Source organism: Corylus avellana, chromosome 4 (genome assembly GCF_965113065.1).
Source record: "Corylus avellana chromosome 4, dhCorAvel1.hap1.2, whole genome shotgun sequence".
Lineage (NCBI taxonomy): Eukaryota > Viridiplantae > Streptophyta > Magnoliopsida > Fagales > Betulaceae > Corylus > Corylus avellana.
The window spans coordinates 30399386-30526535 of NC_142493.1; the positions used below are offsets into that span (position 1 = coordinate 30399386).

General features: G+C 35.5%; 12 protein-coding genes and 1 pseudogene across 15 annotated transcripts in view; 8 read left to right on the plus strand and 5 right to left on the minus strand.

Annotated features, from left to right (window-relative positions):
- The first annotated feature begins 5693 nt into the window (after nucleotides 1–5693).
- Nucleotides 5694–27739, plus strand: ATM1 (myosin 1). Its single transcript, XM_059589490.2, has 24 exons — nucleotides 5694–6056; nucleotides 6919–7294; nucleotides 9883–9984; nucleotides 10060–10203; nucleotides 10310–10460; nucleotides 10573–10600; nucleotides 12456–12621; nucleotides 12755–12818; nucleotides 12946–12959; nucleotides 13079–13163; nucleotides 13750–13853; nucleotides 13994–14132; nucleotides 16109–16227; nucleotides 17558–17710; nucleotides 17798–17887; nucleotides 18851–18928; nucleotides 21001–21159; nucleotides 21497–21703; nucleotides 22299–22504; nucleotides 22636–22771; nucleotides 25450–25579; nucleotides 25686–25832; nucleotides 26284–26351; nucleotides 26613–27739. Exons 2-24 carry the CDS (start codon nucleotides 6923–6925, stop codon nucleotides 27264–27266), a joined length of 3516 nt encoding a protein of 1171 aa, XP_059445473.2. The 5' UTR covers nucleotides 5694–6056; nucleotides 6919–6922; the 3' UTR covers nucleotides 27267–27739.
- A 596-nt stretch (nucleotides 27740–28335) lies between these two features.
- On the plus strand, nucleotides 28336–32359 carry LOC132177825 (Nucleotidylyl transferase superfamily protein). Its single transcript, XM_059590291.2, has 5 exons — nucleotides 28336–28651; nucleotides 29654–29706; nucleotides 30563–30698; nucleotides 31568–31743; nucleotides 31826–32359. The coding sequence occupies exons 1-5, from the start codon at nucleotides 28398–28400 to the stop codon at nucleotides 32332–32334; spliced, it is 1128 nt and encodes a 375-aa protein (XP_059446274.1). The 5' UTR covers nucleotides 28336–28397; the 3' UTR covers nucleotides 32335–32359.
- Nucleotides 32360–33760: 1401 nt separating this feature from the next.
- Nucleotides 33761–37932, plus strand: LOC132178101 (alpha/beta-Hydrolases superfamily protein). Its single transcript, XM_059590556.2, has 6 exons — nucleotides 33761–34059; nucleotides 35004–35135; nucleotides 35350–36197; nucleotides 36296–36401; nucleotides 36998–37203; nucleotides 37524–37932. Exons 3-6 carry the CDS (start codon nucleotides 35446–35448, stop codon nucleotides 37792–37794), a joined length of 1335 nt encoding a protein of 444 aa, XP_059446539.2. The 5' UTR covers nucleotides 33761–34059; nucleotides 35004–35135; nucleotides 35350–35445; the 3' UTR covers nucleotides 37795–37932.
- Nucleotides 37933–38723: 791 nt separating this feature from the next.
- On the plus strand, nucleotides 38724–41400 carry LOC132179895 (RNI-like superfamily protein). 2 transcript variants are annotated; one of them, XM_059592687.2, is made up of 2 exons: nucleotides 38724–39269; nucleotides 40200–41400. In XM_059592687.2, the coding sequence occupies exons 1-2, from the start codon at nucleotides 38939–38941 to the stop codon at nucleotides 41114–41116; spliced, it is 1248 nt and encodes a 415-aa protein (XP_059448670.1). In that variant the 5' UTR covers nucleotides 38724–38938; the 3' UTR covers nucleotides 41117–41400. The 2 variants fall into 2 exon arrangements, with proteins under 2 accessions (XP_059448670.1, XP_059448671.1); XM_059592688.2 differs by having other exon boundaries at nucleotides 38734–39269; nucleotides 40227–41400.
- A 2399-nt stretch (nucleotides 41401–43799) lies between these two features.
- LOC132179473 (GEM-like protein 4) lies at nucleotides 43800–45138 on the minus strand. Its single transcript, XM_059592205.2, has 4 exons — nucleotides 44892–45138; nucleotides 44730–44810; nucleotides 44212–44486; nucleotides 43800–44122 (listed from the first exon to the last, which is right to left on the minus strand). The coding sequence occupies exons 1-4, from the start codon at nucleotides 45043–45045 to the stop codon at nucleotides 43949–43951; spliced, it is 684 nt and encodes a 227-aa protein (XP_059448188.1). The 5' UTR covers nucleotides 45046–45138; the 3' UTR covers nucleotides 43800–43948.
- Nucleotides 45139–50505: 5367 nt separating this feature from the next.
- LOC132179281 (MIZU-KUSSEI-like protein (Protein of unknown function, DUF617)) lies at nucleotides 50506–51685 on the minus strand. Its single transcript, XM_059591981.2, has one exon. The coding sequence runs from the start codon at nucleotides 51469–51471 to the stop codon at nucleotides 50704–50706; it is 768 nt and encodes a 255-aa protein (XP_059447964.2). The 5' UTR covers nucleotides 51472–51685; the 3' UTR covers nucleotides 50506–50703.
- A 3662-nt stretch (nucleotides 51686–55347) lies between these two features.
- Nucleotides 55348–56402, minus strand: NUDX1 (nudix hydrolase 1). Its single transcript, XM_059592211.2, has 2 exons — nucleotides 56190–56402; nucleotides 55348–55817 (listed from the first exon to the last, which is right to left on the minus strand). Exons 1-2 carry the CDS (start codon nucleotides 56338–56340, stop codon nucleotides 55510–55512), a joined length of 459 nt encoding a protein of 152 aa, XP_059448194.2. The 5' UTR covers nucleotides 56341–56402; the 3' UTR covers nucleotides 55348–55509.
- A 3345-nt stretch (nucleotides 56403–59747) lies between these two features.
- Nucleotides 59748–69547, plus strand: PPC4 (phosphoenolpyruvate carboxylase 4). 2 transcript variants are annotated; one of them, XM_088515255.1, is made up of 20 exons: nucleotides 59748–60020; nucleotides 60351–60514; nucleotides 60731–60845; nucleotides 61296–61373; nucleotides 61478–61546; nucleotides 61668–61746; nucleotides 61843–61919; nucleotides 62022–62117; nucleotides 63158–63299; nucleotides 64467–64598; nucleotides 65278–65351; nucleotides 65485–65766; nucleotides 65868–65993; nucleotides 66113–66214; nucleotides 66289–66435; nucleotides 66766–66864; nucleotides 66999–67087; nucleotides 67516–67642; nucleotides 67731–67937; nucleotides 68476–69547. In XM_088515255.1, the coding sequence occupies exons 1-20, from the start codon at nucleotides 59865–59867 to the stop codon at nucleotides 69298–69300; spliced, it is 3186 nt and encodes a 1061-aa protein (XP_088371381.1). In that variant the 5' UTR covers nucleotides 59748–59864; the 3' UTR covers nucleotides 69301–69547. The 2 variants fall into 2 exon arrangements, with proteins under 2 accessions (XP_088371381.1, XP_088371382.1); XM_088515256.1 differs by having other exon boundaries at nucleotides 65590–65766.
- Nucleotides 69548–81186: 11639 nt separating this feature from the next.
- On the plus strand, nucleotides 81187–84426 carry ABCG21 (ABC-2 type transporter family protein). The gene is made up of 5 exons (XM_059590046.2): nucleotides 81187–81468; nucleotides 81558–82308; nucleotides 82883–83068; nucleotides 83190–83368; nucleotides 83520–84426. Exons 1-5 carry the CDS (start codon nucleotides 81253–81255, stop codon nucleotides 84168–84170), a joined length of 1983 nt encoding a protein of 660 aa, XP_059446029.2. The 5' UTR covers nucleotides 81187–81252; the 3' UTR covers nucleotides 84171–84426.
- Nucleotides 84427–93161: 8735 nt separating this feature from the next.
- On the minus strand, nucleotides 93162–100158 carry LOC132179480 (isoprenylcysteine alpha-carbonyl methylesterase ICME). 2 transcript variants are annotated; one of them, XM_059592214.2, is made up of 11 exons: nucleotides 99511–100158; nucleotides 97947–98023; nucleotides 97722–97791; nucleotides 97566–97646; nucleotides 97044–97118; nucleotides 95633–95734; nucleotides 95386–95526; nucleotides 94618–94683; nucleotides 94364–94507; nucleotides 93901–93991; nucleotides 93162–93596 (listed from the first exon to the last, which is right to left on the minus strand). In XM_059592214.2, the coding sequence occupies exons 1-11, from the start codon at nucleotides 99921–99923 to the stop codon at nucleotides 93435–93437; spliced, it is 1422 nt and encodes a 473-aa protein (XP_059448197.2). In that variant the 5' UTR covers nucleotides 99924–100158; the 3' UTR covers nucleotides 93162–93434. The 2 variants fall into 2 exon arrangements, 1 of the variants encoding a protein (XP_059448197.2); XR_009439927.2 differs by having other exon boundaries at nucleotides 93509–93596; nucleotides 94398–94507.
- Nucleotides 100159–101236: 1078 nt separating this feature from the next.
- LOC148586602 (protein FAR1-RELATED SEQUENCE 5-like) lies at nucleotides 101237–106455 on the minus strand (annotated as a pseudogene).
- Nucleotides 106456–120456: 14001 nt separating this feature from the next.
- On the plus strand, nucleotides 120457–125942 carry PHO1;H1 (EXS (ERD1/XPR1/SYG1) family protein). The gene is made up of 14 exons (XM_059591564.2): nucleotides 120457–120768; nucleotides 120852–121152; nucleotides 121417–121825; nucleotides 121959–122007; nucleotides 122098–122169; nucleotides 122496–122625; nucleotides 123230–123359; nucleotides 123454–123703; nucleotides 123813–123917; nucleotides 124074–124118; nucleotides 124247–124399; nucleotides 124657–124935; nucleotides 125215–125351; nucleotides 125489–125942. Exons 1-14 carry the CDS (start codon nucleotides 120457–120459, stop codon nucleotides 125577–125579), a joined length of 2463 nt encoding a protein of 820 aa, XP_059447547.2. The 3' UTR covers nucleotides 125580–125942.
- A 922-nt stretch (nucleotides 125943–126864) lies between these two features.
- The window catches only part of LOC132180123 (Zim17-type zinc finger protein), a 3526-nt gene continuing 3240 nt past the window's right edge, over nucleotides 126865–127150 (plus strand). Inside the window, exon 1 of the mRNA XM_059592979.2 lies at nucleotides 126865–127069. Coding sequence (XP_059448962.2) covers nucleotides 126915–127069 — 155 coding nt within the window. The 5' untranslated portion in view covers nucleotides 126865–126914. The remainder of the gene's footprint in view (nucleotides 127070–127150) is intronic.

Sequence of the window (127150 nt, forward strand, 5' to 3'; positions counted from 1 at the left end):
GATTAAACATCACGAGTATAAAGCTCTTATAGAGTAGAGCAAATGCTCTTACAACACAAAGCATGAAACTCTGCAAAATCATAGTCACATGTTACAAGATTACAAAGTCATAAATACAAACAAAAATTCTTATAATCAAGTGATATCTATGATTTCAATCTTCCGCTAATCCATGTACAAATACAGTTAAAGAGCATATATGCTCCGAGCATATTAGATTTAAGATATGGGTAGCCAAATTTCTTAAAAAAATTTATTTAAACTGTACAAACAAACAACCAGCAAGCAATAACAACGGCCGAGGAAGAGATGAATGGCACAACACGGTAGAAGGTGAATGGACGCATAGTAGAAAGGTCGGAGTTGCTGATCTAGTGGAATAACACCTACAAACATGAAAAAATAATAATAAAATAAAATAAAATAAAAATAGTAAAAAAAAAAAAAAAAAGGAGAGGGGAGTTGAAAGGGAAGGGGAGAGGATGAGGGAGCAGTCCCTCCTCTCAAAATTGTTTTATGAGGAGAATGGCTGATTCTTAATTTCATTTTAAATTTATGTCAAATTTAAATATTGTGTCAAGAGTTATTTGTCATGTCAGCTGATACAGATATCTGGCAAGTCATGCTCTCACCATAAATTTATATCTTCTTTCTAAAGTTACGTGTAGATAGATAGATAGCAATCCAACCAATTGACAAGCCTCATTCTTTTTTTCTGGACGGAGGTGAACATTTGCAGTGTCATATCAATGAAACCTATGGCTATGTATGATCCTCAAAGAGTTTGACCACATGATCTAATTAATAAGCAATTGATTTAGAAAAATTCAAACATATAAAGGCTGAAAAAGTCCCCTGTGGTTCACATGATTGGCTCAATCAAATTGCATACAATAGGACATACAGATCATTTTAATGTGGGGGCATGATATAGCATATGCATGTGGCCTTTTGATTTAGGTTAATTTTCTACAAGAGGGCCCTCTGTGTTTGACCATATATAAGTGAGGAGGTTGGCAAGGAAACAATAGGCATATCTTGGTATGCCATTTCTATTTCCAGCTGTTACTGCATCTAATCTTCCTTTTTCTTTGATGCTTCATGATAAAGATATAATGGCGATGATGGTGATGAATGATGATCAAAGGAATGTATTATTCATGATAAAGTCATGGTGTTTATCTTTTATCATTTTTCTCTAATACAATGCATCTTAATAGATATATAATTTATGCATATTATTATTATTATTATTATTATGTGTAAATGTTTATGTTATGAAAATTATGGATGAAATTAATAATGCTAAAAAGTATGCATTATTATAGCCTATGCAACCAATTAAGTTAGTTCTCTCAAATCAAGTATTTTTCCTGATGAGCAAAATAGATTGCACCAAATCGGTCTATTTTATACTAGATCTAGCGGTCGGTAGCATTCCACGTGGTTGCAATTTGTTTACACACTCACCCAAGATGATTTTTAAGCTTTCTCCTTTATGGATTAAGATCTCTTAAAATTTCTTTTAAATTTGATATTCTCAAATTTATAAATCTCAGCCGTTCATCTAATATAAGCTATGTTTCAGCTTTTAATGAGAAAATATGACTAATTAAATTCATTAAGGGTAGCTTACTCATTAAATCCTGAAACATAGATTGTTTTATACGTTTAAATTAAATGAACGGTTGAGATCTATGAATTTAAAAATCTCAAATTTAAAAAAAATTATAAGATATCTCAATTCCTCGGACTTCTATGCTATTGTCGTTGCTTCCATTAATTTCACTGCAACCCCATGATAAATAGGGTAAGCTCACTAAGCTGTAGCTGAATGCTTTTTATGAGTTGTAACCTCATCCTTTATCATTCAAATTTCCAAGCATGTGCGTTTCCATAATTAAGAAATAAGAAGCAATTTTGATCCTGACCCGCATGATGGGCGGGTCTAGGCTGAGGATTGATGGTCTGATCCTGACCCGCTGAAATACGACAATGGGAGAGACAGAGACAGAGTACGAGTGCATTACACCATACGCATCGAGGATTTGCCGGCTTCGTTTTCAAACGTCTGAAGCTGGATGGTTGTGTGTTGGCGTGGCGTAATCACATGCCGCCTTCACTCCCACGTGGCCGGCTTCAAAACACTTTTTTGAGTCTTTGACTCACTGTAGCCGGCCCCAGGGCTTTTGCTACTTGCGTTGCGTGATGAGTCACTCCGTTTCTCAGGCTTCTAATCATCACAAAAAGAATGACTAATTTGCCCTCGTCTTCTTTTGACACCTATTGCATGTCCTTATTTCTTATTTTTATTCTTTTGGTACGAGCTCTCAAATATTGACCCAACTGAATAAAAATTATAATTTCTTATATATATAAAAATTAAAACTGAAAAGGTTACACTAATGATTTTGTTTTTTTTTTATAAAGTTAATTACCTTTAAGGCTTCAACCTCTTTCAATTATCACTAATTTATGCATTGTATGTCACACTCAATTCCTTTAAACTATTAATCGGTGCTAAGTTTCACATTTGTGTTTTTATTATGTGAAATTGTATTTTTAGGCTTAAAAACTATACTTAACCCTTATCAACATATTTTGGCCCCCCAAATGAGAAATCTTGGTTTCGTCAGTATTCATTACTAAGAATATATATATATATATATATATATATATATATACTAGAATAGTTAGTGCAATTTTACTTTCTAAAATTACAAATTTATCCTTAAAAAAATTATAAAGATAAAAAAAAAAAAAGAAAACAAAAGAAAAGCAAATGAACAAAAATGATGTATAGTGGCCGAACCAACCCTATAAGCACTTTAGAAATGATTATGTCACTTTGGATGTAGTTCTAGAGGTGGTCAATCATTTCTAGAGCTATGGGAGTCGTTTGGTCAACCCCATAGCCAATCGATGGGGTGGCCAAACCACTCATAGCCACCATTAAAACTGACTGAACTACCTAGGTTATGGGGTGGTTATAGGCGCTGATTGGGTACTTCTAAATAAGTTTTTTTTTTTTTTTGAAAAAAAAAAAGATTATTTGAAGATAAAAATAGTCATTTCTTAATGATTTTGTCAGAAAATAACCGAAATTTATATGGAATTAATACCATTGTGTTACATACGAATACTAAAAGGATTTATAAGTTCATTTTCAAATCATAATAATTTATTTGTTATAAAGTCCAAGCATAGAGACCAATTGAACAGTTTTTTCCTTATTTTTAGAGAAATGACTTAAAAAGTTAAAATGTAAGAGCAGGGACAATGACATCCTTTTTGACAGCTTGAAATTTGTTTGCAATAATTTTAATTAATTTTCTATAATTAGGCCATTATCTAACAATAATTTTATCATTTTTGAAAGAAACTTGCTACATGTATATCTCTTGTACATCTGCAGATCATCCTTTTTGCAAATCAATTGACAACTATTAGATTTGTTTAATCTTATATGGTGAATTTGATTGGTAAAAACTAATTACAATTATTAGTTTTATTATTTTCTTTTTGGATATGTAGATGTTATAAGTACATAACGAATGGTAGATCACAAAGCTAACAAACTTTATCTCCAATATAAATGAAAACCTCCCTTCTCCTCCCCCATCCCTTTTTAGAGGTTTTTTTTTTTTTTTTTTTTTTTTGCCTCTTTTGAAGCTTTATTCGTATCTTTTGAGGCTCTATTTATTGTCATTGACAATTTATCTGAAGGGATTTACTATTCCCCCCAGCCTCATCCTCTCTACAATTGTCATGTCACCTTTTTCGATCTGCCATGTCGTTCATCTCCTCCACCACTCTACTCTTAGTCTCCGGCGCTCCGTTGCTCTTACTACTAATTTGGTTTTTGGATCTAGTTTATTCTAACTAGATTTTTCTCCTTTGTCAATTCAGTCCACCCTTGCGCCTTTAGCTAGCCCTCACACCCCCCTCGTCTGGCCCTTATGTGTCAGTGTGTCCCCAATACTTTCTCCGCCACTACTGTTGATTTATGAGCAAGGTGTGTGTGTGTGTTTTTTTTTTTTTTCCCCGCTTTTTTCTATGTATTTATGTTGTTGTAATAGTTTTATCATATCCATATATGAGTTTCTCCTTATCCCGATTTGATTGGGCTTTAGACTCGTTGTCTTTAAAGGAATTCCCGCTTCTATTGTGTTCTCTTACTCCAAATGATTTTTCCATAATTTTGGGCCACATCCTTCCCAGGTTGCATTTTCACTTGACCGCCAATATAGTTTGGGTGTTCTGGTTGTATATATATACACACACAAGTAGGGACTATGATTAAATTATTTATTAATAATAAGAAAAGAAAAATGTAGATCATAATACTAAGTAATAAATAAAGATCATAACAAAATTGTTGAAGTTTTAAGCATATAATTAAATCATTTCAAATACAAAAGGAATTGTACTCCATAATTCAAGATGCTCATGAATCATTTGAATTTCAATCAAGATTCAAAAACCACACAACAAATAAAAAAACAAGAGTACCTCATTTTGGAATTTAAAAATTGGTATTATCAACTAGACAACTCATGCCAAGTTTACTCATAAATGTGTCAAGACCAAATTCATTTCCTACCAAATTTATATTTGTAAGTTTGTCTTTTTATTGACAAAAATAAACTTTTTTTATTTTTTTTTCTTTCTTTTCTTCTCAGTCATGTGGTCTCACCAATGATTGCTGTGTACATTAAACTTTCGCACTCTTTTACATTAATTTTTAGTTGGATGAAAACGGTAGCACATAAAGTTGATCTTTTAGAGTACTTGATTTTTATATACATTTTAAATAATATATGTTAAAATTTCATACTCTTAAAAAAAAAAAAAAAAACTTGATTTTAAAACACATGTAATTTAATAATCTTTTATTTTTTTTGGAAAATTACACTTTTCTTCCCTAAAGCTTTGGACGTTTTCAATTCGACCTTTAATGTTTTAATTTTTACAGTGCACCCCCCAAACTTGAATTTTTTTTTTTTTAAATTTTTTAATAAATTTTTTTTTAAAAAAAATTCGGGGTGGCTTTTGGCCATCTGACCATTTTGCACCCCTAGTTTTTTTATTTTTTATAAAATTTTTAAAAAAAATTCGGGGTGGCTTTTGGCCATCTGACCATTTTGCACCCCAAAATTTTTTATTTTTTATTTTATAAAAAATAAAAAAACTAGGGGTAATATGAGAATTTTGGGACAACATTGGTCGAATTGAAAAAAAATTTGTAAGTTTGGAAGGGGGTTGCATTGCAAAAATTAAAACATTGGAAATCGAATTAAAAATCGCCAAAAATTTTAGGAGGGAAACATTAGAGGTCGAATTGAAATCGGCCCGAGGTACTGTAATTTTCCTTTTTTTTTTTTTTTTTTTTAATGATGTAATTTAATAATTTAGGTTGGAAAAAATATTGTTCAAAATGTAATAATGCCTTTTTTTTTCCCCCTTAAAAGGTTCAGTTAATTTTAGATACTTTCGCCATTTTGTATTTTTATAAAAAAAACTGACAAGGTTAATATCGTCAAACAAGCCCAATTTTCCATTACGTTAGAATTTAAATATCTTCTTTTAAATTCGGTTGGTCCGCAAAAACCTCGAAATTTGAATGGCTCGGAAATAAAAAATAAATTAATTTTAAGTTGAACAAAAACAATTCAAAAACCAAAATTCAAGTTCTTACAAGCATATGTGTGAAACAGAGAAAAAAGCAAAGCAGGAAAAAGCTGCACTTTCCACACGCTTCGGATTTTCCTTCATTTTCTCTCGCCCACTTTCTCGGAATCCAAACATCTCTCTGTCAGACTCACCGTGACCATCTTGATATTGTTGTTCATAATTTTCTCTGCATGCTTTGAAGATTTCACCTTGAGAAGCTTTTCATTTCCACGTTCTTCGCCAAATCTATTTCGGAGTTCACATTTCTCTCAAGTGGTTTCTTGTGTTCTGAGAAGTTCTCTCTGGGTTTCTTTTTGGCGGTCGATCGGAGTTCTACTCTGCTTTGAGTGAAAATCTAAAGTGGTTTTGAGTTCCTCTCTGAGGTAGGTAAAAGATCGCTCCAAGTTTCAGAATTTGTGTTCTTTTAAGTTGAAATCTCTGTTTGGCTGCTGAGAAATGAAGCAAAAGCAAAGAACTTGACTATCTAGGTTCTTTGGGGTGTTTTTGTTTTTGGTACTGGTTCTAATTTTAACTACTAGCTTGGCTGAAGAACAAGATAAGAAACTTAGAATCTGGGTTTTACTGGTATTTTCTTTTTGGTTTATTTTTTAATTTGACTAATTTGTTGCCTTGGAGAGACCTTTTTTTTTTTTTTTTTTTTGGGTCCCTAGATAATGAAAACTTTGCAATTCAGAATGTCTAGTTTCCTCTTAACTCAAAAGTTATTTTCTTTGATTTTCCCTGTAGTTCTCAGCAACCAAACAATGCATCAAGGTGAAAGACGTGTTAGTGTAGAAGTGCATTGTCAAATAATTCGAAGTTTAGTTATTGGGCTCAATTGTCAAAAGAGTTCAAAGATAAGGGTCAGATCGAGGATCCCTGGAATGTTTTATTGTATTAACCACTTCAAAGTGTTTGGACTCCTAAATTTGCTGAAATCATATCGCCAGCGACTAGTTTGGGTTTGAAGATAATTGAAAATTTTAGCAACTTTTTGGATTTGGAACATGTCAATGGTGACTGATAAGTAAAGAGCACTAGAGTCTGTATCTTAAACGATGGTCCCCGCCATTAAGTTCATTGGATAAGTCATTGAGTGGGTCCTTGTTAAAGTTTTATTTGCTTTTTTTGGTTTTAAAATAAGCTTTTTTTTTTGTAATCTTAATTTGTATCCCATTGCTTCTGCCAATACTCTCAAAATCTGAGTTTTTTTTTTTTTTTTTTTTTCATTGGAACACATTTCAGGTAGATGTCGCAGAATTCTCAGGCCTCGCCTTCTTTCCAGTCGATCAAATCGTTGCCTGGGGATTTTAGGTTCACGGGTTCCCCAGCTTCTGATGGTCTTGAAAAATCCGATGATGGGAATTTGCGAAATACTTATTTGATCTCGTCGAGTATTCCTGAAAATGGTGATTCAAGTGACGGGGTTGTTGAGGGAGTTGAGGGCTACAGGGGTCAAGTTATTGAGGATTCCCCATATAGTGGGAATGCAATATCAGTTGAAGACAGGCCCTTGATTGTTGATGAAGAATTGGATTCAGTGGTTTCACATTTGTCTTCAATCTCGGCATCACGTAGTGAATGTAGGTGGGATGACACCACCTCCTACACTGCAAAGAAGGTATTTTGTGGCTTCTGGCTGAAATTTTCTTTTCCTGCCAAGCTTTGATATCTTTCAGATATACAAGGTATTATTTGATTTTTCTAGAAGAATGTAAGAGAAGTCCTTGTTATCTTGGTTGTCTTCGTTTTAAATTTTGTATTTTTGTACTTTCTCTAGCTTGCATCTATTGTTTTATACGTACAATCTTCATAACTATGTATTTATGAGTTACACACGTCTACAATAGGGGGCATTTGGCATGCTAAAATGGGTGAGCAACTGAAATGTAAAAGAGAATGAGATGCACTCGAGACCCAAAAAGTAATGATTTTGTTGCTTTTTTTGTTTTTTTTTTTTTTAATTTTAATTTTAATTATTTTTTTATTGGTTTGAGAACAGAAGCTTTAGGGCATGTAAGTGTGTTCTGTATTTGAATTAGGACTTCTAGAATTTTTGCTTGAATGTAGAAGGTAGGTAGCAACACAAAGATCAAATGGCTACTCAGTCATTAGCAGTAATGGAACTAAGCAACAAGAAGAAATCTATTTATATATATGTATACCATATATACACAGATACATTCATATATTTACATAATTATATATATGTAGAAGTAGTTGTAACAAATGTTTATTTCCACCATACATTCCATCCTATCTTAAATTTGTCTTGATAGTCTCATTTATTTCTTGACTTTATTCATCTTCTTTTTTTTTTTTTGGCATGAAGAAATGAATAAAACTTTAGTAACAACACCACCGACATTAAGTTTTATTTATAACTTTGAGATACAATGGCTCTTAGTTTGTATTTATAGAACAAGATGGAAATGACACCCCTAGTAATATTTATGTTTGTCAGTGTTTTTGGGTAACTGTTTTTTGTTTTTGGTTTGAAAAAGTGTTTGACTTGCTATTTTTGGCCCCATGAGTTGTTACCAGGCCAACGCAATATGTTAGCAGTTAAAGAATTTAATAAGACTAGTTATTACTTATAACAAAAAAAAAATTTGAAAAAAATATACAACTTATGTTTTTACCTTGTCTCTCAATATATTAATCTTTTGATAATTACAATGTTAGAGCTCCCTGGTCTACAAATGTTCTTCCAGTATTTGCTTCATTTTCCCTTGGTTCTCTTCTGTACCTCATGGGTTAGTTTGAAGAATGATGTGGGTGGTGGGCTTCGGGTTAAGAGAATTCATGGATTTAGGGTTTAAAATTTTAAAAGAAAGGATTAGGTTCAAAGATTTATAAGGGTGTTGAAATGATAGGGAATGAGATCAAGATCATTGTTTCTTGAAGCAAGCAGGTCACTTGAAAATTCTGGACAAAAAGCTTCTTTGATAGGCTATTTAACGGTTAGAATATATACAGTTTTAGATTGTCATGGGTAAGGAGAAGTGCTTAATCTGGGGTTGCACAAGAGAGAAGAGAATAGAAAGTTTGTGACTTTCCTGGGGCTTACTGGTGAATAGTACCAGTGAACAGCAAAGGAGATAATGCTAGGCGATTTTTCTCAATACTCAAACTTAATCTTTTCTAATATCAAAGTCTGAATTATTTGAATGCACTTAAACCTATTTATATAGATGATTAACTCGTTTAATTTGCTAAAGCTAGAATTCCTGATTTGAATAACAAACTAAATGCCTAATAAAACTAATCCTATTTAAATTTCTAGAATAATCTATAGACTAAACATAATTTAGCAAATAACCCTAAAAATATAATTATGCCCAAGAATTTTATAAATCCAGATCTGTCCTTGCTAAAAAATTCCTATAGTACCTAAACGAATGGTTCAATTTAAAAACCATTTGAACCATAGGTCTTGCTTCAATCGGATGTCACATAATGATAATGGCTCAATGCATTAAAAGCTCTTAAGCTGCCAGAACTGAAAATCACTCTATAGGTAGCAACTTGACTTTAGTCCATGGTCGTATGAGTAATGTTAGAAGTCCTTCTTGTGTCACTAAAAAAATGAGGTGGTTTTTAAAATCACCATTTGATTAAAATTTAATAATGATCAATTACAAGCCCAATGGTGATTTTAAAAGCCACATTATTTTTGGAGTGACACAAGAGGGACTTCTATCATTACTCATGGTTGTATCATTTTTCCCCAGTTAGAGAAATACTTGCTCGTGAGTTTTGAGATGTTGGATTATAAGAATTCTTGTACTCAGAACTTGCACCAAAGATTGATAATTTATTTCTGCTCCTTGATTTCTTGAAGGAGTATTGTGTGTGGTTTCTTATTTTTTCATATCGACTTGTATAGAGGTTAAGATGACTCTTATATCTCGTATGCAACAAGTGTCAACAAAGAAAACTCTATAAGTAGGCAGTTCACTGATGCTTATTACTTGTATATTTCTCAGAGTGGCTTGAATGCATTTGTAGTTTTGTTCTGTTGGTAAGTTTCCTTGCAGTTTGCATGAATTATTAGAAGTAATGCAACTATAGAAATTAAATTGAAAAAAATATGCAATAGTAGATATCATAATGTGTTGGTTGTGTCTGAATCACAGTCAATTGAGTTGACAGTTTTAACATACTATTTAGTATTTGTTACGTAGTTGTTGAAGTTTACTGTTACAGAAGCTTCAGTCTTGGATTCAACTTCCAAATGGGAATTGGGAGCTGGGGAAGATTTTAGCAACTTCATCATCTGAGTCTGTTATTTCACTGCCTGGTGGGAAAGTAAGAGAACTTTTGGGACTTGTGAATTACAATTTTAATCACAATTAGATGTTTACTCCACATTTTCTTTTGTAGGTTTTAAATGTAAAAACTGAAAGCTTGGTACCAGCAAATCCTGATATACTTGATGGTGTAGATGATCTTATGCAGCTAAGTTATTTAAATGAACCGTCAGTGTTATACAATATTCAGTGTAGATACAACCAAGATATGATATATGTAAGTATTTCTATGTTTTTATTTTGAATGTGTTTATATTTTGGTTTCTACTTCTAATGTTCTGCTTTCACCTGATGGATTTATGGTATAACTCTCTGCTTTTTAGACAAAAGCTGGCCCTGTTTTGGTCGCTATAAATCCCTTTAAGAAAGTTTCTTTATATGGAAATGATTACATTGAAGCATATAAGCTAAAGTCTATCGAGAGTCCACATGTGTATGCAATTACGGACACCGCTATCCGGGAAATGGTACGAGGTAATTTCTCTAATTTGTAATTTTACAAGACTGAGTTTTCAGGAGTTAAGGGCTTCTCTCCAAAAAACGTCATTAGTGTGTGGTATTCTTACTTTGCTTCTTTTTCTTCCAGATGAAGTTAATCAATCCATCATTATAAGGTCAGTAGATTTTGACTAACTTTGTGCAATTCCTCTTGGTCATTCTTTTCGAACTATGTATGTGGATGAGTAAATCTTTTGTCGAAAGCTTTTAACTGGAGACTTGTCACTTTGATTATACTGAGAGAGAATGTTTGGTTAGGATATTGTAATTGTTTAATACCTTTCAGTCCTACAATTTTTTTACCCATTTTCTGTTTGTAAGTATGACCATAAAATCCACAATGGGAGATCTGTGCTTTAAAGCCTAAACACGGGATGTAATTGAATTTTCCCATTTTCTAAATGCAAAGATCTCTGGTTATGTTACAAGGACAGTCTTAACAAGTTTATGGTGTTTTGGATGCTTAGACACTGATGCATATGAGGTATTAACATGTTTACTGAGTTGGTGAAATGTGCAATCAAGAGGAAATTATAAACAGAGGATAAAAGAAGACAAAATGAGAGGTGGGAGGAGTTTGTGACATTGCTGGAATCTCACTGATAATCTTGTTATGAGTTTAGAATACCTAAAGTTTGAAAATTCGCTCATAGAATTACAATCCCATGCCATGCAGTTCATGTGTCAGACATCTCTCATCTGTGCTAGATGCCAAAACCCATATCAGTGGAGGTCACAAGATCCATGAATTTATTGGCACTGATTATCTGCTTAACTTTCATCATTCATACTGCCAATACTAAACTTGGCATTCAAATTTATTCTATGGCTGCTTAAATTTGTCATCATTGCTGCTGCCAATATAGGCATTTGAATTTATTCTTTGAGCTCTTTGTATGAAAATTTTTCTTGCCCAAGTTTAAATGGAAAATTGCTTGCAGTCTTACCTTTTCCAGGCATAAGATTTAGTTTTATGTCATATATTTTTTTGAGGTAGTGGGTTTTGATATTGGCTTTTGAAAGTGATAGTTTGTGGAGAGAAGTTGTGGCTAGGAAGGTGAGGTTCTAGGGGAAGCTTTTAAGGTAATGAGCATTAGTTTGAGGCCCGGGAAGGGGTCAAAGTTTGGCGAACTATATGAATTGCTAATTTCCATATTTTGAGGATTCTGAGAGTTGTTAGCTGCTGGTTGGCTATGGGATTTTAACTTCGAGAAATGGTTATGTGATTGAGAATTAGAGTTGGTATTACTATCTTTTAGAAGTGTGAGGTATTACTAATTCTGAGGAGCGTCATACCAGCAGCTTCCATGTTTGATTTGGCGCGGAGGAAAAGCTGGATATTGGAGAAGTTTCCTATCTTTGAGAAGCCCATAGCATTTTGTAGAAGACGGGGTTTTTTGATGATTGGATCAAAGCAGGGGTCTGTTATACTTTTGTGGACATAAACCCAGATGCAAACAAAAAGCACTCAAGTCCGTAGCATGTCTGTCTCGTGTAATGTGTTTTGGAAGAAGAGAAACATAAGAATCTTCTGGAAAGAAGTGTCTGTACTGGATCTGAAAAATTAATTCCTTACGTTGTTTCTCCTTTGGAGATTCTCATATTTACCAAGAGATAGGATTCTTTGTTGTTTTGTTGCCATGGTGTTGAGCCATTTAGTTTGAAATCCCTGCATGTAATAGGTATATGAATGCAAAGCCCACTCCCTGTACATTTTTATTTTGTGCCTATGCACAACACAAAACATGTAAACATAACTTCAGCTAGAAAGCAGTTTTATCAATGGGATGTTTTGTTGTTATTATGCTGAGTCCCTAATAAAAAACTTTGCAATTTATGTGGTGCTTGTAGCAATCATGATGGAAAATGAGAGATTTAATACAGTAGTAGAGGATACATTGAGTTTGTGCTGTTTCAATCAGCTACCGTATTTATGTGTACTTTTTTATAAGTGTGCATTTAATTGTTCAGTGGGGAAAGTGGAGCTGGGAAAACTGAGACTGCAAAAATAGCGATGCAATATTTGGCTGCTCTTGGTGGTGGAAGCGGAATAGAATATGAGATATTGAAGACTAATCCAATCTTAGAAGCTTTTGGTAATGCAAAAACATTGAGAAATGACAATTCAAGTCGCTTTGTAAGCTCCTTGTTCTTCTCATGAATTACTACTTTAACATGCTTGTAATGAGGGTTAGCAGTAGTAATGGAAAATGTTGAAGTTATGGCATTTTATATTGTAAGGTTTGATAACCTTAGTGAAAATGTCACAGGGAAAGCTCATTGAAATTCACTTCAGTGAAACTGGAAAAATATCTGGTGCCAATATTCAAACCTGTAAGTTCACTTGTACTGATTATTTTACCGGATTAAGTTGTAGCTTATTAATTTGTAATTATTATTTTTTGAAAGTTCAGAACTGACCTTGATTTGAATCTGTGTTGCTTCTGCTTATTGTACACAGTTTTACTTGAAAAGGTAATTCTTTATCCCTGTGGTCTATTGTTCTGGCCCATTTGGTTTTTATTAACTCAATGTGTTTTTTTTTTTTCTTCTTTTTTCTGGGCACTCACTTCTTCATTTTACGATGTCAACAGTCTAGGGTGGTCCAATGCACAGAGGGAGAAAGGTCATATCATATATTTTATCAGCTCTGTGCTGGGGTTCCTACTGATCTAAGAGGTTATTATTGCCAGTTATTTATATCATTTTGAAGCTTATTATTTATTCACACGAAGGGAAATGGTTAGGTATCTTAATATAGAACTTCTATGGATTGATATATGTTTGTCTCTACTACTGTCTCCAAATTCTGAATAATAGAGTGAAGGAAACTTTACATTTATGTTAGTTTTCTATTGGCCTTTTATGTAAAATTGGTGAATTAATTTTATAAGACTTCAGAAAGTATGAAATTGTAAAACTGGTCTCTTGGATTTTTGATGATTAGAATATTGACTTTGACTTGTCCTTGTAGATCTCATGCTTGTACCTCTGCACTATTATGGCTTTCGTCTGTTAGATGTTAAATTGATAATTTCTGATTCTAAGAATTTAGTGATATGATTTTTTATCTTTTTATTTTAGTTCAGGAGATACTTAACATTACAGCTAAATGTCATAGTCCTTTCATCCATTCACTGTGTTATTTGCCTTGAATGGCATTCTGCTCTGCTTTGATTTGTTTGAAGACCTGTATCCCATACATGTCAATTTATATTCTTTTGCCTTATCTGTTTCTTTGTTCCATTTAATTTTTGAAACACAGAGAAGCTAAATTTGAGGAGTGCAGACGAGTATAAATATCTGAGGCAGAGCAATTGTTATTCAATTACTGGGGTTAATGATGCTGAACAATTTCGCATTGTTGTGGTACTTTTTCTCTTATCATGAATTAAACTCCCGTCTACATTTCAGGTTTATAGTACGGTTCATGGTTTTGTTTTTTTGGGTCCTAAGAAGTAAAAAATTGATTTGCAAATTAATTTTCTATGGCTGTGGCCATTCTCTAGGAAGCTCTGGATGTCGTCCATATCAGCAAAGAAGACCAACAGAGTGTATTTGCAATGCTTGCTGCTGTCTTGTGGCTAGGAAACATCTCGTTTACTGTGATTGATAACGAAAATCATGTTGAAGCTGTGATGGATGAAGGTAAAAGTCTTCTAGAACTTAAAGTGAAATGCATTTCCAGTATTGCGATTTGTTCCCAATTGGATATGCCAACATAACATGTAACGGTCCTTGGGTTCGAACCAAACTCTACAAATCACCTCCAATTCATTAAGTATTTCACTTGTTAGGCTTACTTGTTGAGAGGAAATTTGAGACCACACGAGGGAGAGTCTTACAATATTAATTAAATGATTAAATTCACAATTTTCTACTGGTTTAAGTTTTTGGGATAAATGGTGATTTAACAGAATGCAAGAGAGCTTAGTACTTGCCATGTTGGTTATATCTTGGATTTCACTCACAAATTGAAATTATCTCCTAGGGCCTTGCAGAGCATTTTTAACTTAACTGATATAGATGAAAAGTCTCCATCATAGAATTTTTCTAGGACAAAAATCTTTCATACCTAAGATCAGTCAACAAGGACATAGATTACTTTAATATAAGCCGGCTATAACATGCCCCAAGTGATTCCTGAATTATTCTGACTCCCAGTTTTCCCAAGGAAGAATGCTTCAAATTTAAGTTTTATTGCATTCAAGGGATTTGTGTGGGTGTGGGGTGCCTTCAGAGCTACTCCAAAAGAGGGTTTGGATCCATGGGAGATAGTTGATCAATATCCGTAAATGCAAATAATGGCCCAATATTTTTAAGATTAGATTCAGTACTTAACCCCAAGGGTTTGACCTAAGTGGTGGAGGCCTTGGTCTTGAGGTATCATCCCTTCAAAGGTCCAAGGATCAACACCTCATGGGTGCAGTCAATCCTTTGGGGCCACACCCCTTGGTAAAAAGCCAGCGATTTAACCAGTTCCGTGTAGGTAAACTTCCGAAGGTGCGGTGCACGGGACCGGTTACTCTGTAGGGGTGGATCCAAAAGGCCCTGCCTTGGAGAGGTTCCCCGACATAAAAATTAAAAAAAAAAAAAAAAAACAAAAAAAAGAAAGATTAGATTCAGTATTTGATGGGGGTGTAGTTATAAAGGAAGGTTTGGGCTAGAAAAATTTTGCTCTTTTTACCCAGGCTTGTCTGAAGTTGCATATAGCCAAAATACCTTGGTTGAAGAAATCATTTGTTAACAGATCCTGCTTTCTCTCACAGACCTAAGTTTCTGAAAGAAATTGTGAGAATTGGAGTTGGAAGATAGGACATGTAGGACAGATCCTGGTTTCTCTCACAGTCCTAAGAATCTGAAAGAAATTGTGAGAATTGGAGTTTGAAGATAGGACATGCTCCTACATATGCTCTTTTGTTTTCTTGTTGGGCTTTGCAAATGAGTTAGAAGGATCTAATTCTCATCCAAGTAAAGTTCTAGTCAACTAATTGTTTTATGTGCATGGCCCAGAGACGAGTTAATATGTGGGTGTCCAAACAAAGATGGTTCTTTCTGCTGTTGTCATCTTAGCTGGAGATGATTTGAGATGTTGACAATTTTATTGAACAGAAATGGTGATCGAGTTTCTATGATTTTAAATTGATTTGTCTGTAGCTATTATTGCATATAAGCTGGCTTCTTCTGTCAATAATTCTTCAAAGTTGTCTTGGCAGTGCAAGACATATGCTTGCTGTTGGCATTTTTCAATATTATGGAATTGGATGGGAGAAAAAAAAGGACTGTCAAAGCTTTATTTAATTTAATTTTCCAAGAGTTTGCAGTTGGATGGTTTCTTGGGCATCGTTTGCAACAGATTTTGCTACATTTTAGACTCCTAAGTCCTTGCAACCAGTTTCAATGCCAGACTTACATTTAATGATTTATTGGTCCATACTTTCTTCTTGTTCTATCGTACCAGTAATATGCATCTTCTTTATACATTAAATTTTACTTATGAATTTTTGCGTAAAATGAAGTTACTTCTATGAATTTGACCTTCCTGGTTAATTCCTTCTTTCCCTCCTTTCCTATTGTCTGTGCTCGTATGTTCTCAACATGAGCTTGAATTGTTTTACTTTCAGGTCTATTTAATGTTGCTAAATTAGTTGGATGTGACATTGAGGAGCTTAAGTTGGCTTTGTCAACTCGCACGATGAGAGTTGGGAATGATAATATTGTCCAAAAGTTAACACTATCTCAGGTAAGAAGACTCATGGAAAAATTTATCTTTTCAATTGTAGATTGTAGATCGTGCACCATGTAAATTTGGCATAAAAATTAGGCAGAGATGAAGCAACTTCCCAAGAGTAGTGGGAGTCTTTGGATTGAGAAACATTCCTTTAAATTTATTTGATATTGTTGTTTCTCCCTCATCATGTAAAGACTGCTCTACATGGATGTCAACTACCTGATCAGTACAATGTTGTGGGTGGGATCATGGTTTAATTGCTGGATTGTGAGGCTCCTTTGAAAATGTCTGTTACATATTTCCAGACCCAAGTGCTTTGTGGCTCATATGAGTGGCATGTAACACGTTTTTTAAGTCTTTCTTTAGAATTGAAGCTTGTGCTGAAGAGGATTTTGAGTGGATTTATCAAATCTTTCTCTCTCTCTCTCCCTCTCCCCCCCCCCTTCTCTTTCTCCCTATCTCTTTCTCTGTCTTCTTCATCTAAAAGAGAAAAGATCCTTTTGTGAAACTATAATATAGTTGTGATTGCAGCACTTCCTTGTTTCTTAAGTTGACACAACTTGAGGCATGTGGCATTACTGATTGGTTTTGGTTGTTTCCCATAGTGGTGGTTTAGTAGGTATTGACAGATGTTTAGTCAAGTCATAGAGAGTTGAAATTAAATTTAAAAATTAAATAATTTTTTCAAATTGCTTTATGTTATACAATAATAGTCAAGGTCTTTAGACCAAATGTCATCTCCTCTCTCTCTTCAACTTAGATGTGGAGTGTGATGTCTCGTGTTAAATTCTGTATGGTTGCAATCCTTTATATTTGCCTATAAAAGAAAGTAAAATACAGTGATAATTGTTTTTGTTTTGTTCTTTTTTGTTTTTTGTCTTTGTTTTTGTCTCTAATGCTTTGAAATTTATTTTTTCTTTTCCTTGGGTGAGTTTTTACATTTTTATACAAGGTTAATCTTAATTTTAGTATTTTCAAGAGTTTGAAGCTTTAGCTCCATATAACAGAATCTGCTTCACTGGACAGAGACTTTCATGCCTTTCTTTATCTGTTCATCTTTTTTAAATGTTATCTGGGATTAAGCTTTCTGTCCCAGAATTACGCAAATGAATAACAAAAAAGAACGAAAAAAAGGCTGTCCCACAATTATAATCAAAGTTTTCAAGAGCTAGGTCCTAATCATTGGCTGACACTCTCTTCATTCTAGAATTGGAATTAGTTTTAAGTTTGTGGAATCTTAGAAGTTTTTTTTACATGTGAAAATATATGAATATGTCCTTGAGTCTGACCAATTCTAGTAACTTTCCTCTCCTTGATCGAAAAATTATGTTTTGTCTTTCAGGCCATTGACACAAGAGATGCATTGGCAAAATCAATTTATGCTTGTTTGTTTGAGTGGCTGGTTGAACAAATCAACAAATCTCTTGCAGTAGGCAAACGGCGTACTGGCAGATCCATCAGCATTCTTGATATCTATGGCTTTGAATCATTTGATGTATGTTTCAATTATGTTCCTGCTGTAGTTCTCTCTCTCTTCTTTTATGCACTAATTGTTTATGGTATACAATATTTGTATCTGCAGAGGAATAGCTTTGAACAGTTCTGCATAAATTATGCAAATGAGAGATTGCAGCAGCACTTTAATCGTCATCTATTCAAGTTAGAACAAGAGGTATTATCTTGTATGTTCTTTATTTTTTATAAGTAATAATCCAATCTCATTAAAGGTGAATGTAAAACCGTACAGATTTGAGCAATCCTTTATTCTGTTGAGTTCCATGGAAAACCGATCAGCTATTCCGATTATTTGCCAAAACAAGTGGAAGCCATATTGCTAAGGCTTAGTTTAAAATGACAAAAACCAAAAAATAGCACATGAGCATACCCTAGAAAGAGAATACATTGCTATTTTGTTCCACTGTTCTAGAAAGAGAACACATGAGTATACCCATGAACATTCTATTCTTGAGTGATATAGTTGTTTGGCTGGATTTCAATCTTAATATATTAGTTCTTTAGCCTGCTTACACACGCACAAACAAATATTCATATATAGAGGAGGATAAACTATGGTAGGACAGTGCCTCATGATGGTTGATGGAACCTCACCCATTTCCACCTATATGGTGGTGTTTGTTAAACAACATCAAAACAAAATTTATATCACATAATACGCTTTTATATCACATCATTTACTTTTTACTGCTATTTAAATAAAAAAATCACTACAAAACAAAATTTTTCACTTTTCAATACCATTTTTTTACTTTTTTATACCAATCATTATTTTCTTTTTAAAATTTTTTTAATGTCAACAGTACAGTGAAAAAGGCCTTGTTGTTTAACAAACAGGGCCTATATGTGTATATCTATATATAGTTGCATGTTGAACAAAGTGCTTATTGAGGGACAAGATGTTTGATTCTTGATAATCAATCATTGCTGGAGAGGCTTGATTTGCCCCCACTGAACTAGATTCTCAGGGTAAAATTAAATTTTGATAACTTCTTGATCTTTTTTATCCTACTATATCCAGTTTGTTATGTGTTAAAATCTGTAGAAAAGAATTGAACAAGGAGCTATATTTGAAAAGATAATTTGCTTACTTATGTTAACTATCCATTTTATTTTTCAGGAATACATCCAAGATGGCATTGACTGGACAAAAGTTGATTTTGAAGACAACCAAGATTGTCTTAGTCTTTTTGAAAAGGTACAGATCCTGATGCATCAGATGCATTTTGTGGATTTTCCCCGATTTGTAGTATAGAAAATAATTACTTAATTTTACACCTATTTTTAGATGTTGTGCAATGCCATGTTTTTCCTCTTTTTCAGAAATTTTAGACAACAGTTTGTATGTGGATAGTGATTGGTATTCATATTATATATGGTTGCATGTCTACTGGAAAAGAAAAGCAAGTCTATTAGATGTTTGGATACTTCATATCCAGATCTGCATGATTATCTTCTGTACAAATGGGTGTTTGCATTGGTTAGTGACTGGTTGCGAATATTCTTTATCTGTTGTAGGGGGCTGGTCATTATTAGTTAGTTTGGGTGTAGTTCTTTGACAGATTAAGTGTACGAAGATGTTATCTCAAATCTAGAAAATGGGATATTTGGGGAGCTGGATGACGTGAAAGTAAAAATCAACCATTGTAAAAAAAAAATGTTGATCCAATGGTTGATTTTTACAGCCACGTCATCCAGTTGTATGACAATTATACATTAATTTGCTAGATAGGATTACTCATTTGGGAAAGATACTCCCTGTAGTAATAATTTTTTTTTGTAGTATTTCTAAGTTTCAAAAATCTTGGTTGTCCTTTTGGCTTTTGACAACCTCTTATGATTCAGTAATTTTGGTTTTATGTTAATATTGTTTTTTTTTTTTTAATATTATTTGTAAATATGGAAGGAACGACTTATAGATAAGTGGCTTGCTTAGGAAAATGTGTAGAGTTTGAGCCAAAAGAGTTTCAGTTGCTAGGGGAAAAAATGGGTTTCCTTTGGTTGTGCCCTCTTGTTGGTAAAAGTTCTGGACTTTTTTGGCATTTGCAAGGTTATCTTCTAGAACGTTAGTAGTAACTTATAAAAAAAATACTTATCAAAACGTTCGTAGTAGGCGAGTTTATTGTTCCAAATTGGGACCTTGTGTTTGGAGTGTTGTTCCATGCTTTCAATGCATGTATCGGGATTCTGCCTTTTTTCATTACTGCTTTAGCGTTGGTAGAATAATACTTGGCACGTTTGTTATCCATCAAAATTTAGTTTAGTTCTTGCAAGTTTAGGGCTTTGGAAACTGGGTACTGTTTTCTATCTCCCCATTTCAATGGCTTGGCCTGTCCATTAGTGGCCCCGCTGATTACCAGAAGTAGAAGTTCCAACATCATTGTTATCATGAGTTTTGTGGCATCTAGGTAGGTGCAGAATACTAGCTACAGAATTGGGGGGACAAAAGGGAAGAGAAGGGGTGGGGTTTGGGGGGAGGTTGGCATGCATAATGTAGCTTGACACCTTTTCCAGGGAAGGACAGGCTAGGCAATAAGCCTACTAATCTACATCTTTTATTAGTTATGCCTTGATCGAGTTTAATCCTAGTGTTTTGGTCAAACCCTGGTGAAAAATATTGCTCACAAAGTTCGTCTAAACATGTCATATAACCATAACGACTCTTTTTACTTTTTGTGATGCAGTTGGTTTTCTGTATGTCCAATACTTCTTGAAAACATTGTTGAGAGTGCTAGTTGAAGTCACCTTTGTAAAGCTAAAAATTAAAATATTTTTAATCTTTTATTTTTATTTTGTTTAAAATAAAAGAATATGCTAAAGAGGAAAACACCAGAACCCCACTGGATATAAGGAAGAAGAAGAAGGGCTGCAATTGAACCAAGCTGAGCAGTACTTATTATTTGAGCATTTGCTTAATGAAACATGTAAAGAGCTTGGATTTTTTCCTTTCTTTACTTGCGTGCTGTTTAATGATGATGTTAAGATGAAAAATAGAAGAATGGAATCAATTATGATATCCAAAATTCTAAAGCTTGCCTTTGGTACTAATGCCTTTTATCATTGGCAAATTAGACATGGGTTCGAACCTTCATAACTACAACTTGACATTTTTCTTCCTTTCCTAGTTTTCTTGAGTTTTTGGATTTTTGTTTTTCGTTAGGGTTTTTCTAGTATACTTCTTGACTTCTTGTGTGCCAAGGTTGTGCTCCTCTGCTCTTTATTAATGAGATTGAATTACTTATTCAAAAAAAAAAAAAAAATTATGTGCAGAAACCATTGGGGTTATTATCCTTGTTAGATGAGGAGTCAACTTTCCCGAATGGCACGGATTTGACCTTCGCCAACAAGCTTAAGCAGCATCTGAATTCCAATTCTTGTTTCAGAGGAGAACGAGGAAAAGCCTTTTCTGTCTGTCACTATGCGGGGGAGGTATTACCTTGTCATTATTAATATTTTCTGTTATTTTCCTTCAGTCCTCTCTCAACTGCTTGGTACCCTCTTATCGAGAGATGATCTAGCAATCTGATTATGCTTCATTTTATGAAGTGTAAATCATTTGCCTGATCCCATTTGTGTTACATTTGGAACAATGGCCATTGCATAGGTACTGTTTGTTAGATTGTCATGTTTTCAAATGTCGAGTGCCACATATTTTCTTTATTGACAAAACTGCTAATTAAAAAGGGGGAAAAGAACTTCAATTCTTTTGGTTCATTTTGTTCTTGTTAGTTGACTGTAAGATGGTTCAACTTGCTCCTCCACTCAGGTTACATATGATACAACTGGATTTCTGGAGAAGAACAGGGATTTACTGCATCTAGATTCCATTCAACTTTTGTCCTCCTGCTCTTGTCGCCTTCCTCAGATATTTGCTTCTAGTATGCTTGCACAATCTGAGAAACCTGTAGCTGGTCCTTTATATAAAGCAGGTGGAGCAGACTCCCAAAAGCTAAGTGTTGCTACAAAATTTAAGGTACGCTACTTCCCAATTATGAGTCATAAGCTTGGTTTTGAATTTGAAATTTGCAGCAAGATAGTGTGAACTTATTATGAAATCTATTCTATTGTGCAAGCCTCGTTCACTTATATTTGATATTGATGAGTTTGTAGCATGTATAAAATCTTCAATCTATATATATTCTTGGGGTTTGCTTTATTTTTCTCTTTCTCAAGTATATTTGTCAAGTTGTGAAATTTCATTGCACAATGTTCAGAATTGATCTGGTTGGACACTGATATTAATTCTTTTTTTAGTCACTTCCTCAATTTAGCTCATAGATGGATGATAATTGTTAAATCACCCGATGTCTTAAAAGCTTAAGCTTTTCCACATTGAATCCCCAGTTGTGGGACTTGGCAAAGGTGGGTAAGGGGTGCAGTGGTCTTAGGTTTGAGAGAATTAAAAAGAAGTAGATAGCCATCCTTTATGAGGTTTTGAGGCTTACAGTTCTCAAAATTGTATACTGTGGTAAAGGTTTTATTTTATTTTATTTTTCTTCTTGTTTCAGTACAGGTAGTTCATCTGCTCATTGTATTGCTTTTATTTACTTGTTTTTGTTGGTATTCAGGGTCAATTATTCCTACTGATGCAACGCCTAGAAAGCACCACACCTCATTTCATACGTTGTATCAAGCCCAATAACCTTCAGTCTCCCAAATTGTATGAGCAAGGACTTGTGCTGCAGCAGTTAAGATGTTGTGGAGTCCTAGAAGTAGTACGAATATCAAGATCTGGCTTTCCCACCAGAATGTCCCACCAGAAGTTTGCCAGAAGGTAAAGAAAGATAATATTTTTTCTTCAGTTACAGCTTTAAAAATTCTTATATATTTCCTAATTGATTACGATTTTTTTTTTTTATTTGTTTCTTTGGCTTGGCGGATATCTGATGTTAAATCTCACATCAGATATGGTTTTCTTCTGCTGGAGAACGTCGCATATCAGGATCCACTTAGTGTTTCAGTTGCAATTCTTCATCAGTTCAATATCTTGCCTGAAATGTATCAAGTTGGCTACACAAAGTTGTTCTTCCGAACTGGACAGGTACTTTATATATTTGGTATTGGTTTTTGGCTAAATTATTAGTTGGTGCATGGCATTTATCCATGAGGTAGTTCATGGAAGATACAAGGACATGGATTCTTAATACTATTCAAGAAGTCCTCCCTCCCATTGGAATGGGAAAATGAATTTGGACAAGAAGTTGCACATGTACTATAAGTGAATGTAATTGATCAACCACATTTCTTGTCGTTGCTCTGTAGGGATGTGATTGAGCCAATCCGAGATACAATTTCGGTCAAGTACTAGAATTTGTTGTTGGTGAGTAGCTTTGTCACCATGTTGAGTAGGAGTCCACAAGAAGATACCAGAGTGTTAAGTAGATTAAAAATGAGGCATGACAGTCTCTGTATAAGGGTTATGTGCAGCCCATAGTGGACCATAATTGTGGAGACAAGCTTGTCTAATGTGTGAGTACTCCATAATTGGGTATATAGGGGTTTGCGATTGCGCTTGTGATTTTATTTTATTTGTTTCTTTGTAAGACTTAAAAGAACATGAGTAGAAGTAGCGAATAAAGATGTGTTAAATAGGAAGGTAACAGAAAGTGTGATTTTAGATAGATTAGAATGGCGGCAAAGAGTACTTCTAGCCTACCTTGCTGAATTTGAGGATATAGATAGACAACCCCAATTTAATTAGGGCTTAGTCGAGTTGAGTTAAGGGGTTGAGAGTTTAGTCCTTATTGGTGGTAATGGCTTCTCTCCTTGTTTGTGTATGTAGATAAGCTTGTAATTTGCATGCTCGCTTTATTTTAATATTGTTTGATATCTAGGGTGTGCAAACAAATATGTGTTTTAGTTCAACTCAAAACATGTTGGAAAAGCTTGGCTGCTTGTGCTTGCATCAGCTTGATGATAACTGAGTCTGAGCTCTAGCTCATTTTGAGCTTGATCTTGGACTTGGGCTTGAAGCGCATCCTCATTGGCCTCGCCCACCTTGTCAACTTCCTTCCATTTCTTCACCAGTACAAATATCAGCTTCAATTCTGTCATTACCTCCTGTTGTTAGATCATTTAAGACAAATTTACTAGAGTGGAGGGTAGAAAATGGAGATTAGGAACACATATAGATAGATAAGAGACATCAATCTTGATGAACTTCACAGCTGTAGTGTGGATCACCATTTCTATGAACTAGCTAGGTCCACATTAAAGGAGACACCAAAGTGTTACAAATTCTATCATCATCTCCTCAATCAAGAAAGGAAAATTATAATCCAAAAAAGCCCTTGATGATAAGGTGTGGTAGTTGCATAAAAGAGAGAAGCTTCTTTCGTGGGTTGGGATCTGGAGATGATGGGGAAAGCATACAGACCCTTGCCTTTTTTTTTCTTTTTTTTTTTTCCCCTTAAATCAAAAATGTTTAGAAGGGTAATTAAATTCTTCATAATCTATATACTCTTGTTCCTGATCCTAATTCAGCTCACTGCCAAACCTATATGAGCTTGTTTATGAGGGCCTTTTCCATGAGGCTAAAGGAGCTGACGTTTCCTTACTTGGACTTGGCTTTTCTATTGTACAACTTAGGGTAAATGACATTTTTCTCCCACAAGCTACCATCCTTGTATCACTTTTCTCAACTTTAACTCGGTGCATCTCAAACTCTATTTTGAACTTTTAGTGTCAGTTTGCCCCTATGTTTAAATCAGTCATTCAGTTTGATGGAAAAGCATGTAAAATGACTAAATTGCCCTTGACAAGCATTTTCATTTTATATTTGTTTAGATAAAAAAAAAAAAAAAATTCAGTTTTTTAGTTTTAACATTTATTTCACACTTTTTTTGTTCAACTTAACAGTTGATTTGGACTGAGGAGACAAACTCTCACTGAAACTTAAATAAAGGGTTCAAGTTGCACTGGACACTGGGTTAAAATTTGTGAGGTAAAAGACACATGAATGGTAGTTTATTAGGGTAAGAGAGATAGGGACGGTAGTTACTACATCAAGCTTGAACTTGTTCATTTACTAAACAAGCATAAACGTGATCCTTATGAGCCAAGCTTTAACTTTTGCTAACAGCTTGGTTTATTACCATTTTAGCAACTCATAAGGTATTGATGCTGCACAATAGTTTTTCAATTTTATTATAAAGAATCAAGGTATCATTTGAAGTGCAAACGGTGCAACTCATGTAATCAGGTAGTGTACATGAAATAGAAAGCTTCAATGATCAGCCAAAAAAGTGTTATTTTCATGTCAACGAGTTTGGATGGATTCTGTCATTATTAAAATTTGAAGCCAATTTTCCATTGCATGTAATTATGGTGAGATTATTTTAAGTTCAATTCCTTTTTATTGTTATTGTTATTGTCATAATAATAATAATAGTATTATTATTATTACTGTTATTAATAATAATAATATTATTATTAGTTGGTAACAATAGTAAGTTCTGATGTGGGTATAAGGAAGGAAATGGTTTTAGACAGGTAATTAAGGACATGGCTCTAGCTAGGGCTCAGTGGGTTAGAAGTATTCATGTGGCCAACTTCAATCAATCGAGAATAAAAGTCAATTGAGTTATCATTATTTGGTAATGAAGGGCTTATTTCAACATTGTGTTAGTTTGTCCTGGCTTGGTTGATATGCTGTTGTGAAAATGCAGTTCATATTTATTTTATTGTTCTGATGTAACAATTCCGAGGATGATGATGCAGATTGGGGTGCTCGAGGATACAAGAAACCGTACCCTCCATGGTATTTTAAGGGTTCAAAGCTGTTTTAGAGGGCACCGAGCGCGCTGTTACCTTAAGGAACTTAAGAGAGGAATTGCCACTCTTCAGTCATGTATTTCCCTTTACTTGCTCTACATTTGCTGAAATAGTTCATATTCTGTCAAGGGGAAATTCAAAAGAGTTTGTGAGAGTCAATATCGCTACGTCTATTCATGCAGTTGTTCGGGGAGACAAAACCAGAAAGGAATATGCAGTCACACTTCAGAGACAGAGAGCTGCTATTGTAATGCAAAAGCGGATGAAAGGAAGGATTGCTAAGAAGAAATTGCGGAGTATAAATGACGCATCAATTGTGATACAATCAGGTAAAATTTGAAATTTTAACTTGGTAGGACCAAATCCTCTGAAGCTCGGTAATAGTGTTCGTATTGGAGTGCCTCATACAAACTTGCAGAGAACTATGTAATGGGTTCAATTTGGTGAGTTCATGATCGGGTCAAATTTGGGCTTGGGTTCAGCACTTCAGCCCAGATTCAATGTACCAATTTGTTTATAACAAAGAAAATCAATGCAAATCGAGTGCACATTAAAATATAATTCAAAACATAAAAGGTTGTAAACACTAGGTTATATTTGAAATTAAAATCTGAATTGGAGTTCGGACAACTGGTTTTGTCAACCCAACTAAAACCTGTTTAACCTGGGCTGGCTTGGGTTTGATATTGCCAGCTCTAAATTCATCTGTCATTACATCTACAGTATTACCATAGATTATTCATTATTTTGTTTCATGATTTTGTTTGTGCTATCTGGCAGTTATTCGTGGCTGGCTGGTCAGAAGATGCTCAGGAGATATAGGACTACTGAAATCTGGGGACATGAAGGTACTCCCTTATGCTGCAATGTTAATCTCCTAAGGAAATATTAAATATTAAGATCCAATTACGTGGATCAGTTGTTGGCCACAAACAAAGAAAATCCCATGGAAATACTAGTGTCCACAAAAAGATATTCGCTAATCTTGTATGGACAACTTGTCTTTTGATCGTGTTCTACCTGTATATGAGTTATTTTTCATGCAATGCTTTCTTGAATCTCCCATATTCTCATAGTTTGAGAAAGCTACAATTATGAATTCCAAACAGGCTAACGAATCGGATGAGGTGCTGGTGAAGTCTTCCTTCCTTGCTGAATTACAGCGACGAGTTCTGAAGGCTGAGGCTGCTCTGAGAGAAAAAGAAGAGGAGAACGACATCCTCCACCAACGTCTCCAACAGTATGAGAGTCGTTGGTCTGAATATGAGCTGAAAATGAGATCCATGGAAGAAGTGTGGCAGAAACAAATGAGATCCCTACAATCTAGCCTCTCCATTGCAAAGAAGAGCCTTGCCATTGATGATTCCGAAAGAAACTCTGACGCATCAGTAAATGCTAGCGATGATAGAGACTACAGCTCAGATATGGGAAGTAGTGATAAGCGGGTTGAGAGCAATGGTTTGAGGCCAATGAGTGCTAGTTTGAGTGTAATAAGCAGGTTAGCCGAAGAATTTGAGCAGAGGAGTCAAGTATTTGGTGATGATGCCAAGTTCTTGGTGGAGGTAAAGTCCGGTCAAGTTGACGCAAGTCTGAATCCAGACCGGGAGCTTAGAAGGTTGAAGCAGATGTTTGAAGCTTGGAAGAAGGATTACGGGTCAAGACTGCGGGAAACAAAGGTGATTTTGCATAAGCTTGGAAGTGAAGATGGAAATGCTGTGAAAAGGAAATGGTGGGGAAGGAGGAACAGCTCAAGGATAAATTAGATGGGTTATTATTTGTCTCAATTATTGAGACCCCATCTGTTTACTGTTAACGACATGAGAAGTTGTTGGGGAAGGAGCAGCTAATGTTGATCATTCACAGTTTTATTGAATCATCATTTGTTCTTTGCTCTTTTCTATTTATCGCCACGAGTTGTTGCATAGAGAAATTGTGAAGAGTTTTGGTGTTGTTGCAAGCGATTTGGTACATTACTGAGCCTGGAAATTGAAGTATGTATATCAATTTAAATATAGATCCAGTTACGTTAATGAAATACCGAGTTGTCTACCAACCATAGAACTGCCGGGTTTTTGTTGTTTTGTTTTTTTTTTTTATCTGCCTAATTCAATCCTATAACGGCTGGTTTTGAATGATGCCATCAACCACCCATTTCTTACAATATGGATAGAAATTATTGTATTCTCAGGGGAAAATTACATTTTATCCCCGAAGTTGTGCACTTTTTTTAATTCTACGTCTAATGTTTAAAAATTGCCAATATATTTTTACGAAGATTATTTTTTTTCGCGCAATGCAGCCGTTCCGTTTATAGATTCCATCTTTCTGGATTGCTTGCAGCATATGTGAGATTTTAGAAAATAAAAAATTGATTTTTTTTTTTTCTTTTAAAGAAAAGAAATATAAGTCTAAAATGTTTCTGTTTTTCTTTTGAAAAAAATTAAAAATGAATCCATTTGGAGTAATTGGCATCCCATTTGGGCCAAGGGATAGCCACCCGGAACTGGCCAGAATGAGGTGGCTTCCCATGAACTAATGGGGGAGGCCAATCCACTCTTTATTGGCTGGAATTGGGGTGGCAAGCCACCTACAACTGGCCGGAATGAGGTGGCTCCCCGTGGCTTAAGGTTGGGTGGCCGACCCAACCCTTGTTGGCTGGAATTAAGGTGACAAATCACCCATTTTACCGTGGTTGCTTTCCTTTCCTGTTATAAAATCTTGGTGAAAATTCAAGCCTTTTTAATTAAATGAGTTTATTACTGTTCCTATGAAGTTAATTCAACTTTTTAATTTATTCAAAAGCTTGATTGATCCAACTCGAACGCAGTAATATGGTCACGAACAAACTGGTGAACATTAATACATTTCTTCTCTGTTCGTAGCAACTGACGATAATGTTGGCTGGCGGCTCTCGTATCTCGCACCACCTGCGAGAGTGCGACCCGCGCCTGGGATTAGGGTTGGGGTTTTACAGCGCCAGAGTCGTTGAGCTCTCTTGCGCGTGCCCTCCCAAGCCTTCCTCTACACCCGTTCTCGCTGCGACTCACCACCACCACCATCGTCGATTGCGGCGCACAACTTCTTCTTCTTCTTATAGCATTCACTCCAAGTCGCCTGGAGACTTTTCTGCATTTTCCGATTGCTTTAGGTTCGTTTCTATTCTCTCTGTTTCTAGTATTGCTTGAAATTTTGATGTTCGCGCCTCTGTTTTAGTGGCTGAGAAAATGCGGCACAAGGGAAGAAGAGTAATTTTTGGTTTGTGTGAGACATGAAAATGACGGCTTAATTATACAATTCCATTGCTTCCTGATTGATTTAGGTGCTGTTCTAACTTCTATTCGATTTTGTTTTTATTGGTTCCACTATTGCTTTGTCCTCTTTTTGGTTGCTAAGAAAACGTGGAGTGAAATTAATTCAGATTTATACATCAGTACACATTTATATATGGTTGTCACTCATGCAAGATGCAATTGGGCCTTCAATGTTAAAGCTTTTAGGAGTCTTATGGAGTGGTGTACAAGTATCTGGAGAAATTATTAACAATTTTTGACTGTCGAAACTACTTGAAAGGATCTAATGCTGAAATTGTTAAGTAATTCCCTATTCATAAACACATGATGGGAGATATTCTAGGGACTCGATAAGACTGCTCGAAACATAGAATTTTGTAGGGGCTTGAAAACAGTCAATTGTTGGGCACTAGATTTAGGTCTCTTAAGTATCTGTTAGGGCAAAAATATCCTTTCGCCGACTTCAACTAATTACTTGTTGATCTTTAAATGTTCAAACAAAATGTTGCAAATAAAAACAGGTATTTTTTATGGTCTGCTTTCTCATTAGAATCATATAGTTTGGCTAATATGTGGAGTCCACATAAATTGAGCTAAAAGCAATTGAAAGAAGAGAATTTTCATATCAGACACAAATAATGATGTCTTACGATTCTGTAACTACACTTTAAAGTATTTGCAGAACAGAAGATCCCTCTTTGGTTGTTGAAAAGGTTGTAATGTAAAATCATTACACCATAAATTTATCCATGCATATATGTATATATATTGCTTCTTGTACTTATCAAAAAAAAAAAAAATGTATATATATTGCTTCTCATGTTTTTTCAAGAATCTGATTTGCTTCTCTTTTTGCAAAGCCAACGAGAAGAGGATCATGAGCTTCCATCAGAAGGATTGTCTCCAGTGGCAGGTTTCTTTCATCCTCTTTTATCCGTTCTCCTGTATTTATATCCATATATATAACAAATGTTTTTAATTATTTAATACTGCAAATGAAAAAGCAATCGTGCTTTAGAGCTTTCTTTTTTTCTTTTTGATTTGGCCGAACTCTTTCTCGTTGTTTCTCCATGTGCCTTAATAGTGTTTGCTGACATCAGTAGTATGGTAAATTTATAGTTTATAGTTTTTGTTTTTTGAAATTTTCTCCTGACCGTTAACTAGGTATTGCTTATTTTTCTAGCAATTGAAATATTTTTTTTTAGTAAGTTGTAAGGAAAGGTTTATTAACTCCTAGAATCTCCTATTATTATGGAGTCAAATGCATGTGGATCATTACATTTAGAGCAGTAGGAATGAAAATAATATTTTTTGATAGTTTATATGTGAAAGTTTTATTTACTCCTAAAAGCTATCCCTTTTTAGAATCAAATGCCGATGGATCACCTGTTTTAAACTATAGATTTGCTGAGTATCATCAATAACAGATGATGTGGAGCATTTGGGGTTTCAAATGCATTCAGTGATCCATTAATGCTATTTGAGGCTTTTTTGTTTCATTGACACGAAGAGGCTATGATAATGAAGCACTCAACATTTGAAAAGTGCAGTATAACCAAAAGGAAAAAGTTAACATGTGGTATCTAATAAATTTTCTCAAGATTGATTAAAAATGAGGGGCAATCTCTCTCAGTCTGTCCAAGTAAAAGTGAGTTGAATGCAAAGTTGTTAGTGTTCGATATAGTATGTTAGCAGTCCTCTATATCTCTTTCCATACATACATATATATTCCCAAGAAATATAATCAATGGGTCCGTTATCATTTCTAGGAGGAATAGTAGCATTGGGAAAGTTCGATGCCCTCCATGTTGGTCATAGAGAACTTGCTATAAAAGCAGCCAAGGTTGGGCGTCCATTTCTTTTATCATTTGTTGGAATGGCAGAAGTACTTGGTTGGGAACCTAGGTATGGATATTATTTATCTTTATTATTTGTTTATTGGAAGTCTTCTTTCTCTATGATTTGTGGAGTAGTTGTCAATTGTTTTTGCCCTTGTACTTATTGGAATTTTACTTTTGAGGTATAAAAAAGTTGGCTTTGTATCAGACGAAGTAAAACTGGTAGTTAGTAAAGCTTTTCCTTCGTTATATTCATGCGGTGCTGTACTCAAGGCCAGTTTATGGGTTGAAACATTCCTATTTGCCAGCGGAAAAGGGTTACGAAGTGATCTATATTTGAGATGGTGGTGGATATAACTTTACAACTTTGGGATGTGGTATGGGATAGCTTAAGAGACGAATTATTTGTATCCAAGTAAAGAACGAACAAATGCATTACCAATTCCATTTCATTGGTTTTCTTCATGATCTATATTCAAGAAGATCATGTATCCATTATTGTTTAGGTTGGTTGCTTCTAATTACTGATTTGATCCTTGGGGCTTGCACTTGTACTAAACAGATCCCTTTGGTACCAAAATTATCATGCCGATCCCTGGGTTAACTAACTGTACAAAATGATCTTGCCGTCCATATGGTAGAGGGATACTGTTTTACCAAATTCTGCCAATTTCATGCGCAAGCATCAATAACCTTAAAATAGTTTCAGGATATTTTCTTCTTTTTCTTGGTACTTATTAACATGCTATGTTTAATACACGAAATAGAGTGACTTGTCTTATGGGAAATAGATATGATTTGTCTTTATATTTTGAGGAAAATCATTTCTTTCATTTGCAATGCCCTCTGCCCGTATAAATTCTTCCAAATATTCAAGCTGTGAACTCCAATAACTTAATTGATTTTTTTTTTTAAAAAAAAATTACTTTTGAATAGGGCTCCCATAGTTGCTAAATGTGACCGCAAGCGAGTTCTCTCCTCTTGGTCCTCATACTGTAGTGACATGGCTCCAGCAGAGTTTCAAATTGAATTTTCCAGTGTCCGCCATCTCACTCCCCGACAATTTGTTGAGAAGTTATCAAAAGAGCTTGGAGTACACGGAGTTGTTGCAGGTAAATATAATTGGGAATTCAATTGTTCATTTTATTGCATTATTTATGAGTCAGAAATTCTCTTGATGGGAAATTTTGGCAGGTGAAAATTACCGATTTGGATATAGAGCTGCTGGTGATGCATTAGAGTTGGTGAGGCTGTGTGAGGAGTATGGTATGGAGGCTTGCATAATAAAGTCTGTTATGGACAAGAACGAATATGCCAGGAATTTAAATGCCAATGATTCAAAAGAGAGAGGACAAGTCTCATCCACCCGTGTTCGCCGTGCCCTTGCCGTAGGCGATATGAGGTATGTTTCCGAGCTTTTGGGTCGTAAACATCGTCTTATATTGATGGCAAAGGATAAGGGAGGATTTAGTAGCAACGGAAGTAGAGTTTCAGTCCCAAAGTCGTGTTTGTTAAATCTAGCACCAAAGGAGGGTCTATATGAGAAGTGTTCCATTGTTGTTGGTGAGGAGAAAGTAGTAGCTTGTAAAGTGGTTATTGACATTACACACGTCCATATTGAAATGGACGAGCTAGGTATATGTAACATTGCTGGTAATCAAGACTTGCGGCTCTTACGTATTGAATTTGGTGATTCAGTTTAATACATTTTCTCTCATCTGATTGTCCTTTCCTACTCCTTGACTCACCAGAGTAGATAGGAATATATGAAAAGTGGTGTATAAAGCCAAGCAGAGCAGGTGCTGCTAGTGCCTGAAAGCAATCGTGCCAAATAATGGTATTCTTGGTAGAGAATTTAATTCTCTAAAACAATATTTGTATAGTTGTATTAAGTGGAGCATAAAGCAAGCTTAAGGTGCCTGATAGCTATTTGTGCCAGATGATCATTGATGCTTGTATATGGCCATGGAGTATAGATCTCAACTTCCTGAATCATTCTCACTTCGTACCATAAAGTAGGCTCCCATGGATATGGATGTGAACGTGAGAATCAAATATATTTGTTGAATACGTGTTAGTTTAATAAAGTAAACTATTAGGAAAAAAAAATAAAAATAAATTGTCCTTTTCTTTTAAAATTATATTTATGGGGTCATGTTTTTTAGACAAAACAAAACTCACGAATAATAGTAATATTTTATAATCAGATTCCTTCTTATTGCTTTCTTAAATATTTCCAAATAAAATATACAAAATTTCCTTGTTATTATATCTAAAATATAAAATAATAATTATAATAATATTTTCATTCTCTAAGTTTTCATTATTTTTTGTATTTCCAAACACAATGGAAAGCTTCAAAAGTATGTATATATCCACGAGTAATGATTTTTAACACACTAGCGTGCTTAAACAGTATGCACGCCGGTGTTAAAATATTATAAAATATTATTAAAATAATATTTAAACAGTAAAAAAATAATATAATATAATATTTTAACACCGGCATGCTTACTGTTCAAGCACGCCGGTGTGCTAAAAATCACTACTCTATATCCACTTATCTATTATTGTTGTTTTTTAAAGATATGCATAAATTACGATTTGACTTGGACCAAGAAGTTTTTGATTTGGCTTAAGATTTTTTAGCTGTTCAGATTTAATTTCACTTTTTTTTTTATATATATATAAGACCATTGAAACACCCCATTGGGAAGATAATTAACCTACATAGAGCGGGTATATTATTAAAAAGTTCAAGAAGATTAAGTTTCATATTAATTCTTTTACCATGTGATATTGAACTTAACTAATTTTTTTTTTAAAAAAAAAAAATTAACAACGTATATATAATTACCACTTTCCCTGCCCTTTGCCGTTACGCTAAAAAATAAAAAAGAGGTCACCGTTGACCTCATCCATCCAAAACAGATGACAGAATCTTTATGGGCAGCCACGACTGTCAGGGACTCCATTCCACCGTCCTCTTCCTTTCCATGGAACATTTTATCAGGATATCCTCTTCGAATATTATATGGGATTTTTATTTATCATCATCTTCTAATTCCTTATCAATTTTAAATACAAAGATTTATACAAATTAAATGTAATATATCTGCTGGGGCTAGAGTTCATCTCATTCTTTCATGAGGCGTGCTCCAATATGGTTAGAAGTTGCGTAGACGTAAATATAGCAAATGTTTTAAAGATAACGTTGTTGGGATTTGAAGCCGCACAACAAAAGCAAATTACAAACAAATATTAACACCAACAAAAAACCATAATCTCTTTCCGTGACAATCTCCAATTACCAATATATATAGGAGGAGGAGAGGAGGGGCAAATCTGTTTCCTTCATTCGTTCGTTGTTTGTTCAACAAGAATACACGAGAGCAAAACCTTTCGTCTTTTCTATCTCAGATTCTCAGGTCAGTTCCTCCTCTCTCTGTGTAATTTCTTCCCGTTTATTTACTATTTGCTTTTCTCTACCTCCTCTCTCAGTTGAGTATCTAACTTTCTGTTGTCAATGGCGTGCGTTTTTCTATTCTATTAATTTGTACTGAATTTGATATACCCGTTGTTTGCATTAACGATTTCTGCCATTCTTTGCCGACCTTTTTCAATTCCATTATCTTTTTGTTTCAAATTGAAAGATTTTTATTCAACATTCTAGGGTTTCCGGTTCAATTAATTCCCTACCGTACCGTTCTAATTTTGAAAAAAAAAAAAAAAAAAAAAATTCTTTTAAAATAACAGGATTGTGGACTTGAATTCCCAGCTTATTGTGATTCAAAATTATCCCCAAAAAATGACCAAAAAAAAAAAAAAAGGCAAAATGAATTATGTGCTCGATGACCGTGTTCCGGTTCAAATCGTTTTCCTATCGGAGACGGAAACGGAGATAGGGGCAAAAGGATTCAATCTGAGCGTTCAAGTCTGATTCGAAGTTCGTTGCCTTACGTAACCGTCTCGGTTATATTCGTTTTCCTGTCCTACCAGGACACAGAGACGGGAACGGATACGGATGCGTGTGGGCGGGATTCGGGTCTTCTTCATAAACGTGTCGCAAAGTTTTTTGTTCGGTAGGGACAAAACAGTCTTTTCATCTCCTCTCCTAACTTAGCGGAGTATAAATCGGTCATCGCTGTCGTGTCCCTACAGAAAATGACCCGAAAAGAGAAGAGTTGATTCAACACATTAAGGTTAAGCAGAACTCACCAATACGTGGCGTCCTTTGATTGGCTTCTTTTACCGGCAGGCTTAGTTGGACGCAGTTTAAGCACATGTTTTTTTTTTGTTAATTCCTTTTTCTTAGTTATTTGATTAATTTCATCGAATATTGTATATTTGTATTAATAAGACTTTCTTGCAGTTGCAGGTACGCGGTTGTGAAGAAGGGATTTTGACCCAAAAAGGAAAAGTTTCTTGGTCCGGTGTACAGGGAGAATCGGGCTGTCAAGAACATTTGGCAGCCCGATTATTTTGAATAAATCCAAACACCCAGGTAAGAATATTATATAATGTTAAACGAATATGCCCCGCTTTTGCGATATTCTTGCGTTGCTCTTAGTCGAATATACTAGCTGCTAGATTCTTGTTTGTTTTCCTTTGTGTGTTGCCGACTCTTTCTGATTCAAATCTGATACATTGGTTATTATTTTGTTCATCATTATATTCGAACTCGTCCTTAATACTCCAACTCCAACTAATTTGGGCAGGTGGTTCTCATTCTGATTTTGGGCGGCTGTCTGGCTTTGGTTATGTGTGAGGTTTGGTTGGTCTTGGTATGAGAGATTTTGAGTTGTGTTTCCAATATGGGTTCCTTGTCGGGAGTCCTTCAACGGCCTCTGGTTGCGGCGGCTGCCGTTGCTGCAGCTTCTTTTTCTGCTGATCTTTCTGATAAACTGCCATTTCGTAGATCCTCTGATACTTGTTCTACATCAGATTTAGTGAGTTCGACGCCTTGCAATTCCTTGCAAGAATCAAAGCTATCATGGGTTTCTCATATCTCGGTTTCTAAGCTTTCCAACCTGCCGTTTGTGACTAGAATTCGGGCGCCTGTTCCTAATGTTAACTTCCGGGTTCCTGGTTTAGGCCGGGATTTTGTTCCCAACTTGGTCTACTCTTCTGTTGCTTCTTCTCCGCTACTTCTTAATTTGTACCAGTCTGCAGATTTGGCAAAATCTCCAAACCCAACTGCATATGGGCAGAGTATATCTACCTCGCCCTCTGAGGTTATGTATAGATGGCATTTACCGGAGCCAGATGCCATAGATGTTTCCGGTACTTCTGATTGTTCATCGGCAAAGTCAAGAACAGTGGTGGTTTTGCTTGGATGGTTGGGAGCAAAGCAGAAACATCTTAATAGATATGCAGAATGGTATGCTTCGAGGGGGTTTCATGCCATTACTTTTACTTTTCCAATGGCTGAGATTCTCAGTTACCAGTTTGGTGGGAAAGCTGAAGAGCATATAGAGTTGCTTGTGGACCATTTGGCTGATTGGTTGGAAGAGGAGCATGGAAAGAACCTGGTGTTTCACACCTTCAGCAACACCGGATGGTTAACGTGAGTATTCCCTCTCGAACATACACCACAGTTTTCTTATTTTTCCACTCAATGGATTCATTTTGCTTGATTTTTGTTTGGATTTACCTTGTAAACAGGTATGGCGTCATTTTGGAGAAGTTTCAGAAACAGGATCCTTCTTTAATTGGAAGGATTAGGGGTTGCATTGTAGATTCTGCACCGGTTGCAGCACCTGATCCGCAGGTAACTGGTACTCTCCATTGTATGACAGGTTCTTGTTCACATGATCAATCAAACATTCAAATCTGGGGGAGGAGTAGATTTTGTCCCTAGAATCCCTTTGTGTGGCAATCATAGCCTTTTGTGTACTATTAAGAATGTGTGGCCATGCTTTTGCACATGACTGTTGCATATATGGACGTTCATTGAAAAGTTAAGCTATAGGCCAGCTGTTTTTACTTTTTGTGTGGCGTTAATTGCAATATATGTCCTATGTCTTGTGCATTGTGTTCTAGGTACAACTGTGTTGGTGTTGATTTTTTTAGAGTTTTGTCGTTGTTGCTTTCAATTGTATATTGTCACTGCCTTTTAATATTGAAAACTGCCCTTTCTTTCATCAATAAGTTGATAGACTGGTATTTGGAATTATCTTTGTTTCTCTTTTTCTGGGGAAAGAGGGCGCTATGGTGTGTGGAGATTATGATTTCTATCTTCCTATTTTCTCATTTAGAGTTTTTGAATGGGTCTATGCGTTCGTGTTTATATTTTGGCAGTCTTGAGTGCCGGACAAATGTGCTGGACAATCCTTATTTAGTCCTCCTTCCATTTCTTCTGTGTAGGTCTGGGCTTCAGGTTTCTCTGCGGCTTTCCTGAAAAAGCGCAGTGTTGCAACAAAGGGAAGTATCAGCTCAAATGAATCGGGCATGGAGGCATTGGTTGGCAGCAATCAAGCCGTGGAACTTAAACCTGCAGTGACTGAAGCAGCTTTGCTAGTAGTTCTTGAGAAGTTCTTTGAGGTGGTTTTGAATCTTCCTAGAGTTAGCAGGTAGTTGTGCTTTGCTAAAATGTCACTTCTCTATCATTACATTTTCTAGGTACAACCTAGTCAAACATGAGGAGACAGGATTATGCAGATTAAATTAAAATTTCTTTTATTATTTTGGAGAGATGAATCACCCTCTAGTAACTCTTTGTTTCATACAAAATGGCTAAGCATTGTATTGAAAATTTGCCCATGCATTATTATTGCATTCATTTTAAGGCTATCTATTTGCAACATAGCTCTTCATAAATAGCTTAGTCAATGTCAGCAGTTTGTTTCACTATCTCTCAACTCATGAAAGCTTTTTATTGCTTGCATCACAGGAGGCTTTCTGATGTATTGAGCATGCTATCATCTAGGCAACCAAGCTGTCCACAGTTATACATCTACAGCTCTTCGGACAGAGTCATTCCGGCAGGTTCGGTGGAATCATTCATAGAGGGGCAGCGGAAGGCTGGGCGTGAGGTCAGGGCCTGCAACTTTGTGTCCACGCCTCATGTTGATCATTTTAGAAATGATCCAAAACTGTATACTCTGCAGCTTACCCAGTTTTTGGAGGATTGTGTGCTTACTTGTTGCAAGCGTTCTCAATAGTCAAGCTCATTGTGTCACTAACCTTGAGACTTCAATATTTTTTTTTTAACCTCAATTTATACTTATTACAGCTCACAACTTATTCATTGACATTGTTGTAGAGGTTGCTGAAAGCAATCGAAACTAGTTTTAGCTTTCTGTTCTTCTTTACAATGTAAAAAACAAATACATCAACAGGTTATATATATATCATTCAATGCTCAGTAGAGTTTATCTGATATAAATAAGTTATATTATATCTCTCATTCAATATGTAAAAAAGTGTTATCTATTCTCGGCCTACAATTTGGTATTGCAACTTTTATTATACATTTTTTACAAACCGAAATAACAGGACGCTTGATACTTCTACTAAAATGTAAATTGTCACGTAACAATTTAATTGTCTGAGTAAGTTTGCAAGAAAGTTGTAGTAAAAGATGTGTAGTATTTCAATCATTTTTCTAATATTTGGTGTAAGTGGAAATCAAAGTTCCAAAAGCAGCGGTAGTTTTAGGGTGTGTTTGGGATTGTGATTTCGTAAGATTTTAAAAGATATCATAAAACGTAAATCTGTAATTTTTATAAGCAAGTTATGAGTGTTTATTTTAAAAAAAAAAAAACGAATTTAAACAAAAATTACACCTTTGCGATTTTAAAAAATAGCAATTTCAAAAATATAATTTTTAAAAACATAATTTTTAAAATTATAATTATTAAAATCATAATCCCAAACTAACCCTAATTTTCTACGGTCTTGAAGATCAAGGGTTTCATTCAGTCAACGAGGAATTCACCAAGGCTTTGACTTTTTATTTATTTATTTTTTAAGCTTTGCAAAAGACTTCTTGTGGTGACAAAGAAAATGATGTGATATGGATTATGGAAAATGGAATCATGAGTAGGGAACCCACCAGTCCACCAACAACAATGATGGAATGATAGAGACCCACCACCCTTCTAGACGAAACCACGAGAATGCCCCCGGAACAAACAGCTCACAACACACCCACCGGCCACCGTGGACATTTAAGTAACTTCACCATCCAAAGAACGCTATTTGTATTCCATCCCACCATCTTGGACCAACCAATTAAGAAACCTTAATCCTAATCTCCCCCGAAAATTGGGGTTTAGGGATTAGGGATTAGGGGCGCTGCAAGCCATGGCGTGGAGCGTTTGCATCAACGAAATCCTGACGGACGACGAGCTGCGAGCGATTCTGGGGAGGCTGGGGAGCGATAAGGACAAGGAGGCGTTCGGTCTGGTCTGCAAGAAATGGCTGTACCTGCAGAGCACCGAGAGGAAGAAGCTGGCAGCGCGTGCCGGGCCCCACATGCTCCGCAAGATGGCTGCCAGGTTCTCCAGGGTCGTGGAGCTCGACCTCTCTCAGTCGGTTTCCAGGTCATTTTATCCTGGGGTTACCGACTCCGATCTCCGCGTTATTGCCGATGGGTTTAGGTGCCTCAGAGTGCTCTATTTGCAGAATTGCAAGGGTAGGCTTTCTGTCCGTTTCCGGGGATTTTTTTTTTTTTACTTAGAAATAAAAGGGTATGGAACTTGTATGGTATATGTAATTGTGCTTTTGTGCTTGATTTGCAGAGTTGGAATGGTAATTTTGATGGTTTTTGTTGTTTTTGAGTTTAGTGGATTTTCGGAATTTTAGTGGTTAGTTGGGTTTGGTTTGTTTGATTAATTTCGAGTTTTTATTTGCATGAGAACAAAAGGGTCTGGAACTTATAGCGGAGATCTCCTAGATCTACTTGTTAACTTTGCGGAACTTAATTGGACATTTCAGTTTGTTTGGTAGGCTTTGGTTGTTCGAGATTGGTGAATTTGTGGAATTGAAATGGGTATTTCATTTTGTTTGATGGGTATTGATTTGTTCTGGGTAAATCTTTGCTTTAATTCAATAAAGAAGTGTGGAATTTAGCTTTAAGAGGTATTTATGAGTGCTGAATTTGCAGAATTGTGTGAGTAATTTTTCTGGGATTCAATTGTTTGGGAGTAGTAAATTTGTGGAAATGGAATGGGTATTTTGTTTGTTATTTCAATAAATTTTGTGATTGATATGCATAAAATGCTGTCCTGTTTGATTTCTAAAAGAAGAGATCAGTCCCTTGAAATTAAGAATATTGTCTTGTCTGTCAATGGAGTTGTAGAGAATTTCACGTCATATTAATTGATTTTAAGAATATGAATGCTCATGCGGTTTGATCGTGGGTTGAAGATATGGTTTGGTGATTTTTATTGCTGATGAAAAAGCTCATCGTAGCTTATATGAATTCCCAGTTTTGATGTTCGATTGTTCTTGAATATCCTGCCATTTTTATCTTGGATTATATCCTTTGTTTTTTCTTTGAATAATTCAATTGATGAAATGGTTCATTCACTGTTGACCTATAGGCTTATTTCTTTGTTATCAGGGTTTCCTTTGTTATTGTTCTTTGCAGGAATTACTGATGCTGGCATGGTTGAAATTGGACGCGGTCTTTCTTCCCTACAATGCTTGGATGTATCCTATTGCAGGAAGTTAACTGACAAGGGATTGTCAGCTGTTGCTGAGGGCTGTTGTGACCTACGAAACCTACATCTTGCTGGCTGCAGATTTGTTACAGACAAATTATTACATGCTCTTTCCAAAAACTGTCATAATCTGGAAGAGTTGGGGCTGCAGGGATGCACCAATATAACCGATTCTGGACTCACAGCTCTTGTAAATGGGTGTCGACGGATCAAATTTTTGGACATCAATAAATGCAGCAATGTTGGAGATAGTGGGGTTTCAAGTGTTTCCGAGGCTTGCTCTTCTCTTAAGACGCTTAAGTTGTTGGATTGCTACAGAATTGGGGATGAGTCTATATTGTCCTTGGCAAGATTCTGCAAAAATCTTGAGACTCTAATTGTAGGTGGCTGCCGAGACATCTCTGATGAGTCTTTAAAATCACTTGCTGCTGCTTGTAAAAATAGTCTGAAGAACTTGCGGATGGATTGGTGTTTAAATGTGTCTGATTCTTCATTGAGATGCATCCTCAGTCAGTGCAGAAACCTAGAGGCTCTCGACATCGGGTGCTGTGAGGAGGTGACAGATGCTGCTTTTGAGGGTTTAGGCACTAGAGAAATTGAGTCGGGTTTGAAGGTTTTGAAGGTTAGTAACTGTCCAAAGATTACAGTGGCCGGAGTAGGTGTGCTTTTGGACAAATGCAACTCTCTGGAATATCTGGATGTGAGGTCATGCCCACATATTACGAAGGCGGGTTGTGATGGGGCTGGATTGCAATTTCCTGCATGCTGTAAAGTGAACTTTGCAGGGAGTTTATCTGAACCTGATGTTTTGGTTTAGGAGCCTTCATTTGAACAGTTTGGCATCCTGGAAAAATTCTTCCCTTTAAAGCTCTCACACAGCAACCACTGCTTCTGAAAGCTTGACGGGTTACTGCAACTGGTGAAGGGTTAATCCTACAATTATTCCTGCTCATCTCCCTCAGATTTTACATGTATGTGTTGCGTGTACATTGTCTTCTTCCCCGCCTCTTCTTTGAACTATGAAATAATGTAGTAATTTGTTCCCTGGCCAGGATTGGATATTGGCCTAATAATATAATTATGAGCTGTTGCAAACAATTATCTCATTTCATGTCCAACCGGAACAGAGGAACTCTGTAGATTAGGATGCATGAGAGGATTTCGAAGATGGCTGATTGTGTTTAACAAAAATAGCTTGCTTTGTAGAGCTAATCTTGGAATTGGAAGGCTTGGTTTGTTAAATAGATTAGTTTAGAAATGTAAAATAATGGTTATTAAAATACTTTTACGTCTCCATGGTGATTACTAATGGTAATATCATCACGTCAAAATGCAAAAGAAGCATATACGTTAGTACGTTACTGGTGGTTTTTATGAACGATCCGTAAAATTACTCCATTATTAGAGCAGCAGAGTTTACTGGTTTTGGAACCTAGATACTAAATGTTATGTAATCGGTGGTACATTTGATCTAACGGTTGATATTAAGTAATCGTTACTAACAATTATAATCTAACAGTAATTATAATAACCAATAATTATAAGATTGATTTGATGGTCAAGATTAATCAGAATTGGTGGGGGCAAATAAGTACTTCTCAAGGAAAACGACCTATAACGCATCTTTAAGAGCATTCATTTTTCTGTTTCAAGCTTTTGTACTAACAAAATAGTTTGTGAGTGGTCTACGGTTCATCCGTAAGAATAAAGGCACTTGACATACAAGATGGTGTGTTGGGTTGCTTTGAGACAAGGTTTTGTAGAAAGCTCCAAGTCTTCTTTTGAGTGATTTTTCAAGAATTAGGGGAAAGGTGGTTTGGGAACTTTGAATTAGTCCATTCAGTTTTTTTTTTTTTTTTTTAATAAAAAAAAAAAGAAAAGAAAAGTTGAACTTGGCTCTTCTATTTTACTATATTTTGATGGTAAATGACTCTTCTGCTCATAAATATCATGAAACTGTTATGGATTTTATGCTTAATTTGAAAATGGATTTCTCTTGTTTTGAAGAAGAGAAAAAGAAGGCAGGAAACTATTCCGTTTGAGTGGGATGCTAATTGCTCAAAAGCAAGTCATCTTACTAACCTTTTCTACGTACTGGGATCTAAAAGATTATACAAAATATGAGAGGAAGTTGTGTGAAGTGTTGTTAAAAATAGCTTTATGAGGTGGCATCTTTACTTTCTGATGCCAACCCTCTTTTAATAGTAATGAAAAATTGCAAAAGAAAGAAATGTTTTCTTATATGGAGACATGATCTATTTGCCAAAAGGTGGAATACTAGCCTTTTCTAAATTGTGGGAAGTTGAATGGGCCTTTAGTTTTTGTTGGAAGTAATCTCATGAAGTGAAGTTCTTGGAAATTGCCTCAATATATGGATGATACATTTACCAACTTCCATGAGCTTATGTATGTTATCATGATGACTGGTGGGAGCTCATAATTTCAAAGCTAGAGGAATTGGAAATACCTTATAAGCATTGGTGGCATGCTAAGGAGTTTAATGGAGACACAACTATGAAGCATGATGAACAGGCCTAGATATACAGCAGGAATCATGTAGAATAAGAGAACATGATAGAGAGAGTTTGTTTAAATTGTAAGAACCCTTACTAATTCCGACCATTATGTCAGAAGAGTTGATTGACTAGTGGCATGCTCATAATTTTAGGCTAATTTCCTAGATATGTTCATCCCTGCTCCAACAACTTCCTCAATACAGGATCAACCTTCACTATTCTATAAACATCTGCAATTATGGTGGACTCCTAACAATAAGTTCGATTCTCATTCTAGGAGCCTCCTGATCTAGACTGATGAAGCTTTTTGCTCAGATTTGAACCTTCTGCTGGTACATGATGCCCCATGTATGCTGCATTGGTACTAAAGTAGGAAATTTATGTGCTGATACAAAAAGGTAGCTGGATTATGATGCCTCTATCCACTTGCTTTGGTCATGTTAATCCATTTTGCAAATTCTTGAGTTCTGTTCAGCATTAAATCCTTCCCATATTAGTGGTTCTGTTTTTAAATGTTTCCCACATTGATATAGACAATGATCCCATTGTATGTGCAGAGGTTAACCACCTGGTTTCTGCATTTTTCTTGGCCCAAATAATTCTCCTGAGCTTTCTAGTGGAAGACAAGTGTCCAAAAATAAGTTTTGGAGCTGATCTATTTCTTGAGAACTTCTTTTTGTGGCCACTTTTTTATGTATCCTGCTCATGGTTCCCTCCAAAAGATAAATTGTTGACTATCAGTGTTTTTCTATTTAGTAGTAGCCTCACTGTGGTTGTTCATTTTGACTCTTTAGATGCTATCGCTACTAGCTTTTAGTCGTTTTACTCTGCAACTATCCCACAAATTAATTCATACAGTTATGAGCATGTTTCACATGGCAGATAGTAAAGAAGGTTCAACAATTCAGAGTAGGTAATGCTTTGGTTCGATACAAAATTCATTTTCTTTTGCATATTGTTTTCTGTATGAGTAGACAACATTGGTTGAAGAATCAAAAACCATCTTCTCATTAAGTAATTATATACAATGTCTTTAACTTCCTTCACATCTGCCTAATTCATGTAATACATTAACTGAAAAAACAGGGAGAAATAGTTGTTTTTAAGGCACATTCGAGTGACTTGTATTATTTCTAAGCATGAGAGATTGCCTGCTGAATAGATTTCAAAGCTTTCTGATAATTTAGGAAACCCATGAACCAGAAGTCAAAATCATCCACAGTTAATATTTCTATGTACTTCTGCGATGGCTTCTTTACATTCTCACTTTGATTGACTCTCTTTATCTTGTTAAGCGGAATAATAACCTGCACAAAATAGAAGGCACTTAAGATATTAGCAATCATGGAGAGAGACAGAGACAGAGAAATTAAATACATATCACCATGTGATTTACCTTGTAATGGGCTCTAAACATTTCTCCTTTTGGAGAAGAAATTTTGATTGATCTCTCACTGCAAAAGGCAACCTTGTCGGCGGAGATAAAGAGGAGACCTGCTATAGGACCAGCTGTGGTTGATATATAACATTGGGAGGCCTTCAACAGTTTTTCTCCTTCTCTAACACTAAATAATTGTCTGAATATTTTATCCATTCCACCTACTTGAAGAACTCTAGCTCCCAAGCTCAACTTTCCCTTCACAGTTTCACTGATCTTGGGCCCCAGTCTCACTGCAATTCATAACACTTAAAAGTTAAACTTCTTTTCATCTATAGGTGTTTTTGGTTGTTGAAACATGGAGAGGAAATAGCAATGTTTGGATCTTATAACTGCATAGTTATCATTCAATTGTAAAAGGTTTCATCAACTTAATCTTCTCTCTTTTCCTTTTATCTTAATGCAAACTAAACAAAAATTATTGATGGAAGTGGAAGAAAATAACCATGGATTATGGAAGGCAATGAAATACTTACCATGCTCTCGAACTCCATGTGCTAAATTGTCTGCTTTCTTTACAAATTTATTCATCATACTAAGCACAGTATATGTTCTACCTGCAATATGAAAAAGACCATTTCATTACTAGAACACCTTCATTGAGAGAGAGAGAGAGAGAGAGAGAGAGAGACTCTTACTTTGTTTTGGTGTAGAAGAAGGCTGATTTGCAGGAGAGGGAATATGGTATTGGCTAGCAGGCACCACCGAGTATTCTTTTGATGAACCCTCAACCGGCTGTGCTGCAGAGCCGATAGGAATCCCAATAACAGGTTTTGGAATTGGGTTTTCCATGTTGAAGAAATGATAATAAAAAAAAAGAATCACTTCTTCTGTTTGTCTTCTGCAACAACTTCTGCAGAATGTTCACCACTGTCTGAGATGAAGCAAGAGATAGCTTACCCAGGTTGATCAAACCTTGCATCCCGGAAATGTATTTAAAGGCTTAGTTATGGTAGAAGATTCTTACTTTTTGTTGCATGGCTCATCAATGGCTCATCACGCATTAAAGGCACAGACATGGACTCTTAAAAGATTAATAATTTCTGAAAAAAAATAATAATAATATATTAAGTATATGATGCTTTGGTTGCTTTAATAGCCAGAAATTGTTAAAAAAAGTCCAAGTCATGTGTCATGTTCTTCCTAGTATGAGGTGCATTTTTTTTTTTTTTTTTTCTAATAATGTCGTCTATTTTTATACAAGATTTAATAGGAATAAAGTAGTTCACACCATAAAATCAGGATCCTATTCCAAAATATTTGGACGCGGTTAGAATTAGATTCTTGGACTTTTTAACATTAATTAATATTATAGCTAGTATATATAGGATGAACTTGATAGATCACAGCTCTTTGGTATATAATTCTAACCATGAAATTGAAAATTTTGTATGTCCTATTTCCGGTGTTTGCATAACATAATGAGTTGGCTTGGTTTGAGTTTTTGATTTTCATTGTTATAAGATTAAGGATGTTTTCTTGTAACACAAATAACACTTTCTAGCGGTGGTGGACGTTGGCCCGTATGGCGAAATCACACCAAAATTCTTGTGTTCCTTTTTATTTTTCTTCGGTTCCGCCGTTCTCTTACGTTTTAAGTTTATTATAAACTTCTACATTCATAATGGATAATGTATGTATTGGAATAAGAAAAAGGTTGCCCCTCGAATTGAAATGATACTTTTAGGGAGATAACATTCCATTTCATATGCATAAACTAGCCAATTAATCCTAGGTTTCAAGTATTGACCAGGTCTTGGAAACTTTACAGAGAAGGACAGAAATAATCTTACATCTTATTTACAAATTATCTAATTGCATGGATTTGTTTTCTGCCATTTTATATATATATATATATATATATATATATATATATAAGAAGATGACAGCCTAGCGCATATGGATCCATGGAAGTATAAAATAAAAAAATAAATATATTGTGACTGTGAGAAGGTGTGGAATTCAAGCTTTATGAGATGGCATATTAACTTTACGATGCTAATCTCATTTATTGTATCTTGTAGAGGGATTAAGGGCATTGGTTATAGTATCTTCTTGGCCATAGAATTGAGAAGAACTTTATATCCTGACCCATTTTCTTAAGGGGGAAGAAAAAGAAAAAGAAAAAGAAAAATAAAGAGTTCCACGTGTGCAAATCTTTTGTGTGATCTTTGTATCTTTCAGGCTGAGGTGTGAATGAATCGGCAGTAGGCCATGGCCATTAAGGCGTATTTACTTGTTTGACAAATAAAAAAAGAAAAATTAAATGAAAAATAGTAGTAGGTTGGAATTTGGAGGGTGGTGGAAACAAATAGGAGAGTCCGGTGGGGTGTCGTGTTTATGTGAAAGGGATTTGCCACATCGTATCCACATCACCCTGTTTCCCCTTCCCCATCAACCATTCAATTCCCTCAAGTCCTAAATCTGCTGATTTGGCGGCAAACGTGTCGCCAAAGCTTTCACATTCACCTAGTCAATAATTTGCAACTAAAGATATTGACAATGAAGTCATAATATGAAAAAGTAAATTATATATATATATATATATATATATATATATATATATATATTCAAATTGGTCTAGGAGTCTTTAGACCAAAACTCAAAAAAAAAAAAGTATTTGTCGAAATTTCAAATAAAACCCTAAAAATTCATTTATCCCAAAAATCTGTATCAAACATCCTTGTGTTTTGTCTCATTCTGACTTTAAAAGAACATCTATTTTTTAGGTCAGTTTCAATTCAAGACCTCCATTAGTATTTTAAGGCCCAACTCAAACCACGAAGGCCCAACTAGTGAGAAGTGCTTTTAAAGTTATGCTTCGTTTATTTCGCCATAAAATGATTTTCGGAAAAATATTTTTCGTATTTTCGGGTGTTGTGCGACGTAAAATAGTAGTTAATGAAAAATATTTTACCTTTGACCAAAAGTTCTTTAATTTTCGGAAAATGATTTACATTTTTAAAAACTATAAATCATTTTCCGAGTTTGAGCATCTCATTCTCAAATCAACGAACCTTGTCAAGACTCGCCCAGGACCCCACCAAGTCTTGACCGAGACCCAATCGGACCTGCCCAAGACCCCATCGAGACTCGTTTGGGACCTGATCGGACCTGCTTGGGACCCACCATGAGTTGCCCAGGACCCGACCAGACTTGCTCGAAACCTTACCGAGAACTGCCCAGGACCTACCTGGGACTTGACCGATACCCAACTGGACCTGTTTGGGACCTCGCCGATGCCCAACCAGGACATGATCGGGACTTGAGCTAGACCCAACCAGACATGACCGAGACTTGAGCTTGACCCAACCAAACATGCCTGGGGCCTCGCCAAGACTCACCTAGGACCTGCCTTGGACCTTGCTGGGACTTGACCATGATCCCACCGGGACTTGCCCGAGACCTGTCTAGGACTTGCCCTGGACCACGCTCGAACTCACCGAGGACCCGCCGAGACCTAATGTCGAAAAATATTTTTGGTGGAAAACATTTTTCGGTATTTGGCACGTAGGCATGGTCCTGGTTGGATCCCCAACATCGAATAGTATTTGGTGTGTACAAAAAATCATATTAAACTCTAAATTACGAAAATGTCCTTGTTGGGTCTTGGGCAGGGTCCTAATAGGGTTTAGACGGGTCCCTGTGGGACTCGGTTAGGATACCTCTAAGACTTGTTCGGAACATTTTCGTAATTTAGAGTTTAATATATATATATATATAATATTGTGATTTTCCGTAAGTGCCAAACACCATAAAATATTTTTCAAGAAAGTATTTTACATCAAAACAAATAGAGCCTTATATTCTAAAGGGATCCTTTGGTGGAGGGAATGGCCGCTATTGGCTATAGTCTATAGACCTCTCTCGTCTTCTAAAAAATTTATTTATTATAAAATATAAATAGTCAAGTCTATATATTTGAGCCAAGATATTTAGGCTTCGCCCTTGATTTTATTATAACAAAAATAATTATACCTAAACCTTAAACAACTCAAATTTATCCTAAAGCTACAACTCAAATCCGTCATTAAAAGAATTAGGCACGAGCAATAGTCATGAAAGAGTTCTTAACTCAAGTAAAAGTATTAAAGTAAAAGTTAAAGCATCTCAACTACAATAGAATGTCGGATTTTATTATTATTATTATTATTTTGATATGTCCACACAAGGGAAGGGGGAGGGGGATTCGAACTAGTGACCTTCGCTTCATGAGGCGTGGTCCATTGCCGATTGAGCTACCCCTTGGGGACATGTCGGATTTTATTTTGATAGGCGTTTGAGTTAAAAATTGAAATATACTAAGAAATATTTTTTTTTCTTTTCTTTTGTTTTTTTGTTAATACGAATGAATACTAGTTTTATTTTATTTTATTTTTATATTAATTTAAGCTTCAATATTAATCCAGTCTTAAAAGGCTTACCTCCTAACAAAGCTTAGTTGATGGGATAAAACATCATTGAAAATGGCTTTTGGATAAATCAAGATGGTGTGCATACATATAGATAGTCACAATCTGATGTCGATCTGTGGATGTCTACAAATTACTCTAATTTTCTCTTCGATGATTTTGTTCCCGATCGGTGGATGTTTACGAATCGCTCTAATTTTTTCATCGAGGATTTTCACCCTAACGGGAACAAAATCAGTTCATTGTATTTTATTCAAAGTATGAAGAAAAGCAAGTAAATTGAGATTACATGAATTTGAGTAAGCAAATTGATGCAACAAACTTGACTATAGATGATAAAGAGCATCAATATGTAAATATAGATATCTTAATTGATAAGGGAAGTATTTCGTCACCTAACCAACTCTCTAATTCCCTTTATTGACAAATCGATTTCGTTAAACTGAAGTTTACGTACATCCCTAAGTATGATGTTCACAAACCATCATATTGGAATGTCCTAATTCGTAATCCTTTACTTACCCCTACCATCACCAACTTCCATTCCTTCCACCATTCCCATGCTTGCAAGCAAGCCCCTGTCGTGTCGAGACCATATATGGCTAGACATTCCACAAAATCCAAGTTCGTTTGACAAGTTAATCTTAATTTGATTAATTTAATTAAATAAGTCAGACTCTTTAACTCTAATTCGTTAATTTTAGGTTTAATTCGTTTCAAGTTTATAAGTCATGTCAAAAATTAACAGTCCTGATGTCGTGTGTTGGGTTTGAGTCATATTGAGACATGAGTATAAAATTATATAGGTTAATCATAATTTGATCCATTTAATTAAATGGTTAAATACCTAATTCCCCTTAGGCCATTTGAGGGGTGGCTGGTAATCCCTTTGACCAAGGGGTGGCCGAGCCACCCCCTGTGGGTCTTGGGGTGGTTTCGGCCACCCCCTTGGCTCCATGGAGGTGGCTCAAAGTGCCAAGGGGGTGGATATCGCCACCCTCAATTTTTTTTTTTGAAAATTTTTTTAATTAAAAAATTAATTACATAATACGTTACGACATTTGATTGGTGCTGACATGACATTCCGTTAAGTTTTGAACGGAATTTTAATGGAGGTACTATCTTCATCTTTATCAAAATTATAAGTACCTCTTGTGATCCAAATAAAATCCTATGGGACAAAAAATAAAGTGCTGAAACCTTAGAAGGAATTAGGTATTTAACCCTTAATTTACTAATTTCGTATAAATTCGTGTCAAAAATTGCAAGTCCTAAGCGAGTAATTCTAGGTGGTCTACTTGTGTCCCACAAAAAATGATGTGGCTATTAAAATCACAATTTGATCAAAATTAATAATAATAAATTACAAACTCAATGGTAATTTTAATAGCACATCATTATTAGTAAAATATAAGTAAGCACCTAGAATTACTCGTTTGAAGCAAGCCGAGAGCGCACCATTTTATCTAATTCATACAAATGAAGGGCTAGGAAGCATCCGAGACGCAGCCAAATTCAGACAATGGATGGAAAGATTACAGACAAGGTACTAGAAAAGCATTTGGAGTCTAGTTCTTTATTGTCATCTATCAATTTTGTTACAGAATACATACGTTCCAGTTCACTACATGTTTTTTAGCTGAATTAATAATTAATAAATCTAATTCATATAATCTCAAAATAGAGTGAAGGCCAATCAAGAGTTTTCTTTGCACTCTTTTTTCTCTCTTTTTTATTTTTTATTTTTATTTGAATACAATGAAGATCATAAATCCACTTTCATTCCTTTATCATTACAATTAATCAAGGATTGGCAAAAACACAAGGTTTAATTATGTAGCACATAGGAAAGTATGCAATTCTCAGGAAGCTCGATCCATATTACATTAATATCAAATCACTTGACCAATGGCACAACCTTAACATTATATTCATATATATATATAATGTTGCCATCAAAATGGAAAATACTTTTTACAATAAAAGGGAGACATAATAATTAAAGATGATGAAAATGATAGGTGTTTTCATGGCAAATCTAAACTCTAAGCAAATACACGCTGAGTTCAGGACCTCCAGCACCCTCAGGATTCTTCATGTAGAAGGCCTCCGAGTCTTTAGACCCCACAACTCGCTCGAACTTTGCTCTCATATACATCAACTCGCCTTCGGACTCACCTTCATTCCCATTCCCTGGCAAAACGCCAGCACCCATTGAAATGGGCTCTACGGCTTTCAACACCTTCCAATCCTCGGGCCCGCACTCCCGCCGCATGGCAAACCCGCATTTCTTGCCGTTGCAGTAAGTCCTCCACAGCGGCTCCTCCAGCAACTTCTTCCCCTTCTTGTCTGTTTGCTTCTCGCACTCCAGGGCTATGCGGACCAGCCCGGAAGCCATTTCTCTGACTAGAACGCTCGTCGGCGTCGCGAGTTCGATGAGAAACGCGGGATTCAGCTTGGCGTCCTCTTGGAATGCGATATGGACGTGCCCACGCCGATACCCGAAAAGGGTGCCGATTACTCGGGTCCCCAGACCCGACTGATGGTGGGTTCGGATTCGGGTCTTGCTGAAAACCGCAAGAGCCGATCGGAGCTTAGAAACCGACGGCTTCTTCTTCGTGGGTGTAGGCGCGGGGATTGTAAAGTCTGCATCTTTGAAGTCCTGGTCACAGAAATGTGAGGAGGAGCTGAAGGTCAAGATTTCTTCCTCGTCATCGTCATCCTCTGCCTTCTTTTTCCAGTGGAAGTATCTCCTGGAGAAGGAGAAAGAAGAGTCGTGGGGGGTCTTGGCGGTGATGGTCTTCATCTGTGTAAGTAATGAGGAGTGTGGAGACTTGAGAGAAAAGTAAAAGATGAGAAAGAGATTAGATTGTGTTTATAATGTTAAGTGGGAGTGATGGGGGGTGATTTATTCTGTTTTATTCTTTCTTTGTTTCGTAATTTCTACCCTATCTGTCAAGTCAGGGGATTTAGAGTAGTGAAGGGGTGGGGGGACAGAGAGAGGATGCTGCCAAAAAGAAGGTGAGCAGCCCCACCTAACTCTAACAGGAACAAAGAAGTGGGAAGATTGTTAAAAGACAAGAGAAGAAAGGGATGGAAGTAGACAAGAGAGAAGATTTGAAATGGAAATGCAGGAAAATTGTGGAGGCAGAGGAGACAAAAAAGCTTTGCGTTTTTTCTTTAGTATATGTGGGGGGTTGAGCTGAATTACTCATTTTATATATATATATATATATATGGGGAGTGTGGGGTAGGACTTGAGAAGAAGGGATCTGACTTGCATTGGAAACCGTTAAGGGCAGCTGGACAGGTAAAAAACACACCAACAGGCTGCAGGCTGCAGGCTGCTGCCATTTAGGGCCTTCATGCTCCCTCCCTCCTCCACTTTCATGTCATGTACCCGCGAGCCACCATTGGCCTCCTTGGTGCTTTGTGCCCTCTTTGTCTTTTACGGGTCTTTTTGGGTTGAGACTTGAGAGATTTCACACAAGGTTCTGGATTTGATTTGGGCTCTCTTAAGAGCTAAGACTTTCACATAGTCTATATGAAGTTTTTAGGAGTGTTCCCATTGTGATCTTGACTCTCCCTTCCTTTATTTGCCATTAGGTGCGAACTACTAGCTTGAAACTGTAGTAGATTTAATTAATATGAGAAGAAAAAAATATATAAAACTATTTTGTATGAAAAAATAAAAAAAATTATTTTGTAATAATTTTTTATTTAAATTGTAATAAAAGTTATTGGAGTGATGTAAAGAATAAAAATATTAGGAATTAATTTTAAAATGAATAGTACGAGACTTTCTTTTGAGTCTATTGAAAACAGAGCCAATAATTACGTTAAAATTTAAAAAATAATTTTAATTTTATAAGGAAAATCAACAAAGGACATGTTCAAAACTGCCAACCCACCATTTAAAAACACACAAAATGATACTGGGTTTGGCTGGGAGCTAGAAAAGTCTACCCACTGGCGACTGCCCTCATATAGTCACACCATGATTAACCTGCAAAAGAAGAAGAAGATGATGAATGATAATGGCTATAACCATTGAGCCCATAAATTTCTTTGACAAAAGAAATGCTAGATTATAGGGTGAATAGCATATATGATTGTCCAGCAATTAATGTTGAATTTTCGAGGGGTAGTGGATCCCTAGGTCAAGACCTAGTCAGAATAATGTCAAAGCTGGTTGAATTTTTGGGTAACTAGCTAGTTTGGAAACAAAATATTTGAGCTTTATTTTTAATTAAGTATTAATGGGACCGACCCAGGATCACAGATCAACTAACTATGATCCAAAACCAACTACTTTTAAGTAAAACTAAAAGGAGTTAGACGAACCTACTAATCAGTAATCACATTCCTCAAAATGTCTATTATCACCTACGACAAGAAGAAAAACATAAATGCTGTGACCAAACATCATTAGAGAGCTTGAAAATATGAACAGGGATGTCCAAGAGTGGAGATAATCTTCACAGTAATATCAGCATTAACAAACCTTCTCACAACAACTTTAGAATTGCAACCACCAACCAGCAACAAGAGTCAAGAACTGATAATTGCTCATGTTTTCTCACTCTTCTTCTGTTTTGTTTATGAAATTTGTCAAATATTTGAGCGAGTTGTGTTATTTTAGGAATTTGTAAGTTTTACTTGTCTTATTGTTTATGGACATCTCTTAATTTCTTGCTTTATTTTTGTTATTTGGTAAAATCTCGACTCATTTCGTAAAACTAATCGAGCTCAAGTCGAGTTCAAGCACAGATAATTTTTATCGAACCAAGCTCAAACATTCTTTCGTTTCGAGTTGCTTAAGCATACTTTTTTCAGCCGAATTTGAACAGACAATACTCAATTTGATTCAACTCCATTAAGTCCTACCTACACTCTAGATGCAATAATTTGAGCTGTTCACTATTTGAGACCTCAAAGGAAGCAACCGATCACAAGGGGCTCACATTATAAAGGAACCAGATATATGCAATTTCAACAAGAATTCGCGATTGAAAATGAAACATATGCAACTGGGTGATATATATATATATATATATATATATATATATATATATATATATATAAAAGTTAGGCAATGTGTAGAGTCTGTAGACTCTGAGGTGTGAATAATATTTAGGAAAATTTCACTCCTTTTGAAATATTAGTTTTGCAATTATAATTTTGAAGTTTAAAAATTTGTAAGGTTAAAATCTCATGTTTTAGCCTTTTTTTTTTTTTTTTTTTTTTTAATTTCATTACTTCTTTTGTTAAAATGCTAAAAAATGCCCCCCTCCCTTTTTTTTTAAAAAAAAAAACTAAGAAAGAAAGCAAATTGAAAATTTTGGTAACCTACTACATAGTCTTGAATAAGAGCATTCTCAGTAGACTTCTTATAAAGGAGTCTGTTCCCTATGTGTAGAAAATATATCCAAAAATTTGCAAAAAAGTTCCACAGCAAACTCCCTAAATGAGCATCAACCATGAAGATCGCTACAATAGAACCCAAAGTATAGGATTCTACTATTGCAATCCTTATGATTATTAAAATAAAATAAAAAAATGTTTCTCTCTTCTCTACTCTCTCCTCTTACAATTCTCTCTCCTCTCATATATATAATATGGGTGATGCTAAACATCACGCCCGACGTGTTGCACGCTGGAGTGATTTATTATATTTAAAATAATAAAATAATAAAATTTTATTATTTTAATTATTAAAAAAAAAAAAAAAAGGAAAGAAGCCTGGCGTGCATGACTGTTCATGCACGCCGGCGTTCTTAGAATCATGACCCATATAATATAATTAAAAAAAACAAATATTTTAATGATATAAGAAATTATTAAGGAAAGTTATTGAAATATGTTTTGACATAAAGAAACAAAAAATAGTTTAAATCCTTAAATGTAGAGAAAATGACAAGGAAACTGCTAGAAATGTTCAAAGTCCAAGGAATTTTTTTTTTTTTTTTTAATTTTCACTTTTTATTAAAAAAAATTACGAGCATTTTAGGCATTTTAACAAAAGTGGTAAAATTAAAAAAAAAAATTAATTAATTAATTAAAACATGAAATTTTGACATTGCAAATTTTTAAACTTCAAGATTATAACCGTAAAACTACTTATATTTCGGAGTAATTCTATAAATCTTTTTTGTGTCCCTTCAAAAATGATGAGATTCTTAAAATTACCATTTGATCAAAATTCAATAATGATCAAACACAAGCTCAATGATAATTTTAAGAGTCACATCATTTTTGAAATGACAAAAGAGAAACTTGTAACATTACTCTATATTTCGAGAGTATAAGTGAAGTTTTCACTAATATTTATATTTGCTTCTAAATGCACTCTCAATCCATGAAACAATTCAAATCGAAAAGAGAAATGCTGGTCTTAAGTAGGTGTTTTCCTCATGTTCTTCTAGTCCTAAGTAGATATTATTTTCTAGAAACCGGGTGAGAAAAAAATGACTATTTTTTTTAAAAAAAATAATAATAATATTCACTTAAGACCACAAAAACACCAAAAAACACACACAACATTTCCCAATAAAAAACCTGCTTAATGAAGGCCTCTTCATTTCCAATACAAGCCTATGATATCAATGCTCAATATACTCAACAGTAAATTTTAAGGCCGAAATGGAGTCCAAAACAAAGAAAATAAAAAAAAAGAAGAAAAGAAGAATTCTTAGCAATGACTTAAGAATCATTGTTAATTAGGTGGTAGTAGTTTGAGGAAGTTTTCCCTTAAAAAGACGAGATTGAAAGCCCTGACTCAATCACTCGTTCAATACCTACATATATTACATGATTCATGAACACAGAGAAAATAGTATAATCCCTAGGAATTGGAGCAAATCGGAAAGGGATTAAAGCCCTCTTGCACCATTTTCTGTAATGGCCAAAACAGGGGTGTAGGGAGGTTATCCCACTCATACCAATCCCATCCATCACACTTGCCTGGCTCAAGGTTTTGGGGCACTTGCTCAGGATCTGCCAACACTGCACGCAAGAAGATTGTCACGTAATGGGACGGTTTTGGTTCCTCTAGAAACAGGTTGTTTGTGACTGTTAACAACTCTACTTTCTCGATCCCCAATCCAGTTTCTTCCATCAACTCTCTGGCACCACATTCCTCAAAGCTCTCCCCTGAACGCAACTCAGAGTGAGACATGATCTCAATCCTATCACAACAAATTTGATGCAGAAAAAAGTGTTGTTCCAAACAATTTCAAAATTGATGCAGCGATTCTGTCCTGAAATCAATACATTTCATGCTAGCGTTTTTCTTTACGATTCCCGTCTATGTAAGAGTCACATGTGAATCCAATTTGATCTTCTCTAGGAAAAACCAGAGCACATCTAGATCTAGGGGCAATTTTTTTGTTCAAAAATACCTAACTCTCTTCTAACAGTGTTGACACTTTCCTCCTACAATATAAAACAATTCAACTCTACACCAAAATTACTCAGTTCAATACAATAAACACATGAGAGAGAGAGAGAGAGAGAGAGAGAGACCAAACTCGAGGTGGCCGCCCGGGAGTGCAAAAGTGGAATCACCGATGGAGGAGCGCCGCTTCCCCAGAAGAACCGATTTCCCCTTCAACAAGAAGACCACCACCCCCACTCTTGGCACCGGCGCCTCCGCAGCCGCCGCCCCTTTCTCCATTCTCCTTCTCCCAACCAGAGCAGTCTGCACAGTGCAACACCACCCCACTCCTCACCCTATTGCTTTTGTTGGCCAAATGCGCATGCGCTAATGAGCCTATATAATATAGGCGCTCTTTTTGACTTTTCGATTATTGCGTTGCACCGACGTCGTTTCCATTTGATTTTCCCTAATTCCGCCTAGGTTGCAGTTTCCACTTTCCAGCTCTTTTCCCGCCACGCCTTGCATGCTTTAGATTTCTCTCTTTCCCTCCAATTATAGGGTGGCACCGTGGCACGTCATAAATTCATAATGCGAGGAGTCCCCAGGCACTCACCTGGTGGACTCTTTTGTGGCCCTCAACTTCCTGCTTGGGCTACACATAAAGAGCTTGGACCGGCCCGCCACTCTAATAGACTATAGCCACCTAATACATCTCCTCGTTTAAATTATTGTAATTGATATTGTTGATTAAGACTATAAAAGACCTCTATATTCTTTTTTTAGTTTATCTTTTTGAATGTTTCTTTTAAAAGAAAAATGTTTCTCACGTTTTTGTTGGCACCATTCTTCCTTTGATAGTAATGGGATATATTTTTGTCTCCTTAAAAAGTAAAAAGACAAAAACACTTCTCACATTTAATTAACTGGATATTATTCGGTTAAAATAAACTGAAGAATACCATGTTCCTATTTCGCCACCCCAAGACTTGCTCTCTCGGCCTTGCTAACACTCACAAACGGAGAGGAGGAAAAGGTGTGTGCAATTTTTTAGTGTTTGCGCTCTATTTATAAACTTCTTCTTTTTTTTTTTTTACAATATTTATAAACTTATAAGTAAGCAGCAATCATGCTTGGTCGACTCGGATTTTGTCTTGGTTGATCACCCTTCTTCAAGAGCAAACCTAGGATTTGTAGTGTGGGGAACGAACTTACGTAAGCACGTAAATACATATCAACTCCTTACATGTGTGTTTGTAATCATAAATGATAAATCCATTTAATTTGCGATACCAAAACAAATATTATGAACCCAGATGACCACAAAATAATCAAAGTTGTCCCCAAAGCTAAAGGTAAATGTAAATGTTAAATTCAAGTTTATGAACCCAAGGTTGTCCCCCAAGATTTGCATGAAGTAATTTATTAAAGTTGTCCCCCAAGATTTGCATGAAGTAATTTATTAAATTTGTAGTGTAGGCCTGCAAGTTTACTGGTTACGTAAGCCGGCAAGGTTGCAAGTGCCCAAAGAGAGGATGAGAAAACAAATTAACACACTAAAAGAGGAGCAAACATTTCAGGGAGACGGACACTTAAATTTGGGGGACTTTTCTCATTATTTCTCATTAAAAGCCCCTAATAGCAAGGGCTTAAAAAACTCTTGGAGGTACAGACCAAGGCTGGACGGTGTTGTCGTTTTTCTTTTATTTTTTTGGTGTTCTCCCAACTATGATATGACTTTTAAAATCACCAATAAATTAAAAGCTAATAATTATAATTTGAAATTGAACAGTAATTTTAAAAATCACATCATAGTTGAAAAGACCAAAAAAAAAAAAAAAAAAAAAATCCCTCCTATTTACAAATAAAAATCTGTATGACAAGCCACATCATGATCTATAAGACTGAATAAAAAAAGAAATTTATAATACATCAAAAAGTACGTGGATCCCAGTAGAGGATAAGTGGTAGCTGATGTGGTGGGTATTTATCATATACTTTAGTCCTATTAATATGATGTCTGTCCAATTACCCGACACCCATTGCTTTCAATATATAAACAAATTGCGTGGAAGGTGACGGGACGTGCATTTTTTGGTCTTTTCGGTGAGACGAAGGTGTTTTGCTAGATTTTGCCTTCTTCAAAAGCATATATAATGGGACCATTATAAAAGTAATTTGGATTCCATATCCCTCAGAAAAATCCATTTAAATACAATATTCACACCTACTCCTCCTCCGGTTGCTTTCATTTTCTTACTTATTAGTGGTAAGAAACCAACAAAAAAAAAAAAAAAAAAAAAAAAAACACACCATGGGTTATCCATTTCCTTTTTTTTTCTTCATGTATTAGCTTTAATCTTATATTAAACAATTATGTCTTCGCTGGATCAAATGGCTATAAAATATGTGTTGAGAAATAATCTCACATTATTTGTGGACAAGACTTTATGCATGTTTATAAAGAATATACAACCCTCTTTTATTGAACCAGTTTTATGAGATGAGTTAGGCAAACGAATTTTTTTATAGTATCAGAGCCTATCACATGACAAATAAAGCCTACACTACTTACCGAATGACAAGTACCAAGAAAAATATAAGCCTGCACGTGAGTGAGGGTGTTGAGAAATAGTCCTACATTACTTGTGGACAAGACCTTAGACATGTTTATAAGGAATGAACAACCCTCTCTTATTAAATCGGTTTTATAAGATGAGTTAGGCTTACAAATTTATTCAATATAAACATATTTTGTGATGAATGAAGTTGATCAACCATAAATGACTCCAACTAGAAATTGATCGATTGATACGGATGTTTTATAATTAATTTCACTTGAGGAGAAGTTGCATGGTCACCATTTAGTAGCCTCTCTCTCTTTTTTAGCCAAGATTGGCACATGAAAATTTGGACCACACATTCACTCAATACATCAATTTTGCATTTATTGTGATCTTCGCCATGCGTATTGTATCGTGACCATTATTAAATTTAGAGTACGTAATTCTCACATCTATATTAAGATATTTTGAAAATATATATTAATTTAATAAATTTGAATTAATTGAGTGAAAAGAAAACTTTACCCATGTCAAATTGTGCAAATGATAGCTACCATTTGCTCCACGTGGGTGAACAAACTATTAGGTTCCATGTGACCACATGAAAAATCATGTGAGACATCGGAAATATTTTAATCAAATTAAGGTTTGAAATTAATCAAATGAGTAAGAAGAAGAGTAGGCAGATCAACTCATCAAGTTTCTATTGAAGTAGGATCCGCATAAAGAAAAGTACTTGCCTCTTGTTAGATACTAGAGGCATCTGAAAACGCTCATATCAAAAAAATTTAAAAATATATAATTTGTTGAAATATGTATCGAAAAAATAGTAATTAAAGGAGATAATTGTAATTTTTAAATAGCTAATGTACATGTAATTACTTGAGATGCTGTTACGTAAAAGAATCTACCGGAATAATTCCAAAAATATCTCCTTCAAAACCCAGCGACTTTTCCCGGAATCACCCGGTCACCTCTCTGGTTTATTGGCTCCCAAAACTTTCAGTGCCACCAAGAGACCAAATCTGCCCTCCGCTGTTCCCGCCGTCACCGCCACTTGGCGGTTCCCCTCAATACAGAGAACCCTGGCCCCACATTCCCTGACTTCCCGTACACACACATACACACCCATTCCTCTTCATTCTCTTCACTCGCTGTCGCTCTCTCAACCTGCTCTGCTTCTCATTCTTCACACACAAAGGCGCACGCGATTCTCTCTCTCTCTCTCTCGCTTGCTTCGCTCGGTCTGTTTGTGAGGCAATGACGGACACCACGGACGACATAGCGGAGGAAATCTCGTTTCAGAGCTTCGACGACGACTGCAAATTGCTCGGGAGTCTACTCAACGATGTGTTGCAGCGCGAGGTCGGAGGCACGTTCATGGAGAAACTCGAGAGGAACCGTACCCTTGCTCAGGTCCTCCTCCGTAGTCATTTCTATGCTAGTCGCTGCTCATCGCGTTGGTTGTTACGTCGTTTCTGTTTGGTTGCTGAGAAAACAGAGGAATGCATGTCTCTGATGTTTTTGGGCTTTCAAGAAAAAAAGGGGAAAAACTCTACTGAAACAATTATATTAGGTTCAGTAGTGAGTCTGTTGGAGTTTTTGATTTTGAAATAATTTGCAGGTCTTCAAAATAGTGTTTTTTTGGGTTCCCCTGTTTCCCTTACATTTTCTCAGCATCCAAATAGAGGCGTAAAGATATGTTATGTTGAAAAATGTATTTGAATGGCGGGGTTTTCGTGATAGAGCGCTTGCAACATGAGGACGGCGGGGATCGAGGACATGGCGGAGCTGCTAGAGAAGCAGCTGGCTTCTGAGATATCGAAGATGACCTTAGAGGAAGCCTTGACCCTCGCTCGCGCATTCAGCCACTATCTCAATTTGATGGGTATCGCTGAAACCCATCACAGGTATATGGGTCTTTATTGATAATTAGTTGGTTTTAGAAAGATCAGATGAAAAATACTCCAATGCGGTCACGTTTGTTCTTTTGCTTGGTTGCTAAAATTAGATACATGGAGTTTCTTAAGTTACTACTCTTGAGAAAATCGGTATGATATACTTTCAGTTTTTGCATTTGAAAGGCTTTTAAAATCAATCTTCAAGAGAAATGTTGCTTTGTGCAGAGTTCGTAAGGCACGAAACGCGGCGCCTCTATCGAAATCTTGTGATGACATTTTTAATAAGCTGGTGCAGGGTGGAGTTCCCCCAGATGATCTCTATGAAACTGTTTGCAAGCAGGTGTCTTGTTGGCTCTTGTGCTTCTACTTTTCTAAATTTCTCAATAACAATCATTCTTCATTCTATCTTCCACCCTCTGTACAGTGGAGAGGTGAATCCACCATTGGATTTTTGGGACTGACACGTAGGTCCTACAAATCCAATGGTAAATTTGCCAAAGGAATGGTTGTGAAAATGATGGGTAACATCATTCTTTTCATTGAAGTATCTATCATTTGCTTGTCTGAAAATTGCGTAATCCCACTAACGTCAAGCAAGCAAAATTGCCTGAGTGGAGCTTCTGTTGTGGCAGGATTTAAGTAGTGGCATCTCAAAGATTAAATTATTTGGCATCTCCTTTTTCCACATTTTCTGGTCAAAAAATGAAACATTGCAAATTTAAGTGTGGATAGTTAAGAAATTGTCCATTCTTCTTTATTGTTCTTGATTTTGGCATGTTTGTTGCTGCAGGAGGTTGAAATTGTTCTTACTGCACATCCCACACAAATCAATCGACGCACATTACAATACAAGCACATTAGACTTGCCGTACGTTGTTAATGGCCTTGACACTGTGTGATGTGTTGAAATGCAATATCTTTCATATCCTTTCTGTGCCTTTTCTCTTATTCTAACTTCACCTTTCCTTTCAGCATCTTTTAGACTACAATGACCGACCTGATCTTAGTCTTGAAGATAGAGAAATGCTTATTGAGGATCTGGTATTGTTTCTGTTATCTCTTACTTGCATTTATTCGATTTATAGATTCAATCTTGCTGTTGTAGGTAAGAGGAGAACTTAAGTATGGCATGTGAATTATAGAATTAGTGTTGGTTTTGTAGGTGAGAGAGATAACTTCAATCTGGCAGACTGACGAGCTGAGGCGCTACCAACCTACGCCCGTTGAAGAAGCTAGGGCTGGTAAACTACTTGAAGCTAAGAATTGTTAGATATTGCATGCTTTGTTTCTCTGCAAAATTATGTACATACATGCACGTGTTCATTTAATTATTTCAGGTCTGAACATTGTGGAGCAGTCCCTTTGGAAAGCTGTACCTCATTATTTACGCCGTGTCAGTAATGCCCTAAAGAAGGTTTGTGTTCAAACTGTGTTTGTGCCTACTGGATTCTTCGCATGTGTGTACTTTCTTCCTTATAGATTTTCTGTCTTACTTCTTCTTCTTCCCTCCATACAGCATACCGGGAGGCCCCTTCCATTAACTTGCACACCAATAAGGTTTGGGTCTTGGATGGGGGGTGATAGAGATGGAAATCCAAATGTAACAGCAAAGGTGAGGTGTCTACAAGTGTTCATCTTTGAAATATGTCTTCTACTTGTATGAGATAAGATCTTCAAGGTGTCTACAATTTTGCATCTGTGAAATGATTTCTTCTACTTGTATGAGATAATATCTTTCCCTTGATTGAGGAAGGTCTTAGATCAATGACAAATAATCCACTGGTGAAATCTTCTACTAGAATTCGGTACACGCCAGCGAAATTCTAGATAAGGCCTGTGTGTCATTTCCTTTGAACAGAAAAAAGTAAAAAGACAACCTTGGTAACTTATCGTGCAGACGTTACTGGAGAAGCTTGATTGAGTTGTAATTTTCTGTTTCCTTGTTTCAATGGCATATCTACCATTTCATCCATCTTCTTGGTTACTAATGATCATCTGAGTTATTTTCAGAGAAAGTTGGCGACATATTGAACAAACATTTTTAATGGTTGGATTAACTTTGTTCCGACGAGATTTTTTAGAAGAAGTAATTCTTTTACAGAACAACTTGTGTTTAGCTTTGAAATTTTTAGTTCTTCTTGTGTTCTTCATGAGGGTCTTCACTTAAGTCCTGATTAATTTATTTATTTCTCACATCACAATGGATTCGCTATTCAGAAGTCATTTATTCTGTTAAAATTGAAGAATTTGTATTATTTTTGCATGCTTCAAAAGATGTTGGTAGTGCTAAAGATACCTTTGATTTGTTCGTCCAATTTAATGTGTATGTGAATTGTCTTATTTAATTATGAACTTGATGCACTTAAAAGTGAACACCGACTGCTAGAATGAATTTTCTTCATTAATGTATGAAGTGTGTGATTTCTTGAAAACCCCCATAAGGTAGCTGAAGCAATTTTTGACAAACCTCATCAAGTGTTGTTCTGTAAAAGAATTACTTCTTCTCAAAAATCTATTTGGTTGTACTGATTACATTGAAAAGCTATGCTTAATGTCTAAAGATAACGAGTTCAGTTTCATTCTGCAGTTGCTATCCAAAGTACATAAGGACATCAAATGCTTTTTTTTTTTTTTCTTTTTCTGTTGCTTCAGGTCACCAAAGACGTCTCTCTTTTATCTAGGTGGATGGCTATTGACCTCTACATTCGCGAAGCTGATAATCTCAGATTTGAACTATCCATGAATCAGTGCAGTGATAGATTGTCAAGATTGGCACATGAAATTCTAGAAGAAGGTTTTGCATGTTTCAGTTCTTTTGAAGCTCTGATTTTATAATTATGGATTTAGTGTTCATTTTGTTCCTTTTGTCTTTGTCTTATATGAATTGTCGACTGGATAGAGTTTAAAATTTGGAGACAAATTCCTTTATGTTCCTAGAGATGGGAACTGTCAATATCAGTACCAATCCTATTGGGCTCTAAATAATTTAATTTTTCGTATAAAAATGCTTTAAACTTGATTGATGTGATAATTTAAGTTTTGTACATGATATTTTAGCAAATAATATTAAACTACAAGTAAAGTACAAGATAAACATTACTTATCAAAAAAAAAAAAGAGTACAAGAATCAAGTGACTAGAGCTGTCAACTGAAGTTAACGACTTGAGATATACAGAGTGACAAACACAACTTGTAAGGTCTAATGCATGACAATGAAGGTTTATTAAGATAATAAGCATATATTCAGAATTGTACAGTAGCAAATTAATATGTCAAATAGTTTATATATTTTTTGCTGCTATGATTACAAATAGTGTAATGAGCATGCATTCCTCACCTGGGTTTGCCACATTTTGTTGCCCACTTACTGAAAGAGGGAAAGCCGAAAAAAAAAAAGAAAAGTTGTATGCTGTTTGTTCTAAAGGCCTTTTCATTTAATGTTGGTCGTTTTCCCTTGCTGAATTTCTGCATTATGATAAATTACAAAGTCATAAGAACCTTTTGTTTTGTTTTAATATTGACCATTTGAAATTCAATTTCAATCTTCAGTTTTAAATTTGTTTGATGTTCAGATTTGGGGTTCTGCCTAAGAAGGGAAAAAAAAAAGAAAAAGAAAAAAGAAAAAAAGATATTGGTTTTCTGGTTTCTCAAGCATGATTTTTTTAGGTTTATCCAGATAATTTTATGACCATATGCAGATGAAAATGCTTAAGAAGCCACAATGTCAGTATGCTTCTAATGCCTATTTTAATATGTAACAAGATTGAGATTGGCCACATGGTTACTGAAGGAATATATTCAGATTTTTATTAAGAAAAAGGTGTTCTTTTCCATTACCCCATTACCATGTTTCATGGCCTAAAACATCAAGTCTTCTAAATTGGAGTATCTACAGATCATCCATACGCAGCAGTTGCGATCCACTTCAGTAACTTGACTGTAATTCAAATTTCTCTTCAGAAACTTCATCTGATGTTCGGCATGAGAGTTGGAATCAGTCTCTGAGCAGAAGTCAAATGAAGCTTCATGGCCAACAAGCTCCATCCCTTCCAACACAACTTCCAGCCGGAGCTGATCTGCCCTCTTGCACTGGTAAATTTGATTATCTACTTAAAATTTTAAATTACACTTTATCCCCTCAAATAATAATAATAATAACATTCTGAATTATCAATTTGCCCCCATTTTGTGTAAAAACACTGTTTAAGAAAAATAAAAAAAATTCAGATTTCAAAACCTCAAAATCACAAAACATGGTGGAAGTAAACCACTGAGATCCACCACCATTACAGCACACCACCACCACCGCTAATTGACTAAAAAAAAAAAATCAGGGTGCTGTGCGCCACTCCCATTGACAGAGGGCAGCCACCCCCTCTGTTATGTTGGCCGTGATCTATCAATGGGGGTAAGTTGCGGCCACCCCCTCTTCTGTGTGGCCACCCCTTTTTTAGGAACAATTTTTAATTTTTATCTGTTGAACTAAGGTAGTTTTGGCAAAAGAAATGGCTCGTGCTCATGTGATTGATATGTGTGTTGTTTTCTATCCAAAAGTAATGGCCAGAATTGACACCAGGTGAAACTTGAAACATTTTGGTAATTTATAGGTCTGAGTTGCAGTGAATAGTAGTTTGGAGTTGTAAGTGCAATTGGGATGGTAGTTTGGAGGGGCAAAGTATAATTTACCCTAAAGTTTTTTGTTTAGGATCTAATGTAACTGCAGACCAATATTTCCCTTATTGATATTTCCTTGTTGAACTTATTCATGCAGAATGTAATGATGGTGGATCCGAGTATCCCAGACTAGAATTTCCTAGCACTGATTACAAGCCACTGAATCGTCAGGTGAAGCAAGTTCTAGGATGTCACATTTGTGCACAGTATTTGCATAGCTTCTTAGATTTTTTTTCCCTGCTCTCTGAATCATAGCTAGCAGGCCCTAGCAATTACTTATAGTCTCTCCATTATCTTTTTCTAGGATGGTCAGGGTTCTTCTAGTTCAAATTTTTCACGTCTGGATTTTCGTCACAATTTACGCTCGTCATTTCAAAATGGACATTCGGCTAATTCTAGCACTGCACAGTCAGCTGTGATGTCAAGGTCTACTTCTTTCAACTCTAGTCAACACATTGCTCAGAGGAAAGTATTTGCAGAATCCCAGATGGGAAGGTCCAGCTTTCAGAAGCTTTTGGAGCCAAGGATCTCTCAAAGCCCAGGAATTGCTCCTTACAGAATTGTTATCGGCAATGTAAAAGACAAGGTATTGTTTGACTCATGTGGATGAAGCTTCTATCTAACTGTTAAGCTATATTTCTCACTGAGATAGTAAATACAAGTACATTATTATGTCCTGTGCTTCAGCTTATGAAGACGCAAAGACGTCTGGAGCTTCTTCTCGAGGACCTTCCCTGTGAATATGATCCTTGGGACTACTATGAAACATCAGATCAATTATTGGAACCACTGCTCCTGTGTTATGACTCTCTGGTACTCTCTGTCTCTCTCTGTTTCTCTCTCTCTCTCTCTCTCCCTCCCTCTGTTCTTAAATGAAGGCATACTTTTTATGGTGGTTTTATTAATTTGATATACAACCATTGATTTTCCAGCAATCATGTGGATCTGGGGTACTAGCTGATGGTCGGCTGGCTGACCTGATCCGAAGAGTTGCTACTTTTGGGATGGTATTGATGAAACTCGACTTGCGTCAGGTATGTTTCGTGTTTTTGGTGATAGTTGCTATTTGCTTTGAAATCTGTTTTAATTGAATTTTGCAATGTATCAGGAATCTGGTAGACATGCTGATACCCTAGATGCAATTACCAGATATTTGGATATCGGTATGTATAGTGAGTGGGATGAGGGAAAGAAACTGGAATTTTTAACGAGAGAGCTGAAAGGGAAGAGACCACTTGTTCCCGCTAGTATTGAGGTATTGTGCTCAGATTGTATTTCACTGGTCACAGATTCTGCAAAAGAGAATCTAAATGGATGGAAAAAAGAAAAAAAGGAAACTGGTCTAGCTCCTCTTTTGAAACAAGAAAAAAGAAATCGATAATTGTGGCAGAATTATTGTTTAAAAACTGATCTCTTTTCACTTTTCCATATACTTTGGAGTTTGGCTTCATATTTGACGTCTTGTACTTTTGAGATAAGAAAATAGCATGAGAGTTTTATGATTGATGCAAGGCATGTTTCTTTTCTCTTTCAAGTATCTGCATTTGGTGAATTTGTATCACTGCTCTCACTTGGGTCGTTCCAGGTTGCTGCTGATATTAAAGAAGTCCTGGACACCTTCCGTGTAGCTGCTGAGCTAGGGAGTGATTCACTTGGAGCCTATGTGATTTCTATGGCTTCAAATGTATGGTTAACTGCTACTATTTTTATGATTTGAGATTGCATCTGTTTACTCAAAATCAAAGCCTAAAAGATTCTTTTAGCTGTCATATATATATACGGTTGATCCAGAATTAACAAGTGTTTCTTAATTGGCAGGCAAGCGATGTCCTTGCTGTCGAGCTTTTACAGAAAGATGCAAGACTTGCATTTAGTGGGGAATTAGGAAGACCATGTCCTGGTGGAACGTGAGTTTACACTCCTCAATGTTGATATCTCTTCGGTTAAATTTGTAGTTTAAATTTGTCTGATTAGAATTTTATCATGTTTGGATGCACATGGAAACAAATTCTACCATTTTGTTTGTCATTCCGTTATGGAAATTAGTCTAATTTTTGTATGGAATCATTGATGGGAATTTCACTGAAATAACGTAATTTCCATTCATGTTATCATTCTTGGTAATGTGTACATAACAAAACACACATAGCAGGATGACATAGCTATCAGTTTGCATTACTAGGGAAAAAGGAGTGTGGAGAATATTTTCTATATAATTTTGCTTAACTTGTTGCTTAGTTGGTTCAAACATTTTAGTACGACTTTGGCACACCAAAAGTGTAGTTTTGTAATTGCAACAGTTGTTCTCATAAGGTTTACACACATTTTGGGATAGGCTGCGGGTGGTTCCTCTATTTGAAACGGTGAAGGACTTGAGAGAAGCGGGATCGGTGATCAGGAGATTATTATCAATTGATTGGTATCGGGAACACATCATAAAGAACCATAACGGTCACCAAGAGGTATTCAATCAAAAAAGCCAATTTTAAGATCAATTTTTGGTTTAGTTCCCAAAAACTTTTGAGGAGCATAGGAAGTTATTGTGGACAGGTTATGGTTGGGTACTCTGATTCTGGTAAAGATGCTGGGCGTTTCACTGCTGCATGGGAACTTTACAAAGCCCAAGAAGATGTTGTGGCTGCATGCAATGAATATGGTATTAAAGTTACTCTATTTCATGGGCGTGGAGGGAGTATTGGTCGTGGTGGTGGCCCAACATATCTTGCCATTCAATCCCAACCACCTGGCTCTGTGATGGTGAGTAATCTATTGGATTGGTATCTTGGTACTTTTGTAATTTTTTTTTTCTTTGTTCTCCAATTAACAGTAGTATATCTCTTGGTTTTAAATGTTTCAAACAAACATGAAATATTGAATTGAATAGATAAAAATATGTGAAATACAAGATCGTGGTAGTCCAATTTGCTTGGTTACTGCAATTTTCTTCTAACATCGTTTGATTGTCTAAATTGAAACTTGTTTAAATGTGGTGATTTTTGCCTTTCGGATCTGAAGTCCTTATAAAATTTTATCAACAATGAGAAACTAAAAGAATTTTAAAGCCAGAACTTTTACAACTTGATATTTTTTTTAATTTTGTGCACTTTAAATTATAAGTTTCAATAATAAGTTTTGCTTCAAATTTAGTGCTTAATCTAACTCGAAGATAAAAACTTGTGTCCAGTGGTTAAGAAATCATAGAAAAACCTTGTGAAACTGGACTTATCTAAGCCATGGATTTATCTTGACAATCATTTCTTTGATTTGGGATTCTATTGGCATATTGAATTTGCAGGGTACCCTGCGGTCAACAGAGCAAGGGGAGATGGTACAGGCAAAGTTTGGGTTGCCACAGACGGCAGTTAGACAGCTGGAGATATACACAACAGCTGTGCTGCTTGCAACCCTACGTCCCCCACACCCGCCTCGAGAAGAAAAATGGCGTAATCTCATGGAGGATATCTCAAAAATCAGTTGCCAGAATTATCGGAGCGTTGTCTATGAAAATCCAGAATTCCTTGCCTACTTCCATGAGGCTACACCTCAAGCTGAGCTTGGCTTCCTTAACATAGGAAGCCGTCCCACAAGAAGAAAGAGCTCAACAGGAATTGGACATCTTCGTGCCATACCTTGGGTCTTTGCATGGACCCAAACGAGATTCGTTCTTCCAGCTTGGCTTGGAGTTGGAGCAGGTCTAAAGGGTGTTTGTGAGAAGGGACATACTGATGATCTTAAAGCCATGTATGAAGAATGGCCTTTCTTTCAGTCCACCATAGACCTTATAGAGATGGTTATAGGGAAGGCCGACATACCTATAGCCAAGCACTATGATGAAGTCCTTGTGTCAGAGAGCAGGCGAGAACTTGGTTCCAATCTACGGACGGAGCTCTTGACGGCTGAGAAGTATGTACTGGTTGTTAGTGGGCATGAAAAACTTTCCGAGAATAATCGGAGCTTGAGGAGGCTGATAGAAAGCAGACTTCCCTATCTCAATCCTATGAACATGTTGCAGGTGGAAGTGCTAAAGAGGTTGAGGTGTGATGATGCTAACCATAAACTCAGAGATGCATTGCTTATCACAATAAATGGAATTGCAGCTGGAATGAGGAACACAGGTTAAGCCTCTCAAGCTCCTGTTTGAACAACTCGGCCCATGAAACTTTTACCTTTCTTCTATTTTGTTTTCTGTGAAAGGGGCTGTTATCTGGTGACAGCTAAATAGCATCATATCTATATTTGTGATTAAGTTTTGCTGAAAAAGACATTGGTCAATATATTGGTGAAAGGTGTTTTCCTTTTCACTCATATTGCGGTGGTCTTGCAAAGACTTGCTTACCTCAGGATTATGCTAGATCGTTGCTTTTTCATTTTGTGTCTGTATCATCCTCTTGTTCATGGGACTGTTTGTCTTAATATTAGCATCAGTATAATAACTCCACTGACCACCAAATGAGATGTGGCTGCAGATTGGGGAACATATGCCTGATTGTTTAGTACAATTATATTATTAGACGACTGCATACTACTCATATAACTGGAATGTTGTAGATGTGCGTGAAAATCAGCCCTTAGTTCTTTACAAGTACTGATCTAATTGCTGATTTTCACTACGATATTAAATTGTATAGCAGTCGTATAACGGTCTATTAAATAACATTACTCATTACTCGTATTTGTCTTATGATTTTGTGTTACAATGCTGAACAGCATAAGCAGTAGGTTTGGATGCTCAATAGTAGATTGCTTTGGACAGTTGGGGCATAAAAAGTTTGTCATCATGCTTCAAAATGTAGCAAGCAGGGTTAATTTTTTAATTTTTAATTTTTGAAGTATGATTCCCTAAGGAGTATGAGTGTAAAGCTCTTCATTAAGCTTTACATCCAGTTGTCCTACATATGTAAGTCTTGGGTAATTTTTCAGTAAACCACACTATAAATGAGGAAAGAGATAAAGAAAAGGAAGGGGAAAGAGAGATACAATCCAAGGTTTGGTAGACTTCTCAAATTCAGAGCACCTCTTTCCCAGTTTCCCTCAAGAAAGTGGCTAGACATGGTGTCTCAAGGTTGCAGGCTTAAATGCACTTGATTGAGGCCTCTCAAGCTATTATGCAAAAAAAAAAAAAAAAAAAAAAAATTGTGATAGAAACTCGAATCGGAAGCTCCCAATGCACCCAAACTTGGCTCACTCACAATTAATCTCAAATTTTTTTTCCCCCAAAAATCCAAAGCAATCCAGTGTATGAAGCAAAGAACATAACTTTCACAAAAGAACTAACCCGTGACTATAAATTTTCAAAATAGAATCAAACTCTCGATCAGAGTTATTGGCTAACTCCGGGTTCAAGCTCTTTGAATATTCATCAAATATGATTTTGTAGCCCTTTCAATAATGTCTTGAATGTCTTGACCCAAAGATTGTCTTGACCCAATACCTACAAAGAATGTCTTGACCCAGTAGGAAAATCTCATTATATGACTTTTTTATTATGATGAACGGCTCGAAAACTATCCTGCATCATCCTCTATAAGTTGGAGGGAGTCCGTCATCTAATCATTACTCTAACACTCCCCCTCACGTGTGAGCTTAAACTCCCTTTTAATCACTTAATCATTAGCTTAACAGTTATTGCCTCGATCTTATAACATAAGCTGCGATTAAGGCTACCTTCCAAACCCTACTAGGAAAGCAAAATAAAACAAAATTGCCAAACCGTGTTCGAACAGACAAAAGGTCCCGTTTGAACGAAACTTTGAGATGAAGTACTCCTCAGTCGAATGAGCTTCAAATGTCTAGCTACCAAAGATCTCGAGTTGTTGTAAATTGTAGCACTTGATCAATTGAGCATTTACCATCCTTTGACTAACCCTTCAGCCAAGCCTAGCTCTTGGGTACCTTATATATATATATATATATATATATATATATATTAATGACACATTTTGACCTATTACATGTTGGAATTAGAAAATCGTCATAACATATGACTATGTAGCCCTTTGAATAAGCTTTCCAATGCTAACAAGATTGTCTTTGTTAAAGTTTGTAGGAGTTTAGAGGGACAAGAGGAGAGGCTGTTGTAATATCTTGTTATTCAACTTATTTTAACCTAATACAAGCCTCCTATTATATAGGATTAGAGAAATACTATAAAGACTAAACTACTCCTAAAACCTTAATGACTCAAATATTAACTATTCTAACACTCCCCCTCAAGCTGGAACATATACATTATATGAATCTAGCTTGAAAGATACAAGCAAACAAAAACAATTAGATAAACACACTCTAATAGTCTTAATCCGATATATATTGAAATCTCAAGATGTGACCCTTTTATTATACAAACCTCCTCGAAAACTACCCTCCATTAGAGGGTATTAATCTCTTAGGAGACAAACCTATCAAGGGAGTAAAAGTTAATTTTACAACCCACAACAATTGCAAATCTTCCAAGAGTTGCATATGTTCACCATAACCAGGCATCTCCCACAGAAAAGTTATCACCATGGAAGAGACCATGTGATGTGATGTGATGTGGGAGTGCACACCATTATAATTATAAATCTATAATGTTATCACTCCCATCAAATTCCTTCCCATTTGACTAAATCACCATTCCAGCAGCACATTTTAGATGCGTTAATTTGTATGGCAATTTGGCAAACGAACACTCAACAACACCACCCATTAAGTAGAGTGCATATTATTGTGGTTAACATCTAAAACTCTACTTAGAATTTCTTGTAGGCATATTATATAAGAGTGAGATTGAGTGTAAATTGAGGTCAAATATATGCAAGAAAAGCAAGCGTGACATACAGCAATGGTTGAACTTGAGTAGGAGGTGGATACTTTGCAAACCCCCACCGAAAATGGAATCTGATCATGTACAAGAAATGGACAACCTTGTTCCTGCAAATGTTATCTGATATTTTGTTCAAAAATCAAAATCTTCCTTTTGTACGTCTAAAAGATACCAAATGTTGTTTAAAGGACACACCATGGCTGCTTTGATGGAAGTGATGAGGTACAACCAAGGGTGGTGATTAGGGTGAAGCTTCTGATCCATTGTCAATATATATATATATAGTGGATAGTGGTGTCCAGCTTACTTGAAGCCCCTAGCTAGTGCCCTAATTATCGTGACTCATTCACTGCAATATCGTACCGGACATGTCTTCTCTGTAATTTTAAGTGGGATGTCACTTCATTTCTTGTCTTCGAATCTGACTTCCATTATCTCACTACCTAGCTACCATTTATATGCATCAATCAATATTTTTAGGTGCAAATGCATCATCAACACACATGCATGTATATTGCTGCAGTGCTATGTATCCCACCCAACTCAAACATATTATTCATCATACTTTCTGTTTCGCTTTCATATTTGTAATATTAAAAATTGTAGTTAGGCCGAAAATATTTTTGATTGATTTAGCTTAGCCGTCGACGGTTGGAATTTGTTGAAAGCGTAACAATATATATAATATTTAGTTCCCCTCCACTATGAGATGAAGAAGATGCAGGAGAATGAGTGCACGCCTCCAAAACAAGTGGATCGAGCACCGGTTTGAGATTTTCAGTAATAGTGGGAGAATTGCCCACCAAACGGTCTTTGGAGGGGTGGCTTCGGGCTTCAAGGGGTTGAAGCCACCTCCAAGGCTGAGCTGGGGTGACTAAACTATCCCATATTTTTTTAGTAATTTATTTTATTTTATATTGAGTGAAACATGTGGCAGATTGGTGGTTGTTAGATGAAAATGAATGGTCAGGATTTCAAAAAAAATTAGTGAGCAATTCTCCCACAATTGCCGGGGATATCAATCTATCAAACACCATTCATCTTTGCATAAACATGGGAAAAAGAAAAAGGAAAACGACAAAAAACTAAAAAAGAAACTAAAAAGCTTATCCGTAGTCGGCAGTATTTGCCATACATATATATGTCCTTGCGCTATGTTTGCCAAAGGACTCAAAAATAAAGTCCATACTATTTATCTTAAAATTAACTTCTAACATTCTTACTTTTTACATCATATTATTAACTTTTTATTATTATTTAAATAAAAAAATAACTACAAATTAATTTTTTTTTTTCATTTTTTTATACAAAATATATATATATTTTTTTTACATCAATCAAATCTACTATAATTTTCATTCACTTCATTTTTCAAGTTCTTCGACAAACACAGCCTACAAGCATGCCAGTTGGCCCAGTTGGACTCCAATTATTGCTCCAAGAAAGCATTGACTTCAACCTTTGTGGCTTGGGTTTTTTATTTTTATTTTTCTACCGACTTAAATGCTATAGATTTGAAAGTAGAGGCCACATCCACAATAATGATGGTGTCAAATATGGTCTGTACTTGCGGACAAAATTTTCTTTCAAATTAGGTTAAAAGAGTCTCTTTTAACTTAATGTATAAAATTGACATATGTTTCTTCAACATATAAAATGCACATATTTTTTTAATAGAAGGCAAAATTAGAATAAATTTTATTAAAAATTTATGTGCATCTCACATGTTATTAAAAAAAAAATGTACATATCACTTTTATAAATTAGATTAAAAGAAATTTTTTTAACCCAGTTCGAAAAAAAAAAAAAAAAATTGTGCTTTATTTGCTCAAGTTATATATATATATATATAAGTGACAGGGATGATGGATGCAAGTGATGTCCATGTCAAATTAACCTTCAAATTTCATTTCCATGCCTCTCAGTGAGACAATTCTTGCTGTTAGATTGAGAATCCTGCAGTGTAGACATGAAAGAAAGTGTTAGCTAGGATGCCCACCTTCTTGCTCTTGTAGGTGTGACAGAAGAAAATCCTTTCTTAAGACTCCTTTAAAAGTACTTTACTGTTTGTGTAATTCGAAGGGCTCTTTAATTTGCTTTTTTTGGAACTTTTTTGGGACTTGACCCTTGAAATTTATCAGACACCAGCTGAAAAGCTCATGGATATATATATATATATTCATCTTTATCTTTTATCTTTATCTTTATCTTTTAACACTACGTACACATATATTTTTATATATTCTATTCAAGGTTTTCTCAAGATTCATCTCAATTATAACTTGAGGCATGTACATAAAGTTTTATTTGTTTTGTGTAAAGTTTTATTCTTAAAATATTTTTTAGATATATTGTGGTGTTTAGTGCGATCGAAAATAATAGTTTAACCAAAATTGACCGAAAAAGCTTATTTAATTTTTTTAAAAATTGGTTTTTGTATTAAATTTCGTAAACTATTTTTTGAGTTTTAGTTTCTACTTCTTAGACCGTGAACCGTAACTGAAGGTTGCAGATTGTTTTTCGTCGTCACTCATTTTTTTGTACAAGCCAAATGCAAAAAAATAGTTTTGTGAAAAATAATTTTCAATGAAAAATATTTTATATCAAAACAAACGACGATAAACATAATCACCCCAAACCAAACTTGTCTCATAGAATGTTTTTTTTAAAAAAAAAAAAAAAAAAAAACCATTAACTAAACCTGAAAATAAGTGGCATGGACTAGAGAGAAGCCAAAATAAAATTGTCGATTCATATTTTATTAAACAATTTTACCCTTATGTTAACAAAGACTGCTATCTTTTTTGACTGCATTAGTTTATGTTTTTTCCCTATTATTTGTTGCTTATTTTATATTTTCTGTTATTTTGTTGCTTGTAATAAGACTATGTTCTCTTGTTGATACTGAGGTATTTGTTTATGGTCCAAACCTTTGGGTTGTGAATGAGATCTGTATTCTGGCTTTCGGATCAAAGAGGAAGAATTTCGGCATGAGGGTTTTTTACTCTTCGGTCGAGAAATAAGAGCTATCTATGCATTAAAATGACTTTGTTTGGAGTATATCTATTATTATATTTGAAGATTAATCATGGGTTAGCGGATCTTTTTTGAGATTGGGATGGTTATATCTTTGACGTCATCTTCAACGTTTGTAATCTCGTAACTTTGGCTATGATTGTTGTTAGAGCTTTTTACTTTATATCGTAAGAGCTTTATGTTCATATTATCTTTGAATGAATGTGATTGAAATCTTTTTCTCTTAAAAAAAAAAAAAACAAAGACTTTACCCTCTCTCTTCGATTTGAATTGAGGAGGATCCAAATTAAAGTGAAATGGACAAATGATGAGTGGGTAAGGAATTAATTAATGCCTTTTCTGGGCTTTAATTAGGCCCTCATACTACTTTAAACAAAACAAAACATAAAATAAAATAAGCAAAAGTTTTGGGAATGTAATCCTCTCCATTTCAAGGTTTTCTCCTTCTTCCTAGGACCATCTATGATGCCGGCACGAGTCAAAAGGGTGGCCACTGGTTTCTGAGATCCTCGATTCGCCACATAAGCAATTGCCGCCATCCACCGTACACGTAATCGTGTAAGCTGCTTTCAAATGCCTTATCTCAAATTTTTAATCTTTGAAAGCGAAGGCGCCACATAATTAATTAATGAAAAATGCTAAGTATTCTTCTAATACTTTTTTACTAGAAGAACACCTAACATTTTCCTTAATTAATTACCCACTAGCTTGAAAAAGGAAAATGTTAGATGTTCTTCTAGTATTCTCCTGATGTCCTTCTAACTGTAATGTGACTTTTAAAATCACTAATAGATTAAAAGTCAATAATGATAATCTCAAATTTAATTATAATTTTAAAAGCTACATCATAGTTGAAAAGACACCAAAAAAACACTAAAAGAGTACCCAGTATTGTCCCCTGAAAAAACAAATATTTTTCCATAGTGGATAATTAAATACTCCTTAATTTGACTTAATTATTATTTAATGTAAAAGTTCGTTATTATATATAGATAAAAGTGTTCGATAATTGATATTTACCCAAAAAAAAAAAAAAAGAAAAAAGAAGGTTATTCTTAATTTCTTATAATATTTTACATACTTTTACCAATTAAGTAAGTAATTGTTAATATTTTTATAAATAACTTAACTAATTATCTTGTCGGAAAAGATATTTGATATGACATAAGCCATCCCAAATGATATTTCATTCTACTTTTCTAAAGCACTATAATAATATATGGTAATCGACATTTCAATAAACTAATGAGTAATGACATGTGTAATACCTTTATTATAATGTCAACTTATTCTATGATCATTTCCAATAATTGATGTATATAATCCAGAGTTAAGGTCCAATATAATTTATTTTCTATGCTTTACAAAGTAAGAAAATGGATTTTTCAACCACGATATTGTTGTATATATATAGCTATATCCTATATAAGCAAGTGGTGCATACATATGGTGCTGCTGGATGCAGGGCTCCGTGGGCCACCTTAAAAGTTTGCACGTTTGTAAAAAAGAATGTTTTTTGTGCCATCCAATTAGCTTAATTTACATTAGCTTCAGATGTTTGCCTGACAAACACACTCTAATTAATCATGCAAAGTTTGAATTTTGTTGAGGACAAAATATGCCAATCTATTTATGTTTATTTACCATTTTGTCATTGCCTAATTCATATGGTGACATGTGTCCACCATGGGCTTATAAAAGAAGAAAGGTTCCCCTTTTTCTGGGATTGAGTCTCTCTCGGTCCTCGATCCTCTCTAGGAAACTCTAGACTTCTCTCTCCCCCTTTATATCTATCTCTCTACCTTTCACATATCTCACTTCACATATACAAATTATTGAGTATTTGAGGCATATTGTAGCTATATATTTTGCCCATATATGAGACGCTAACTTGAGCGTCGGAGGGTCTTTGGTGCCCCAACCAAAGATCCCTGATCGTGCTCCTATTTTGCAGATACACCATAGATGTACAGGAATCTCCTTCTCAGTCCAATAATAAAGAAAAATTGTTCATTAGCCGTACTGTGGACCAAAAATTGCATCAACAAATTTAATTACGAAATTTGTCTGGTTTTCTGTAATTAATGCATGCCCATGAACAAAAGATGAAGCATTCTCATTGGGAGTTTTGATAAGGTGCTGCCAATTTTTTTTTAAAAAAAACAAAATTAGGAAAAATAAGAATGACGATCGATGTTGTTGGTACTAGGGTGAGAGGACAATCTAAGATGCACTGAAAGAAGTGGATGCATGCTTGGCTTTAGTGAAACAGCGACACATGTTTTTGGGCACTAGAATGCACCATTTTGCTAGGTTTTCAGTGGAGGCAGGAAGCATATAAGATGTCAAGAATGAGAAGGATGGACAATCATGCTGCCTACTTTTCAATTCATTGAAAATGCCGTGCACATACGGGGTACAACAACGTTTATCTGGGACTTTCATTTTAAATGAACAACTCAAAAATCTATCACATCAATGCCATGTCAAAAAGAGAAAAAACAAAAAAAACCAAACAATTTTGCATTTCATTGTCTGCTGCCTCTTAGCCCATGGTATCCTCTCCTCCTACTCCTTTGCCACCTTCCCACTATGGATCGTCAAGTTTCAATCCCGCAACCTCGCTCCTTCTAGCTAGTGTCGGCTCGATAGATTTTGAAGACTAAAGCAACAAGGTTGAATGAGATTTTTTGTTTTTTTGTATTTAAATATTAATTAAATAATTTTAATCTTAATCTTAATTTTTAATATTATATTTTTCATTTAGAAATTATTCTTCTTACATTTTGGGATCGATTCAAGTTTTTTAATATCTCATTTTCAGTTGATAATATGACTAATTCATTTAATCGATCATATCTAACCAGATGCATATTTTCTAATAAACATTTATAATTAAAAATATTTAAAAATGAAAGAAACACTATCTATAATATAAAAACTATATTATGGCTAATTTAAACCATAAAACACTAGAGCATAATTTGTTAAAGGAACTATTTCAGCTAATTTCTTTTATGAATTGTACGTCAATTATTATTGGGGCTTGGCCCTAGCTAGGTTTGAGCAGCCCTACTTCCTCGTCGCGCCATCCGAACCACCCCAATTTGAGGGTGGCATAACTACTCCCTTTGGCGGTAATGGTGGTTCACTCATTCTCAAGGACTAGTTAGGATTAGCTTGAGCCATCCTTAATGGTGGTTCACCTCCAAATATTATCAGGAGTGATTCAGCCATGTACGTACGAGCAGACAGTTTTCCAAAAACTCAAACGCATTGTCCCGCGTGTGCTTTGGGCACTTGCCACATGTTGCCTATGATGTACAATATATACTTGGTTCCGTGCACGTCTATGAGACACATGGTTTCCACTTGTAGGTGCAAATTTTTATTGGATCAGAAACCCCATCTCTCAAACTTGGAGAGGTGCTTTTCAATTCTGGATAGACATTTCTTCAAACAACTTTAGCAAAGTAAAAAAGGTGCCTGTCGCCAACCAATTCCACAGTTTAAATTCATTTGGCCCCAAAATTCCTCGTGGCAGCTGACTTGGCTAGCTGATGCTGATAGGAAGAAGAACCTGGAGAGAAATTTGGAGAAATGAGCAATTAATGTACGTTAAGAGGTTAATTATCTTACAGTACTTAAGTTGCATAATTTAGCATAATTTACCTTTCCTAATTAAGTTTTTGAATTGCATGTGTAATTGATTGTAAGAAGTGAAGGATTTTAAGGAAAATTTATGTTAAAATTTGTTAAGGATATAAATCCTAGGGATTTAGATAATAAATTGTTAATCCTGATTTAAGAAATGTTTTAGTATTTGAAATATTTCAAATCACATGTAAAGTTATATAAATAGGCTTTGATGTGTAGATGTAGGCTATATACCGAACCACCTTAATCTCTGTGTCTTTCTCTCTTTCCTTTATTTCATATTATTCCGCTTTATATTTATCATATATAGGCAAAAAAAAAAAAAAAAAAAAAATTCATTCCAACCACAGTAGCTGATGTCAAAATTCTAGTCAAAAGTTGTCGATGTCAAAATTCCGGTCAAAAGTTGCTGATGTCAAAATTCCGGCCAAAAGTTGCCAAGGTCAAAATTAACCGATGCCGGCCAAAAAGTTACCGATATTCAAATCCCAGCCATAGTTGCCAAAGTTCAAGTTCAAGAGCAGCCGATATTTCAAATCAGGCGCCATCAACTTCAGCCACTCGATATGTTCAAGATCAACGATTGCTAATGGATCATTCATCTTGCGGGGCATGTTAAGGATATAAATCCTTTAGAATAAATGTTGATTTTGTATTCCCTAAATAAGGGGTTTAGATAATATTTGTTAATTAGGGATATTTTTGTATTTCAAATATTTCAAATCACAAGTAAACCTCTCTAGATAGAGCTATGTACTCCGATCATAAAATCAAGGAAATATGTAGCCTATTAAGGCTTTGATGTGTGGATGTACTATTATAATTAACTATATGCCGAACCACCTTAATCTCTGTGTCTTTTTCTTTTTTCTTTATTTCATATTATTCCGCTTTATATTTATCTTATTATATGTTTCTATAAAATTTATATGAAAAACTATCAATTTTTTTTATTATTAGTAAAGAGTTCTCCATCATAATCATTAAGTGAAAGAGCAATTAGTCTCATAATTAATTCAGATGTTGTGCTTGTGCTCGATCTTGCATAATAATCTCATATTTTGTAAATTTTTTGTGTGTGTGTGTTTGTTTGATAATGGAGCATGTGATAAAATTGAGTAATATTACTCTTTATCAATCACGCTCATTTATCATATTCATTTCACACCGTCGGTTGATATGTGTATTTATAGTTGGGGTATATAAATATATCATGATGACTACGCAAGGTGAATTTGGTTCTATGTATGTGTAATGGAACATAATAATGTGAGCATATATAATTAGGCACGTTAAACCAAAATATTCGTCAATCTTCTTTTAGAAAGTACAAGATGTTGATTTCATTCATTTCACATTTTTCCAAGGGATCGAGCTCACGTGCCAACGACGAACAAAATATCAATCTCTTATCGTCCAAAATCATGTTGTACAACGAATATCCACATATATATATTAATCGAATTTCTTGATCTCTACGTACGAGACTTCAACAAGCATAATTTTGCGTCCAAGTATATATATTGTAGGAGTAATTATAATAATTACGGCAGCAAACTTAAAACAAAAAAGTAAATAAATAAAAAGAGAGAGAGAGAAAAAGTGTAGGGTTCTCAGTGATGGTGACACCACCTTGCGACCGAGGCTTTTGTAGGAAAGACGGACACAATCTCAGCCACTATCTCTTCCATTAAATGGGCATTTGACACCTATAAAGGGCACCAAGAACCCAGCACTCCTGCTTTTTCTTTCTCTCTTCCTTTTTTTTTCTTCTTTTTTTTTGGTTTTTCTTAGGCACCCCTCAAAAGAAGATACCCACAATGAAAAGCGTACAGCTAAAAAAAGAAATAAGGGGTTGGTTGTGGTTTTATTTGAGACGAACACCTCAGAGGATGATGATATATATTCAAATCAATTTATAATATTTATATATCGATGACGCGTAAAAAATATTGTTCTTTAATTTGTGCATGTTTTTTGGGGTCACGTGTTTGTTCTAGTAAAGTTAATTAAGTTGGTGTTGTGTGGCCCTAGTACTGTGTATATACAACATGAATCACATAGAATTCTGCCTTTCCAACATCTTAATATCTATCTATATATAAAGTACTGATGATCATCTTGTCATGTCATATTAAGATGAAACAATACTTTATATATAATCAAGATTTTCCCAATTTTGATAATTAGCTATTTAAAAATCATAAGAATTAATCTTATATTTCAATTTTATGCGTTGGAGACAAAAGCCACGAACGAACAACCTTCATACACGTATGTGAGTGGAAAAGAATGAACATTATATATATATAAAATGATTAAAATACATCACCCCTAGGCCTAAACCCTTGTCCTTTTTATTTTAATTATTTGAATTAATATATAGGCTACAGTTAGAGGCTATAGTACGTACAGTAATATATCATGAATCACACACGAGTCATAGTCTTCTTCTCGTGCCTTCCTCCCTTTATAAATAAATCACATGACTCTTTGTTGCATGTGACCATCTCTCCTTCCCTTCCCTTTTAATTATTTTCTTCCGCGCCATTACTCATCTTCTTCTCTCCTGAGATGATGCCCCCTGAGCAAAAAACTACCACTACTACCGCCGGCAGCAGTCCGCCTAACATGCCACTCACAAACCGCTCCGGCTCCGAGAACTCTTCGGTCCACGCCGACCCTTCCGGTTGTACAAGTACCTCTCATGTCACCCCTCGTTTGGAACATCAGACACCGGAGAAGCGGCCAGCCATTCTCCAGAAATCCTTACGCCCCATTACACTTATGGTACGTACGTACGTAATAAACAAACGGTACACCTGCAACTATATATGTATATAATTGCACAAATTTTTATACAATTTTGTTTGCTGCAGTTCGAGGACGTGGCATATAGTATAAGCCTGCGGGCTGTGCTAAACGGCGTTAGTGGGGTGGTTAGACCCGGCGAGCTTCTGGCAATGTTGGGTCCGTCAGGCAGCGGCAAGACCACCCTTCTAACCGCCCTGGCCGGCAGGTTTCCCGGCAAGGTCTCCGGCACAATAACATACAACGGCCAGCCTTTCTCTAGCTCCATGAAGCGCATGACTGGTTTCGTTACCCAGGATGACGTGTTATACCCTCATCTGACTGTGCTGGAGACTTTAACCTATGCTGCTTTGTTAAGGTTGCCTAAAGAGCTTTCCAGGCAAGAGAAAGTTGAGCTGGCTGAGATGGTCGTCGTGGACCTTGGACTTACACGGTGTCGTAATAGTGTTGTGGGCGGGACCCTCCTTAGGGGTGTTTCGGGTGGGGAACGGAAACGGGTCAGTATCGGGCAGGAGATGCTGGTCAACCCGAGCCTCTTGTTGCTCGATGAGCCCACTTCCGGGCTCGACTCCACCACCGCTCAGCGTATCGTCGCCACTTTGCGAGGGCTCGCCCGGGGCGGCCGTACGGTGATCACCACCATTCATCAGCCTTCCAGCCGCTTGTATAGGATGTTCGACAAGGTCGTGGTGCTATCTGACGGGTGCCCCATTTACAGCGGGCATGCGAGTCGGGTCATGGGGTATTTCGAGTCTATTGGATATGCACCCGGGTTCAATTTCGTCAACCCAGCTGATTTTCTGCTCGATCTTGCCAACGGTATGGATTTTCTAAATTAAATAATATACTATTTTTATTATTATTATAAGATGGTGAGTAGATGGCCAAGAGAATGCAGTGGCCAAGAGAATGCAGTGAAGCATTTCTCTTATTATTAATATTATTAGTATTTGATGTCTAATGTGGGAATTAACCGACCAAGTAAAATTGAAGACACGTTACATGGCTGCAGTGTGTTACACGTGTGGGCATGCAATATGGGATCTTGTCCATGTCGGCCCCACAAGACCTTTTAAGGGTTGGTGATGATTTAGGTAGGAGTCAGTTTTCGAAATTAATGATGATGACTGCAAAAGAGTTGTTGATAAGTCACCACCCGAAGAGTAGTCAAATGAAGTCAGTTTTGTCTTTAGTCCAATGTAATTGTATATATTTTTGGCAAATCAAAATTACGAGCTTTATGCAATAAATAATAAAAGAGTAAGAAACGGTTAACGGTCCATTTCCCATCACGAATTCATCAAGAGATATTTTTGTGTTTGATTCATCATAAACTGAAAAAAAAAAAAAAAAAGAAGATTAATTGGGATATTTTCTTCATTTGGAGATGTAGGTATAGCTCCTGATATCAGGCAGGATGATCAGGTGGAGTTTGATGGAAGATTAGACGACCATGATGATCAGAATTCAATCAAACAATCCTTGGTTTCATCCTACAAAAAGAACCTATATCCTGCCTTGAAGGCTGAGATTCACAGGAATGTAAGCGACCCAGTTCTCTCAACATCATCCAGAATAAGTAAGTGAAAATCAAGTATTAATTCTAGATGCAATATTAAGTTCTTTGAATGTTTGCATGCCGTTATATGTATTTGCACAAGCTAGCTAGTCTTCCTAATTGTTGTATCTGTGGGTTACAGATTGTGAGAACCAATGGAGCACCACCTGGTGGGATCAATTTATGGTGTTGCTAAGAAGGGGTTTACAAGAGAGAAAGCATGAATCTTATTCTGGTCTCAGGATTTTCCAGGTCATGTCTGTCTCACTTCTTTCCGGCCTGTTATGGTGGAAATCTGACACTTCTCACATTCAAGATCAGGTATTATAACTACACGCAACTTCAAAAAAAAAAAAAAAAAAAACTTAAAGAGTCGTGAATTACCATGCGTTTTAAGAAACTTTTTCAAAATTCAAAAATTTTCATTAACGAATATATATCGATATAAAGAGAAATAAAAAACTTGAAACAGGTTGGACTTCTCTTCTTCTTCGCCATCTTCTGGGGTTTTTTCCCACTATTCAACGCCATATTCGCATTCCCTCTGGAGCGACCGATGCTAATAAAAGAACGTTCCTCCGGCATGTACCGCCTCTCCTCCTACTACTTTGCTAGAATGGCGGGCGACTTGCCGATGGAGCTCGTGCTCCCGACAATCTTCGTGACAATAACTTACTGGATGGGCGGTCTAAAGCCTTCACTCGCCACGTATCTCCAGACCCTGTTGATCATCCTTTTCAACGTGCTAGTCTCCCAGGGGCTCGGCCTTGCGCTGGGCGCGATCCTGATGGACGTAAAGCAGGCGACAACTCTGGCGTCGGTGACGATGCTTGTGTTCTTGCTGGCCGGCGGCTACTACATCCAGCACATACCATGTTTCATTGCTTGGTTGAAGTACATATCTTTTAGCCACTACTGTTACAAGCTTCTTGTCGGGGTGCAGTACACGGCGAACGAGGTTTATGTTTGTGGGTTAGGGGTGCCCTGTCGGGTGCGGGATTTTGCTGCGATTAAGTATCTGGGTGTTGATAATATGTGGTTGGATGTGGCTCCTTTGATCGTGATGTTTGTGGGTTACAGGGTTTTGGCCTACTTGGCTTTGAGGATGGGACACCCTCGCTGACTGCTCGAGTTTGATTGAATTGAGATCTTGTGGGCTCGCCGGGGAAAAATCATTGTAAATTTAGATTCAAATCATGCTGATGGGATTTTCCCAGTTCTTTCTAAACCAGAAAGTGAAAAAGAAAGCAAGATATGAGATGTGGCTGTACTGAATATGATCATGATCATCACTTTCCATGTACTGGGGAACTGATCGAGGCCAATTTTCTGCTTCAATCTTCATTATTATGTGAATTTTATGATTATTATTGTTTTAATTTGTTACTGCCTAAAATCACTCTATTAATTACATTAATCGCGTAATCACACTAACTAAGAACACTTATATCCGACTCAACAAAATAACCACATGTTTGTTAAGTAGTTATAGTGCTCAACAACTTTGTTGGTCATCAATATATACTTGATAATAATAATAATAAATCTAATTTTATTCTCTTTCTTCTTTGGGAATAAAGAAAATAGAGAAATAAATAATATTTTAAATGAAAATTGATAACTAAAATATTGAGTCGGATGTAGGTGCTTTGAAAAAATAGATGGCTAAAATAAAAAAAATGTGATCGTTTAATTAAAATTTAGCTAAACATTTGTTGAGCCGCATGTGAATACTCTAACTAAGAGGATATTCATACTCTTAATTAACTGATGGCAATCTGGTAATTAACTTATGGGTGATTTATGGGAAAGATGAGTTAGGGCCGACAATTTTTGATACGACCCGTGAACTCGACATAAAATTAAAGTGTTAGAGTTGAGGTGTCTAACCCATTTTAATTAAATGGGTCAAGTTAGAGTTGACTTATATAGTCTTGTACTTATGTTTCAACATGACCGGAACCCGACATGCAACATGATGAAAGATAATTTTTGATATGACCCATGAACCCAATATAAAATTAGAGGGTTAGAATTAAGAAGTTTGACAATTTAATTAAATAAATCGGGTTAAGATTGACATACATAGTGCATCGTTAATAGAGTGTATAACTATGCTGTAACATTACCAAACTGGACTACATTTGTTGCGGTAGAAGTAGCAATTGAGTGGGTTCTAATTGAACTCCTTCGACCACAATTAAACAGCATGTGGTGGATGACCTTAATTACCGTGGACCCATTAGAGGAGAAGGCCCACAACCGTAGGTTCGTCCAAGCCTGCAACAGAGCCCACTAACCGTAATTGAGAGTAGGCTTTATTTTGTGGCCTATGGTAGGCTTTTTTTTTTTTTTTTTTTTTTTTTTTTTTTTTATTTATTTTATTATTATTATTATTTTTTAATTCAAATAATTATCCTTAATTAGAATTATGAGCTTCCATAAACGCTATTATTAACTTAATAAGTAATTTTTATCTAAACTAATTGCTTGTATGAACGTGTGAAGAGTTTTGAACCAAACGCTTCAATGTATTAAATAGAAACCCCCCAATTTGAGAGGTTGAAGGGACTCTTCCTTTAAGTGTTATGGATGATTCCATTATCAAAATTATGAGTGTGTTGAGTCATATGATAATTCCTAGCAAGACAAATTTCGCAATTCAATTTCTTCCAAAACGGTCCAAGAATTACGTACCCAAATACTTTTTTATTTAATAAATTACCACTTACCTTAAAAACCGTAATCGAGACAAAATTTGAATCAAGACTATACTACTCTAGCTAATACTATAATAAAAATAAAATTACCACCTATCTTTAAAGTTTAAGTTAATAAAAAATAGTCACTTAATCAATATTCTAACAGAAGTTTAAGCTAATAGTTTGATTAATTTTTCAGTAATAAAAGCTATGGAAACTACTGAAGTGATTGAGTGTATAAACTCTTTACTCTAAAGATTTTGTAACCTATAATTAATTTGTTTCTGTTGTTCCTTCTATTAATTGCTAGGGCAAGCTGCTTTTGATCTGAATATCAATACAATACTTGAGTGTTTATGAGAAAAAGGGTGTGAGCTTTTCTACAAATTAAAATCCCAATTGCAATAAAATGTATGCTATGAGAATATCTACTCGTGTCTTAGAATGAGCATAAAATAATATCAGAAAAATATGCCTTGGGCAAAGAATCTGATACAAAAGCATCCCTTTTTGAAGGCTAAAGAGGCCTCCAGTTCAGTTTATTCCATTCCCATACATAATAGACATGTCACTTCTCCATCAATCCACCATTTGGTGTGTAAGAAAGAAATTATTCCAATTCCCTTTCATCCACAGCATGGAAGCTCAGCTATATATGGACGCTTCTCAGTGGAGCTAATACTTGAGACCAGCAAACGTAGACAACTCTTTCTTTGTGAAGAGCATTGATCATTAGAGGGAGAAAAGAAAAAATGGCATCAATCAAGACTGAGAAGCCTGCTGTTGGTGCTCAACCACCTGCTCAGGCCAAAAAAGAGCCCGCCAAACCTAGCGGGACGACGCCGAAAGCTCCGGGTGCGGCGGCGTCCAAACCGGCCCCTAAGAAGACTGAGCAGAAGCCTCGGGAGCCTAAGAAGAAGGTATGAATGCATGTTAGAATATATCGTGTGAGATTTGGTAATAAAGCTGCTTAATTAATGATCATTAATTTGTTTTATTTATTTTTTATGGTTGATTAGGCTGCAGGAACCAAGTAAGCAGGTAGAATGAGGATGACAAGGCGTGGGTGTGAAGGGTCCATGAAATTCATGCCAGTCCTCCTTAAATGTTACAATTAATATTTACAGAAGTTGCTTGTGATTTGTATCCTGTACCCATGTCTGTCTTTTTAGGCTTCCTGTGCTAAATAAAAATAAATAAATATATTTGAATAAAGAGTTTGCCTATGGTTTTGTTTGTTTTTTTGGCATTGGGGCAAATTTGATTGTCTCTAAGGGGTAGGTCGATCGACTGAGGACTACGCCTCATGAAGTAGGGGTCTTTAGTTTGAATCCACCTCTCCCTCCTCGGTGGACATGTCAAAAAAAAAAAAAAAAAAAATCGAGCATTTGGAAAAATCAAAGGCAGTTTCTTAGAATATTGGGATAATAGTTATATCATGTCATTGATATACAAGAAGAGCTCAGAAAAAGGAAAATAAATTGATATACACAGGAAGAAACCAAAAGAAACAAATATTTCCTTCAAATTCAGATGCAAGAAATTCTTTTACCCCGTCTATTAATTAGATTGACATTTATCTTTAGAGAAAGTGAGAGAAAAAGAAAAATATCCAGTGTATTGTGTTTCTTTTTGAGTTTGTGCAATTTTTTTGTTTTGCTGATGTGGCAGATTTTGAATGGGTGGCTGAGCCTGACCAAAGTTAAACTCTTAAAAATAATAATAAAAAATTGCTTTCCCCATCCATATACTTCAAGCAGTTAAGAAGCATGAATTTATCAGTCAATAGGGTCTAATATGAAATTTGGGAAAAATCATGCCCATAATCATATTCCATGTCGGAGACTTCCATGGACCATGCATCTCTGAATCCTTTGGCATTGGCATATCTGGACAGATTCAAACAGTTGTCCAGGAAGATGTACAAACCCAGGTACCTCAATGATAGGGAATCTGAAATTGATTTGAAGAATTTGAAATGGTACCAATGGCGGGTGCGTTTGGCAAAGGACTTGAAAAATGGAGTAGACTGAAAGTCAAAAACGGTAGCAGAATTAATTGATATGAGAAAAAAAGTAAGAATGTTTTGTATAAAAAAGTGAAAAAAAAAAATTGTTTTGTAATGATTTTTTTATTTGAATAATTATAAAAAGTGATTGTTGTGATATAAAAAGTAAGAATGTTGGAGTTGATTTTGAAATGAATTTTTTAGGTCTTTGAGTCCTGTCTAGTCCAATCCTTTGACAAACATGCTCTAGAGATCAGTTAAGCCTACTTCCGCTTCTTTTATAATTGGAAAAAGTACATAATTCCCCTTGAACTACCACCGACAAAGGTTTTCAAGAAAAAAATTTAAAGGTAATGAAATGTCTAAATATGAGATAATAAATGGTCACCGGGTAATTATTCAGTCATGCCAATCACAAGATAAACCAGTCGGTGCAAGCATGAGATAAGCCGGTCGTGATGGTTGCAGGATAGGCCGATTGTGACGTTAGAAAAGTTAAATGAAGTGTAAAGATCGAATGTTAATGAAATAGTGAAGGTATAATGAAAACTATGCATTCGTATGATGATTATGTAAAAATGAGAGAGAACTTTTCAAAAGATAAGGGATCACGTCAAACAGAGTTGATTGTAATTCTCTACTTACTAATTAAGCCATGGATTCATAGTTCTACTTAAAAAACATTATTTTACAGAAATTGAGCAGATTAAAAGCTGATGAAGACGAACAACCGTGGGAACATTAGACTAAGCTTCAAGGGTATATATATATATATATGTCTTGGCATCCTTAGATTTTTGTTTTGATATAGTTGAAGCATAAGTTGATAGATTATAATGTATAATTAGAATTACAAGTTGAAAGGCAGTTGTCATGATTATGTGGCTGTATATATATTAATATATACAAACAATGTGTTATGGTTAGTGCATGCTACGAGGACTTATTGTTTATCCCAAGTAGTAGAAAGTTTCAAATAATAATAATAATAATAATAAATAAATAAATAAATAAATATCTGACAAATTTCACTGTAATATTTTTGAAAAAATTCCAGTCTCATTGAAGAAGGATCACGAGCATAACGTCCTGACATCACAGAGCAAAAAGCTCTAAAAAATCATAGCCGAAGCTACGAGGTTACAAATCATAGATGCTTACATAAAAATCAAACATTCAAGACCTATTTATGACATCAATATCTACTAGCCTATGACTTCTTTTCAGTTATAACACTAGATCTGTTTCAAACAGATTCAACTCAATGCATAGGTAGCTTATCTTCCTCGCTTTGAAAACAGATCACATCCACAACTCAAAGGTCTGGACAATCCTTATTCAAACAAAAATAAAGACAACAAAAAACAGAGAAAACCCAGACCCAACAGAAAAATAGCCATAAAAGCACAAATCTGCTCCTGAGAAGACTAGATCTACTCATCATTGACCCAAAACGGTCGGGAAACTACATCATTTTCCTCATAGATCGCTCATGAGAGCAAATCTAAAACATAATAGTAGTGCTCGCTATGTGAATAATGTAAATTATTGCATTTATTTTGGTTGCCAAGACGTTACATAATGTGTTAGAATATAAATTAAATGATTAAATTCATCTATTCATATCAGTTTAAGCTTTTAAGATAAGTGGTGAATAATTAACATGGTATCAGAGTTAGAGGTTATAGGTTCAAACTCTGACTTCACAATTAATCATTTATTTCAGTTAAATATTCTACGTGTTGAGTTTCACCTTTTGTTAGAGGCTATACTCCCCACTTTTTGTAACAACAACTCTTCTTGGAACTGTTGTTGTCTTTCTTGCACCTTTTGTTTTGTATCTTTAGCCCATTTCTATTAATTGTGCTGCTTTTTATACACTGGTATTGTATTCTTGTTGGTCTTTTGCTATTGTTCGAGTTCTTGCCATTATTGTACCTTTTTCTTTCTTGTCTTTCATGTACCTCTGTTCTTAATTAATATTATCCTGTTCTTGCCTAGAAAAAAAATACTAATAAAAAAGAAAAGGGAAGTATCTAGGCTTTGCTCTTTTGCTGGTAGGATTTGGGAAATCAAACAAAGTTTTATATTCTAACTATTCATATGGGTGTATGCCACTGAAAGATATGGTCTACTCAGTGGCTTAAAAAAAAAAATGGCATTTAATTAAACAACATAAAAGATCATCGCCTGAGGCATTTCTCTAATCAATCAATCTTCTCAATTGAATAACAAATTTAAGCTTTGTACCAAAAGAGAAACAACTACACTTTATTGAGTGCTAATGATAACAATTCCCTTAGCATGGCATGTGCCCTTTGTCATACTCTTAAATCGCCACTTAATTATCTTAAAATTTTGATTATTTAATTGAATGCTTTAATACTTTCTTTCACGTGTGGATTCAAATTATCTTTTAATAGGTGAATCTCAACATATAAAATATTTAATTGAAATGAGATGTGAATAATGAATACTATATATGTTAAATCATCACTTATCTTAAAAGTTTAAACTGAGAGGAAGTAATAAAGTTAATAATTTAGGACCTGTTTGGGTGCGCATTTGAGGAGTCTAAAAGTGTGTTTAATACTTAAAAAGTTCGTTTGAATAAAAAAACACTCGTTTGATAAAAAAAAATAAAAATTGAAAGTATTTTTAAAGGTTTAAAAAGCCAAAACACACTTTTGGCAAAAACTTCATTTCGCTTTTTTGATTTAAAAGCTTTATTTTTCAAACGCAATTCCAAACATGCTCTTAATTAAATGCTTTAACATTATAGCACCCTTGTACTTCTGCATATAATATATATATATATATGTGTATGTTAGAATGCTTTGGTAGCATGTTGGAATAATGGAGAGATATAGAAAAGCGGAAGAATAATAGGAAGAGCGGAAGCACACAATGGACTACATTGTACATATTGATATCCTATTATGATAATGGATACAGAGGCCTCTATTTATAGAGAGGCAAGTAACTTAATAGACTAAGGAAAAGTAAACCTAATAGACTAATAATACCTAAGGAAGTAAATAACCCTAAATAACCCTAACATAATATTCTTAACTATATATATACTTCCAGAAGGTTCTGGAAAGAGAGATGATAAATAAGGTTATTGCATGCAGGACATGCATCACCCTGATTCACCCAACCATAGAAGCATCAAATCGTGATATATATATATATGTGTGTAATTAAGCAAATTAAGCATCTGATGCTAAAGCCCTTCAAGTGCTCTCCGAATGATTGAGTTATTCCATTATCTTGAAATGGCACCAATCCTCTTGTCGTCCTCTACTGTCACCTTGTGATTCGAATTCCTCAACAACAGCTGAGCAACTCTGCTATAAAAGGGAGCACGTTTGGGAGGAGACAGCAGTAGAGGCGACCGATTATATAATTAAGTTACATATATAAAACTTTCGTTTTATCTCTTTAATTACAACAATGGCATCAGTGAAGGGTGAAAAATCAGTGGGCACACAGCTGTTTGGGCAGGCCAAAAAGGACCCTGCGCCCAAGGCCGGTGACACTGCAACCAAAGCTCCGGCTTCCAAGTCGGGTGCAAAGAAGGCCGCACCAAAGCCTCAGGAACCCAAGAAGAAGGTATATATATATTTCGTAATTAATCATCCATGCTTTGATGTGTTTAATTAATATAATTGAAATTACACTTTTTTGTTTTTCTGGTGATTGAATGAATAGGGAAAAGGAGGGAAATCGGCATCAAAGCACTAACCATGCAAGCTTGTTCGATGGTAGCAGCCTGAGAAAAGCAGCTACAAGCAAGAAGATCAAAGTTATATATTTTGTATAATTAATTAATACTCCTATGGTTTAATTAGTTAATTTGTATAATCATGGGAAATCGATATCTAGCTATGTACGTCAGCTGCTTAGGCATGGCCTATTGAAATAACAACGATCTTCTTGCCATATATATATACCGACTTTTATTTTCTCAATATTAATGCTCTCCTTTCTTAAAATTATTTTATTATTAGCTTTGATCAACTGTTTTTAGAGGGTGTTTAATTTTGGCTTTTTGGTTTGATGTGATGTGAAAGATTTTTTAGCATATTGTACTTTGAGTTGTTTGTTAATTTTTTTTGGCTAGAAATTTATAAAATTGTCTTAAAAAGTGTTGCCAAACGAGCCCATGTTTAACCGTTGCTGACTAAACGACATGCCACTTTATGAAAAACGACAGGTACAGTTTCAAATAAGGATATCCTTTTCTTTCTTTTTTTTAGGCAAAGCAGTAACTACGCTAAACATATATATTTATAGGAAAATAAATAAATTTTCAAATAGATCTCTCGATCAAGTTACCATCAAATTAATTAATAGTATGTTATGTCAAACCAATCAATTAATGTGATCATGTGGCTCTTGTTTGACCCAAGATAAGGGTAAAGTCCACTTAACCTCCTCGAACAGTCGAACTACTACCCCAATGACAATCTACCCTCCAAACTATTAATTACGACAATTTACCACACAAACTATCAAAACAATGACAATGTACCCTTAAGGAGGTTAAGTGAACTTTACCCATTAAAAAAAATACTCTAAATAAAAAGTTCAAAAGTTTAAAACAATTTTTTTTTTTTTTATAAAAAAAATAGAGGTGGTTAATCAACTTTGCCACATACAATTGGGCATATGACGTGTCAAATGAAAGCCATGTGGCATTAACTTACTTGGTTGGATGTAGTACACCATTAATTAATTGAATAGTAGGTTGATAGAATGACTTATTTGAAATTAAAGAAAATTTAAGGACCCATTTGTTGAAATTAAAAATTCAGAGATTAAATTAAAAACGACCTCCTTCATGTTTTGCCATGAAAACTATTGGTGCATAATGCATCACAAAAATTATGACTTTTTTTTTTTTTTTTCTTGTAAAAAATAATATTTATTTATTAGGACTTATGAGCCTTTATTTATACTGATTAGACATCCTAATCCATTAAGAATTAGAAACCTTATTTCTTTATTTATTCTTAAGACTAGGGCTTGTGTCATTGTGTTTTGATGAACGAAGCTTGTAGAGATGGGTTTCCTAATGTTCTTTCAACTTTTGCATATTCCTTATTATTCCTGGTATTCTGAGTGAATCAATCAATAAACCTAAAAAGAAATTTGCTTCCAATAAAATCTAATTTTCCTACACACTCCCTGCATCAACTATGACATATCTTTCTTATCCATTAAGAATTAGGAACCTTATTTCTTATATCTTTAAACAAAAATTATTTGGCAGCACCAATAAAACAACAATGCTGGGAACAAATAATTAACAAACATGTTTAAGGAATGATCATGTACCCTTGAGTTGAGTGTAACCAAACTAAAGAAGGATCATAGCTAATCCATAGTATTATCGAGATCCAACAAAGATTAAATTGTCCATTAATAAAAAGAATGATCATAGTCTATAGGAAGATCTGTCCTGAAAACATCCGTATTTGAAGCAAATACCATTACAATCTTTAACTATTACGAGGAAAAATAAGAAATCCCATAAGAATGCACAGATGCAGAGAGAAAGAGAGAGATAGGCTGCTAAGGGTTACAATTATGACTGAGATATTTACAGTATGCGGAGCTGAATCAACAAAAATATGGGTGTTTAGGTTAATAATTGAGTGATCAAGAATGGTTAGAATGGGCTAACTCTGCGAGCCAACTGCAACATAAATTCAGGTACAAGGCGCCTTCTTGGAGGAGCCACTGCATCTTTGGCGAGGGCCTCCATGTCACCAGCATGAATATTAGCTACTAAATCTTCAAACATCTGATCTCCACAACCTCTCATCGGATCCTGAATACCATGTGCATAAATGTTTAAACATGAATGGTAAAGATAAACCAGTTTTTTTTAAAGAAGCAGGGAAGAAAATAAGCATCTGAAGCAATTTCAAAGATGCATTGACAAAAAAATGAATAGTTATGCAACTGTTGCAGAAACTCTCAGCCTATCTAAAGAAGAATCTTAGCCAGTTGAAAGGAGCATCGCTTACAGACACAAGAAAATGGCATAATCACCCCAGTGGTTTCTGCAATCCACAAAAGCGACATATTGATGAAACAAACTAAAAAGGAAGCATTTTAAGTGGTCCCTTTACCTGAACAAACAAATCTGTGTGACTCTTTCCTTCATACAAAATTGATTCAGCTTTTACCCCAACACTTTTAAGAGTTTCAGCAAAATTCTTACTGCACAAAAGAAGATGATAATTAGATCCCATCAAAGCACTTCAAACTTGTTACATACATTTACAAATAAATTTCACTACTAATCTATTGAATTAATAGAATAAATTTCCCACTCCCATACTCCCACTCTCATACTCCCCGGCGTAGCTTTTAAATTTACCATTGGATCAAAATCCAATAAGATCTGAAGGACAACTACACCTTTCAAAGCTCAGTAATGTCTTTGATAATTTGACACTATGTAGTACTATTACTTTGAAACAAGAATGTCAGTAATAAAATTTATATCAACACCCCAACAAACCTCATACATCATTTAATGAAAAAATAATTAGATGCAGTCATAGAATTCAATCCAGAGCAGACTCAAACCTGTCATCTGAAGGTATGGAATAATCTGCAGTACCATGAAATAAAATAATAGGTGGCAAGAGGGAAATGGCATTTCTAATGTCCGGGTCCTGGACCATTACTTCAGGAGAGAATCGTCGAAGGGATTGTTCCCCTTCCATTATGCTGGATGAAATTTTAAAGTGATAAGTTAAAAGAATTTACTGGCAGAAATATTAACCAAAAAAATATTTCATGTATAACAATAACTTACTAGCAAATCAGAGGGCATGTACCTTAAAAAGATTGAACGGTACAGGCCTCGATTATGGAAGTGATCTATTAGGTTAAACAAATTGTACCTGTTTGTGGAATTACAAGTAAAACTATAAGATGAATGCAACTTTTAAGTTCAAACACAAGAAACATAAAGGAAAAAAATGCTTGAAAAAAATAATGCAACAGGGGAAAACAAGCGTGGTATCATTACTAGAATAAGACGATAATGTTCATTGCTGTACTTTTTGCGAACTGGTAAATCACAAAAAGTATATCCATAATTATATGTAAGCGTATTTTTTTTTTTTTTGCAATCATAAACTTCAACAACTTATGTCACTTGGATAAGCATGACAATTTAAAGCTTCCATTAATCATTGTTGCACTGTGAAGCCCTGAAGCTAAACTCAGGCAAAAGGCAGAGTCAACTGAGTAGATTCACAATAACCCACCAATATCATAGTCAATTCTGCACTTCCAATCCTTAATACTTTAAAACAAACACTTCAGAAGCAAAGACAAAAAGATGTAAGCCGGAATGATCCAATGGAAGAAATTCACATTTGACTATGGCATGCAAGATGCAATATTCTCCAGACCTCCACTATGAGATATTCTAAACCTGAAAATCAACAAATTATTACCTCCTGACCAACTGGTTGATCACCTTAATGCTTTGGAATCGATTTCAAGTGTCAAATCATGAGAAGCATATAATAGGATTTATTGAGCTTGAAATATATTGAAGAGTTCCACATGGTTCAAAAAACTTGCAACAGACTTACCCTCCAGATAAACCGAAATAAGTCTTTATCTGAGAGACACTCCAAGAAGTGTTCTCTCCTTCACCAGCTTCTTTAATTGCCTGCTCCAATAGCGTGCAAGCAGCAAGATGTGCACCAGCTGACTGTCCCATGAGAAAAATCCTACAGAAACAAAGAATCAGCAGAACAGCTTGATTAGATTAATCCCCCACCCAAAATAAAAGTCGTGCTTTAAATTTATAGAAAAAAAAATTGAAGAATCTTATACCTATCAGGATCACCTCCATATTCAGCAATATTGTTGCACACAAATGAGATACCTTGAGAAGCATCCTTTACCATATCACTCATAGTTCCCTGAGGGAAATTCCTGCATGAATTTTCAATTAAGATCCATAATAGTATGAGAAAGTATTACAGGTGGATACATGTTATGCACTTTATACTGAAATCACACACATAGAGGCATCAATCTCATGCAAATTAAATTCAGGCTTTTTGGACGCTATATCCATGATTATAACATCAAATGAAGTAATCATTTACTGTGAGAACCTATGCTAAAGTTTTATTCAAGTAATTCCTTGGGATGTTTTACCAATACATCTATTATCTAAAAATGTTCAAGCAGGCATATTACTTGTCCATGTCCATGAAAAAGAATATATACAAGCATGCACATGGAACAAGTCAGCGTAATTAATAAAAACAAGTGAAAAGTTATATTTATACATAGACAAGATTAAAACAGAAGAAATTCCAAGTTCATAAACCTAAGGGCTTAAAGGTATCACATGAAAATTGAATCAATCAATGGTCTTATATAACATTTGAACACATAAGGGGGAAGCCTAATATGCAAACAACGTTATCATGAACAGAAACAAGGATAGTCCCCATTCATCAGAATATTCTTTCCTTTTCCGGGGGCACTTCAACTCAATTTTTTTTCGTTTTGCAGTAAGTCTGAGCTCGAGCACATGTCTTTGAGTCTTAATGATGTATGACAGACTTAGAAAATCTGTCCAAAGTACTAGTGATGGACTTTAAGATAGGAAAAGTTATGATCCTGAGGTTTTTTATAGTGAGAAAAAGGCTCTAGGATTTGTAGATTGAAGTTTGAGTTGGGGTTGTAAAAGAGAAAAATAAAGGAGAGAACTTTGTACTGGTGAGGGGCTTAGTGAATGGTAACAGTGTGCAACAAAGAAGCATATGAGAGGAAAAAGATAGTGAAAGAACACTCCAGGCCCGCATGCCTTTTATAACACTAAACACTCATAATTATCAAAATCAAAACTCCTTCAGCTGTGTGAAGTCCCAAAACATGAGTGAAGATGGCAAGAAAAGTAGCAAAAATATAGTTAAACAAAGGACATGGTCCTAGATAGTGCTAAATGGCTAGAAAGGAAACGTGTACCCATCTCTATACAGTTTTCTTTTTAATAAAGTGGCTTTCAAAGATTTGTAGGGTTGTAGTAGTCATTTATCTTAAGCAGCATCACACATCCCAATGGCTGTTATACAATTTAATATTGATAACATTAGCAATGCATTAGGGACAACTAATGACCTTAACAAGAAATAAAATGTTACAACTTTTCTAATAAATATCAAATAGAGGCAGCGTTGCACACAAACAAATCTCAACAGTATTATATCGCTTGAAATGAATCATTCACCTGTAATCTATGCATGCCACTATGATGTCTCTTTCTGATAACTGTTGCCCTAAAAGACAACCCCATGCTTTGTAACTGTATCCAAAGAACGAAGTCTCAAAACAAATTGAAGATGTAGATAAGCAGGTATATGATGCAAGAAAAAAGCATAAATTTTTTTGAAATCAACAGAATCTGACAAGACGTACCCTGTTTACAACTTAAATTCACTTTTATGATTTTACGAATAACAAACCAAAACAAGATTCTGATGTGATCATGGAACTTAGAAAAGTCACTTCCGTTTGTTACTTGCTTCCATACTGTATTGTTGCGTTCTCTTCTGCTGGTGTAAGTACTTACCACCATTTTCAATGGCAATGTCAGTAACATTTTGTAGTTTTATCATACTAGTTAAATGATGTCTCTATCAGTTGCTTATGATATGCACGTAAGACCAAAAGGATTTCGGCTATTATTACTATCTTACTAGACATCCTACTGCAACTTCACTCATCAACTATCAACAAAAAAGTTTCTCACCCAATAATCCAGGCTCCACCAGTTATAATTGCAATGACTGGCTTTGGTCCATCACTATTTTTGGGTAGATACAGATCCAGCCTGCAGAACAAAATTTAAACAATTCATGCCACAAATTTAGGAAATTGAACAGGATATAAAATTCATTAATATTACCTATTTCTTGGCTGATCACCATATACTATACTTCTGCGAATCTGACGGGAGAAGAAATAGTAATATCCAACTACAAAAGACAAGCAGACTAGTTATGCCCCACTAAAATGGAAAAATATAGCTCAGTCCCATCTGACTGATAGAACATACCTATGTCTAAGTTGTATGCAACTAAAAAGTTTATATGCGTGAAACTTCTGAAACAGAACACTAAATGTTACAGACCTTGAAGAAAACCTGGGATAAGTAGCAAGGCGTAACAACCAAGGGCAAGAAATCTTGTAATCCATTTGTAACCTAACCTGAATAAAAATAAATGATTAGAAAGCATCTAGTAATCAGATAAGCTAGATAAAGCATCTCAAAAAAACGTTAAAGCATGCATAATGGAAATTTAAAATTCCCAGGGAACTTAAAACATGGCACAAATGAAATCGAAACTACTGCAAATGTTCTGTTTCCTACTTTCACTGAATGTAAAAGTGATTGGGGTGAACTGGCCTATATGTTAAAGCCCACGCATAATAGATTATGACATTTTACTAGCTCCAAGCAGTTGCCATTGGTCACATATTTTTAGATTATTTTCTTCTATATAACTGTCTGGATGTTCTTTCCACCTATCCTGTCCTTCTTAGAGAGCCTACTTCATATATGTTGTCTCCATTGCACACTTCAAACATGTTTAGACTTTTTCTCATGACCAAATTTCCATCACACAGTTACGTGTAAAGGCTACTTCTTGTTTGCTCAGATGCAATTACTTGTGAAAGTAACACGCAAGGCATCTGAATTTATCAATGTTCTTTCCAACTTTCATATTTCTCTTAGACAGTCTATTTCATATTTGTAGTCCCAAATTACCTAATCCATACATGGTCAAACCTTCTTGATCAAATTTTCCCCAAATAATTTTTTTTTTTTTTTTTTAATCAAATATCATTAAACGTGTAAGGCGTTCTAAAATACACAAAAAGTATATAAGAGAAACCACCTAGCTAATAGAAACAAAAAGAATAGAGAAATCATGGTAACTAATCACCAAAGGAGAAACAAAAGTAGCTGTCCAAAGATACAAAGTATTGAAAAATAAAGACTCAATCTCCTCCACTAAGAGGTCCTTAAAAATTCTGTCATTTATTCACTCCATAGACACCACAAAAGGCACGAAGGCACCATCTTCCTCACAAAAGCACTCCGAGAGCTACCAGCAGTTTACCAACAAGCATGCAAGTTGACCTACTCGCTTAGGCATAACCCATGACGGGAAACCCTCCAAGGCAGGGCCACCACCCCTGAAAGGCAAACTTCGGACTTGTGCAAGGTGCCTCCCACACGGATTATGTAAGACCCAGTTTTGCCACAGGTGTGATCCCAAAGAATTGTTTGCACTCAAGAAAACTCAAACCTTAGACATGATGAAGATGCCATGCCGTCAAAGGCCTTCACCACTTAACCAACCCCTTGAGGTTATTTCAAAGACAATTTTATCTTAGATTCTATTGGGTAAACCCTGTAAGCAAAAACTCAACTTTCCATAATAAATCTAAAAAAGGAAATACCCACGCAATATGAAGCCAATTCCAATGCACAAAATTTTTCAGCATGATATTGAGCGCACATCTCTATTTTATTTTATTTTATTTTTTTAACAATTGTCACCTGAAACATTACACAGAAATCACACGACTATGAAACACCAAAGACATAATACAACGGTAATTATTATCAATTTCTCGGAAACTTATAAAAAAAAATAAAAAAATAAAAAAAAAAGTCAGAAATTTACCCAAGATATCTTAAGAGCTTCAAACTCAATTGGGTCACCAAGAACGTCTCAGCGGCGGCGTGCCCGACATCATTGCCAAATGACTGGCGGCGAGGACTGGAACTGGGGAGTGAAGACAAGGAGTTTTCGCTAGCGATCCGGCGCCGCCGCTGCTGGTAGTAGCTGCTAGAGCTGGTGGTGGTGGTGGTAGTGGCGCCGGAGTAGCTTAAGGTCCTGGGGAGAAGGGGTTTGATGGAAACGGCTTTCTCATCCTCAAATGATGAAGAAAAAAGAAGACAGGCCGTTGGGTCATCCTCTCCTGCCTTGACTAACATTGTGGCCGTGGAAGCAGCATACCGCATGGCTGAAGGGGCTGGATGTCCCAATGAGGAATGTGAAGGCGGGTTGGAAATGGGTAGCAAAGGGGAAGGCATCTTTCTTCAGTATTTATTTATATGTAGAGGGCGATCAGATGCGAAGAGAAAATATATGACAGCAAATCTTGAGCTGGGTTACAACTTACAAGTGTTTGCTTAACTGTTTTCTCGTTGGGTTGGCAAAGCGTGCAAAACTGGCGGATCCGAGGATGAGGATCCAACGTCAAAACCCACAAAGCTCAAACTCAGAATTGGAGGTAGAAGAGTCAGAGAGAGAGAGAGAGAAAGAGAGAGAGAGAGAGACCAGTTGGCTTTTGCCACATGGCGTGCTTTCTTTGGTTTAGTTTCCGTGGGTTTTGGTCCATTTGGAGAGGTTGGAATCGGTCGTTTTGCTTTCTTTCTTGTCTTACTTACTCCTCATTTTATTGAAAATAACTTCACTTCGGTTGTGGCAAACAAGGTGGGTTTTTTGCCCTCCAATAGCTGAATGCCAAATTAGCTTAGAGCAAGAAAATAAAATGAGAACATATGCACCTAATTTTTATCCCCTCACAGCTCCAGCCACCTTGCCTCCGCTAGAATCGCCACCGCCTCCGCTAGAACCGCCGATGCCTCTCTCCCTCTATCTCTTTGTCGGCCACATGGGGTGGCGCGGGCCACCCCAGAACATTTTGGGGGTGGCCGGCGTGCCACCCCAGCAATATCTGGGGTGGCGCGGGCCACCCCAGCAACATCTGGGGTGGCTTGCGGCCACCCCCGCCACCACGAGGGGTGACTAGCGGGCCACCCCAGGGCCTATGGGGTGGCTGCGAGCCACCCTAGATCTTGCTAGGGGTGGCTCGCGGGCCAACCCCGAGGCTTAGGGGTGGCGCGCGGCCACCCCAGCCACCACTAGGGTGGCTTGCGAGCCACCCCTTGACCTAGGGGTGGGGCGCCGGCCACCCCCAGGCCATGGGGGTGGCTCGCCGGCCACCCCTAGCCAGATCTGGGGTGGCCGGCGCGGCCACCCCGTGGCCTGGGGGTGGCCACGCCGGCCACCCAGATGGGGCTGGTGGTTCTCGTGGCTGCCCTTACTTTTTTTTGCTTTGGTGTTTTGTTCTCATTTCAAGTTTTTGCATTTTTCTTAAAATGCTGATGTGTCATGTGGTGATTGGTGGGCAAAAAACCTATGTTTTCTGCCACAACCGTATAGCAGCAGCTCTCCATTTTATTATGTTTTATTTTTGAGTATATCTTCCGTTCAGTCATGGCGTAAATGGCCAAATTTACGCCCACCAACCAGAAGATGACAACTACACTTGTTTTAACTTACAAAATGCACTTACCCACACTAGAATATACCACCCCCTGCTCTTAAAATGAAACCATCGTTACAAAATTTCTCCAAAAAACCCACCAACTCTCTTACAAGAAGCCCCTGCCCACTGCCCACCGCCCAGCAGGCCGTTCCCACCGCTCCCGTCCAGCAGTCCGTTCCCCAAACCAGCAGTCCGTTCCCCAAACCAGCAGGCCATTCCCCTGCACCCACGCCCAGGTTGATCCAACATCCAGCCGGCTACCCACCGCCCAGCAGCTTCAAAATCGACTTCGAAAATCCAACGCCGCCCAACAGGCCAATCCCCCGTCGATTCGGCTGCCCACCGCCTAGCACCAACAGGCCGATCCCCCGTCGATCCGGTTGCCCACCGCCTAGCACCAGCAGGCCGATCCCCTGTCGATCCGGCTGCCCACCGCCTAGCACCAGCAAGTCGATCCCCCGTCGATTCGGCTGCCCATCCCACCAGCCTGAAATCACTTATTTGATCCCCTGTTGGAAGGCTCTTGCCTGAAATCGCTTCTCAATTTTTTTATTTTTTTTCCTGGTTATTTAGTTGCTTTTACATTAACTTGTAGTGCATGTGATGGAATTTGTATAGTTGCAGTGGATTGATGTTGTGGATTGATTTGTTTAGTGATTATAGGTAGCAAATCCACAGATTTCTCATATTTTTAGTCTCTCTTTTTTGGGGTTATTTTGTTGTTTTTACATCAATTTGTGGTACAAAAAATGTGATGAATTTGTATAGTTGCAGTGGATTGATGTTGGCTTTGCAGTGGGTTGATTTGTTCAGTGGATTGATTTGTGGATGAATGATGAATTTGTATGTAATTTGAAAGAAATTGCAATTGCAAAATTGCCAAAAATGTAACTGACACAGTACAACCATATTTTTTTGAAGAAAAGAAACAATTTTTATTGAACCAAATCAGAAAAGAGCAGGAAGCTATTTAGTTACAACATAGCAGATGCTCACAAGAGCATCTCCATTCCAAAATTTGGGAAAGCAAAGGTTCAAGGCCTCCTTTGCTAAAATATGAGCCTGATTAGCCCTCCTACACACTTAGCCACACTTCCACCATACATATGATATTGCCAAAAAAAATGTAACTGCCAGTACAACCATTCAGCTTCAAAAAAAATCACACTACAGACCACTACCACTACAACTTCAAGGAGGTGATGTTGTCTGCACTAATGTTAGATGAATCCACAAGATCTTGAGACATGGCAAACTCAGTTGCATAGGGATACTTCATAGTTGGCAAAATGTCCTGTAAATGATTCACAAAAAATGAGAATTATATAATGGACCAAAATTACTTTTATAGAAGATATGATATAATAACATTTACCTCTACTAAACTTTGATGATCCATCAACCTTAAGTTAGCTGCCCTCATATTGTCATCTCTTTTCTTTTTGATAAGGTAGCTGCCCTCACAATATTCCTAAAGAAAATAAGAATTTAATGTGAATTAAATCAAAATGCATTTTAATGTAAATTATTGTAAATCTCAAAATACAAATAGAATACCTTGCTTGCTTATGGGAAGGACAATTGGTTCTTACATGCCCTGTTTGCTTGCAAATGGTACATGCTCTTTTCTTGTTTTCTTTTGGATTTTTTTTGTGGCCAAAATTTTGGTTTTCCTCTACAACGAACATGTACGGGATCTTGCAAAGTGAATGTAAGGTTTGATAATACTTGACTGCTCAACACATTACCCTCGACGCTTCCTACATCATCATCCATTTTATCTTGATCACAATCACCATCTATTGTGAGAAGCTCTTGATGAAGCTTTTGTAAACCAATGCGAAGATGTTCAGATTTTCTTTTTGATTTGCACCCTGCTTCTACAACTTCATAACATTGCATCATTAAGGTATTGCTCATCAAGGTGGAATAATCTGGTTTTCCTACTTGATTATCATCAATAGAAATGTCATGTATAATGCGACTCTTAGCATTGATCATCCATCTTTCTAAAACATAATGTTGGGGAATAGTGTCCACCAAAGATTTCTTCAAAAAAATTTGAAGAATGTACTTACACAGAATTCCTACAAATTCAAACTTATGGCATATACAAATAGCTTTTTGCTCAAGAACTTCAAATGCAACTTCATAAAATAGACTTTGTCTCCCATGGAAGGCCACCCTATATATCTTCATCCCCCTTCTTCTCAATGTTTAGATGAGTAGTAATTTTGACTATTAAATAACTCTTCTTGAAACATCAAAAAAGACTCTCTTGTATAAACCTTTGCCGTCTCTACTTCCATCTTGTAACATGTTTTCAAAATCGGTCTAGAAGATTTTGTTTTGACATATCTTTCTTTCTCTTTAAAATAACGTGCATCCAGGGCTTTTTCATATTGATAGACAAACTCACTTACCATTGTGCTTGAACGTACATAATATTTAAAAAATTTATTCATACTTTCACTCCTTTGAGTAGTAGACATGCCGGCACAAAATGTGGTTCGCAACTAAGCCGGAATCCACTTTTCACATTGACTATAAATATTTTGCAACCAATCATTCTCTCCCAAGCCATACTTACATATAAGTTCATTCCATTCCATCTCAAACTCTTCAATTGTGATTGTACTATGAATACAATGCTGAAAATCTCCTTGGAAAGATGGATATTTATTATATATATGAGCCAAATGTTCAGGAACTTTCTGTAAAATATGCTATAAACACAATCTATGAGTGGTATTTGGCATACCTCTGCAATTGCCTTGCCCATAGCTTTGTCATCATCTGTAATGATTGTAGAAGGAGCACGTCCAAGCATTGCCTCAAGCCATGTTTTCAATAGCCAAATGTAAGATTCAGCAGTTTCATTTATGAGCAAAGCACATCAAAACATCATAAATTGGTGATGATGGTTAACTCCAGTGAAAGGAACAAAAGACATCTTATAACAATTTGTCAAGTAAGTAGCATCAAAAGTAACAATGATAAGCACCGAATGTTGCACATTCAAGCCCCTTAATTTGCATATGTTAATTCCTTAGCGTTATTATTTGTTTGATTTTGTTTTGTTTTTATTGTTTTCAGGTTATAAATAAAGATGCAATTAATTTCATTGATTTTGGGCTTAAAAGCACACTTTGAGAAGACTTAGAAGATATGGTTAAACTTAACCAATCATGGTTAAGTTTAATCAAATAAAGAAAATGATTAATTCGGAATTTCTCAAATTGGAGTCAAAATCGGATTGGATTCAAATTTGGATTCTGCATACGTCTCGGTATTTTGGCCATAACTTTCAGCTCAAATATCCAATTGAGGTGATTCAAGCGGCAGTGGAAAGCTAACTCAAATTTCTACAAATAATTGTGAAATAGAATTTTCCTAATTCGGAGCGTCGCAATTCCAAAATCGCCCCGCAAGATAGGAACGCAATTCTGGGCGAATCCTATTCCGATTTGGACTTAGGTTTTCTTTATCCTAATTGGACTTGGACTTAAATCTCCGAAATTTCTAGGTTTCCTAGGGCTTCTAGGACTGGCTTGCTCCTTATAAATAGACCCTTAACCTTCAAGAGAAGGTGTGCTTAGTTTTAGATACAAAAATCTTCTTGGAGGCTTGACAAGTTGAAGAGGAGATAATCCATGGCAAGAGGCCATCCTAGCACCCCTATGAGCGGCTAAACCCCTTTGTGGGTATTGATGTAACCCTATCCAAGCACAATGGTTTGATTGTATTTAATTTCTAGATTTTCAATTTATGCATGTTGATTGTATAACTATGAGGATTGCTACAATTGATTTCTGTTCTTCATATTAAATGCAATTGTTCTTAAATTCCAAAATCAATATTTGTGAAATTCTTCTCTTGTCTTAGAAAGTATTTTACTTTTATTGATCTCAAATCATTCTTGTTTTCTGTGATTATGAGGATGATGGTTATACAATGGGTTTAATTGACATATGATCAATAGGATTTGATAGGCCATGCCTAGGGAAGACGGATTGTACTACACCCTAGTTTAGTATAATTTAGGTAGACAGTCCGTGCCAACCGAAGATGGGTTACACTTATTCATTGATTGTATGTATCCTGTTAAAGATTTTGATAATTTATACCTAGGAAAGACGGGTCGTACCGCATCTTAGTGGTTAGGTGGACGATCCGTGCCAACCGAAGATAGATTATGCTTATTCTTTAATAAGGTAGTTTCTTGTTTATTTATAACATGCATAGAATAAATTTCTGGGATTAATTATGATTAGCCATTGTTGTGCGGATAGAGGTGAAGTCAATACCCTACACTCTCTCTCTTATTTTAAATCTCTTTTATTTTCATGCACTTTAGTTTTAAAGAAAATCAAACCAAATATCTTTTTAATTAAGTTAATTTTAATCTTTCAAATTTTGATAATAAAACCCCTGCAGTCCTTGAGGTTCGACACCCTCTCTATAGCCGTATCCTACAAAGATTCGTTCTATTGCGAGTGGTTATTTTTATAATTGATATTTTTGGTCACAAAAATACCACATCAAACAACATCTCCAAAATATTGATATGCAGCTCGTGATCTAGCATATGCCCAAAAGCAATTGGCCATGCATCCATTTTCATCCACTTGGATTGCATAAACAAAACCCGGGTTTTTTATTTGTTTCTTGAGAAAATAATTGTACAATTTTTGTGCATCTCCCTCTCCAAAAATAAGTCTTCTTTTATTGCTCCAGTAATTTTGAACATCTTTAGCAATACAACCAACATTATGATCACCACCAAATTCTTTACTCAACACCGACATTATCTTCCTTGGAGCTACACCGGACTCATTGAGTTTATCTATAAGACACTTTTGGGCACTTGTTACCACTCTATGTCCACGAAGCAAACTTGTATTTCTAGGAGAAAGGAGGTCATGGTTATGTTTAATTGCGAGCTTACATACAATCCATTTTGACTCCACTTTCTTCAAACCCATAAGTGCTTTACATCCTACCCTTGTTTCTGCAGGCTCCGACTTTGTATAAATTTTATTTTGACAATTTTTATGACGAAACCCTTCCCTTGAACAAACATATTCCAACGCAATTAATGACTTATCCTTCGATAGTCAAGTATGATTTTTGCGAATGCTAAAACCTACTCGCCTTGCATAAGCATTATAACATACATGAGCATCTTCTAATTCATCAAATTTCATACCAAGACATGGTTCCACAGGACTATTACACAAAGGTTGCTTCAAATTACTTTGGTCTTCTACCACAACATGTTCATCTTCAATAATCTCATCACCACATGAGATTATCTCAAATTCTTTACTATTAGCACTCATTCTAGTAACCCTGCAAGAGGATAACAACCTACTTTAACATAAACAAAAACAAAAACAAAAACACAACCACAAACACAAACACAAACACAAGAACATACATTTATTGTAAAACTCCACTAACAATCAGTGGAAAGGGAACCTTTAACAACATTCTAATTGATATCCTTAAAGTTACATAAAAACCATTTTACACTTCCATACTCTACATGACAATAATACAAAATCATTTTTGAAACAGGGACTCGAATACTAACAAAAAATTGGCACTGAGGGCACAAAAAAAGGGGACACTAATACTACACAAAATATTTTTCAAACTAAAGTTACAGCCCCAACCTTAAAACACATGTAGTAATCACAAAATTTCTTAGACCTCACGGGCAGAGGAATGATTTTTTCTAATTCCCTCGGCCGGAGTAGTGGTGGTGAACCGTCGGAGTAGTCTGGCGGCATGGGCTTGGTGGAGCTGGGCGTGGGCGGAGCTGGGTGGCTGGTCGGTGCAAAGCTGGGCGGCGTGGGCTTCGCGTGGAGGGAGCGACGTGAAACCAAGCTTCTCGGTGAAGTTTGGTGTTTGGGTCTTTTTGTCTTTTTTTAGCAGAAGTTGTGTGTGGGGGGTTATTATCTTGTAAAACCAAGCTTATTTTGTATGTTGAAATAATATGAGGTGGCAGCATTTGAGTGGAAGGCAGAAAACTCATGTTTTATGCCTTGACCGTATAGCAGCAGTACTCTTTATTTTCTCAATGTTTTCCATGCTCCTTGGTGACTTTTTTTTTTTTTTTTCTTCTTTTTTGGGAAAAACAAGGAAAGGGAAAAACATCAATGGATTGGGCAACTTAACAATAAGCTTCAAAACGTCCTTATTAGAGAAGGTAAACAAAAAATAAACTGGAATGCATTAAATAAATGACATCGCTCTTCTACTTCTTGAGACAACCAAAAAACTTGGTCACCAAAAAAGGTGGTTTGCAAAGTTGCACCATTTAGAGAATAGTTGCAGCACACTTGAACAGATAACTACAACAACAAAGAAACCACTGATGAGGAACGATTCAAAGCCTACAGAAGAAAAATTTAGCACCAAAATACAAGAAAAAACAACAAAATTACAAGAAAGCAGGGAAAATCTAAGACCAAAAAATAATAGCATCATAAGCAAAGTCAAAGGCATGGAGGAGCTCCGGGAGGCGCGTGAGGGACACGAGCCGGTGTGTGTGGACACACGTTGGTCGCTTACTTGGACATGTAGAATTCTTGATGTTTGGATGATAGAATCGGCATCTTATCGTATGGATTTATGCTGCCACGTCATATATATATTAAGATAAGTTCACGACAAGATCAGATCAAAATGAGTAACATTGTTACATAGTTACAACGTACACTCAATGGAGACAATCGAGTTGTCCTATGAGTTGGCTCGTTTATTATATTGATTGATATACTCTCTCTTTCACTTTATTTATTTATTTATTTTGTGGGTGCTTAGGAAGATAAACAATTGACGAGGTTTTTAATGAGACCATAATAAGCCTATGAATGAGCCGTCCCCCAACCCTAACTTGTTGACTTTGTTTACCTTTAATCCAATCACAAGAGATCCTATGATTCATGCATGCATCTACAAGTTTGAATTCAATTATGCCATGTTTATTTCATCAAATGCACCACTCAATAACAAAATTAGGCTCTAAAAACAGGAGAGCATGGCGGATTTGCTGATCATTAATTTGTTTATTTGTTCGTTAAATTGGGCATACAAGAAAGTGCTCCATTAATTTGTTCATGAAACCCTGTCTTCATCCTATATGATTCTGGTTGGAGATCATTTGGGAAGAACCATGGCCTTCAAATCTGGAAGTAGGATTTTTTTTTTTTTTTTTTTTTTGAGCTGGGGTGAAACATTGATCACAACTCCAGGTTGGCAGGGCTTTCCTTTACGGCCCTAAATAGCAAGTATTACATCTCAGTTTAATTTGGGCTTGGGTTTGATTGACATCTAAAGGGACTAATCAAGTCGATGGTTAATGGTTATGGGCCTTATCAGCTTTTTATCCATGATAAGTGTGTTTGCCCCGTTTGGTCTTCTATTGCATTGCATGCTTCTAGGGGAATTTTGTGTTCATAAGTTAGGTTTGAGTTATGTCGAAGTATGAGTACAAGATTATATGGGTTAACCATAATCCGGCATATTTAATTAAATGAGTTACACTCTCTAACCTTAACTCGCTAATTTTATGTTGGATTCACGGATCATGTAAAAAATTGGCAACCCTAAATGTTGTATGTCAAGTTCAAGTCATATTAAAGCATGAATAAAAAATTATATAGGTCAACCCTAGCTCGACCTACTAAATTTATTAGGTAAAACCACTTAATCATAAGTTGCTAATTTCGTATTAAATTTGTGTTGGGTTTATGGATTGTGTCAAAAATTGACAGCTCTACATACATTATTTGGATTACATGTAAAGATCAATGGGTGGATGACAAATGGGTTATGTACCTAATAAAAATCTTGGACAAAGTTTTCTTCTAAATTTGCAAGATTTTCATTCAATTTGGTCTATTAAACTAACGTGTATGGCACGAAGATTGCAATCATATTAATTACCCAAAAAAGGGACAAAGAAGAGAAAGTCAATTACGTACAAAAAAAAAAAAGAAAAGAAAAGAAAAGAAAATAATTATAGGTTCATTGTGGATGCATCCAATCCATCTCCTTTCTAAGCCTTCCTTCAATAATGTTTGATGTTTCGTATCTTATTGAAAGTTGCCATTATTCACATCCCCAAACATGCATGGTAAACTTATATGAATTCACCTGCGATCGAGCATCCTTCATCTTTTCATCTTTTCATAAAGTTCCAAAAGAAATGAAAAAGAGTGAGTGAGTGGGCAAACCATGGGGTCCTCCAAACACAAAGTAGCTTCAATCAATCAAAAGAGCATATATAATTATATAATTATATATTGCTTAATTGATATTAATATGTATTAATTAGAGAATTAAGCTGATAGCTAGATCCCCATTTTGCAGTACTATTTAAGATAACATATATATATTTATTTTATTTTTTTCTCAGTTGATTCCATATATAATTGTTTTCTGCTGAACCTAGATGAGCAAATGATGAAGAACAGAATGAAAATGTTGTTTCCTCACGTATCAACAAGTGGGTTAATAATATTAGCTATCATATATATATTTGTGATTAGACTTGGTGCTTATTAGATTTTTCGTTTGTGTTTGTATCATATTGAAAGATTTTCTTCTACTTTTTTGGTAGTTTTTTTGGAAAACGAAAGAGATTAAAGTGATTGCGTTGATAAAGACATATTGATTAGCCTAATGCAATTTTGTTTTTTTAGCTTGGAGCTTTGAACGAATGCTTGGGTTCAACCAAGCAATAGTAAAATTTTCCCATGCATGGAGGGATGGCCAGTTATTTCCAACTTTTCTTTTTGCCTTTTTTGGCCATGTTAAATGTTAATGGTAGCCCCACTTATCTTTTTGCCTTTGACAGCAATTCTCCATTTCTACTTTCAACTTTCCAAGATAACCAAATCATTCGTGGTTTTGATTCGGTCAAAAAAATTTCTAAAGTGATTGAGCATATACATTGAGCATATACTAAGGTGAGAGTTTGATTCTTAAAATGCGAATATTCAATCATATTAGTATGAGTCACCTTGAGTCCCACTAATTCTCTGATGGGGTTGAATCAAACTATAGTTCAGTCAGACTTGAAGGAACACCTATTATACTATTCCCAACTATATTAGGACCTTTATGTACGACCCTCAGTGGGCAAGTGCTAACATATATGGTCACTCACAGGTAGATCGAATAGCTACAGTTAGTCTTTTTCACCTGTCTTTTCAATTAGAAAAAAATATAAAAAAAATCTTTCCAAACATTTCTCTTAACTTAAACAAAAAATCTTTATCTCTTATGCTTATATTCGAGGCATAAGATAGGTAATGGAATCCAAACCAAAGACAAATAAACACAATGGATTAAGACCTAATTTATCATTCAAAGTCATTCTTCAATTTAAGACAACAACCATCCCTGTGTTAAATAGGTCTCAAGAAACATGGATAATGTGGGAGGAATTGTTTAATCCAAAAAAGAAGAAGAAAAAGAAAAAGAGAAACGAAACCATTCCATATAGGAATTAAGCAGCAAATTGTAAGAGGGCATGCATGCAATCTTATCCAGCTGATTGTTAATTTGCTTGATGATCCGTATACGAAAGGATTATATGGTGCATGCAAAACAACCTTAACTTAAAAGCTTTGTCATTGGCTAAACGATGTGTAAGAGTTAAAAGTGAAAGCCCATTTTTGAAAGGTTTTCAAGTCCAACCTATCTATCTATATAATCTATCCAATTCTGGTATTTCCATCAACTGCCTTATTTGAATGATATGTTTCTGAATCATCATCTTAATTTTAGTGGAAATTTACCTAACTATAATTCATACCAGGATGGATGGATTACCTACTAATCTATCCTAAATTTGAAGCTGAAATTACAAGAATAATGGTCTCCCTGCCTCCTGACGATGGTTTTCTCAAGATCAATTTTGACGTTGCGGTTCGTGATTTTTTCTCTTTGAGTGCTGCTGCTACTTGTCGCGATTCTAAATGGAACTTTCTCTTTGAGTAGACAAGAAAATTCTCTATGTGAGATCCATTGGACTCTGTGATCTCTACCTTACTCAAACCCGGTGTTCCATTGGACTGACAGTTGAATTTAGAAGCTCAATGGAATGAGCATCTTTTATAATTAATACTCACTCTTTATGTGAGTTACTCATCGAACTAGAGTATTATAAACTCTCTCGCATTTAACTCTTGATGTCATCGTCAGGTTCGAACCCATCGCAAAATACAGTAAAGTCTTGTGGCTAGAAAAAAAAAAAAAAAATCATATTAAAAAAGAAAAAAGAAATAAATAAAAGCCACAGATGCCAAAACAATTATCCTAAACCTCGAAAAAGTTATTCTGATTCTCTTGAACATTAGTGTTCTTAAGTCCTAGTACGTACATGCATGTGATAGATGATTTAATTTGCTGTTACCTAGCTAGTATATATATTTTACATCTTAATTTCTTAAAGAAGAGGCTGAAGAGGTACATAATATATCCCATGCATGGAGGCTGTATGATTCGTACTTAATGATAATATGTATATATAAATCATAAAGTGCTTTTATATATCGACTTTCTGAATTAAAAATTACACAACTTTAAGTACAAAGGAGCATAAACTATATATATATATATATATATATATATATATATATATATATATGATATCCTTAATTAAATGGTCGACATATGGTATTAATTCATTACGTTTCAATCACCAGAATCCAATTGACCATTTTCATTATCTTCTATTCCAAAACAGAAGATTGAGATTCTTAACACGTTGCAAGCACCAATATCCTTCTCGACAACCCATTAAGCTGACACTACAAGTACCTAACACTCAATTTATTTTAAACAATCCATGGTTAGGATTTACGTGGGTTTGTGGTGCCAAAACGTGCAATTTGAAACACAATTAAACGTTTGGTAAAATTATAGATGCATTATTTGCCTGAAACATGATCCTCTCCATTTCAAATGAACCGGATAATATCCAATTAATTATAGTGGATGGATATTTTTGTCTTTTCACTTTTTGAGGGGACAAAAATACCTATCCACTATAACTAACTGAATATTATCCAATTCATTTGAAATGAAGAATATTATGTTCCCCCTTGCATGGGATTTGAAAACGCACTCCCAAATTTTTGTCGTTGCTGCTGGCCTGCTGCTGTCATCAGTGATTCCTCAGGCAATATTATTTTGGCAGCCACTCAGAAGCTTGTCACGGACCCTCTCATTGGTGAAGCTTCAGCCGCTCTTCTTGCATCTCATATATATGGCTTTATCCTCAGGCATTGATTCTCTTTTTTGGGAGGGGGCTATCAATAGTACTCCCTCTCTTTTTCCCTCTTGGAATTTTTCTAACATCTATTCTGATATTAGATTAGACTTGTCTTCCTTTCAAAGTTTGAATGCTTTGAAAGAGTCTTATAGTGCAAATTTTCGTGCACATGCTCTTGCATGAGCCACTTCCCATTTTGTTTTTTGAAGCATTTTCAAATGATCTTCCATTTTCTCTTCCATTTGGATCAAAAATAGGAAAGATCTTTCCTTGTAACCCTTTTTCCCTATTTAATTTGAAAAAGAAAAAAAAAAAAATCAATGAGTAACTGATCACACGCATAGTAATCAACCTTTTCCATATATTCTTCCAGAAAACCCACATTTAGGAGAACAAAGAATCCCTATCGGCCATTGCCAAACAAGGGTATGATCCCAAATGTAAATGCAAAGTAGGGCATATACCTGCAGAAAATCCAAGGTGGCCAAGGACTAAATCTAATGGTGTACCATTAGAGATATAGGGAAGCAAGTATAGAACCTAACTTTAAGAGTACTTATGGGAGAGTATATGCCCTTTACTAAATCATCAACCTTTGAGAAGTTCAGGATAATGTGAAGAGATGTGTTTCTAATCCATGTACAAGGAGGCAAGCATGCAAGGAATTGTTTTATTATTGTGGGATATTCTCTCCCCTTTGATGTTGATTTCTGGGAATTTTCTGGATCTCTTACTGGTATAAATTTCATGGCATTTTATGAATGTAATCAAGAACCCTATGCTCAGAATATATAATTCAGTTTTGAATTATATTTGCATGGGGAATTAATATATGGAAGAGGTGTATGATACAAGAGAGAATCTGGTTCTGGGTAATTATGATTTCATTTTATGCGGCATTGATGAGCTCAAAGCTCATGTGATGTGAGCCCTAAGAGACATCTCAAGAATGACATCTCAAGAATGATCCGTTCAACCTAATGATCTATGGAATATTATGCTTTCCAAAAAATTTATAGAGCTCAAAGGCTAGTGGAGATTAAGATGTCCGAGGAAATGGGAAAATACGAAGAAAAGACAAAAAAATGTTCGTTAATGTGTTTTGGACCAGTATTTTTTGTGTGAAAAATGTTCCGATTTGACGTAAATGTGACAACGTTTTTTATGCTTTGATGAGTGTTTTGTGTTTTGAGTTCCTTATTAAAACAACAACACAAATTAAAGTCTTGAACAAACATGGACAAGCAGAAAGATGAACCATTAAAAGAAAAAAAAAGGTAAAAGAAAAGAAATATGCGCATAAGTATTTATTAATTGTTCCAACCCAAATATAAAAAGAGATGAAATATACCAATGGCAAACCTTACTGAATGTTTTATCTTTTTAAAACTTTTTTCCTAGGATTCAAGTTACCTTAATTTTCACAAAAAACATGCTAGCCTTACAACCTCTTTATAACTTTTTTACAATTTGTTAAAACGTGTCAACATATAATTAGATAGTGCTCAAAATTTTTAAGCATTAACATTACTTTAATTATATGCCGACATAAGTTGTAAAAGAACTATAAAGAAATTGTACGTGTTAATACTCTTTCCACGAGGGCACCCATGCATACCACTTAAAAAGTTTTAACGTCTTTCAATTACATGTTGTCACGTATCAACAAATTCTAAAGGAGTTACTAAAAAGAAAAAAAAAAATTGTATTACTCTTTCCAAAGGGTACCCATACCCGTCATCAATTGGTCCACCTGAGCCAAATTTTCGAACCATGAGGATGGTAGAACCGAAAAAGTGAAAAATTGTTTGCAGGTTTTACAAATAAAGATAAATAAATAAATAGAATAGTCACATAAATTAATAAATCATTTTTTCTACTTGCACATGGACAATCTTGAGGGCTATGATCATTGAAGCATAGCCATCGTTGTAGGGTCAATTTAGATCATAGGGCATGTGGGGTCAACCCAGATGTCTGTATAACATGGAATATATGTTTGTTTTTTTATTTTTAATTGTTACAATCTGGAATATAAGATGATAATATAATTAATTTAGAAGGAAAAGACAGAGAGGTGGGTTTGGGTCGCTCTGGAAGGGCGCACCCATATATGCTTTCCGAATCAGACAATCATTTTATTGGCTTGTCATTGGTTCCATGAACAATAATGTTTGGTTGTAAACTTTTTTCTCCAAACTGTAACACTTCAGTCCGACGTTAAAAAGATGAATAATTTATATAAAATAAGTATATTATTAAAGCATTTATGGATGCAAAGTTTACATTAACTCCTTACTAAGTAAAATTAAGCTTTATAAACAATATTTCTAAAAAGCTTCAGCTCGTCTTTTTGGACTGATCGATGAGCTAAATGTATCTAGCATTTTTTTTAGAGGTAGCATGATCTCTAGCAAAAGTAACCAAAATGGCTACTGAAAAATGTACGAAGTTCTACTTTAACTACTCATTTTTTTTATATACACTAACAAATTCTCTATTATATTATCTTTTTTTTTTTTTTTTTTTGTATGAGAGAGATCTAGTGTGAAAGAAAGAGGGGGAGAGCAAGAGAGTGAATTCGAAAAAAAGAAAGGGAGGGAGAGAAAATAATAAATACAAAAATTGTAGTATGAATAGTGATAGATCACAAAGAGCTTATTTACTGTTCACAAAAGAATTATGTTAAATACTTATTCGGCTGGACACAAAAAATAATTTATAATAGTCAAAATTAGCTATTATGGGTCATTTGTCTATTTTGCTAGAGATGCTCTATATTTGGAAGATCAATAATTCTATTCATCGATCACCCTAGCTTATATCTTCTTCAATGTGTATGTAGCGTGGTTCTATAACATTTAGTGTATGAAAATTGATTTTTTTTAAGTGAAAAAACCACACCATATAAACATTGAGGGGATAAAAGAGGGATATGGGTGGTGTATAGCATTACTCAAGGTGCATGGAAACATGTTTCTTTAATTTAAAAACGTTTCAAGGAAAGTCACAAAGAACCTACACCCTCATGGTGGTGATTTACTCCCCATTTTTCTTTTCTTTTCTTTTCTTTTCCTTTCTCTAAGCATAAGCGTGCTTTCATCCCCACCAAGGTATATAAAAGGTTTTCTAGGCTCAAAGTTTTGGCATAACAAAAGCTTTTACTTTCTACATTTTATCATGCTCATGTCATCGCTTCTACGTATCCTTAGTTGCATCATGTTGTGAAATTTTAAATGTACAAGCGTACGAACCGTACCGAATTATATATAGTTTAGCAAGCGCAAAGACAAACCCATGAGGACTTATATAAATGTAGAAAAATTGAAAATAGACACTATTAAGCTATTATTACATCACACAAAGTAATAAATTTCAGAAGAGCCCAACAAACCATTTTGTTAATTAACCTCATATTGTTATTATTTCCCTGGTCAATCATCAATTATAAATTGTATGCATATGTTACATGTACACCAATTTATAACATCTTAAATAAGATTTTCGCATGTTTCCTTGAAGATACTTTTTTTTTTTTTTGCGCAGCGTAAAATAATAGTTAACTAGCTAGAAAATATTTCCAGTTGACCAATGAAAATAACATTTATAAGGCGTAAAATGATTTACACTTCTTATATACGTAAACTATTTTTGCAGTTCTTCCACACTTTCGGTGCAAGCAATTTTGTGAGAGTGCTTGCCCAAGGAGATGTTGAGTTGCTCAAATACCTACTCGAGCAGATGGACCATCTCACAATTGTTTGTCCAAATTGAAAATAATATTGGAAGACTATTGTAGTGGATCTCAATCTCACTTCTGAATGCCTTATATTCTCACTCTCTTTTTCTCTACAACTTCTCTTGCTTCATCGTTTCTCTCTCTTGCTTGCAGCCGTAAAATCATTATTGGATCAAAATCTAGTCATTTATCCCAAATTTAATGGTAATTTTAAAAGCCACATCAACTTAAAAAAGATAAAAGATGGTCCATAGCATTACTCTATTAACACAATCTGTCTTTAGTCAAACGTCAAATCTTAATATTTACTTTCTCCAAAGAGGATCATAGATCCTACTTGTCCTAACAAAATATACTTATCTAATTCTTTACTAAAACAACTCCTTACTTATAGAATAATTCATCATAACTCTCTAAAACTATTAAGTAATGATAGGAACCATTTTTTTATCCTCCTAAAGTTGATGTGGCTTTCAAAATAGTCATTGGATCAAAATTCAAGTTTGATTCATCTAAAATTTAATGATGATTTTAAAAGTCACATAAGTTTTAAAATGATAAAAATATGGTCCCTAACATTACTCAAAATTATTATTTCCTCTAGGAACATCACAAATCCTTCTTATTCTCGAATTAAAATATCCTTATTTCAAAGAATAAAATCGGAATGTTACCGTGTATATATGCTAACTAATGTGGCAATATATATCTTCAAATACAATAAAACAAAACTTTGATTGTAAGATTGTCTCCATTTCACTCTTCTATAATTTAAAAGATGAGAATCGAATCGGTTAAATTAATAAGGATAATTAGGGGATAGTTAATCGATTGAGATATCTCATAACTCAAAAGTGAGATTATTGATTTCTTAAAACATTATGGAGATTCTTATGCCAAAATAGGCTTTTTAGAGCATTCACATCACGTTCAACAAATATTTAGCTAAAGAATACTTTTACAAAACATATATATACATCCGGTTCAATATTTTAGTTATTCACTTTCACTATTTCATTTAAAATAATATTATTTATCTATTTTTACTATTCCAAAAAATGAGAGAAAATCATAATTTTTTTTATTAATCTAATTTTGATGCTGTACTAGTCAAATATTTGAGCACTCTGGCAGTTACTTAAATCAACTGCTAAAAGATCTCTCATTCTCTCTTCAATTCAGATCAAGAGTAAGAATGATCATCTCCTATAACTTTTTCCTATATTTGATTAAAAATATATATATATCAACTGCAAAAGTGGCTTGCCAACTAAAAAGCTTTTTCTTTGTAGTTTTTATTATAGGACAAATCAAAATAACATTTTATACAGTAAATAAACTGTTGGTTCCTGTATGAAAGGGCGGGATGTATGCATGAAACAACAAATAGGTGGGACAGATAGAGAACATATATGGAGTAAAAAAATAAACAACAGCGTATCTTTGAGTCAGCCACCTTCGGCACGCTGTCAATTTTCCACAATTATGACGATGATGTTGCAATTCATGTCTACGAAGAAAAAGAAGAAAAAGAGAGAGAGAGAGAGAGAGAGAGCTAGAGAGAGAAAGGAAGAGAACAACGGCTACAGGTTTTGAATTTTTTATCTGATTTTGGTGGAAGCTCTCGTGTTGACAAGTTGGCAATAAAAGAGTGGATTTAGAACAAAGGAACAGAACATGGAACCTTCTCTAAGAACCATCACTATTGCTCTCTACTAGAACCACTAGCATCCTGGCCATGGCCTCACTATTATTATTATTATTATTATTATTATTATTATTATGTATTTCTGTATAATTAATGTTATAGCTTATCCTAAGTACATGGGATTATGGGAATGATATCCACTTGCTTTAAGCATAGGAATCCCATAAGATGGAAACTGAGTACCTAAAGTAGGTGGGAATCACACATGCATTTGAGTTCTAAATCCAAAAGATATCTATGTATTTTTAATGTGTTTTAATTAGGTAGTATTTTTTTTTATTTTAAAAAAAGTTTGATGTGACATAAAGGTAAAAATTGTTTTTATATATATATTTCGGAGAGTTTTGTGTTTGGGTTCAGCTTATTAATGTTTTTGTTTTGAGAACAAAAGCCAAAATAAGGAAACTTTAATTACCCTTTCAGAAGTGTCATGGTCTTAATTTGCAATGTTTACTTGGATTATCAAAAGTTGCAGTGTCGGTATCTCATTTATTAACCCCTTTTAACTTCACTCAATTTGTTAGGGTTTTTGGGTTAAATCACACAAGAAATAGGTCTCTTATACCCTTGTAAAAATTTACCATAATTAATTATTATTTTTATTAAAAAAAAAAAGTGAAATAGAAAAGAAAAGAAAAAAGTAAAAAACATGGACAAATCGGCCATGGGTCAGTCTGGATTTTTTTACCTTTTTTCATTTTAAAAATGAAGGCATTTTGTCATTATTTGTTAGGATGTAATATAAAATTCTATCAAATTGGTGTAATTAAAATGGGGCTAAAACATGGATATCGACATTGCAATTTTTGATAATTTGATGACATTATAATTATGTCACTTTAAGGAAGATAAGTAGAGTTTCCTCAAAACAAAAAACAGAAAACAAGAATTTCAACAAACAGAGGCATGTGATTATCAATTATATAAGTAATAGCGAGAAGTAATGCTAAATGTCTTCCTTGTGTTTCTCTTTGTATCTCTCTAAAAATAATGTGATTTTTAAAATTACCATTTGATCAAAATCTAATAATAATTTATCACTAATCCAATAATAATTTTAAAAGCCACGTCAAAGACATGTAGCATTACTCAATAGCGAGCCAAACACCTTCATTAATTTTGAAACTGGCAAAAACGAGCCAGAAAAAAAAGATAATGGGCTAATGTCAAACTGGATAGTACAAAGCCACATTATGAGGGATATAATCACTACCGGTAATGGAATTTCCTTCTTGATTAGCAATGATGGTACATGCTACATACTGCTTTTTTTCTTAAATTTCCATTATTTTTTGTTCCTCATTTGGGTTGGAGTGGAGCATACTATTCTACTGTACATCTTTGACGTATTGCCACCACCCACCAATCAATTTCCAGAAATTAAGTCAAGGGACTATGCTTACCTCTCCAACTTACACCTCACCTCACTTCTCATGTTTCTCAATCTTCTAAAAAGTTGTAGTTGATCTTTAAACTAGCTCATTTCATTTATATAACACTTCGACGAGGAGTAGTAGTTCACATAGAGTGAACAGTTTATAAAAATAGTCATGAGTGCTAGCTAATTAAGTCTCACATTAACTAATCATTTCGAGGTGATAGTACATACGTACGTAGAAGGACATTTTGGCATTTTCACACATCTAACCGGGCATAATGAATATTTTACGTGCTTTCTATCTAAGTTCACAAAAAATCCTAATGACAGAGGTTAACCGAAAGGGGTATAGTAGATTACAACTTTAACTTTTAAAGATCGAGAGGACGGAGCAATTGAAACCTAAGTATAGGGAGAGTGTATTTTCCCCATGAATCAAACTGTCCAACCAATGATGAATTACAAATGTCTAATGATTTGTAGCATGGATATCTAGAGATCTTCTCTGCGCCAAATATATATAAATACATATATATAATATATGATTCCTAGCTAGCTACTTTATACTGCAAAACAAAGGCATGCATGGTTAATGAAAGTGGGTGATGAAAAAAATTAAGTGAGTTATCCTATTTGAGTGGAAATCGGGGTGGTCTAATTAGAGCTGTCCTATGTGTGATTATATCTTATTTACCCGATAATTAAGCTTCTTTCAAACAATGAGCAGCCCTTGACTAATTAATAGGACATTGGGTAATTAGCAAGAGCCTAAAATGCCCTTGATCTATCATATCATGTGCTTTACTTGTTGTGGAACATAACAGAAAAAGAGGCATATATAATGAAGAAAGTTGGTAATTAAAAATGACAAAATTATGCCTGCTATATATGTAAAAAGGCATTCTTTTTTTCATGTGTATAGTAGAAGTAGGCTTGGTCCCACTCAAATCTTCTTTAAATTCCCCTGCCCATTTGATCAAAATCTTCATGATGAGAAGATGTTGTTAGCCGGTCCGGTGAGTTAATTTCCGGCGATGGAAGGTGACCACTATAGGTTTCAAGTGGAGGGAGCATAGGACAGTATAAGTGCAAAGGATATTTTAGAATGTGCTGTCGAGCATCGGTACGAGCGCATGAATCGGTTCCTTCCCCTGCCTTTTTCCCTCCATAAATAATGTCATCATGGGCATCCATTGATGCACATCACACTGAAATATTACAACCACCTCCTTTTCTCTCATCACAAAGAGAGATCATGGTGAAGTTCTCAAAGCAGTTTGAAGGTCAGCTTGTTCCTGAATGGAAAGAAGCTTTTGTTGATTATTGGGAACTAAAGAAAGACCTCAAAAAAATCCATCTCCTCAACAGTGATAACACACCCACTAGTACTACCATAACCAAGCAACAAAATAACACCCTCTTTTCCTCCATTAGGAACTTCTCTTTATTTGGACATCATCAACACAGAAACCATGGAGCAATTCAAGTATTATTTCTCTCTCTTTTTACTATTTGTTTATTTATTGTGAGATCGATCATCATATTACTAATGTGGTCTCCTCTCTGCAGGTTCATAAGAAACCTGCTTCATCTGCAAGTAAGGGAGACATGTATGAGACTGAGCTGCTTGAGCAATTTGCTGATACTGATGCTACAAAAGAATTCTTTGCATGCTTGGACCACCAGCTCAACAAAGTGAACCAGTTCTTCAAAACAAAGGAGATGGAGTTCATGGAAAGAGGGGAGTCCTTGAAGAAACAATTGGAGATTCTGATTGAGGTGAAAACAGCATTCGAACAACAACGGGGAAAGGGAGCTGTTGCCCAGGACTCCTCCGAGGATGCTTCTATTTCATACACCATCTCATGTGGTATATATATAAATCAACTTATTAATTTGTCGGTCTCTTTCAACTGCTCTACTGATCGATGACAATGATAAAAGGAAAAAATGTGTTTCAACTTCTATTCATTCCTGTTGTTTAGTAACCATAAATCATGTCACATCTTTCAAGTCCATCATGTTCATATTGTCGTATGTATACATATCTATAATATGCTCAGCATAAGGTCTGTTAAAAACAAGTTCGATGATCTATAATTTGTGTCTCAATTTTGTCCTTACTTGGCTGCAGAAGAGGAATCCGTGAAGGACAGAACAGAACAAGAGCAGCAGCAAGAAAACAGAGCAGATGAAATGGAAAGAAATGATATGCCATCTGCAGACTCTCCTAGATCAGATGAATTGGGAAAATCGATGCGGATGAAAAGAGAAGATGGAAAAATGAGGACACTCTCGGGGCGTGCTTTTAATTGCCAAGGAAAGAACTTGAGGATAAACATTCCTCTGACAACACCCTCTCGTACCTTCTCTGCAATTAGTTACTTAGTTTGGGAAGATTTGGTGAATCAATCTTCGAAAAAATGCGCTCAGGAAGGCAGCAAGCTGCATGTTAATCGAACAAAGCTGCGTCATGCAGAGAAGATGATCAAGGGAGCTTTCATTGAGCTCTATAAAGGGTTAGGCTATCTCAAAACTTACAGGTATAATACTCTTAACTCCAAGACTAAAAGTTATCTGTGAATATCAAAAGGAGACAAAAAAAATGGAGCAACACCATTGCGTTTTAATTTCAGTGATTATCTTACGTGTTCTCCACAATGAAAATCATTTCAGGAACTTGAACATGCTCGCTTTTGCAAAGATTTTGAAGAAGTTTGACAAAGTAAGTGGGGTGACTTTTTAATTTTCCTTTAAATCTTCCATTTTGATTGGCAAGTGTCAAAGAAAAGGGACTTTCTTGGTGTTTTTTCAGGTCACGGAAAAACAAGTTCTTCCTATTTATCTCAAAGTAGTCGAGAGCTCCTATTTCAACAGTTCTGACAAGGTAAATCATCAAACCAAATATAAAAAGGCACCAACCGAAATATCTTTTTTCCCTTATCATGCTTTCTATGGTAAAGAACAAACTTGAATGATATTATGATTGGATCATGTTAAGGTGTTGGCCACCATCTATCATTATATTTCATCTGAAAAATTTGCCGACAATGTCAAGTGGCCACTGATCCTATATTTCATGTCTGCACACGAGGGATAGCCCCTATAGATTCATCTAGATCGAACTTAGATATGCTTGTCTGACACTTATAACGGTTTGAAGAACAACTTTGTGAAGCTTTTTAATTTTCTAAATAGTCCCAGAAATGACAGGTCACAAGCCTAGGAGATGAAGTTGAGGAGCTGTTCGTCAAACACTTTGCTGAGGAAGACCGAAGAAAGGCCATGAAATACCTTAAACCACAACAGCGTAAAGAGTCCCACTCTGTTACCTTCTTCATCGGTATGTTCCTTGCAAATTCTTAAATAAAATCAACATTTTTTTGAGTGACATTATTTAAGAAATCAACCATTGAGTGGACACCTTTAAGCTTGTTCACTTTGTAACCAAATATGATTTTTAATGCCTCCAAAGTATACATGGACCCATTAGTCCACTGAGCTTTGAAATGAAGAGCAGTGGCTGTGATTGTGGCTGTGGCTGGTCCACTTTTTTGGGTGGGTGAGAAAAGCACACACCCCATGCTACGCTGTTGTTATGTTGGAGACAAATTTGACTGTTCTTGAACCTTAAAAAGCTCATCAACAACTATAGGGTTGTACTACTTAGTTTCCTGAGTGTGGTACCATGTTTGCTGCATGGACACTTAGAAATGAGAGTCAGTTCCATTTATGACGTATGCTCTTTACACTAGGACTCCATGACTTCCTATGAAACACCATTAACTTGTCTGTAATTTGTTCAAATCTTTAATTCACACATAAAGTTTGTTAAATTAAGCTTCATTGTTCTAAATCAATATCTATTAGGATAAAGATAACACTCTACTGTTGTGTGTGACTGAAATTGATACAATTTATTAACAAATCTCTTAAAATATAATCAGGACTGTTCACCGGATGTTTCTTAGCCCTTTTTGCCGGATATGTTATCATGGCTCGTATGATGGATGTGTACAGACAGCAGTCAAAGCAGACACCTTCAGTTTACATGGAAACAGTCTATCCTGTACTCAGGCAAGTACCCCTGCATAAGATTTTCTTAAAACACTGCATTATCTGTGTGAAAGGCGGCTAATAATAATAGAACAAACTAATTGTCACATTGCAGTATGTTCAGCCTACTGTTTTTGCACTTCTTTCTGTATGGCTGCAATGTTTTCGCGTGGAGAAAAGCACGTATAAACTATAGCTTCATCTTCGAGCTATGCCCCACCATGGAGCTTAAGTACAGAGATGTGTTCTTGATCTGCACGGCTTCATTGTCTGCTGTAATGGGGGTCATGTTTGTTCATTTGTCACTAATTACCAAAGGATATTCTTATGCCCAAGTCCAAGCTATCCCCGGTCTTCTCTTATTGGTAATTTCTTCATCTCAATGCATGCAAAGTAGAAAAGACCTCTATTTGTTCAATGTATTTTTTTGTACGGATAACAGACTATTAATTTGAACATTTTCTGCAATGTCAGGTCTTCTTGCTGTTACTTGTGTGCCCCTTCAATATTGTCTACCGATCGAGCCGTTACTGTTTCCTTCGTGTGATAAGGAACATCATTTTATCACCACTCTACAAGGTACTGCATACTCCTACATTCCCTCATCACTATGTCACAAAGATCATTCTGAGAGGCTTACTTATTCATGGAAATGAAATCAAATGCAATCATGATTCCTGTAAAGATTCTGTTCTAAAAAATCATACTCTAATTCATTTATCTTATGTTCTGTAGGTTGTCATGCTGGACTTCTTCATGGCTGATCAACTTTGTAGTCAGGTTGGTTTCATTACTAACTAAATAAGAGCAACAGAACTCAGGAATGTTAATTAGAAGATCTGAATGTTGATTAAGATGCCTTGTATCTCAAAAATCTATAACGAAATGCCTTCATTATTTTTGAATAGGTTCCAATGCTCAGAAATCTTGAATATGTGGCGTGCTACTATATAACTGGGAGCTTTAAAACTGAGGACTATGGCTATTGCATGAGGACCAAGCATTACCGGGATCTTGCTTATGCAGTTTCCTTTCTACCATATTACTGGAGGGCAATGCAGGTATACTATTAACCACTCCTGTTCATTTCCTAAATTAATTGCTTGATTTTCACAAATTGTCTCATATTATCTGTATATAATAAAGTTTTCTTCCAAATTGGATTGGAGAACAGCTGACATTTGTCCTTATAAGCTATAACAGCATGCACATGAGAACGATATATTCTAAGGACAAATATCGGTTTAATAGACTGAATTTGAGGAAAGTTTTAAATTAAAGCATAATTAATAAAGATTCCACTAAATTGAATTTGCAGTGTGCTCGGAGATGGTTTGATGAGGGACAGACAAGCCACCTTGTCAACCTAGGCAAATATGTGTCAGCAATGTTGGCAGCCGGAGCCAAGGTGGCCTATGAGAAAGAAAAAGGTGTTGGATGGCTGTGTCTTGTTGTGGTCGTGTCCAGTGCTGCAACAGTGTACCAATTGTACTGGGACTTTGTAAAGGACTGGGGTTTGCTACAAATGAATTCCAAGAACCCCTGGCTTAGGAATGAATTAATGCTTCGGAGAAAGATCATTTACTACTTATCTATGGTATATGCTTAATTTCTCTCTTTGTTAGCAAATTTCGTAAGAGCCATTGGCATACAGTAGCCACCTCCAATCAACTTGTCTATTTTTAAGATTATGAAGATAAGACACCACAAGGTGGACAATGAACATATTCTTAACAAACAAAACACTGATAACGCCGTTTTACAACTTGAAGTAAGATTCTCAATCTAGTCCATTGAAGACAAGATAAGAACAGAGAATTAAAGTAGATTTCCATTTCCAAAACAGCATCTGAAGAAACTTTGGTATGTCATGCAGGGTTTAAACATGATTCTCAGGCTTGCTTGGTTGCAAACTGTTCTCCATTCAAGCTTTGAACATGTTGACTACAGAGTCACTACCCTATTTTTAGCAGCCCTTGAAGTCACTAGAAGGGGGCTGTGGAATTTTTTCAGGTAATATGACCTTCCATGATTCTGTAATTTGTATTTTTTGTTTTCAGCATACCGTTTTGTGCACAATGATATAAATATTATGATAGAAATCATATATTATCCTTCTGCTCTAATGAAGGATTGTTCCAATGGTCCAGGCTGGAGAATGAGCATCTAAATAATGCAGGCAAATTTAGGGCAGTTAAGACAGTACCACTTCCTTTTCATGAAGTGGATGAGGAAGACTGATGCCCATTGGCAACAGTTGCAATGGAATTATATTCGCTCAAACACATCCAAGAGCAACCTTGTTGTCCTCACTCAAGTTGATGTAGAAGAATACATCAACATTCTTCATATTGTTCATTGGATTATGGGAACAAGGACCAAGGTTCATACTTGTATACAAAATTCTTATTCAACAATGAAGAGAAAAGTAATGCAAAATCACAGTTGTCTTAATATCTAGTTGCTGCCTTATTACAAAGGATTGTGTTTCTCTTCTGCTGACATTCTGCCCTGCTTGAAACATCCTTCCCAGCTTGTGGGGACAGGTCAAAATTTGGCACCCTGTTTTTACTGTTGTGCCACTAGTTTCAATAAAAAAATGAATCCCCATGTTACCATGTAGATTGTTTTCTAATGGTTATGCAGTATACTGATAAAACATGAGCACTTCAAAAAGAAATCCAGATATGTTCCCATAAATAAGCTCATTTGAGCACTTCTTGAATGTCTTGTGCATGCAAAAAATATTACAAAATAAGCTCATTTGAGGTACCACACCACAAAGAAGAAAATAAAACCTTTTGATTTGTTATGAAAACAACAAATTTAAGTAACGAAATTTGATGTCCATGTGATTTTTGAATACCAAATGTCCCCATTGAATTAGATGAGTACTTTTGTGAATGACTATTAGTCTATTACACTGCCACTTGGAAGTTTTTGGCCCCAATTTCATCAATAAGATCTTTAGGTCCCATTTCTTTTTTAAGACAAAATGCAGAAACAATTGATAATTTTCCACCAGGATAACATTGTCTCCTTTTGAAATGGAGACATTGTTTTTAAACAAAGCCAATCAGCCAGTGAAAGAGGGGTAACTAGAAAAGAAGAGAAGAAAAAAAAAAGCCTCAACTTAGAAATGTCGAGTCTAATTTAAGTAAACTAGAAAAATAAGCAACACATAATTGAAACTATCACGTTAACTTTGTGAGATAAAAATATGATTTTTAACATTGTTTGAATAAAATTAATGAGTAATGTTATAAATCACATTTTATATTTTACAACTATCTGATGATGTTAACGTGATAATCTTAACTAACCCTTAAACCAATCATTAAAAAAAAATAAAAAATTAAGAGCTAGTTGAATCGGCCACATTAGCACCGTGTGTGATAGTTGTGGGGAAAAAAATTTTTAAAAGTAATTTTTAACATTATTAGGGATTAATAGAACCAATTTAATCAACTTGTCCATTTTTCATATACTTCATAAAACAATTAAAACATAAGTAACTGTACACTTTTAACACAGAAAAGACTTCATAGTCCAACCGCTACAAAAACCAGACCTCCAATGGCGGTCACAACTGGGTGCCGTTTCTCTCCCGCCCTTCCTTGTCGCTCCTCTCCCACACAAAACCCTCATAAACCCATTACTTCCCTTCTGTGCCCCAGCTCCGTCAAACCCATTTTCGCTTCCAGGCCAAACCCTTCCATTTCACTCTCCAGGTCACCAATCCCATACCCTTTCCGGGGTTTCCCTTTTCTGGGTTTCTTCTTTTTTTTTTGTCTGCTTAGTTTTGGGATTTG

Excerpts from the sequence above, each read along its gene's own strand:
- ATM1 (XM_059589490.2), top strand. The coding sequence starts at position 6,923 with ATGTCGCAGAATTCTCAGGCCTCGCCTTCTTTCCAGTCGATCAAATCG. Across the intron at positions 14,133-16,108 it reads TGAAGCTGTGATGGATGAAG|GTCTATTTAATGTTGCTAAA; the intron begins GTAAAAGTCTTC and ends TTTTACTTTCAG. Across the intron at positions 17,711-17,797 it reads ATGGCTTTGAATCATTTGAT|AGGAATAGCTTTGAACAGTT; the intron begins GTATGTTTCAAT and ends TTGTATCTGCAG.
- LOC132177825 (XM_059590291.2), top strand. The coding sequence starts at position 28,398 with ATGTTGGCTGGCGGCTCTCGTATCTCGCACCACCTGCGAGAGTGCGAC. Across the intron at positions 28,652-29,653 it reads GCATTTTCCGATTGCTTTAG|CCAACGAGAAGAGGATCATG; the intron begins GTTCGTTTCTAT and ends CTTTTTGCAAAG. Across the intron at positions 29,707-30,562 it reads AGGATTGTCTCCAGTGGCAG|GAGGAATAGTAGCATTGGGA; the intron begins GTTTCTTTCATC and ends TATCATTTCTAG.
- LOC132178101 (XM_059590556.2), top strand. The coding sequence starts at position 35,446 with ATGGGTTCCTTGTCGGGAGTCCTTCAACGGCCTCTGGTTGCGGCGGCT. Across the intron at positions 36,402-36,997 it reads TTGCAGCACCTGATCCGCAG|GTCTGGGCTTCAGGTTTCTC; the intron begins GTAACTGGTACT and ends TCTTCTGTGTAG. Across the intron at positions 37,204-37,523 it reads AATCTTCCTAGAGTTAGCAG|GAGGCTTTCTGATGTATTGA; the intron begins GTAGTTGTGCTT and ends CTTGCATCACAG.
- LOC132179895 (XM_059592687.2), top strand. The coding sequence starts at position 38,939 with ATGGCGTGGAGCGTTTGCATCAACGAAATCCTGACGGACGACGAGCTG. Across the intron at positions 39,270-40,199 it reads CTATTTGCAGAATTGCAAGG|GGTTTCCTTTGTTATTGTTC; the intron begins GTAGGCTTTCTG and ends CTTTGTTATCAG.
- LOC132179473 (XM_059592205.2), bottom strand. The coding sequence starts at position 45,045 with ATGGAAAACCCAATTCCAAAACCTGTTATTGGGATTCCTATCGGCTCT. Across the intron at positions 44,811-44,891 it reads TTCTTCTACACCAAAACAAA|GTAGAACATATACTGTGCTT; the intron begins GTAAGAGTCTCT and ends TTCATATTGCAG. Across the intron at positions 44,123-44,211 it reads TGTTTAGAGCCCATTACAAG|GTTATTATTCCGCTTAACAA; the intron begins GTAAATCACATG and ends TATTTTGTGCAG.
- LOC132179281 (XM_059591981.2), bottom strand. The coding sequence starts at position 51,471 with ATGAAGACCATCACCGCCAAGACCCCCCACGACTCTTCTTTCTCCTTC.
- NUDX1 (XM_059592211.2), bottom strand. The coding sequence starts at position 56,340 with ATGGAGAAAGGGGCGGCGGCTGCGGAGGCGCCGGTGCCAAGAGTGGGG. Across the intron at positions 55,818-56,189 it reads GGGCGGCCACCTCGAGTTTG|GGGAGAGCTTTGAGGAATGT; the intron begins GTCTCTCTCTCT and ends AGTTGCGTTCAG.
- PPC4 (XM_088515255.1), top strand. The coding sequence starts at position 59,865 with ATGACGGACACCACGGACGACATAGCGGAGGAAATCTCGTTTCAGAGC. Across the intron at positions 60,515-60,730 it reads ATCGCTGAAACCCATCACAG|AGTTCGTAAGGCACGAAACG; the intron begins GTATATGGGTCT and ends TGCTTTGTGCAG. Across the intron at positions 61,747-61,842 it reads CGTTGAAGAAGCTAGGGCTG|GTCTGAACATTGTGGAGCAG; the intron begins GTAAACTACTTG and ends TAATTATTTCAG.
- ABCG21 (XM_059590046.2), top strand. The coding sequence starts at position 81,253 with ATGATGCCCCCTGAGCAAAAAACTACCACTACTACCGCCGGCAGCAGT. Across the intron at positions 82,309-82,882 it reads TCTGCTCGATCTTGCCAACG|GTATAGCTCCTGATATCAGG; the intron begins GTATGGATTTTC and ends TTGGAGATGTAG. Across the intron at positions 83,369-83,519 it reads CTTCTCACATTCAAGATCAG|GTTGGACTTCTCTTCTTCTT; the intron begins GTATTATAACTA and ends AACTTGAAACAG.
- LOC132179480 (XM_059592214.2), bottom strand. The coding sequence starts at position 99,923 with ATGCCTTCCCCTTTGCTACCCATTTCCAACCCGCCTTCACATTCCTCA. Across the intron at positions 98,024-99,510 it reads AAGCTCTTAAGATATCTTGG|GTTAGGTTACAAATGGATTA; the intron begins GTAAATTTCTGA and ends ATTTTTATTCAG. Across the intron at positions 95,735-97,043 it reads GTGGCATGCATAGATTACAG|GAATTTCCCTCAGGGAACTA; the intron begins GTGAATGATTCA and ends AAATTCATGCAG.